This window comes from Pipistrellus kuhlii, unplaced genomic scaffold (genome assembly GCF_014108245.1).
Source record: "Pipistrellus kuhlii isolate mPipKuh1 unplaced genomic scaffold, mPipKuh1.p scaffold_m20_p_7, whole genome shotgun sequence".
Lineage (NCBI taxonomy): Eukaryota > Metazoa > Chordata > Mammalia > Chiroptera > Vespertilionidae > Pipistrellus > Pipistrellus kuhlii.
Genome location: NW_023425573.1, coordinates 46,721,132 through 46,847,175, shown reverse-complemented (window position 1 = coordinate 46,847,175; position 126,044 = coordinate 46,721,132). Strand labels below are relative to the sequence as shown.

At 36.5% G+C, this 126,044-nt stretch overlaps 3 protein-coding genes and 1 pseudogene across 4 annotated transcripts in view; 3 read left to right on the top strand and 1 right to left on the bottom strand.

Moving 5' to 3' along the window:
- Window positions 1-9,042: 9,042 nt before the first annotated feature.
- On the bottom strand, window positions 9,043-9,919 carry LOC118709182 (proteasome subunit alpha type-2-like). The gene has a single exon (XM_036421096.1). It carries the CDS (start codon window positions 9,901-9,903, stop codon window positions 9,298-9,300), a length of 606 nt encoding a protein of 201 aa, XP_036276989.1. The 5' UTR covers window positions 9,904-9,919; the 3' UTR covers window positions 9,043-9,297.
- A 30,227-nt stretch (window positions 9,920-40,146) lies between these two features.
- On the top strand, window positions 40,147-119,186 carry PSMD14 (proteasome 26S subunit, non-ATPase 14). Of its 2 annotated transcripts, XM_036420880.2 has the most exons (12): window positions 40,149-40,342; window positions 46,651-46,781; window positions 49,854-49,905; window positions 81,250-81,321; window positions 81,533-81,652; window positions 84,472-84,542; window positions 85,558-85,708; window positions 98,883-98,990; window positions 104,038-104,112; window positions 107,286-107,411; window positions 115,752-115,814; window positions 118,473-119,186. In XM_036420880.2, exons 3-12 carry the CDS (start codon window positions 49,858-49,860, stop codon window positions 118,569-118,571), a joined length of 933 nt encoding a protein of 310 aa, XP_036276773.1. In that variant the 5' UTR covers window positions 40,149-40,342; window positions 46,651-46,781; window positions 49,854-49,857; the 3' UTR covers window positions 118,572-119,186. The 2 variants fall into 2 exon arrangements, with proteins under 2 accessions (XP_036276774.1, XP_036276773.1); XM_036420881.2 differs by lacking the exon at window positions 46,651-46,781 and having other exon boundaries at window positions 40,147-40,342.
- Window positions 52,218-52,365, top strand: LOC118710043 (annotated as a pseudogene).
- A 4,322-nt stretch (window positions 119,187-123,508) lies between the features above and the next one.
- Window positions 123,509-126,044, top strand: part of TBR1 (T-box brain transcription factor 1) — a 9,685-nt gene continuing 7,149 nt past the window's right edge. Inside the window, exons 1-3 of the mRNA XM_036420879.2 lie at window positions 123,509-124,580; window positions 125,157-125,311; window positions 125,677-125,798. Coding sequence (XP_036276772.1) covers window positions 123,889-124,580; window positions 125,157-125,311; window positions 125,677-125,798 — 969 coding nt within the window. The 5' untranslated portion in view covers window positions 123,509-123,888. The remainder of the gene's footprint in view (window positions 124,581-125,156; window positions 125,312-125,676; window positions 125,799-126,044) is intronic.

The following is a 126,044-nucleotide window of genomic DNA, read 5'->3' as shown; positions in this document are numbered from 1 at the left end:
TAGAAAACTGGAGTGTGCCCGTGACTCCTTTGCTGTTTAGAGCTATATCACAAATAATTTTTAAAAATATCTTGCTGCCCTAGCTGGTTTGCCTCAGTGGATAGAGCGTCTACCTGTGGACTGAAAGGTCCCAGGTTTGATTTCAGCCAAGGGCACATGCCTTGGTTCAGGGCTTGATTCCTTGTAGGGGGCGTGCAGGAGGCAGCCAATTGATGATTCTCTCTCACCACTGATGTTTCTATCTCCCTCTCCCTTCCTCTCCTAAATAAATAGAAAAATAAATATTTTTAAAAATAAAAATATCTTGCTTATCTCCTTTGGAAGCAGTGTAGAGAATATGAGTTATTGCTTATTAATTAATTCAAGGAATAACTGCCTTAGAAATAACAAAATCTTAAAGACTGCATAATACAACATATTTTGTGTGTGTACAAAACAAGCAAACAAAAAAACCTGTTTAAAGGGAATGAGTCCTTCACATCCACTCAAATGGGTAGAACCTGCATCAAGCTCTTCAGCCTTTCAATCCACTATTTGTTCCACAATAATCCCTCACCTCAAAAAAGAATACACTTTTTTCTTTTTTAAAATATATTCTATTGATTTTTTTAGAGAAAGGAAGGGAGAGGGATTGAGAGCTAGAAACTTCCCTTCACTGGAATCAAACTTGGGACCCTTGAGTCAGTAGGCCAATGCTCTATCCACTGAGCCAAACCGGTTAGGGTAGGATACACTTTTTAAATTTAATTTAAGGACGCTTAAATCATTGTGTCAGAAGTCTTTTGTATACAAGGAGACTAACTATTATGCTAAACCAATGAGATAGCAAGTAGCCTGCCTCCACCTGACCAGTGGGTGGGGTGTCTTTTTAGGGATTATTCATTTATCACCAGAATACAGGGCCCAGAATATTTCTGCTGGGAGTAAGAAGGAAGCACTTTAGCATGCTGAGTGTGGAACACTTCTCATGCCTGTCCCAGTTAGGGAACAGCAAGTGTTGGAATATATTTTTGAAGTCTGAGATCCAAACTAAGGTAGGAAAGGAGGTAAAAAGCAAGCCAGTATGAACTGGGGGTGAGTCTACGTATTTTCCAAAATGTTTTAGTTCTAATAAACTAGAACTAAAACATTTTCTACACCAGATATTTTATTTGGGTTAAGAGTTGGCCTGCACTTGTCTAGAGATAACCTTGAGCCTCATGAGGAGGTCTCTATGCTATATTATCTTTTCAACTGTTGATAAATCCGCTCTGGAAACAGCTCTCATTAGATAAATAATTTCTCCTTTTTAAAGTTGTTAAATAGCACTAATCGCCAGTGAGAAAGGGGGCATTATGCAATGACAAGCAATTGGCTTAGAAGGAAGGCAAGCTCACTGGGAATCCAAAGGATCAGTAAGGGTGATAAAACTTCCCGATAAAGCTTCTCTAACCGAACTGAGGAAGAAAAGCAAGCAGCAGGCTTCCTCTATTAAGCAGCTTTCACTCACACACACACACTACGGCACTCCAATATGCAAAGGCCCACTGTTTTGTTTGTGATTTTTTTCTGAGCTTTTACCATTGGCTTTGTGAAAGTCTTTTCTTTCCGCAGTAACAAGGCCTGGTTAAGATCTACTTGTAGTTTAGGGCACTTGATGAATTTCAGAGCAGATTGTGCTCTTACCCTTCTGCCTTTAAAGTTTTCAAGGCCCAACTTTTTCTTGTTTTGTTTTCAGAATAAATGCCAATGAGCAAGGTGACCCACAGTAAGAGTTTAGAGACAATGTATACTCCTGACATGGGAGTACGACAGTAACTTCCACTCTACTTCCCGGCCTGCTATGGTACCTCCCTTGGCCAGAAAAGGAGCCAACCCAGGGAGGAATGCTGGCCCATTTTTCAGTCAAGGGTGGTACCATCTCCCCCCAAATATAAGGACATTTCCAAGCATTTTAGTCAATCCTTCTTCTCCTCCACCCTACAAGGTGCTTGGAGAAGTATGCTGTCGGGATGACTCATCTCCTTTCCAAGGCCAAGTCCCAGTAAAAATGCCTCATTGATATGTATCCTCATTGATATGCATCACAGCGTAAGCCTGTCTTCTTGCATAGTCTCTTCAATAAAATACTTTTTAAGTTATGCTACACAGATTGAGCAAATAAAAACACAGGGTGCCCAGATAAATTTGAATCAGAAACAAACAACAAATAACTTTTAGTATAAGTATGCCCTACGGGCGCAATACTTGGTGACCCTGTTTGTTAATACATCATTGACTGTAAAGATGTGAAGTCAAGTCTTAACAGCTTTTCCTTCTTTTTCTTTTTGTGGGTTTGGGGAGAGGTGGGGCGTGTGGTTAGGTGTAGAGCAAAACATCCTTTTTGTGTGCCTGGAATTTTCTTTCTTCCTTCCTCATTCCGCAGGCAGCCTCGGGGCCTCTTCAATACCTCCCTGCATTTGCTGTACCAACTAACCCCCTCTCTTTGGAAAATACACTGTGTAGTGTTGTGTTTAAATGTGTGTTTCTATAGCCTCTGAGACAAGGTGAGCCTTTCAAACTGAGTGTGCATGCGTATGGCATCTCTTCCTCCCTCCAAAGAGGGCCCTGCGTTCTGCCCCTTCGGACCCAGAGGCAAAGGGAGACTCGGGCGCTGGTCCGGGTGTATGGAGCGGGGAGGGAGAAACCAGGGGGCTTTCGGGAACCCTCCAGCCCGGCCCCGCGAGGAGTCAGCTCAGGCCTGGCTGGAAGCCTCGGGCCTGGCTGTCCCGCCCGGCGAGCGGCGCCCGGGCCGGCGAAGGCCCTTCCCGACCCGGCCGGCCCGGCCCGGCCGCGCTGCGCCTCGGCCCGCGGGCGATCCTTCCCCTCGTTTGTTGCATTGTTTGCATTAATAGGAATACCGTGTTCTGTTTGTTGTGTCTCCTGGGAGCCAATAAAGCTGTGATTTTTTTTTCTTCTTTCTTTACACCAAATGCAGCTCCACGGGCGATCCATCCATCAGTGGGGATGTCTCCGGGTGGATCGGCTGGGAGAGGGACACCCAATGCAGCCGGCGAGGAAGCGAGGGAAACAGAGTCTGTTCTTCTCTGAGGGTACCCGCGCCCCACTTCTGCTGCTGGAGGTGGGCTTAACTGATTGGTTGGTTGTGTGTTTACAAACTATTTATTATTTATGCATTTACAAATGCGTCTAAATGTCAAGATGGGAGGGAGGCCAGGGAAGAGGCAGGGGGCTGGTCAGGGGCCTCTTTGCATTGTCTGCCGGCAGGTGGGCTCCTGCAAGAGGAGGAAAGACGGTGTTTCCTGAGGTCCCAGAAAGTGAGCCGGGGGAGGGTTCCGCCAGGAAGCACTTTGGTGAAGAGGTGCCGAGCTTCCCAGGCAGGACGTGTGCATTCATCAGGAGGTCAATCCAGGAGTGATCACAAACCCAGTCATGATGAGGGTCCCCGCCCCATGCCTTGTTGCCTCCAGGGTGGTGCAGCTAAACTCCCAACATGCGTTCTTGGGAGGCCCCCCACTCGCCCAAGCGATGCCAGAGAGGTAGGGACTGCCGGGGCTGCTGGGTCTCAGCACTGTGCGACCCACGTCACTTGTCAACGCACCAACGTAACAACCCCATTACCTCACACTCACAGCTGAGCGAGAGCCCGAGATGATGGAGATGATGTGACGACGAATTGTTAAACCGCAGTTACAATACATTGTTTTGGATTGCTAATTAAAAAAAGGGAGGAAAAAAAAAAAGCAAACCCCATGACTCTAGATATGACAACTGAAAATACCCACAAATTATTTAATAAACGAAGCGTCTCACAACTTTAACACTTCCTGGCCGCCCTGTAAATAAATGTAATTTGAGGTAGATTTTTTTTAAAAATCTTCCACCTAAACAGTGAATTCATTACGCGCGCCATTCAGATCTCTGGGATGCCTATGGACTTCTTGGAATTAGGTGTTAAGTAGACAAAAGTGAACCAAACCGCCTTTAAAAGCACAGCATGACCATGTAATTCTTTTTCCAGTTTGTGGTGAAAAATGATGAAACTTCTTTCCAAGTAGCTATCACCCAGATTTAGTGTGAAAAGTAGTGTAATTGTAATTCACGCCATCAGGGTCTATCGCTGATAGACGATCAGCTGTTCTGTTGTGGGGAGAGGCTTTCTTTTCAAATAGGAAAGCTGCCAAGTGCTCTGCGATACCTCCAGCAAGCTTATCGGATGGAGTTCAGAGCCAAAACAGCAGCTGCACACATATGCAAATTGGCAATTAATAGTATAACATTCTGGGGGGAAAAACGTTAAAAAAAATTTTTTTTCTTAAGGAAATAGAAAGAAGCTACCTGAACGTTAACCTCAACCGTAACTGGGGCTTCCAGGATGAATGACTAAGGATTAATTGCCCTCTGGAGAGGACGTGCTCTTTATTGCTTTCCCTCCAGCAGAGCAAGTCTTTGTTGTCTCGCTGAGTTTTGTTTCCTGGAACACAACAATGGACTCTACAGGAAGAAGTTTCGAAATCACTAAAAAGCCCTTCTTGTATTTTTGAGTCCAGAAAAAGAGGGGAATGAAGTCCTTGCCACTGAGCATCCTTCCTGTGCACAGAGACCACGGAGGGAGAGCGTTAGCATCCCGGCCGAGGACATTTTGTTCTGGGCGCCAGCATCTCCTTCCCCTCCAGCCTGCAGTAGGAACAGCTTCAGGCCCTGCAGTGGCTGCCTGTCTCGGTCTGGATTTCTGTCTGTCTCTTCCTCCCCTCGACAGGAATGCTGCTCGCATGCTGCAACGCAGCAGTTTGCAGAAACCCAGCGCGATTTATGGTTTCTGTTGCCCAGCGTGTATAAACACAACACTCCCAAATGTTTAAAGGGGGAAAAAAAATATCATCTGACTTGGTTAAATTTCTTAGCATTCTGGTCCCCCACCTCACACACACGTGCACCATTCCTTGATACAGTCATACGATAGTTGTGGCTGGGATTAGGTTGACAACCTAAACCCCTAAAAGGGCCAGGCTGGCGTTTTCTCAGCAGGCTCTCTCCCTAATGCTTCGAGTCTTCCTCTCCCTCTAGCACGGGGGTGGGGTGATTAGCAAATGTTTCAGATAATCTGTGAATTCTTAATAGTCCTGTTTCCAAGGTTGAAGATCTGCCTATTTCTGGGATGTGTGTGGCAGGTTTCCGAGACATTGGTGATGGGGCTTTTACAGAGTTTGAAATTTGGGTCAGGATCCTGATTCTCTTCCATGTGGAAGGGTGAAGAAGGTTTATTTTGCTTCATTTTTCTGTTTGTTTGGGGATGCAGTTGTATTAATTGTGGCTGTAACATGGACAAGACATGCAGAGTTGCCACCATTTTTTTTCTCCTTTTATCACCTACACTCCTGGTGTTATTACTTTCAATTTTATTACATATCAAGTGTGACTTTAGATTAAAAACATTCTTTTTCTTCAACCCTAAGGACACTTAGAATCCAAGACAAGTTTTGGATTATGAACATTCTACTTGAAAGGATACCGTGCACTTTCATTGCCAATGTAAGTTTTGAAGCTTAGAATACCAAATTTTAATAGAAAATCCACCCATATTGAATTTAAATATATCATATTTATTTATATTTCTTGGGGGAAAATATTTTGGATAACTGTTAATTAAGCATCCATTTCATTAGAAATACAGAAAAATTTGAGTCCCTACTTAGGAGGACAAAAATTCCTTCCTCTAAATAACCAACTCTGTGTCCGAAGAATGTACTTTTCTGAATATTTATTATTAACAGAACTGTTTTTTATTCCAGTAGAAGTGTCCTATGTTCTGAAGATCATGAGGTATGGGAGAAAAACTGTCAAACCTAAATTTTACGCAAAACTAAGGTATCATTTTTCTTGACTTGTGATTGAATTTGAATACATTGTTAGGCTTCTTTTTTTCTTGTGACTAAATAAAAAGTGGTTTAAAATGATGCAGCTAGTCAGTTGAAAGTTGCTCTTGAATAAAACAGAACAATGGGAATGCCAACTTTCTTTCTGTCTCTATAGCTTCATTAACATGGTTGTATAGACATTTGCATGTAAAATGCAGTTAACAAAGATTATACAGAAGTAAATTTAGTTCTTTAGTGCCTACCTCTGTGGTAAAATCGGGCCATTTGGCAGAGTTTGAAGTCTTCCAAGAAGCCTGGTTTCCACCTGGAAAATAAATTACTAAATTTGAATGTGTTACTTATACTATGGTGAGTTGTCTATCTGTTACATTTTATTTTAGTGCATACACTAGAAGTTGTATTTAAAGTTTTCTAAAATTGTCACCTGTCAAGGTAGAAAATTATAATAATATAATTATATCCAGAAAAAAAAAGTGTTCTGACTTTAGATTATTTTGGTACTGGTACAAATATGATGCATTTTAAAAATTCAAAATGTCACAAATTCATTGAGTTAGAGTAGCTATAACTGTTACAACCAAAGTTTATTTTCTTTGCATTTTTTGGTGCATAGATAATGTTATGCACAAGCTTCAATGAAACCCACTGCAGTCTCTAGCTGGACTTAATATTGCTCCAACTTCAAGTGGAGCTTCATCTCAAAATATTCTAAGAGTTTGCTAAATATACCGTATTTGTCAAATCATTGTTGTAGTCTCAGTTCAATATATCCCACTGTTTTGAATTATAAACAGTTTGCTTTATAAGAACTATTTTGATTCATCAAAGATTCCAAGTTATATGTCTCAAAGTATCATGATGTGATGATCGGTGTGATGTCATAGATAGTGAAGACAACACTCAATTAGCCTATCCAGAGAGACATCACGTTCTAGAATGCTGCAGGTGCACACAGTGGGAGGAGATGAAGACGTGGGACTATGGCTCAGTAGAAATTTACAGCCACAGCTAGTGAAAAGGGGAAACTAGGTGTCTCCTTAAAAAGTATATGTAGCTTTCTCTTCATCTGGAAGGAGAGTGCATAATTTCCTAAAGGAAGTGGTATTTCTTTCTGACGTGTACATTTTCTAAAAACAGATGTGGTGGCGGAACTCAGTCCGCTCAAGCTCAGAAACTTTATAGCTCACTACATTATATGAAAATATATTGAATTCCTATACTATTTCCATAATAATTACGTTTTACAGTTGTCATTTTTATTCTAAAATGCTTTGTGAATCCAGATGAATATATAATAGATACCACCTTCTGTAGGACTGGAAAGAAAAAAATTGTTTTCTATTTAAAGGTGCTGCATTGGATCAATATGTTGTTAAAATATCATATCTTAGCATGGGGCATTTGTTTTGAAGAATTTATTTGGAGAGCCGAAACCTGTTTAGCTCAGTGGATAGAGCATCGGTCTGACGACTGGAAGATCCCAGGTTCGATTCCAGTCAAGGGCATGTACATTGGTTGCGGGCACATCCCTGGTGGGGCGCGTGCAGGAGGCAGCTGGTCGAGGATTCTCTCTCATCGATGTTTCTAGCTCTCTATCTCTGTGAAAAATCAATAATATATATATATATATAATCTATTTGGAGAACTCTGGACATTATCTATACAGTGAACTGAATGGGGAGCCTTTACTAAAGATGAGAAAGGGTAATATTTTTAGAAAATCATGCTTCTAGGACACCATTAGATTACTAGTCTAAGAAGTGTTGGTGATAGAATAATAATAATTTCTTAGTTAAGTTCTTTCTCTATGCTAGACACTTTCACGCATACTCCCCAATTCATTCATAATAACCACCTTATGAGGCCAGCATTATCATCTTTATTTTACTGAAAACGCCAGTGAGGCCAAGTTTAAGTCACATAGCTAGTAATGGATGAGGCTCTACGGCCATGGGAATCTAAAGTCCACGCTCTTACCACAAGAGGCACTTCCACTCTTGTGTCTGAGGGACAGCGGCATGGAGGAGGTTAGAAAACCATCCATCCCCTCTTAGAACTCCTTTCTTCCTTTACTAAATCAAAAAAGAGTCAATGAAGTCGTCCAGGCCTTTAGCAGTGTAGATGAGGTCCCTTTGATTAGGAAGTCTTCATATGACTGGAAACAGGGCTGCTTTGGCACATGCATCAAGACTCATGCAATCTCCACGTCCATTCTCAATTTTAGCAAATTCGAAGCAGTCAGCTCCCCGGACAGTTTTGTATGCTGCATTGCTAAATGCAGACACACAAAAACTGCATTTGCAAAAAGAGGAAACCCAGTTAAACTAGGTTGCAAATTTGGCCCTAATTTAGCGTAGCATTTGTGATACATATAGGTTAGAGTGACATTTATATAATGGTGTGAAATATGAGAAAGTTCCAATGCTAGACACAAAGACTTTTTAAAATTGCTTTTGCCTACTTTGGTTAGTTTAAGAAACAGGAGGAAGAATTTGGTTTTTCAAGTGATGGGAAGCCTGTAAGGATGTTGGAACACTGTTCGGTCCCCTGGGGTTCTGCCTGCTGTACAATTTTAAATGTCTTTTAGCTAAAAAATTGGCCAACAAGGGAAACAAAGATGAAATCTCTTCTCCCTTTCCGGGGAAGTGAGACGCGATAGGTGGCTGGCATAGTCCAATTACGATAGTCAAATGAAGGGGTCAGAAAGTCATGAGCATTCCTCTTAGCTAACAGTTGTATTTAGCCGAAGTAGCTACCTATGTGTTAACATTTACTTAGGAGGTTTTGTCCTTATGCTCGGTTGTAATCGGAGCTTTCAGCTTAAGAAATACAGCCAGAAATGAGACTAGAGACCTACACGATGTTTTGTATAAATGCTGCAGTCATGGTACCTAAAACTGTTTCCGTTTCTCCAATAATGACCACTGGAGGGCAGTGTTTTCTCCTTTGGGAACAGCACCTGGTTTTAGACTGAGAAGGCCTCATGTGTTAAAAAGGCATCTATCTGGGTTATGGAAAATCAGTTGCTCTTCTCATTCAGGCTGTGCTTGGAATTTACCCCCTCCTGTTTATATGTCATTCAGGTGTTGCTTATCAAATTGCCAGTCAAATTAGTTACACCTAAAAGAAGAGAATGTGCAGTATTTGTTACTTGGGAGTCTTTTAAAGTTTCATATTTTTTTTATTTAACAGTTTATTATGAGTTATAAGTATCATTTAAAAACCACTGATCCATTAAATCATGTAGAAATAAATATGCAAAAAGTTTGCAAAACAAAACATACTTTAAACATGTTTAAGTATAGAGATTATGTGCAATTCCAGATTTTCAGTCACTTCATTATGCTATGGCAGCCAAGTAATCCTTAACTTCAGTTGGAGTGAGCCTCCTAAATCCAGCTACATTGCAGATTTCAACTTCTATGTTATCTTCTGTTATCTACCCTTCAAAGCTTTCCTTTAGGATTAATATGACTGTATGAATGGCATCTTCAAGTTCTAGATCTTCATTATATCTTTTCTCAAGAAAAGTTTTTCCATTCATATAGTTCTTTCCCATCACTGTGGCTTTCCAGGCAAAGTAAGCTCCTGATGGATCTGACTGAAATAAATATGGTCGCCCCTCATTCCAACCACAAATTAGTAAAGAAACTCCAAATGGACGAACACCACCTGATTGGGTATATTCTTGCATCACAGAACCAACTCTCTGTACCAGCTGAGCTGTGGGAATAGATTCTTGGTAAACAAGATAATATTGCTGAGCTAGTTTTCGAGCTCTGTGCACAAGCACTCTGTAGTCTGGGCCCATGCCACTATATACCAAGCCTGTGTGTTTGGTAATTGGCTCCACTTTGTGTACACTTCGCTCATCATACAGAATGGATTTCTGTTTCTTCTCTGTTGCTAATACCACACCATTTGAAGCTTTAATTCCCACTGAAGGGGCTCCTCCAGCTACAGCAGCCAAAGCATGTTCAATCTGAACAAGTTTACCAGATGGGCTGAAAGTAGTCAATGAAAAGCTGTACCCGCGCTCTGCCATCTTTACCCGGAGAGGCCTAAAGTTTCATTTTAATTAACCATTTGAGCATTGTGCAAAGTTTGTTCTACATTTTAAAAGTAAATGCAAGAAGGGTAGTTTTAACTAGCTGGTTTGCACTTCAAAATTTCAATACTTCATTAAGTTTACATTAATTTTATTTTCAATATAATATGTGTACCTATGTTTGCCATCAAGTCAACAAGTCAGCTTTTTCTAGAATCAATCAAGACTTTTTCTAGAAGCAACTTGCTATATTTTATGGTATGACTTGTCCCCTATGACTAGTGTATGGAAAAAATATTTAGAAAATTTTTACTAAAAATGATCTATTACTGAGCATTAAATTATTTTTTGGTGTTTCCAGTAATTAAAAAGTGAAACTAAATTATATAATATATTTTTTCAGTAGGAGTAGGGGACATTTAATCTCTACTTAAATATACACTGAGTGGCCAGGTTATTATGATCTTTGAGTGCATAATAATCTAGCCACTCAGTGTATATCCTATATATAATAAAGGTTAATATGCAAATTGTCCCCTTGACCAGGAGTTTGAGCAGCAATCAGGCCGGTCAACCGCCCATGTCTCCTCCCCCTGGCCAGGCTGGCTGGACCCCACCAATGGACGAATTCATGCACTGGGATATATATTTACCTAATAAAAGAGAAACATGCAAATTAACCATCACTCCACTAGTCAACAGCCAATCAGAGTGAGTATGCAAATTAACCCAACAAAGATAGAGGTTAATTTGTATATGCAGGCACAGAGCAGTGTGAAGCCTGCTATGAGGGTAAGGAGGGGCGGCAGAGGGAGCTACTGAAGCCAGGACTTACTGGCTCTATTTGACCCGGGAGTGGGGACTTGCTGGCTCCCAGACAGCTGGGAGTGAAGCCAGGGCCTATTTTTGCATGAATATTGTGCAACGGGCCTCTAAAATATATATATTTTTTATATATATATGTATATATATACATACATATACATACACACATATATATGTATGTATATATATGTATATATACACACACACACACACACACACACACACACACACACACTGAGTGGCCAGATTATTATGTGTTCAGAGATCATAATAATCTGGCCACTCAGTGTATATAATTATACATTAATTATAATAGTCATTTGCTTCATTTACAAAAACAAAAATACTGTATATTTTAGCTCTGTGATTTGTCTAGCAAAAGATTTTTATTTTTAACAAAATCAACATATAATTTTATTCTAATGATTTTTAAAAAATGAAATGCCTAGAAGCTGACCTAGAATTATGTCTAAATAAAGTATCCCAAAGCAATCAGTCACTTGTAAAAAAAACTAAGTCTAATGTTGGTGTTATAAATATTTCTTTGAAGTATTTTATTGTTCTAAGATTATTTCTGATTATAAAACTAATGTGTTTCTTGTGGAAATTATGGAAATAATATCTATATATATAAAAGCCCAGCAACTAAATGGTGGAATGACCAGAACAGCCAGTTGACCATTCGCTATGCCTCACACTGACCACCAAGGGGCAGATGCTCAATGCAGGAGCTTCCCCCTGATGTTCAGTGTGCTCCCACAGTGGGAGCACCACTAGGCTGACTAGGATGAGTGGCTACTCCCGCAGCAGGAGCAGCCACTGGCAGGCCCTGGCTGAGGCCGAGTCTCTGCACCTATCAAATACCTAAGACAATCCAGACTCTGGGCTGACCCCACCAACTGATGCAGGCCCCCTAAGGTGTGCTCTAAAAAGAGCATGGGGAGCTGGCATAGGTGGATGGCAAAAGGGGACCCCCCAGAAAGGCTGTCCTGATGGCTGAGGATCCTGGAGCACGGCTATTCTGAACATCCCCTAATGTGTCACCGACCTGGCTTCACACATCAAGGACATTCACAGAGTGGCTTTGGGGTTCAAAGCTCTCCACCAGGTCCTTCCAGGACACAGAACACACCTTTACCCAAGACATTACCCCTAAATATCAGCTCAGACTAATTTCCTCATTCAGCAGCCATTCAAAGGGTGGGTCCACAGCCACTCAGCTGACCGGGATGGGCCGATTCCTGCAGGCCACACCCCCATCAGTGCACAAATCTGTGCATTGGGCCTCTAGTAATAAAATAAAAATCACCCACAATGCAGCCAGTTAGAGATAACAACTGTCAATATTTTAGAGTGTATCCTTAGAGCATATTTTACTATGCAACAAATACATATTAAAAATAATTAGAATGTATGACATCTCTCATTGTGAGCTATCCTATCCATTTGAAATATATAACAAATATATCCTATTTCATGTAATATTTGTCAACATAATTATTTAGAATGACTACATAGTGCACCATAGTTTATCTAACAAGTTCTCTAACACTGTATTTGGTGGCTTCTAATTTTCCTACATTATAAACAATGCTATGACAAACATCTCTATAGACAATATTTTAATACACTTATAATTATTTACTCCACATAAACTTCTAAAAGAGGAATTTCAGGGTCAAAATGTTTGGTGTGTTTTGTTTTATTTTTAAATATTGAACATAAACCCATAGTATCTTCCAAAATAGAAGTATATTTTGGAAGATACTAAAAAATGTCAAAGAATATGTCTAAGAATGTGCATTTTTCTATATCATCAGAAACACTAAATGTTTTGTTTGTTTTTAAATATATTTTTATTGATTTCAAAGAGGAAGAGAGAGAGAGAGAGAAATAGAAACATCAATGATGAGAGAGAACCACTGATCAGCTGCTTTCTGCATGTCCCCTACTGGGTTTGAGCCAGCAACCTGGACATGTGCCTGACTAGGAATTTAACTGTGACCTCCTGGTTCATGGTGGACACTCAACCATTGAGCCACACAGGTTGGGCAACACTAAATGTTTTTAATCTTTTCTAATTTAATGTTTGAAAAAACTTTGTTCTGGTTTTTGTTACTTTGGTTACTTAAAAAACTTAAAATATTTCATATGTCTGTTTGCTATTTATATTGTTTCATTATGGCTTGCTTTTTTCTATACATTAATAATTTTATTTCTCTTGAGATATTTGTGTGTGTTTTTTAAATGGATTTATGAGCATTCTTTTTTTAAAATATATTTTTATTGATTTTTTACAGAGAGGAAGAGAGAGGGACAGAGAGTTAGAAACATCGATGAGAGAGAATCATCGATGAGCTGCCTCTTGCACACCCCTTACTGGGGATGTGCCCGCAACCAAGGTACAAGCCCTTGACCAGAATCGAACCTGGGACCTTTCAGTCCGCAGGCAGACGCTCTATCCACTGAGCCAAACCGGTTTCGGCAAGTGTTCTTTATAGTAAAAATAGTAATGTTGTACCATACATTTTACAAGTACTTTTTCAAGCTAATATCATATTTTATTATTGATTTTTTTCTTTTAAATGATCAATTTCTGAAATGTTTTTATTAACATGTCTATTATTGCATGTACATTTAGAAAATATTTCTCCCAAAGATTACATATTCACTTACTAGTATATTTTCATGACATATTTGATGGCTTTGTTTTGTTTTTGTTTTCATTTCATCCATTTAATGCTTCATTAATCAGTAATATACTTATTATGTGAGGTGAGGATTTGATCATTTTTCCATTGTTAAGCAATTGTCCCTGATTATTTATTGAATAATATATATTTTTTTACTGATTTAAAAAGACTTTGAATCAAGCTGAAAGCATTTATATTCCAGGTTCCACTCCTGAGATTAATTTCTGCCCCATTGATTTCTCTATTCTTCCACCTTTATCACAATGTCTTAATTATACGTTCTTACACCTGGTATCTCAAGTCCCTCTTCAGTAGATTTTTTTCCCAAAGTTTTTTTTTTCTTTGTCACTTTTTTCTGTTTAATCTTTGTATACTTCAGAATTACTTTATGAAGTCAAAAAAATTTACTTGAGAACATATGTTTTGCTATGGAAAAATGCCAAAGATATATTAAGTGAAAAAAGCCAGTCTTAGAACATTATGTATATGATCTCTCCTATAATTATAAAAATTTGGAAAAAGCATACAAGTGTTGGCCCATGTGTATGTGAGTGGGTGCCTTAAAGAGACATAAAAATTGTTAACAGTGGTTACCTTTGGGGAGTAGGAATGGACATTGTAGGGAAGAGGAAATTTTGCTTTTTCTATAAGGTAGACTTTTCACTATATGGTAGACTTTTTACTATAAGGTAGTTTGGATTTTAAAATTAACCTGAACTCGCCGGGACCGGTTTGGCTCAGTGGATAGAGCGTCGGCCTGTGGACTGAAAGGTCCCGGGTTCGATTCCGGGCAAGGGCATGTATCTTGGTTGCGGGCACATCCCCAGTGGGGGATGTGCAAGAGGCAGCTGATCGATGATTCTCTCTCATCGATATTTCTAACTCTCTATCCCTCTCTCTTCCTCTCTGTGAAAAATCAATAAAATATATTTTTAAAAAATAAATAAATAAATAAAAATAAAATTAACCTGAACTCAAAACAGAATTGCATTAAATGTATAAGTAAATTGGGATATCCTTATACTATTCTCTTTTCCCCATAGAGGGACACTTTTCAAAAATTTTTATGCCTCTCAATAAAGTTTAGTAATTTTCTTCAGATGGGTCCTACACAAGCTCTGTAGTTTATTAGCTTATCCCAGGATTTACATACCTACAAATATATGTAAATTATGTATATATATCAATAGACTTATATCCTATTGAATAAAAGGGTAATATGCAAATTGACCCTAATGGTGGAACAACTAGAACCACCGCTCAACCAGTCACTGTGAAGTGCATAGACCACCTCTTGGTCCCTTTCCCCTGGCTGGCAGGCTCTGGTCGCCCGAAGGTGAACAGGAACCCGGGGTGGATGGCGGTAGGGGACGGGGCTGGCTGCGGGCAGCAGGGGAAGATGGCCCTGATCGAAGGCCAGGCCGAGGGGCTATATCCACACACGAATTTCATATGCCAGGCCTCTAGTACATAAATATAGATATATAATGTTATAAATAAAAAATTGCATAATTGCTATTATTTGTAAAGTTAATTTGTCTTATTGAAGAGTATTTTCTAGTTGTCTTTTTTCTTTAAGTAATTGAGGGAAACTTGATTTTTAAATAATCTTGACTTTAACTTTAAAAATAATCCTGAAGTAATATTTCAGTTCAAGTTTGTCAGTTCCAATTTAGGCTAAAATTATTGGTTTATGTAGAAATCCTCTAATTTTACTCAATGTAATTGTTTTTATTTCTTATTTTTTGAATCAAGTAAACATGGCTTAAGAAAATAACAATTAAGAGGAATATTGTAAAATATATATGACTGTCACTTTCTGAAAAGAAATGCAAAGTAACAATGAAAAAAATAATTATTAGTATAGATAGAATTTTCATGAATAATTTATGAGAACCTAGACAAGGAAGAAAAAAATAGATATGACCTATTTTTGAGTCCTGTAGACTTGTTTCCATATTTATAGTAAGAGATACAGCTATTTTTTCATATTTTTCTTTTCAAAAGGAAAGTATTTTATTGCTATTTTTCTGATTTAAAAAGACTTTAAATCAAGCTGAAAGAATTTATATTGACTATAAATATGTAATATTCTTATTGGGAAAACATTCAAATAATATTTTTTATTTTTTATTTTTATTTTTTTAATATATTTTATTGATTTTTTATAGAGAAGAAGAGAGAGGGATAGAGAGTTAGAAACATCGATGAGAGAGAAACATCAATCAGCTGTCTCCTGCATACCCCCTACTGGAGATGTGCCCACAACCAAGGTACATGCCCTTCACCGGAATCGAACCTGGGACCTTTCAGTCTGCAGGCCGACGCTCTATCTATTGAGCCAAACCGGTTTCGGCCAAATACTATTTTTAAAAATATTTTCTTATATGGTCAACCATATCTGTGTCATCTAGAAAAAAAAACAAAAAACTAGCTAATAATATTTTACGTATTCTCCACTAATTAATTTTATATATTTATAAAATGAGATGACACTATAATACTACTTTTTAGCCTGCTTTTTTTCTTCTAAAGTATAATCATTGCTATCTCTTAATGTCCATAAATGCAGGTCTTCACAATTCCTAATGGCTACCGTTAAAATTTATATTTTATTACATGATATTCCATAATTTGTAATTCTCCATAGATCAACACTTGGTTAGTTTCTAATATTTTATAATTAATATTCTAAGACATCTTTTTGCATCTGACATATTATTTCCTTAAGAAATAAGCCTGGACCGGTTTGGCTCAATGGAAAGAGCATCGGCTTGGGGACTGAAGGGTCCCGGGTTCGATTCCGGTCAAGGGCATGTACCTTGGTTGCGGGCATATCCCCAGTAGGGGGTGTGCAAGAAGAGGCAGCTGATTGATGACTCTCTCTCATCGATGTTTCTAACTCTCTATCTCTCTCCCTTCCTCTCTGTACAAAATCAATAAAATATATTTTTAAAAAAAGAAAAAAAAAGAAATAAAAAATGCTAGATCAAAGAGTCTGCATAATTTTCAGACTTTTATTAATAGTAATACGGCCAAACTGTCCTCAAAAGTCATAGTGATTTTGTTTTTAAGCCTATCCAATATTAAATGTTGATATTTAAAAAATATTTTATAATCTGATAAGTGAGAAATGATACTTTATTGTCCTACTAATTTTATAATTTTGATTACTTATGAATTTTATTGAGTTTTCATATGTTATGGTCTATATATTTCCACATTTGTGAATTAACTATTCTAGTCTAGTCCTACTTTTATTTTGGAGTATATGTATTATTGTTCTTGACTTTTATTTAATTTTTTAAAATAAATCTTTATTGTTCAGATTATTACAGGTGTTCTTTTTCCCCCCTATAATTCCCCTCCACCTGATTCTCCACCCCACCCCATGCCCTTACCCCCCACCACTTTCTTCATCCATAGGTGAAAGATTTTTATACATCTCTTCCCACACCCCTCAAACCCCCTTCTCCTGAGAATTGTCAGTCCACTCCCTAATTCTATTATATTCACTAGTCCATTCTGTTTTTCAGATTTTTTATTCACTCGATTTTTAGATTCACTTGTTGGTAGGTATATATTCGATGTCATTTTGTTGTTCATAATTTGTATCTTTATCTTTTTCTTCTTCCTCTTCTTAAAGAATACCCTTCAGCATTTCATTTAATCCTGGTTTGGTGGTGATGAACTCTTTTCGCTTTTTCTTGTCTGTGAAGCTCTTTATCTGACCTTCAATTCTGAATGATAGCTTTGCTGGGTAGGGTAATCTTGGATGTAGGTTCTTGCTGTTCATCACTTTGAATATTTCTTGCCACTCCCTTCTGGCCTGCATTGTTTCTGTTGAGAAATCAGCTGACAGTCGTATGGGTACTCCCTTGTAGGTAACTAACTGTTTTTCTCTTGCTGCTTTCAAGATTCTCTCTTTGTCTTTTGCCCTTGGCATTTTAATTATGATGTGTCTTGGTGTGGTCCTCTTTGAATTCCTCTTGTTTGGGATTCTATGTGCTTCCTGAACTTGTAAGTCTCTTTCTTTCACCAGGTAGGGAAAGTTTTCTGTCATTATTTCTTCTAATAGGTTTTCAATATTTTGCTCTCTCTCTTCTTCTGGCACCCCAATAATTTGGATGTTGGTACGCTTGAAGTTGTCCCAGAGGCTCCTTACACTATCTTCATATTTTTGGATTCTTTTTTCTTTTTGTTTTTCTGGTTGGGTGTTTTTGTTTCCTCATATTTCAGATCTTTGGTTTGATTCGTGGGGTGTGTTGATCTATAGTTGAGTTTCTGTATATTCTTTTTTTCTTTTAATATATTTTATTGATATTTTACAGAGAGGAAGGGAGAGAAATAGAGAGCTAGAAATGTTGATGAGAGAGAAACATCAACCAGCTGCCTCTTGCACACCCCCTACTGGGGATGTGCCCGCAACCAATGTACCTGCCCTTGACCGGAATCGAACCCAGGACCTTTCAGTCTGCAGACCGACGCTCTACTACTGAGCCAAACTGGTTTCGGTTGTATATTCTTTATTTCAGACAGTGTATGCTTAATTTCTGACTGCTCCTTTTTCATTTTTTTGGCATTCTTATTAAAATCCTTGAAGTTCTCACTAAGCTCCTCATATGTTTCATCAAGTTCCTCAGCAGTTTTTAGAAGATTCTTGAATAACCTTATATATGTAGTTTTTAACTCTGTGTCATCCAGTAGTTTGCTTTCCTCCATTTCTTTCATTTGTGGCATGTTTCTGTGTCCCCACATTTTGGCTGCTACCCTGTGTTGATGGAGTGGCTTTATGTGGTAGGTGACCTATATGGGCCAGTGGATCAGCCTCCCCAATCATCTGAGGTGGACACTTTTGGTACCCATTTGTGGGCTGAGTGCAAAGTCTTGGTGTAGTTAAGCCTTGATTGCTGTTGTTTCACTGGGAGTAATTGACCTCCAGGCCAATTGGCTGTGATACCTGCTGTGTTTATAATGGAAGAATTGCTGCGCTAGAGACACACTTATGGGGTAGGACTTGTTTCAGGGGGACTTTGGTGCTCACTAAGTCTGCCTCTTGAATGTGTCACTTATGGATATGAGGAGTTGAACTCTGGTTCGTCTCACACTTACCACTAGGTACACTGGCTTCTGGATCTCCAATGGGGTGCAGGTCAGCTACTCTCTGAGGCAACCCAGAAGGACCTACAGTGAGAACTACAGTTTTCTCCTCTTTGCTTGGGGTTTGGAGGTTTTGGAGCAGTCTGACAAGAACAGCAGTTTGTTAGGTTAAGCTGCGGTAGGGGAAAAGATGCTATGCAAAAGATCATATGGAAAAGATCATATGCAAAAGATGCTGCTCAGAGCTTGGGTGGGTTTGTAGATTATGCGAGGTTGGGTTCAGGGAGTCACTAGGCTTGGGCATGGCAAACTGCAATGGCTGCCAGTCAGCTGTCTCTGCATCTCCAAGTTTCCACATCCCCGTGTCTCGCACCCCAGGGAGTAAACAATGATTCCTGCGCGCAGCTCTGCAAGCAAGCTACCCTCACTTTCAGACCTGATGGAAGACAATCCAGCTTCTCCCCTTAGGACTTTGAGTCCCCAGCATCTCCCCAGAAACTGGATTTCAGAGTAATTAGGAACTTTCTCCCTTTGGGTTGAAAAAAACAAATGCCCGCCACCAGCCCAGTTCGCGTACCTTTGTACCTCAGCTTTTCAGCACTTGTGCACGTCTCAATGCTCTTTTCTCTTTCCTTCTAGTTGTAGAATTTCCACTCAGCCAGCTTTCCCGTGATTCTGGGTTGTAGTTTCATCTTTTAGTTGTAGTTTTGAAATTGTTGTGCGAGGCAGCAGTTTAGGTGTTTACCTATGCCGCCATCTTGGTTTCTCCTCCCAATGGACTTTTAACAGTAAAACTGGTCACCGAAAAAGTTTTCTTCTGAGGTTAGAGGTAGGGACATCAGGTTGTCTCACCCAGCCCTATTGCTATGATTAACACACTACATGGTTATAGCTGAACTATATTGTGACCGTGCCTCATGAGGTCTAATTTTATAGGATCTGAGGAATGCAGTTTCCACTACTTTGTCCAGAGGGCCATTCTCCAGTGTCAGATTACAAAAAATAAATAAATTATTGATTTCAGATAGGAAGGAAGAGGGACAGAGCGATAGAAACATCAATGATGAGAGAGAACCACTGACCATCTGCCTCCCACAAGTCCCCCCCGCACTGGGGATGGAAGTCCACAGCCCTGCCATGTGCCTTTGACCGGAATCAAACCTGGCACCTTTCAGTTTTCAGGCCAACTCTCTACCCACTGAGCCAAACCAGTCAGGGCCAGTGTCAGATTTTAAGGTAGGTCTTCCTTTAAACTAGCTGGGTTATTATTCACGTTTGAAAGGCAACTCCTGCAAAAGCAGCCTGACTTACACTGACAAAAGCAAGGCAATGCTGAATCCCTGATTCACCTTCCCGCCCTTGACCCCACAACCCGCCATATTAGCGTGATCGCACCCAAATACCAGCTTGTGTTTACAGTCTCGGGCCTCCCCACGGCGGACGGCGTGTACGCGGGCGCTGGCTCTGTGTGCACTGAGCAGGAGCACGACCCGCAGAGCTGGCGATGTAAACACAAGCTGGTATTCTGGTGTGAATGGCGCTTGGTGGCTCTGTGTTTGGATGCTTTAACAACGGGCACCCTCTCAAGAACGGGAGAGGCAGAAAGCAGAATGCTCTTATGTGACTTCTCCCATCTCTGTCCCTCCTCAGGTGGACCTCCCAATAACTTACCCGCTTGACCAGGTTTCTCACAACCATTTGTTTTTCCCCCCCGACTTGGCTACACTTCAAGGCAACAGTTTTGTTTTCAAATTGCAGGTCGTTCGTAGTTTGCCTTGGGTAATTTAAAATTGTTTTTCGAGTACTTGCAAGCACTGGACTTGTCTAGTTGATAAGTATCAAAATCTTCCACGTGGCAAATTCATTGCAATGTTTGGTGTGTTTAAGCAAGAACCGAAATGCCTTGTGGGGTCTCATTTTGCACACCAGCCATGGTTCTTCTATGTCAAAGGAGGATTGGCATCAACATAAGCATACTAGACAGCAGATCTACCTACTGTTCTTGCTTATGCTACTTTCATCGTTGATTTTGAAGTGCAGAAGTTGACCTGAAGAGAAATAGAAAGGGTAAAAAACCCTAAAATTACAAGCTTTATTTTACCATAACACCTATTGGCATATTCGCTCCTTTAGCTTTCTCTGTAGTCTTTGTCATTTCTCCATCTTACCCACAAATAAGTTCAATCATTGGTTCTCCACAGTCAACTTTAATTCTGAAATAGATTTGTTCGTAGGGTGAAGAGATGATCATATATTTCAGGGAGAAAAGTAAGACATACAAAAGAGAGAGAGGTTAAAAAAAAAACTTATTGCTTGAAAAAGTCAACATAGCTCATGATATGCTTGACTCTGTGATAAAGTACATCATCTTGCTTCTTAAAATTTTCGTTTCTTTTTTTAAGTATGTTTTTTATTGATTTTAGAAAGAGAGGGAGGGAGAGGGATAAAGAGATAGAAATACCAAGATGAGAGAGAAACATCAGTCAGCTGCCTCCTACTGGGAATTGAGCCTTAAACCCAGGCACGTGCCCTGCCCGGGAATTGAAGTGTGACCTCCTGGTTCATGGGCTGACATTCAACCACTGAACTACACCAGCTGGGCCAAAATCTTCTCTTTGGAATTAGGTATGCCATCCCTGCCAAAAATCAGTCACTAAAGGAACAGTAGGTAGTTTGGCATGTCCCTTTTTCTTAAATAAAAGTTACAAATTGATTTTACACCTACTGAGGCAGCCATTCGCCACTGTAAGCTTATTCCTGACAACTGTTTCTTTTAGAATCCAATAAGTAATTGAAAAACAAAAGTGATTTTCTCAATACAATAGAAAAGCAGATAATGTAAAGACAACTCCTGGTTTCAGACAGTTTTGATGTAGATTGCAGTACTTCCTAGAGAAATAACAGGCGTTTCAGCGTGGGGGTTTTTAATGACATGCCACTCAAATGGAAGCAAGTGAATTCAGGAGTGTTGTCAGTCACTTTTGACTGAGAAGAAATAACTTTTAAGATATCAAATAACTTGCTCCAAAATGCTGCAGGCCAACAATTTGCCTTGTTTATTTAAGCCTATTATACTTGATCACTTCACGAAACTGCACAACTTGACTGAACTTTGACATTGTGGATCTTGATTTTCTCTCTCCATGTGAGATGCCTCCCAAGACAGCTCGCAAGCATTTCACAAATTGTAATAAAGGATCCACCTATGAATACATCAATACTGACAGATCTGGACCATCTTATTTTCACCTGATATATGTTCAGGCTCAATTGAAAAACTAAATTATGGAATGAATTGATTTACTGGAAGAGTGAGTATGGCCTTATCTTAAACACACATTTAGAGAGCAACTGTAGGAAGCTTTTTTGGAGATTCAATATCCGTGGTAAAATGTTCAGATATATAAATAATTACTGTACAAAGAATTGATATTTTCACAAGTTTTATCCCTAATACCATGTAAATTCATATCTTGTGTGCTAGAGTTCATATTCTAAAGAAAAAATTCCATGCTACAGGATTTCATAGCTTTTAACTTTAGTTTTCAGTTGTTGAGATTTGTAAAAAATTATTTACGTTAGCCTGGCCAATGTGGCTCAATAGTTGAGTGTCAATCCATGCACCAAGAGATCTCTAGTTCATTTACCAGTTAGGGCCCAGATTGTGGGCTCAAATCCTAAGAGAAAGTATATAGGAGGCAGCCAAGCAATGTTCCTGCAGCATCGATGTTTCTATCTCTAACTCTCACTTCTCTCTCTCTAAAAACCAATAAAAACACAAATTATTTTCTTCAAATATATGATTACAACTTTACGGAAAATTTAAAATATCCTTGAGCCTACAGACCTCCTTATCACTTCACATAATTTGCTCTGGCTCATCCATTTTCTGCATCACTTTTCTTAGTTACCTTATGCTGTTAGCATTTGTAGTTAGCAAATACAGATAGATAAATAAATGTATTAGATTAGAAGGCCTTTGGCAAATTTATTTTATGGAACCCAACTAGAAATGTAAGTGTGGGGTCAGAAAAGCTGCAGCAATGGCCCAATTCTACATCTCTAGCAATAAGGCTTTTTAAAAAAGATGGATGGAGCTGAATGGTGGTGGTGATTGTAATGCAATGTGAATACAATTAATGATACTGAACTGTGCCCTTAAAAGTGACTAAAATGGTAAATTTTATATTATGTATATTTTAAACAATTTTTTAAAAAGCAAGGTTAACACTGACTTGAATGAAATTAGGGACAGACTTCAAGAACCTACAGGCCCCACACTCACAAAAAAACAATTGCACTGTTGGAGCAATTGCAGCAAGGATGCAAACATATCTGAGAAATTAAGTAAAAAAACAAAAACAAACTTTCTCCCCAGTTTATGGAAGAAAACATTTAAGAATTCTTTGTCAGTGGAGTTCATTCAAACACAAATACCATGTGAAGTAGACACAGATAATATTAGAGTAAGACAAAGTTTATTAAATATTCTTTAGTCTCTCTTTTATATTTTTTCTAACTGGTCATATCTTCTTTTTCCCCATTTGTTTGTTTTGTTTTTAAGCTAATACACAGAAGCATGCCACTTGTCTGTGTAATTATCTATGTACATGAAAAAGATTAAAGTAAAAAAAGTGAAAAATATCACTGCCTTAAATTCTGGTGAACTTAAGTAGTTGAATTTTTTGAAAGTAAACTCTGTCATACTGTACAGCCTACTTTCCCACTTTTTAATAGCTTTCTAAAAAAAAAAAACCTCAAACCTTGAGGTGCATGCAATTAGAAACATGTAACAGTGAGGCTAGGCTTAGTCACAGTACTATTTCAATGCAAGCTGCTTCTATTTTTGGTGTCCTACAGAAAAATAGAATTAGAATGTTCTAACCCCTGCTCATTTTGTAGGTGAGAGAATAAAGCTTACTGTTAAAAAAAAAAATGGGGCAGGGGCAATCCTTTTTAGCCAATCTTTCCCATGTATTATGTATTAGGTAATTATTTTACTATGATGTAGATAATTAAGAACAAACAATTAATTTTGTATACATAATCAGTTCCAAACTCTCCCGGACAGATTGCCATGAATGCACCCTATGAGCCTCAGAACATGGTTTGTGCCTCATAGTCATAGTATCCTAATGGTTTTGTGCCCTCGCTGTATGGTTTTTAAGACTTCTCCATGATCTAAAATAGAGCAGTGTCACATAAATGTATAGGATCTTAGGGTTGGATGAATCTCTTCAAGTACTTACATGGCTTTAGCATTAATATTCTTTGTGGCAAAGCAATGATAATGCTTACTTCTGCAGGAGCATGCATAATTGACAAGAAAATGAATAAGCCAGGAGAAAATTATTATTTGTTCATTGGCAAAATGAAGATTGAGATTACCCCTGTGTTTATAGAGTACATTCATTAGTGTAGGAAAACTGGAATAGAATTAATTGGTATTGGTCTACCCACTTCAAATTAGAAAATAGCAACATAAAAAAATAAACACTGAATGTAAAAGATTGAAAATTAAATAAAATAACCTATACCTAACACAGTGCTAGAAATATAATACATACTAAAAATAGTTACATTTAAATCCACTTTTATCACACCACTCCTTATGTTTCAAGTGTGTAATGCTAGTTCATGTCACATAAATTTGTCCGCGGTTATGCTAAAGTTAGGGTTACTGAAATGTCATTTTGTCTAATATTATGATATAGAATCAGTTCACAATTTTCCAACATGAAAATAAATAAAGATATTTGTACTATATATTTGATTCTTGTGATGTTAGGGTTATGACTGTACCAAGGTATATGTGCATAAATATTTACCTGTACATTAAATTCACCTTTCTGTTTATATTAATGCTAACATCTCAATTACAAACTATAAAAATTACTTCATATTTTGGAATTTTTATGATAGCCTCAATAAGTGCTTGTCTTTACAATGCAAAATTGCTCTTCTACTTCATTCATAATCTTTATTGACTAGTTATTGAGTAGAAAACCCTACTAACTTCTTCATCTAAAGTATTGCATGTCTATTTTAAAAAAAATCTACATATGTTCCCCTTTTCCCTCTTTAACCCCTTCTAGTCCACCCCAATACCATGCCCTCCAACTCCCGCCCCAGGCCTTATTGTCTGTGTCCATGGATTATGCATATGTGCATACAAGTTCTTTGGTTGATCACTTCCCACCCATCCACATACCCCTACCTTACCTCTAAGATTTGATAGCCTGCTTCATGCTTCTGTATCTCTGGATCTATTAATTTCATATTCAGGTATTAAGAACCCCACAAATTTCCCCTCTTGTAAAATCATACTGGACTAGGTGTTACAGCCTTTGAGCTATATTTTTGAATTTCTTAAAGATTTCTTGTTCTGAGGCTATGATTATTATTAAAGCCATCTGAATATAAGTAGTTTTGTTGAAGATAAACTAAGTTGAATTATGAGTGTGTGACCTAAGACTTTTTAAAGTAATTAGCAGCTCTGGTTTACCTGAAGGATGCAGTTATCAGGAGCATGTAGTTTAATATCAGCATATCTCTAATATCAATGTTATTTAAAGCCATACATTAAGAGTCAGAAGCATCTGTAGTGACAGGAGAAGCATGCAGCAAAGCACTGGAAAACTGGAATAGAATTAATTGGTGTTGGTCTACCCACTTCAAATTAGAAAATAGCAACAGGAAAAAAATTAAACACTGAATGTATTCGTTAGGCAGGTTCAGCAATCATGCTGCCCACACATGATGTGCAAGTAATTTGTAAATAGGAAGATCCATTACCTGGCAGGTAATAAACTCTAGTTTTATGATGCAAAAGACTAGACAAGTAAAAAAAACACTAATAATGTACTGTTTAAACACAAGCGTAAGCACGTGCATTGGCTGAGTAAGTGAGGATAACAAGGAGACTGTTTTGTTATTATAGCAAATCAAAAGATCCTTGACACATACCTGGAAATTTTCCCTCATGTTCATACTTCTCAAAACAGGGTCACTTAAAGGGCGCAGAAAAGTGTTACTACCAGGTAAGAAGGGCAAAACTTTATTTTTAGAAAGAGCATTTTTTAAAATTCATTCTTTGGCTTTTAAAAAATATAAATTCTTTATTGTTGAAAGTATTACATATGTCTCCTCTCCTCTTCCCCACGCCCCCCATTGACCTCTGCCTAACCGCTCCCACCCCCAGCACATGCCCTCATCCCCCTACTGTCTGTGCCCATTGGTTTATGCTTATATGCATGCATGTGTTGTTCTCTTTGGTTGATCTCTTAACCTCTTCCTCCACTCTCCCCTGCCTTCCCTCTGAGCTTTGATGGTCTATTCGGTCTGTTCCATGTTTCTATGTCTCTGAATCTAATAACAACAACAACAACAACAAAAGATCCAGATCTAGAAAGAGTATTTTAAAAATAAGCAAGGATCAATATTAAAAAAGCAAACCTGAGATAGTAATCTTAATTTTAATTAAATTTTCATAATTGCATATAAGAAAGTCCAACTAATAAATAGTAATCAGACGTGACTTTAGTTTGCCATCTTCAGGTATGACTTGTACTATGAAGAGATGTCCTCAAATAATATTTATGAGAAAATAAGTATTAAATTGAATTATCAGTATTGTCTTACTTTGGAAAAGGCTTTGACGTGAAAATTAATTTCCTTCCTGTAAGTTACAATTGTATAACACACCTTAATTTTGAATCCAAAATGAAACACCCAACTTTACATCTACTATTCAACTGAGAATTTCTTCTTTAGTTTCAGTTAATAATTCTGACAAACACAGAGAGGTAAAAGAATCAGTTAAGGTGTTTATCTCATAGGAGTTGAAATTCAATCTCTGGAAGTGGGGGCCTTGGCATCTGTAGACATGTGTAACAAAATCTCTAATGTTTAAGCATAATTTTTTGGTTAATATCCATGCTTTCATAAATTTCTACAAATATTTTATTTTTATAAACAAAGTTATTTTTCAATAGAAATGAAAATAAATTTGTAAAGGATAAAAAATAGATCTGAAATTACTTACATGAAATGAATTCTTACACCTAGAGTCACCTTAATGGGATGAATAATACTAATTTTGCAGAAATGAAAAGGAGGCAGACATCAAATATAAATCAATATATTAAATAGAATTCAAATTTTTTAACTCTCTGCACATAATATTTAATTATAAATATAATAATATATTTAAATGTCACTTATTAAACAACTTCATCTCTACTCAAACAGATCATAGAGTGCTCAAATCAGATGCCATAAAAATATGTGTAACACAAAAAATTAGATGTAGTGTATACTTATATTTAACCCAATTTTAATATGTAACTACATATTTGGGGTTTATTTTATAAAAATACATACATTGGAAGTAGCAATGATTCATAACAAAGTTTGGGCAAAGAATATATTTGTTTCTAAAAGTTACTTTTAAAAAGTAATATTGGATGTTTCTTTCACTGTGCAGAGGTTTTTATTTTGATGTAGTCCCATTTATTTTCTTGTTAGTTTCCTTTACCCTAGGAGATGTATTGGTAAACATATTGTTACTAGAGATCTCTGAGACTTCATTGCCTATGGTTTCTTAAAAAATATTTATGGTTTCATGACTTACATGTTTGTCTTTTATCCATTTTTAGTTTATTCTTGTGTCCAATTTTCCCAACACTATGCCTTAAAGACACTGTCTTTACTCCATTATATGCTCCCCCCCCCCCCACTCCATGGGCGAACATATTTGCCAATAATACATCTGATAAGGGGTTAATTTCCAAAATATACTATAAGGAACTCATAAAACTTAACTAAAGTAAAACAAAAAACCCAATTAAAAAATGGGCAAAGGACCTAAATAGACACTTCTCCTAACTGGGCATACAAAAGGCCAAGAGTCATATTAAAAAACGCTCAGTCACATATCCTCCAAGAGATGCAACAAAACAAAACAAACAAACAAACAAAAATCCCCGACAATGAAGGTATCACCTTACCCCTGTCAGAATGGCTGTCATCAACAAATCAATAAATGACAAGTGTTGGTGAGGATGCGGAGAAAAGGGAATCCTAGTGCACTGCTGGTGGGAATGCAGACTGGTGTAGCCACTGTGGAAAACTGTATGTAGTTTCCTCAAAAATTAAAAATGGAACTCCCATTTGACCCAGTGATTCCACTTCTGGGAATATATCCTAAGTAACCCAAAGTACCAATCAGACAGAATAATGTACACCTATGTTAATAGCAGCACAATTTACAATAGCTAAGATTTGGAAACAGCCCAAGTGCACATCAGCAGATGAGTGAGTAAAAAAGCTGTGACACATTTCACAATGGAATAGTGTATGGCAGTAAAAACCAAGGAACTCTTAGCATTTGCAACAGCATGGATGGACTTGGAGAATATCATGCTAAGAGAAATAAGCCAGTTGGAGAAAAATAAGTATCACATGATCTCACTCGTATGTGGAATCTAATGATCAAAATAAATTGATGAACAAAATAGATCCAGAGACATAGAACCATGGAACAGACTGATGAATTTCAGAAGGAAGGTAGGGGTGAGGGTGGGAGAAGAGATTAACAGGGGAATTTATATGCATATATGCATAGCACATGGACACAGACAATAGTGTGGTGAAGGTTTGGCAGGCACAGGTGGGGGTGGAGGTGATCAATGGGAAAAAAAAACAACAGAAAAAGGGGACAGCTTTAATACTTTAAACAATAAAGATAAATTTTTAAAAAAGTAATATTTGAAAAGAAAAAAAGAGGAAAATGCTTAATAAATATACAAGTCTCAAAATATTAGACTAAAATAATGTAAAAAAAATAAACTTCAAAAGCATACTGTTTAATGTAGGATCAAACACTAGAATAATGTTGTATACTATTATAAGCTGATGTTTATAATGATCACTGAAAATCATCAGGAACATTTTTATTATGCTCTAGTTTACGGGAGAGGGATATATAGCTAAATTTAGAAAGATTTTAATTCAAACTGTCTAAAATTAACAAATCTTTACATCTTAAAGAGATAAATGTTACCCATTATTAAAATTTGATAGATCCTCCCTTCCCCCAACTGATAGACGGAATATGACATAACTTGGGGGAAGGGAAGATCTATCAAAATTCACTAGCAGGATTTGCCTCCAGGGAAGAAAAGGTTATTTCCAAATAGTTTAACTTAAAGAGTAAAGATTGTGTCCTTTTGTTGCTGTTTTAATCCTTACTTGAGGGTATCTTTTTTCATTGATTTTTAGGGAGAGTGGAAGAGAGAGAAAAACAGAGAGAAACACATCTACTGGTTGCCTCCTTTACAAGCCCCAAGTAGGCCTGGGCCAGAGAGGAGCTTACAACCAAGGTACATGTCCTTGACCAGAATCGAACCCAGGACCCTTTGGTCCACAGGCGGGTGCTCTATCCACTGAACCAAACCGGCTAGGACAAGATTGTGTTATTTAGACATAGGTGCCATCTAGTGGTAAAATGTGACAGTTTCGGGGCAATTGTTTTGTCGTTGGATTAGGACAATATGGAACCGGCTACATCCAAAGGTTCTGTTTAAGGTTTAAAATAAAATTTTAAATTGCACAGATTAAACTAAAAATTATTTATTGAATTCCAAAATAATTGAGGCTAATGAATATTACAAAGTGAGGAGGAAGTTGAAGATGGTGAAGACAGTCGACATAAAAAAAAAATAGGAGGCCGAAACCGGTTTGGCTCAGTGGTGGAGCGTCGGTCTGGGGACTGAAAGGTCCTGGGTTCGATTCCGGTCAAGGGCATGTACATTGGTTGCGGGCACATCCCCGGTAGGGGGTGTGCAGGAGGCAACTGGTCGATGTTTCTCTCTCATTGACATTTCTAGCTCTCTATCTTTCTCCCTTCCTCTTTGTATCAAATCAATAAAAATATATATTTTTAAAAATAGGAGATATGAAATGAAAAATAAACACATAAATACAAATAAACACATAAAAATAAACACATGAAAGTTTAAGAAAAACTATATTGAATATTGATTATGGATACCATGTGGATAAGCCTAACATTGAATTGAAAAATAAGTATAATGATTATGAGAATATTGAATGCAAGATGGAACTGGACAATAATAATATGGGAGATGAAAGAAGAGTTTATTGGAGTCCAAGTGTCTTATGATCCTTGGTGTGGAAGAATGAGAGAAATACTGACTAAATTTATACATTGATAAGTTAAAAAGTCATGTTAAGATATAAGGGTAGTAGTGACTTTACAAAAGGTTAAATGTATAATGTACTAGTTAAATGAATTGATCTCTAGATTATATGCAATAATTATAATAATAACTGTTTAATAAATATTAAGACACTTAATCCTCACAACAGCTTCATTGGATAAGTAGCATAATTATCCCCATTCTGGCTTCAGAATTCATGCTCTTAACCACTACTCTAGTGATTTTTACATCTTATTTGGTTATCACTTCAATGCATGTCAATATTTTTTGCTCAGTTGACAATAAAGGATAGTAAGTGTGGCATGAAAAGATATACAAAATGCTAACAATCAGTATACAGAACTGAGAGTCTTTATAGCTTAAAAAAATAAGGACTAGAATATAATATTTGTTCTTGGCAATAGGTAAAGGATATGGAGAGATGGAAGCATCCCTAAAACTAAAGTACCAAAAACTATAAATTGATTTGATGAGATGTGAGAATTTATTATAGGAGAAAAATGACATTTCAAATCAATAGGATAAAAAATAATAATAAATGGAAGAACAATTAGGTAGTAACCTTTGAAAATGTGAATTTGGATATCTAAGTTACTCCTTACATGAAAGTAAAATCCAGATAGATCAAATTTTAAATGTAAAAGTCTTTGAAGAAAGAAGCTATGATTGTCTAAAATAAAATGTCTGCTCTAAAATCCTTTCTTGAGTATATACAACCCAGAAACAAAAGCCACGTCATCAGACTTAAACACACACACACACACACACACACACACACACACACACACTTTTATACAGTGAAAAACAGCAAACACAAATCTGCAGAGAGCTCCAAGTGTCCGGTCCACCATCTCCACAGAGTACCCGCTTTGTATATTGGTGCTTCATGTCAGACACCATTTGATGAAATGTTCTAACACTAGAACATAATACCTTAATAAAAATAAAAAAATTAAAAAAACTAGGAAAAAAAAGAGGAAGAAGTTTAGAACCACTCTCCAGTTGTGCACCAGAGCAGTTAAACAAATTAAAGTCACAAAGTTAGCCCCATAATGTGGTCCAGAGATGCTGATTGTTTTTCTTTTTACTACCCTTTGTTAACATTAAATGAAACACTACACTAGCCATTGAATTAAATCCTCTTTTGTAGTAATTAAATAAATAGCCTATTGACTTTTTCAATTTGTTTAGTTCTTAGTGGTTTTGATTAGTTTTAAATCTTTTGCATGCGTTCCATTACTGATTAATTACTTATGATAGCACTATAGACTCTAGAAGTGTGCAAGTCAGAAAAAATTGACTAAACTATGCAAAGAAACATACAGTGTATGTGTTGCTTTTAAAGTTGTTTTTAAATTTCTCTAAACAATTAAAAATTCATTAGAAACATTTTACAACCTAATGAAAATTGGCATAATGCCAAATTTCCAAAGAATTTTATTTTGAGATGTCATCTTTGAGGAAATTCTGTGCCATAGATACCATGGTTAGTATTACAACCCTAGAGAGCCTTTTTGTATACTAGTGACATAAAGTTACATATATGTTATCATCAATAAAAGATTTGATATGTTATATGTGAATATTATTTTTAATTTTTTTGGTCAAAACAATTAATAGTTCAATTGCTCTGTTAAGCATTATTGGCCCAATTTTGTTTTGAAACATAAAGTAAAAAATTATCTCTTAGTGAAGAAAAATAATCTGCCCTTCATTTAATTCTTAAGCTAGCTGTTGTTTCAAAATTACCATTTTTGAACCTTTTACTCAGTGGCTGAGATTTATTTAAAATGTCATTTTGTCAATGAATATTAAATCCTCTCCATGAATGAGCTCATTTTCACCCAAATCCTTAGGAAATTAATTTATTACACTAACATTTTAAAGCATTAAACTTATTGCTTAACTTATTAAACATACAACAATTATAGAAAAAAATCACACAATGCTAAGAAAACTAATATAAAGATGAAAAGAGTTTCTAGTGAACTAATCTACAAATCAAGTAAGTTCATTATAAAAGTAGTTATACTCTGATAATAATAGGGTTCTTTATAGACCCAATTAAAATCACCCAACAAAAATGATCTTGTTTAAGCTACCTCATTAGAGGCCAAGAAAGCTTTTGAAGTTTAGCTGGAGCGACATTTTTCTGATACTTAACACATTTTTATCTAATTTTCATATTTGTAAATGAATCAAGTTTTTTTATAAAAGGTTCAGAGCTTTATGTAAGTCCGAACCCATGAGTCACTAATATTTTTACACTCAAAGTATGAGCTAATTGTCAACTGGATTATATCTAAAGCTTTTTAACTATCTAGTTAACTGGTTTCTTGTTAACTCTTTGCTTGAGATAGTTGAATCTCAGTTACCTTCTAAGGGCCCAAGACATAGTGATAAAGCAAATACAGTCTGTGTCCTATGGAGCCTGAGGTTGAGTGGATCATAAAAGCTGACATTCTTTTTACAGGTCCAGTACTGTGCTAAACGCATTGTATACTATTTCATTTAGTCACCTAATCCTACAAGATGTTAACATTGTTATTTTACAGATAAAGAAAACTGAAGCTTATAGTCTTTTAATAACTTGTCCAAAATAAGTAAGAAATGGAAATGGGATTTCTTTCTGGAACCGTCAAATACCACAATCTGGATTATTACAGCTGTATAAGTCTTGAAGTCTGCTAGTGTAAGTCCTTCAATTTTGTTCTTCTTTTTCAGAGTTGTTTTGGTTATTTTTAAGTCCTTTGCATTTCCATTTGAATTTTAGAATCAGTTTGGGGAGAATCTTACTATTAAGTCTGGTTCAGTTACTTAGGAACACTTTGATCTTTTGGGGTCTTGCTTTAACTTTTAAAATCAGGACCAGGCCTGCATTTAATCTAGGGACAATTATTCCCCGCTGCTGAAGCATACCCAACTTGGTACTCTAATGATACTGAAAACAAGCATTATTTCTGGTCCCTTCCAGCCAGTCACCATTCCCTCTCCTTTCACATGGTTCTTTCTCCAGTCACACACATCGCACTGATCAGCACTGAACTCTAGAGGTCTCTCTGAAGATCTCTGGCATTCTCCCTCTGCATCTCCCTCCTCTCTAATTCTCTGCCCGGTGAATTCTAGCAGCACGGCTTCCCCAGACTCCCACCTCTGTCTCCTCAATTCAGATAGACCTCGGGTTCTCTTCCTGTGCTGAGGCTCGGAAACTTTCTCCAGGCATAAGCTAGGACTGTTGCAGAAGACCAAAGAAAACCAAGGATGCTTCAAAGAAGAGGAGGGACACTGTTTAATACACCAACGGACTCAGGGAACAGCCTTCCAAATCTGAGTGAAGGAACATGCATGGGGCTTTCCTTTATATCTCCCTGTGGTCTTTGTTCCCTCCCCCCCCCCCCCCCCCCCCCCCCCCCCCCGCCCCCCAAACACACACACAAAGGACTGGTCTTTGTTCCGGTCCTTTTCATGGGCCTTGCAAGAATGCCCCCAGGTGTTGGGGGTCTCCAGGCCTATCTGATGGTCTGGCCAGGCACCAGCATTAATAACTCTCCCTCTGAGGCAGTGCACTGTCCACAGCCCCATGGCCTCTGTAACCAGTTCTGCAAGACTAGTATCTGGGGAAGGAGGCAGTGACTTAATTATAGGTTATCAAGAATGCAAGCCTGGCATGTGCCATGACCTCCTGGTTCATAGGTTGACACTCAACCACTGAGCAACAAGGGCCAGACGCCATAAGGTTTTTAAAAGTTAGTCCATATTTGTAGTTGCATATATCTAACATTTTGTAATGTGCAAAATTATTTTGTGATGTAATCATTCACTTTTTAAACCTTAATAATAATATACTGGGTTTCTGAACTTAAGCCACATCAATTTGGAATCATTTGAGTTACTCTGTATATTGTATTTACTTTGCTAGAATACAGTAAATTACATTTTAGAGGCTCATGGAAAACAGAGGTCTTGCTTTTTACCTAGTAGCAAGTGGAATATAGACTCTAGGTTCTGATTTAGCCTTTTTATACTATTGCTTCTTTATAGATGCTAAGAAAAACTCTTCGTTAAATTAATTTCTCAAAAATCAAAGAGAAATAAGAAAATTATTTGAGAAGATTAAATTTTATTGACGTTAAGGATATTCAGGCCACATTATCAAAAATTTTATGGCAATATCAGTAGTGCCTTTTAAATTAAATGACAAATTGGAAGAATTTAACAACATATGGTCGCTTTTTCTTGACATATATCATTAAGAATATATCTTTTTATCAAAATGTAAAATACCATCTGGCAGAAGTAACAATTATCCTATTGGTCTTATACATTAAATTAATTCACTGTACTTTAAAAAGTAAATATTTTCTTATTTTTCCTTTTTCTTGTGTTAGATCTGTATTTATTTATAATACTCAGAAACTGCATAACTCAAAAACTATAATTAGGTATAACAATTAAAACTGATTTTGAATTTTGAACAGAAAACAATGTGTTTCTTAAATTCTTTCCAAGCATGTCTTAAAAATTCAAATGGCAACAGCCCTCTTCTGAGATTCATGATTGTAAAGTTGGGCTATCTGAAGCATTTACTGTTGCAATATTGTATTAGACACATAGTCAGACTTTATATATAGAAGAAATTATATGTATATGCATATAATGCCCTTCAAAAGGGGGAGGAAATTTTTATAAGGTTGATACAGTTGGAGTGGGTATGTTAGTAATGCTACTAGCTAGAGATAGTCGTTCATTGAATGATCCTGTCAGGTTCAGAAGATACCAAATGAATAGAAAAGTTTCTCTGACAACAATATATGTATTACATATTCAATAATGTGAACTTTTGGCAATTTATGATTCTAGGAAATATATCAAACATTTCATAATTGCATACAAAGCCACAATGGGTGTTACCCAATGAATGCTTTAAGCATTAGCATGTAATGTTCAAATCAGATATGTGGTCATTCAAATTCCATAAATTTGAATTTGCCTATTTGTGTGTTTTTTTATCTCAAAAGGGCTGTATGTGGATTTAAAATATTTCTGGCCCTGGCCAGTGTGGTTCAGCTGTGCACCAAAAGGTTGCCATTTCCATTCCTGGTCAGGACATAAGCCTGGCTGTAGGCTCAATCCCCTGTAGAGCATGCAGGAGGCAGCCAAATGGTGTACCACTCTCACATCAATGTTTCTCTCTCTCTCTCTCTCTCTCTCTCTCTCTCTCTCTCTCTCTCTCTCTCTCTCTCTCCCTCCCTCCCTCCCTCCCTCCCTCCCCCTCCCTCCCTGCCTCTCTCTCTCTCTCTCTCTCTCTCTCTCTCTCTCTCCCAAAATCACTTTTAAAAAATCTTTTAAAAAATTTCTTGATCCTGATGAAACCAGTTTGGCTCAATGGATAGAGCATCGGCTTGGGGACTGAAGGGACCCGGGTTCGATTCTGGTCAAGGGCATGTACCTTGGTTGCGGGCATATCCCCAGTAGGGGGTGTGCAAGAGGTAGCTGATCAATGACTCTCTCTCATCGATGTTTCTAGCTCTATATCTCTCTCCCTTCCTCTATGTACAAAATCAATAAAATATATATATTTTTAAAAAATTTCTTGATCCTTTTGAGTATTCTTAGTAAGCAAAAGTACTTGGATAACTATTATTTTAATTTTTAGTACATTCTGTGACCAGGCTATGTTCTTTGTTCTCAAGCTTAAAGTTTAGATGGGGCCCAACTGAGATACCTCATCTAAGAAGTCACCAGTTCAATTCCTGGTGAGGGCACATGTCCTGGTTGTAGGCTCAGGCATGCAGGAGGCAGCCAATTGATGTTTCTCTCTCATTGATGTTTCTATCTGTCTATCCCTCTCCTTTCCCTGGTGTTGCTCAGTGGGTAGAGCATCAGCCTGCTCATCAAAGGGTTGCAGGTTCGATTTCCAATCAAGGGAAAGTACCTTGGTTGCAGGTTCCATTCCTGCCTCAGTCGGGGCACATTCGTGAGACAATCAATCAATGAGTTTTTCTCACATCAGTGTTTCTCTCTATCTCTCTCTCTCCCCTCCTCTCCTGTCCTCTCTCTCCCCCTTCCTCTCTACTCCTCTCCTTTCTCTCTTTTTCTCCCCCTCCCTCCTTACTTTCCACTCTCTCTAAAAATCAATGAAAAAAAAATCATGCATGAGGATTAAAAAATAATAATAACATCAAAAATAAAATAACATTAACTTTAAAAAAAAAGTTTAGATGGGAAGGCAGATAAGTAAAACAGGGATGATAGAATTTGACTGTAGGATGATATTAAATGACCATGCTCCAAAAAGGTAGGTGAAATGTGGGCATAGGAGATGGGAGAGGGACAGTTATTTATTTTTTGTAGGTGAAATTTTGTAGTTGCTAGGTGAAATAATAATTGTGTTTTTAACTTTATAAAAAATGCCAGAACAATTTTCAAAGCTATTATACCATTATTGTTACTGTTTGTATAATATATATTCTTTTCATCCTCTTAAGTTTCAATATATTTGTATCATTGAATCTAAATTGTGTCTCATGTGGACCGCATGTAGTTCAATCTTTTTTTTCTTTTTAATTTACCTATTCTGTCATTGCTGCCTTTTAATTGGAATGTTTAATCTTTACACTTAATGTAATTAAAAATGATAAGGTAGTAGTATTTACATTTGCTATTTTGTAATTTATTTTTTGAACTTGTACATTTTTTCTATTCCTCCATTGTTGCTGCTGTTTGTGTTAAATACATACTTTGTAATGTACCACTTTAATTCCCTGTTATTTATTATACATTTAAAAATATTTTCTTAGTGGTTGCTCTGGGGATTAAAATTATCAAATTATAACAATAGTAGAGGCCTGGTGCACAAAATTTGTGCACTTGACTAGGGAGGGTTGTCCTCAGCCTGGCCTGCAGCCTCTTGCAGTCTGGGAGCCTCTGGGGATGTCTGACTGATGGCTTAAGCCCACTCCCTGGCAGTTGGACATCCTTAGGGCTGCTGCAGAGGTGAGAGAGGCTCCCTCCACCACTACTGCGCTTGCCAGCTATGAGCCTAGCTCAGGGCTTCTGTCTGGGCAGTGCTCCCCCTGTGGGAGTGCACTGATCACCAGGGGGCAGCTCCTGAGTCCAGCACCTGCCTCCTGGTGGTCAGTATGCATCATAGTGACCAGTTGTTCCATCATTCAGTAGATTTGCATATTAGCCTTTTATTATATAGGATAGTTCAGATTAATACTAATTTAACTTTAGTAGTTCAGGAAAACTTTGCTACTATATAGCTTCATTCTCTTTCCTCTCCTTTATGCTGTTATTGTAATACAAATTATATCTTTATACATTAAATGCCCATCAACATAGATTTATAAATATGTTTTATTCAGTTGTTTTCTGGTGTTTTGTTTGTTTGTTTGTTTTTGTGGGGGTTTTTTTGTAAGTAAGTATTATAGTTTTCCATATTTTTATTTTGAAAACTGGATATTTAAAATAATAAAATATGGCAACTCAGGAAATCATATAGGAGAAAAAATTAATTACAAACAAAAACATATTTGTACTGTCTTTTATATTTATTTATGTAGTTCCTTATACAAGTGTCCTTTATTCCTTTGTGTGGATTTGAGTTACTGCCTACTGTCTTTTCATTTTAGCCTGAAGGACACACTTTAGTATTTTTTGGAGGACAAATTTCTTGGTGACTAATTCTTTCTAATTTTGTTTATACATACATTTTGGTAATGTGTTAATTTCTTCTTTTTGAAGGATAGTGTTTGGATATAGAATTTTTCATTGGAAGTCTTTTTCTTCAGTATTTGAATGTCATCTCACTGCTTTCTGCTTCCATAGCTTTGGCTGTAAATCTTACTGACAAATATGTGATAAGTTTCTTCTCTCTTGACACTTTCAAGATTCTCTCCTTGTCTTTGGCTTTCAACAGGCTGATTATAATGGGTCTAAGTGTGGGTTTCTTTGAGTTTATCCCACTTGGAGTTATAAGCTTCTTGGATGTGTAGTTTTTCATTAAATATGGAAATTTTATGACTATACTTTTTCAAATAGTATTTCTGCTTTATTTCACCTCTCCTTCTGAGACTCCCATCGTACATATGTTGGTATGCTTGATTGTGTCTCAGGAGCTTCTGAGGCTCTGTTTATATTATTTCTTTTTTCTTTTCTTTTTTTTCCTACAGGCATACCTTTGGAGTTCTGTTGGTTTTGTTCCAGATCAGCATAATAAAATGAATATCATAATAACTGAGTCACATGAATTCTTTGGTTGGCACCAAACCAAAACTTATGTTTACATTGCTCTGTTGTTTATTAAAAATATGTGAACATAGTTGCAATATCTTATTTAAAGTCTTTATCTAATAAGTCCATTGTAGGAGCTTCCTCAAGGATAGTTCCTACTGATCCTTATTTCTCCTACATACGGACATTATATTCTTGTGTTTTTGTTTTCTGGTGTTGTTTTTGTTTTTGTTTTTGTGGGGTTTTTTTTGTAAGTATCATAGTTTTCCATATTTTTATTTTGAAAACTGGATATTTAAAAAAATGAAATATGGCAACTCAGAAAATCAAATTCTACTGTCTCCCCAGGATTTTTGTTGGTTCTGTTTTGTCTAATAGTTGTTGGTTTAGTGACTTTTCTGAATTCCTTCCTCCAAGTCTGTGTTCTTTGTTGTGAGCACAGAAGTCTTTGCTTAGTTAGCTTAGTGGTCATCTGATGACTGGCCAGAGATCTCCTTAAATATCTTCAACTAATAAGTCTCCCATCTCTGCCAGGGATCTTAGTATGTATGCTGGGGCATGGCTTCCACACTCAGCCAAGGACTTTACAACTTGACCATAGTCATTACTTCTTACTTATATGGAGTGTAAAGCGCAGGCAGAAGTGAAAGCTAATTCCTTCTTTGGTCTTTCCTGAGCAATCAAATGGCCCTAAACTGTATATTTCCTTCTAGATTCCCAGGAATATGCCAAAGTTTTAAAAAGTCCCTACGGACATGTCATTCCCAGCTAAATATCTTAGAATGGATGGAGCAATGGTGCTTCAAAAAAAGTTGGAAGACTTTTAATCTTTTATTGGATGTTATGGGTTAGGGTTAGGGTTAGGGTTTTAGCAAAGAAGGGGTATGACTATATTTGCAGAGAAAAAAATATTTGCCAACCAAGTGGAGAATGAATTGAAGGGGGACAGACTGGAGACAAGGAGATGAAGGAGATAATTTCAGCATTATGGGAAAAGAGTGATGAAGGCCTGAGTTAAGGATGAAGTAGAGAGAATGGAAAAAAAGGGGAGAGGCGGATTGGGAAAGCTATTTTACAGATTAAACTCTTCATGACTTTCAGGGTGATAAATTGGAAAGCCAGTGGGAACAGGTAAATAAGAGGGAAGTGTCTACCTACTCTCAGGTTAAATTAGGAAAACTGGTTAAGGATGGGTTCATTCACCAAAAATGTAAACAGAGCAGGAACAGGTTTGGCAGAAAACATAAAGATGAGGACCCAAATAGAATTAATACTACCTATGCTTAAATAATCTATGTATTTTTTAAGATAGAGACGGAGCATCTTTTGAGAGGGAAATTCTATGTAACTGTACCACTCAAACAGCTTTGAATTCAGATGCTATAATCTCTTCTTCCCTTGCACCCAGGAAATTCATCACCATTCTTGGTTTAGGAATGTTTTAAACATGCTTATTACTTGCAATATATTTGGCAAAGTGAGTGGGACTTGGTAAACAGAGCCTCTACCTACATGTGATATAAATTTTCAATAGTCATTTCTTGGGCGTTTTTGCTTTCTAAAACCTAGCACAGATCAGATAACAGATAAGACATTGTTGTTAATGCATATTACATGGAGACACACGAGTCAATGACTCCTTAAGCCCCCGCCAATTAAATTGAGCCTACAATAGGTGGTTTTAACACTTGGTAAACGTTGATTTTCCTTGAAATCCAATCCTTGCAAAGCGGTAAAGGCTGGGGGGGGTGGGGGGGGGGGGTAGATGGCTCTACACGGAATTAAGCCTCTGGCTGATCCCTCTTCTGTCCACACCCCTCCTTTCTCTCTTTTGCTTCTCAGATGACCAAGTCGTTTTGGAGTAGGACCGCGGTGAGCATAAAGCGAAAAGGGTTCTGATCTCTGTAACCTTGCGACTCCATTTCCCTGCCCGTCCCCTCCGGGACTGTAGCCCAGCATCCCAGACCAGGGGCGCTGCCAGCCCCGCAGGCCGGACCCCGCACTCCCCGCCCCGCCCTCGCAGCCCGGACCGGAGAAGCTCGGCCCCCTACGCGGTCCGCCCGGGGCGGACCTCCGGGGGCGCCACAGGCTCCCGGCTCGTCTCCCATTGGCCTTCGGGGGAGCGCGGAAGCCGAGGCAGAGCCGTGAACCCGGAAGTACTTCGCGGCGGAGGCCTGGGCGACTCTTTTGAATGGAATCGGGCTGATTCATCGCCGGTTCGCGAAGCCAGATCCGGGCCGAGTCTGACGCCCTGCCGCCGCCCCGCCGCCCCGCCGCCTCCGCGTCACCGCAGCGGGAAAACCAGGGTCCAGGCCGCGGACCCCCGCCCGCCCTCAGGTAGGACGGGGAAGGCCGGCCCCCCCTCCGGAGGTCGCGGAGACGGCGCGCTAGGCCGCGGCCGCCCCGCGCTTTCCTGAGTCACGTTGCCCAGCCGAGTCGCCCCTGGAGGCCGGGCCGTGGTGAAGGGCTGCCCGGGTGTGGGGCAGAGTGAGGGCTGGGTGTCTCCTCCTCCTGGTGCTTCTCCCGAATTCGCATCCTGGGAACCTCTCCTTTCTGGGCAGGGAGAACCCGGGTTTAGGGCCGGGAGTTGTCGGTAACATTGGTACTTACTCCTGTTTTGAAAAGCGGACAGAGGAGACAAAGGAGAGAGAAGAAAATTAATTTTCTTAATTGAAGGCATGTTGGCTTGATCACTTGTCCTTCCAGAGCTCTGTGTTAGGTTTTTAGCTCCCTTAAAACAAACAAACAAACAAACAAACAAACAACCCAGAGATTCCCTGGTTTTTCCGTCTTGAAAATCTGCAAAAACCTGTGTGTGGTTATTCCTGCTTTTTAAAATTACTTTTAACTTACTTTCAATGAGTACTTGTTGGGGCATTGATTACGTTTCTTGTTTCTCAGTGAAGTAGAAATCAGCTTCTGTGTGTTAGCTCTTAAGTTTGCTGGGGACGTTACTTCATTTCAGTCAAAAGAGGAAAAATGTAAGCTTTTTGTAAGAATCAGGTTATGAATCTGGCGACCGGATGTAAAAGTTTTGGAATTAAAATGGTACCAAAAGTAGATAAAGGTTTCTTGGAAGAGGCAGGAAAGAGGCTTTTTAAAAAAAAATTTTTTTTTTTTTTAGCATAGAAATATAATTCTAGGGTGAAAATAATATTTTCCCCCCACACTGCTCACAAAAGTGTATTTGTAGGGCTGTTGACTTAAAATGTTTATGGGGAAAGCAACACGACAATCATTGATAATGTTGAAATAACAAAAAGGAGCAGAATACAATTTTAGTGGAGATAATTAACATAATGATGACCTTCGTATAAGCCTACCAACCTTCAAAGTTTAAGTTATTTGGCTCAAACAAATTGTATGGAGGTCTGTGCATTTGAAGAGACTAAGACACAGTCGCTCAGAATTAACTAATTGCAATACGTTTAGTGAAGTGCTATTTAATGAAAAGCCTGAATATTGTCTTAAACTTGTCCCAGAACAAAATTACATCTGGCCAATGGAAGAAAGATTTCACGATCTTTCAATGAAGCCTCACCTGTTGAATTTAGGAGACTTTTTTGCTTTGGGTGTTTAGATAATACCATATTGCTGTTCTCAGGGAAAAGCTGGATTTTTAACTTCACTGACATGGGTTCATTCTCTTTTTTGTACTTGTCATGTAAACTGCGTTTAGTTTCCAAGTTCAGAACTCGTGTGTGCAAATCAGTACCAAGAAGCAATGGTGCTTTTTTTGTTTTTCAATTTCAGTAGAAAGCAATGTCCATTTCATAAATCAGTGTCCACCTGTGGAAGCCTCGCTTGTCAAATACCCTGTTTCTTGCACTTATTTGACATTCATATTCTGTTTTGTGACACTTTTCATGTTCCCACTTGTAAAATGAGAATTAGATTCAATAATATTTTCCAGCCCTAAAATGATAATATAGTAAAAACAACAAAAGTTATTAAATACCTATAATGTTCCAGGTACTCTATTAGATGCTTTGTATTTATTCTTGCAACAGATTTGCAAGGTAGTTGGTCCCATTTGGTTTATATTAAAGTTTAGAACAGGGGAGGGAACCTTTATTCTGTCAAGGCCATTTAGATATTTATAATATCATTCTCAGGCCGTACAAAATTATCAACTTAAAAATTAGCCTGCTCTATTTGGTCAAACATTTAATTAACTCAGCTCTAATGCCTTGGCAGGACCAGACCAAATTATTTCAAAGGCCTTATACTGTCCCTGGGCCCAAATGTTTCCCACCTCTGGTCTAGAAGAAGGCACTGTATCTTATTCCAGATCCTGTAAGGAGTAGGTATTGAAACCGGGATTCAAATCTAGGTTTGATTGGCTGCAGAGCCTTTCAAGCTCTCTCTACTATGCTGTCCTTTCACTTTATGTATTTTTTTATGGGTTTATATCATGCCTTCCCAGATAGTTTGTAAATTTTTTTCAGTACAAGTCACTAAGTTTGTTACTGGCTCTATTTTTGTATTACCTTATAAACATGGTAGTACTTAATAACTGTTTTACTTGAATGCCGTAATTAGGAGACACCACAAGAGATATTTATGGTAATTCTAGCCACACTGTTCTGAAGGGGGAGAATCTGCTTTCAAAATCCTGTTTATGTAATTAAGTTTAATGTTGACTCTTTGTAGTTCTTCCACTGAAGAAAGCCCTTAAGAATGTGAAAGAAGTTCCTAATTACTTTCCACAAATCAGAGTGGAGGAATTAGAAATACAGTGAGATCACAAATGTGGAGTGGTTTTAAAAGCATTTAGCATCAGTGTGCGAAATAATAGTATTTAACTTCATGGGTTGGTGAGTAAAAAAGGAAAATGAGAAACTTAATAGTAAAACCAAACAGCTAAGGGCTTCGTGATTTTGTTTGAATTTTATGAATTAACTAGAGGCCCAGTGCATGAAATCTGTGCACTCGGGGCGGTGGGGGGCCGGAATCCCTCAGCCTGGCCATTGCCCTCTCACAGTCTGGGAGCCATCAGTCAGACATCCTTAGCGCTGCCATGGAGGCAGGAGAGGCTCCAGTCACCACCTCTGCATTCTCCAGCCATGAGCCCGGCTTCTGGCTGAGCAGTGCTCCCCCTATGGGAGTGCACTGACCACAGGGGACAGCTCCTGCATTGAGTGTCTGTCTCTAGTGGTCTGCGCATGTCATAGTGACCAATCATTCTGCTGTTTGGTCAATTTGCATATTAGCCTTTTATTATGTAGGATTGGGATACTAGAGGCTCTTGTGAAAAGATTGAAAAGTAAACAAAAAGAAAAAAAAAATCACATTTTGCCCGACTGGCTTGGTTGAGCATCCATCTATGAACCAGGAGGTCACATTTTGATTCTGGTCAAGGCACATGCCTAGGTTGTGGGAATCGATCCGCAGTAGGGGGAATCATTGATGTTTTCTATCGCTCTTCCTCTCCTCTGAAATGAATCAAAATGTATTTTTAAAAAATGATCACATGCTTAATCAAGATTAAGATAGTTTTGGAACATCTGTTTTTTTAAGTCCATTCATGGTGCCATAAACTTCCTATAAATATTTGGGAATGATGTATTTTAATAACATCATGAACATTATCTAACTATATCAGGTTCTAATCAGATATTAACTCAGGAGATGAAAAATGGAAAATTAACCTTTTGAAAATAACGATGCTTTGTACTGTTTTTACTAATTAGAATACATTACTAAGTGTGTGGCATAATACATGTAGCTAAACACTTTATTAATATTATCTGACCATATTTTAAGTAAATTTAATCGTATTATGAATGAGCTCTTGAGTCCTCTATCTTTTAATAGGTGTAAAAACTTAGTTTAAAACCATAGACCTTTTATGTTGCTTTTATTTTTAAGAATTGGAAGAATTCTCTTTTATAGTGTAACACTTGAATTTTATGTTTTATGTAGCACTTCAATTTTATGAATCCCTTCGCTAAAGTCTTCAAAATGCAGATTCCCTTCTCTCCATTGTGATTCATTTAGTATTGTGAAATATCCAGTAATTTTGTTTGTTTTTAAGTATATTTTAAATTATTTCAGAGAGGAAAGGAGAGACAGAAATATCAATGATGAGAAAGGACCATTGATTGGCTGCTTCTTGCACACCCCCTACTGAGGATATAGCTTGCAATTCGGGCATGTGCCATTACCAGGAATCATAGGTTGATGCTCAACCACTGAGTCATGATGGCCAGGCTACCCAGTATTTTAAAGATCCCTATGTGGCACACTATGTGGGAAGTAGAATCTGTGTTGGATGAACTGTAGCTATGCTCATAGGATAATAGTGCTGATGACAGCAGTTAGCATTTAAGGTTTACTTACTATTGCCAAACATGTTAAATGTTATATCCATTGTCTTCTTTAATCTTCAAACAACTCTGTGAGATGGATGCTATCATTATCTCCATTTTGCAGATGAGGAAACTGAGACTGAGAGAGGTTACTGACCCAAGGACACAGAGCTAATAAGTGTTAGACCTGGTACTTGGACTACAGAGTTATAGCCTTTAACCCTCATACACCAATTTACCATCTGGGTCCAGTGTACCTTCTAACATTTTTTACACCTTTAAGTCATGAATAAGGTACATAAGTAAAAATAAAGAGACAGTAAAAACAAAAAAACACAACTATTTTATAAATGTTAAGTTTAAACATAGGAAATACAAATTTTTATTCCACATTTCTTGATTTTGAAGGCATATGTATCTAAAATGGACAACATCTTTTGAATGTAATTAACTGCTCTTCATCCACCTGGTCTATATCTTGTAACGATCAGCTCCACATTTTAAATACCTCTCTAAATGGGCTCTAGCTTATGATTTCTTCATTTCTTTTTGCAGTAGTTGGTATGTGTGTTAAATATACATAACCTGAAGTTTACCATTTTAACCGTGTTTAGGTGTATAGTTCCATGGCATTAAGTACATTCACTTTGTTGTGCAATCATCACTACCATCTATCTCCAAAAAATTTTATCTTCCCCATTGCAATACTTTTGAAAACAAACATTGAAAGTCTTAATTTGGTGGAAGAGAGAATGGTCATCATCTTTGCTTGCAAAACATTTTTATTTTCAGATATGTAAACACCAATTAGAGTTAGTCCAATCATTTATTTCCATTGGTACATTATCTATTTCCTTTCAATCACCTTTGTGTTACACATCAGCATTTGTTCACATATGAACTGTATCAACATCATAAAAGGTAAAAGAGCTCAGGAGGTCACAGTTTGGTTCCTGATCAGAGCACATGCCTGGATTGCAGGCTCAATCCCCAATACGGGTGATGTAGGAGGGCTGATCAGTGATCCCATCATTGATGTTTCTAACTTCTCTTTCTCTCTGAAATCAGTACAAAATATATTTTTAAAAAGTTAAAAGAATATATATTTTATTAGCTAAACAGGTTCTTATAAAATGGTATGTGATAAAGTTCTTTTAAAAAAATATATTGATTTTTTTTTTTTTTACAGAGAGGAAGGGAGAGGGATAGAGAGTTAGAAACATCAATGAGAGATAAATATTGATCAGCTGCCTCCTGCACACCCCCTACTGGGGATATTCCCGCAACCAAGGTACATGCCCTTGACTGGAATCAAACCTGGGACCCTTGAGTCTGCACTGGGACCCTCTGTCCACTGAGCCAAACCAGATTTGGCTGATAACTCACAAGCTTATACCATCAGTATTATTGTCTTACTAGAGGCCCAGTGCATAAAAATTCATGCACTGGAGGGGGAGGGGATCCCTCAGCCAGGCCTGCCCCCTCTCACAGTCCAGGAGTCCTCAGGGGTGGGAAGCGACCTGATGATCAGGTGAAGGCGACGCCCCCATCACACCTCTGCTGCTGCCACTGCCGGCAGCGCAAGCCTCGGCTGGCCCTGGTTACCTGAGCCTTAGGTGGCTCTGAGCAGCTGGGCAGCCACTATCTGAGGCTTGCCTGCACCTCCAGCCGCACTGTCAACAATTTTAAAATATAATAAAAATAAATTGGGGAAAAAAGTTGCAGTGGGCCTGAGGTAAGGCCCTGGAATATGCATTTTGAAAAAAAAGAAGGAACTCTTACCTTTTTCAACACTGTGGATGGACTTGGAGATTATAATGCTAAGTGAAATAAGCTAGTCAGAGAAAGACAATTACAATATAATCTCACTTATGTGTGGAATCTAATGAACAAAATAAAACCAGAGGCATGGATACATGAAATAGACCGACAGCTTTCAGAGGGGAGGGGAATTGGGGGACGGGGGGGAAAAAAGGTGAAGAGATTAGCCAAAGAGCATATATGTATAATCCATGGACACAGACAACTATGTGATGATGGCCAGAGGAAAGGGGGAAAGGGGAATAGGTGAAGGTGGGCAAGGGTTGGGGATGAATGGGGACATCTGTAATAATGTCAACAATAAAGTTATAAAAAAATATAATTAAAAAAAAACCTTAGAAATAAAATTTTGGTATAGAATTAATCATTATGCTCTCTAGCTGCCCAGAATGATATTACGTAATTAAAAATTTAATTTCTATTTCATTTTTGTAATTTTGCTTCTCATAAAGCGCTTATATTTTCCTTTTTAGTTCTCGAAATTATATAATTTTATTTACTTTTTTTTTTTAGGAGAGAGGGAAAAAAAAGACTTCAAAAAAAAGTCATAATTGCCAGTATTAGCAATAGCTTGACTTAAGAAGAAACTTGTCAAAGTCAACAAATTGAAGCTTAACACCACAGGAGTTGTAGTTACTGACCAGGTGAGAATTAAGGATGGATTTTACTTCTACATATTCTTTTAGGAAATGACATAAGAATGTTTTGAAAATATATCATTTTTAACACATATCAAACTATAAATCAGATAATCAGATTTAAGGGTTCATGAAAGCATTTTTGTTTTAGTTTGTTTTCTATAAACTTAAAAATAGTGGTGTGATTTAAACGTTTATCAATATTTTTCATTTCCAAATGTTGGTATATTTTTAGATCTGATTATCTTATCTTAAATGTTTTAGTTTGTTAACTATTATTTCCTGTTTGCTGAGACATCTAATTTTGCTCAAAACACAAATTTGACCTGCCAGATTTTCTTTCCCTCTGCTCCTCACATTGCTCATGTATATGCACAGCATCTGGAGTCTGTGTAAAGCCATCAGAAACAACATGGGGAATAGATAAACTGAACACAGCTGGGAATCAACTTTGGCCTGGAATATCTAGAGTATATTCTATGTTGTTAGTTGTTTTTTGTTTTTTGTTTTTTAAATCCTCACTCAAGGATATGTTTGAGAGAGGAAAAGGGGCGGTGGAGAGAAAGAGATAAATATCCACGTGACAGAAACATTGCCTCCTGGGGATCAAGCCCAAAACCTACATGTGACCTGACCGGGAATCAAACCCATAACCTCTGGGTCTATGGGATAGCACTCCAATCAACTGAGCCATCCAGCCCAGGCGTGTTGCTACTTTTTTCCCCCCATTTACATTTAAGTTTGTAAGCTTGAAATTGTCAAAAAAAAAAAAAAAGTCCTTTGATAATATATTTTAGAGAAATGTCTTTTATTTTTTATATTTGAGTGTCAGATTTGAGTTTAAAATTTTTAATGAGAATTTGATGGAGATTTTATTTGTAAATGTTGCCATTAGGAGTATGAGTTAAGGTTGTGAAACAGAAATTTGTCTGGGCTATTAAGTTTTCATACATACCTTTTCATTTCTTTAAAGGAGTTTTTTATTTGTTGTGAATCTCTCAAACTTGTGCAGTGAAAGCTGGATACTAAAATATATGATTTAATTTCTATAGAATTAAAAAATAGCAGAACTAGTTTATGCTTTTAGAAGTTGGAATTCTACTTTGTGGGGTGGTAGAGACTGGGAAGGGGGCAAGAGAAGTGTTCTTAGGTGCTGATAATGACCTATTCCTTCATCTAGGTCAGGAGTGGGGAACCTTTTTTCTGCCAACAGCCATTTGGAAATTTATAACATCATTCGAAGACCATACAAAATTTTCAACTTAAAAATTAGCCTGCTAAACATTTAATTAACTTATCCCTAATGCCTTGACAGGGCCAGACCAAATGATTTCTCAGACCTTATATGGCCAGATGTTCCCTATCCCTGATTATGGGAGTGTGGTTACTTTGTGAAAATTCCGATTTACTCATTTGTGTGTTCTTCTATATGTGGACTTGAGTAAGTTTGCATTGTTCTATATATGGACTTGAGTAAAGTTTGCCGTGCTTATATTATTAAATACTAGAGGCCCAGTGCACAAAATTGGTGCACAGGTAGGTCCTTAGGCCTGGTTAGTGATTAGGGCCAATTGGGGCCTTCTAGCTACGTCCTCCCTTCCCTGGCTGTGTGCTACTGGGGCCTTCCTTCTTTCCGCACCATCCCCCAGTGGTCAGCACACATCATGGCAAGTGATAGAACGCCTGGTCTCCCAGTAGAACTCCCATGGGGACACTTTGCATATTAGCCTTTTATATAGAGAAAGTCTTATGATTACATTATGATTCAACAAACTTGATTAAGCAACAAAGTAATGATAGTTAAGTACAATATTTTATTTTTAATATGTTTTTATTGATTTTAGAGAGAGAAGAAGGGAGAGGGAGAGAGAGAAACATGGATTGACTGCCTCCTGCAGGCCCTCTACTGGGGATCAAGCCCCAAACCTGGGCATTGCCCCGACCTGGAATCAACCAACAACCTCTCAGTTTATGGAACCAATTGAGCCACAGGGCCATAAGTATATTACTGCATTTCAACTTGTATAGCACTTTTAACTAGTAAAATTATAGGGACAAAGGACTAAATAAATCTTTTAGCATTTAACTTATATTTGTATTAATACCGTTTTCTAAAGCAAAGAAGAAGAGAAATTGTAAGGCATATTTGCAAGTAGAAAAAAATGGTTTATTCTCATCTTTAAATATTTAATGGTACTGGATAGGAATTTGTATAACTTGATTACTCCTTTTTGTGTATTTGAGGCCTTGCTTTTTTTTTCCTTTCAGTTTTTGTGTGTGAAATTTCTAGGCATATCAGAATGTCTTCTGTAGTTATTCCAGACATTAAAAAAAAATCAGATTGATATTTCAAAGTTAATCCTCTCTATATTGATTAACTCTAAGATTATAATTGAGAACAGCAGTTGAATATCCTTAGCAAAAAAGGACATATCTCCACAATATCTGAAATAACACAAAACATCTGTGTAGGCTGTAAAACACTATCTTACTGCATTTAATGTTTATTTTTAATATTCTTTTTAGTATAATGAGTTCATTTTTCAAAAGCTTTTGATGCTAATTCAGAGATCCATAATCTGCTCACAATGTCTTTCACATGTAGTTTTGATGATAACTGACAAGCTGTAAATTAATTAGCACAGAACTTACTAATGAGGATGTTAAAATTTAATTTTAAAAGTGGGGATTTTTATTTGTACACTCTGGACAAATGGGAGGACATTCAGTCATACATATAAGCATTTCAGGCACTTTTTCCTTATTCAGGTACTTTTATTAGATAATAAAAAATATAATTAACTTAATGATAGCAAAGTTTTGAAATTATTCTAGGATTGCTTGTCTTTAAAACTGGGGATAACCCAAAACCAAAGCAGTAAAATAAGGTCTGTTAATTAGCATGGAAGACAGCTTCTTGAATTAATATGTGGTGTTAATTAACAGGAAGTCTGATGTTGTGTTGTAATTACCACCAATATTTTTGACATACTGAGTGACTGAAGGTGAATTATATAGATAGCAATTGAGTAAACACTTTTGTGCTTAGAAACGTTTTCCTTTGTTTCTGTTTTCTAGAAATATGGACAGACTTCTTAGACTTGGAGGAGGTATGCCTGGACTGGGCCAGGTTAGTACACAGACTCTCAGTATTTCTTTGTGTGTAAACTGCAAGTTTTTTCTAGTTATCCAGAGAAAGAAATCACTCCCAAGAAAATCACCTCATAGGTAACATTATGGTAAGAAGCTTACCTTACCTGGTTGCTGTATTTCAACACTAAGTGACATGTGGAGTACATTTTCTATTATTTTAATTTATTTTTGCCTAGTAATAAGAATGTTCTCTGTTTGCTTTGATTTAATATTTGGGGATATGTAAGATTATCAAACTTGCCTTTTAGTAAAAAAGGGACTCAAAATACCTAGTTAGGGGGTTTACAATGTAACACGTGAAAAAGTAAACATGGCCTACTCTTGGTAAGATCCAGAAAACTGATCTCTAGAACATTGGTATTTATAATTTTAAGACTGATAAATTCTTGTTAGTAATTATGATATATGGATGAATTGGTAAGTAATACCTTACTTTACTTTAAATCTGGTACAGATTTTTTTTTTACATTCTTATTGAAATTAAGTGCATTTTTGGTTATTTTAATTATTATTTGTCTTGTTCCATGCTGATGGACAAATGACCTCTTCATAGATTTCTGTTTCAGGGTATTCTATCTACTTTCAGTTAAAGAAGAAATTTCTACCTCTTGAATTCTACACTAATTATCTTTTCAGTCCTCTGTTAGCAAGAGGGATGACTATGTGTTGTCCCTTCCTTTTAAGTAATGGATTGTTTTATTTTGGTGGAATATTTTTATAATCCACCGTTAGTATCTCTTTACCTCATTTCTATATCATTATTGATGACTGTCTTCCTTCATACAAAGTAATTATTTTGTGTAAGAAATACTTGTGCTTGAAATTTCATGAAATTTTCAGTGTTTTAGAGGCAATTTTTCAACAATGATTTGATTAGATCTATCATGGTTTATGACATTTTTAGACAGTTGAAATCATTTTGTGATTCTATATTGCATCCTTGCATAGCCTTTGGTTATTTTTTTATAGTTTTGTTAGTTTTAAACATTCTCATGTTTCTCTACTATCAGCCTGGTTCTCCAATTTTGTAAGACAAAATCCATTTTTTTAACAGGCCTAAGCATCTCTGAAGTTGACTCTCCAAAGCTGCTTCTGTACTTTTTTAAACATTCTAGATAGCTTCTAGAATTTCCCTAAATTTTTCTGCTATTAACAATAACAATGTTGAGACATACACAATTGTCAGAAATGAGCGAGGTGGTGTATAAGTACTACAAATTCACCTGCAAATTATAGGTAAGAATGTTGCCTTAGTAGAATTCTTAAGGGAAGTTGTATCAAATTTAAATATCAAAGTGACTTTCCTTGAACATTAAATGCAATAGATTATGTATCTTGTGCTGGGAAATTGTTGGATGTGAAATAATGGTTTTACTGACCACAAATTGAGCTACAATCATATGTCAGTGACCACCAAACTTTTGCATTAAGTGGAAAACTGTGTTGTTCAATAACCTCTCTTTGCTTTGTGATCATTTAATCAGTCCTTGGGTCCTCAATTTTTTCTTATTTGAACTTAAAAATACATTACTTAAGAATCTGTCATTTCATGTATGCTTTTCATCTGGCCAATTAGATGACAAACTATCAAGGAAATAATTTGGGGGGGTTCTTCTGTTAATTTCTTTTATCAAAAACTTTTCCTGAAAATTTCATTTTACTCTTATTCTAGATCAAGCATGTCAAACTTGTGACTTCTGAGCGCATGCCTCATTTATTTGGCCCATATTAGCCTTTGAGTTTGACATGCTTGTTCTAGACTAATTTGTCATATACTTACTATGTTACTTCTATAATGTGAAATGTTAAGTGCATTATCTTTTAATAAATAGGAATGAAACATTAAATGTATTGTGTGTTTTTTAATAAGAAGTCAAAGATCTTTAGATTGATAATAGCCACTCTTGCCATTTGCTAATGCATAGCAGCCAATAAAAACAGAAAAGGAGACATAAGTTGTTTTATCCTCCAAAAATCAGTAGAGAATGTTACTATCTTACCATTTAATTGAAAAGGTAGGATTTCCTCATAATAGTTTTCCACAAAACTTGCTGATAAGTTTGCAGATGGCCCCTTTAAAACATGGGAATGAGCAGATTAGGGTTCTTCATCTATTCTAGAATTCTTACCTATCTCTGAATAGAAGTATCCTTTCTCTTTTTCCGTGTGTGGTCCTTCAGCTTATTCTCTGATCCTATACTTTCTTGAAACCTTGCTCCATTGACCACCCCCCCTTCTCTGCCTACAAAGATATTTAACTCTCCTGTATTCTATAAACAAAACTTTCCAATCCCCTGGCAATGGGCAAGTGATTCCTGATTGGTGGTGTTGCTCTTATATTAATCAGGGGCAAAGCCAGATGTACAGTCAGTCCTTAGTTCATCCTAGCTGTTGCCTGTGTCGGTGGCCAGAGCTGTTTCATGCTTGAGGCACATTAAAAACAAAAACAAAATACAAAACTTCACTGCATCCTGCCATTAAACCTTTTCTTCCATTTATTTCTAGAATTTCTGAGATAATAGCTTATACGCACATATTTTACTTCCTTACCTCCATTGACTCTTCCTGAGATTATATTCTGACCTCCTCCAGTACTGTACTGTAATTGTTTAAATTGCCAAGTCTATTTGCCTACTTTTAGTTCTCTTTTAACTAGACTTCAATATTCCACACTGTTCAAAATATCTTTCTTTTTTGTTTTTGTTTTTATTGATTTTTAAAGAGCGAGGAAAGGAGAAGGATAGAGAGATAGAAACATCAATGATGAGAGAAAATCAATGACTGGCTGTGCCCTGACTGGGAATCAAACCGTGACCTCTTGGGTCCTAGGTCGACGCTCAACTGCTGAGCCAAACCAGCCAGTGTCTTTCTTAAAACTCTCTTTCTTAAAACTCTCTTCATTTGCTTTATTATGGTACTTTTTTACTAGTTCTTCATTATGATGCTTTCAGAGAAGGCTTTCTGAAAATGGTCAGGTATAAGCTACACTTGGAAGGATTTTTTCAGGTGACAATTAATTTAAAAAAGTAACTTCCTCAATTGGATATGATCTATTTTATTATAACTCACAAATCCATACAGTATTTGGGTTTGTGTATATAATAACCATATTTTTGATTTCCTATTATGGGTCTTGGATGAGACATAGTCTTTCAGTTATTTGTCTTTTAGGATTTGATCTAGTGTTTTATAAGGAAGGATTAATTTAGCATAGCAATGGGAAATGGCTGGAATAAATAAAGAAATAACATTTTTATGTATAAGGACTCTTAATATCACATTACAATTTCCTCTAATCATAAATTCAATGGAGTTCCAATAAAAATGCCAACTAGAATTTTCTTGGAATTATAAAACTAATTCTAAAATTCATATAGGATAAAACAATCCAAGAATAGTAAAGAAATTCTTAGAAATGAAAATGAAACTTGCTTTACCAAATATCAAAAGAGATGTTAATTCTTTATGACTCAAGGAGTGTTATATTGATATAGTGATAACTAAGTAGATCAGTATAATTAGATTGAAAGCCCAGAAATAGGTGTATGCATGTAGGGGAAATTAATTTGTGTTAGAAATGGTATTAAAAATTAGTGGGAAAGGAGAGGCCTGTTCATTAAATGATGCTGGAGCAAGGGGCTTTCTATATGGGGGGAAGGGGGAGTAAAGTAATAATTAGATTCTTACCTTATTCTGTATACAGGAATGTATACCAAATGAATATGTAACTGAAAATCAAACTTTATAATTTTGAAAGACATACCCATTAGGATAGTTATTATCAACAAATAATCCAAAAACAATGGTTGGTGAGGATAGAATCTGTGTGTATTTCCTGGTAGGAATGTAAACTTGTGTGACCTCTGTAGAAAATATAGAATTACCATATGATCCAGCAATTCCATTACTGAATCTATGCCCCAGGGAATTGAAAACAGGGACTCTATTAGATGTGTGTACATCAGTGTTCATAGTAGCATTATTCACAGTAGCCAAAAGGTGGAAACAGCTTGTATCTGTTGATAGATGAATGAATAAAAAAAATGTGCTATATACATACTATAAAATATTATTCATTCTTTAAAAGGAAGGAAATACTGACATATGGTACAACGTGGATGAACCTCGAAGACATACTAAGTGGAATAAGCTCATTACAAAAGTCCAAGATATTGTATGATTACACTTATATGAGTTACTAGAGTAGTCATATTTGTAGAGACAGAACGTAGAATGGTGGTTGCCAGGGGATGGAGCTCATAGTGTCGTAAGAGTCAGTGTTTAATAGGTACAGAGTTTAAATTTGAGAAATGAAAAGTTTCTAGAGCTGGATAGTGGTTCTGGTTGCATGACAATTGTGGATGTACTTAATGCCACTGAACTGTACATAAAAATGGTAACTCTTACGTATAGTCTACCACAATAAAATTAAATTACCATATCCTTAAAATGAGATTAATAATATAACCGTAGCTGTTTTTATGAGGACAACATAAACTCAGAGTGAGTGATTATGTCAAAGACACAGAATAGATAGACCACCCCCCCTAAAATTTTTGGAAGAAAATTTAATGTGATATTCAACCTCACATCAGGGAAATGAAAATTAAAACAATGATTTTTAAAACATAAAAGTCTGTTGTATTAAGTGTTAATGAAGACTTGGGGAAGCAAAAATTTTCATGTAAGCTTTTTACCTGAGACTGAGTTGGTGTGGGGCAGTGGTCGGCAAACTCATTAGTCAACAGAGCCAAATATCAACAGTACAATGATTGAAATTTCTTTTGAGAGCCGAAAACCGACTTCTGTGCATGGGCCAAGAAGATTCAATCTCACTTTACGGGTGCACCCGCAAGTGGTATTTTGTGGAAGAGCCACACTCAAGGGGCCAAACAGCCGCCTGTGGCTCTTGAGCTGCGGTTTGCCGACCACTGGTGTGGGGTGTGAGAGTTGGTTAAAAATTATATCTCACTGCCTAGAACGTTACCTGGCAAATAGAAGGTCATAAATATATGTTGTCCTAGCTGGTTTCTCAGTGGTTAAGAGTGTGGCCTGAGGACTATAGAGTCAGGTTCAATTCCAGTGAAGGGCACATACCTCCGTTGCAGGTTCTATCCCTGGCTCAGGTTCGGGCTCATGCAGGAGGCAACCAATCTATGTGTCTCTCTCACATCAATGTTTCTCTCTGTCTCTACTCCTCCCTTCCTCTCTTTCTCAAAAAAAAAGAAAGAAAGAAAGAAAAAAAAATGTTCTCAGGTGAGAATTTATGTGTGTGTGTGTGTGTGTGTGTGTGTGTGTGTGTGTGTTTGTGTGTATTTTAAATGAACATACTATACGTGGAGTATAAATGGTTCAAGTTACTTTGGAAAGCAATTTGTCAGTCTCTAGTAAACTTGAAAATGCCCTAATTTCTGTGGGTCAGCAATTCCATTTATTCACTTTAGAGAAACTTTGACACGTGTAGAGACATCTTTAAAGATATTCATTATGATATTGTTATTGCAAAAGTGTAAAATACTTAAATATCTGTCTGTGGCAAAATGTGTTATGATGAAATATGCAAGAGTTAAAATTAACTAGATTGCATATGTCAATAAGTATAATAGATGTTATAAACATACTAAAGGCCTGGTGCATGAAATTTGTGCACGGGTAGGGTCCCTAGGCCAGGCCTGCGATGCGGGCCGATCAGGGCCTTCTGACTAATGGCTGGGGCATTCCTTTTCCAGCTGCCAGCCAGGGCCTTCCTTCGTTCCAGGCCATCCCCTGGTGTGAGAGCATGTCATAGCAAGCGGTCGAACTCCTGGTCAAACTCTTAAGGGAACGATTTGCATGTTGGCCTTTTATTACATAGAATTAAGATAAAAATTGAGGTTTTGGAGCTATATAAACAATATGAAAGCAGTAACGACACGTTAAGCGCCAAGCCTGTTTTGTCTTCATTCCCATTTAGCCAACGATATCTGATTTCACCCATATGCTGGCAGCCAGAGACTGATGTGGTACGGACGGAAAGTTTAAATCAGATATAATAAAGGGCCTTAAAATACATAGTTGACATACTGAGGGTCCCCATTTTAGTGGGGACCCTCACCCAGGCTGGCCCATGGCCTCATGCCTCATCCCCAAAATCATGCAGGGCCTTGTAGAAGTTCTCTTCTGAGTGAGTTGAGTCATTAGAGATCTTTAAGCCAAGGAGTTATGCTTATCAGACTTACATTTTTAAAGAACCTGGATACTCTGGATACTATTATACCAGTGTTTTTCAACCTTTTTTGGGCAAAGGCACACTTGTTTCATGAAAAAAATCACGAGGCACACCACCATTAGAAAATGTTAAAAAATTTAACTCTGTGCCTATATTGACTATATATAAAGTAATTCTCTTGAATAGGAATCAAATAAACACAAAGAAAGTATTTTATAATTACTTTATTATGAAATATTAAGTAAACAAAATAGTGAAAAGTTATAAAATTCTTGTCTTGTCTGCACCTACGGCACACCAGGCAACATGTGCCGCGGAACAGCGGTTGAAAAACGCTGTATTATACATAGGAAGACAAGAATGGAAAAAGAGATAACACCTTTTGTAAATGTATATAACTCTTGAATGAAAAGATTATGACGTTTATAGCAGCACTGTGCAGTAAAAGTTTCTATAAGTATGGAAATGTTCTGTATCTGCACTAATATTGTAGGCCAAGCATGTCAAACTCATGGCCCACAGGCTGCATATCTCGTTTATTTGGCCCCTCTTAGCCTTTGAGCTTGACATGTTTGCTGTAGTCACTATCCACATGTGGCTATTAAGCCCTTGAAATGTGACTAGAGCCACCTGGCTGGTGTTGCTCAGTGGTTGAATATTGACTTATGAATCTGGAGTTCACAGTTTGTTTCCAAGTCAGGGCACATGCCCAGGTTGTGGGCTCAACCCCCAGTAGGGGACGTGTTCAAAAGGCAGCCAATCAGTGATTCTCATTGATGTTTCCATCTCTCCCTCTCCCTTCCTTTATGAAATCAATACAGTAAAATAAAAGAGAAACATGCAAATTGACCATCACTCCACTACACTCAGCAGCCAATCAGGAGTGAGTATGCAAATTAACCCAACAAAGATGGTGGTGGCCATGGAGCTGGAGTGAGCAGGAGGCTTGGGTTGCCCCTGGTGAAAGAGGAAGCCAAGCTTCCTGCCCACCTTGGCTGGCCCTGGCCTCCACTCAGGGGTACAAAGTTTCAATTATAGAAGATAAATAAATCCCAGATACCTGCTTCCAGTCGGCCCTGGCCTCTGCTCAAGGAGGGGCGGAAGAAAAAGAGAGGGGCTGGAAGCTTGGGTTGCTGGGGGATGTGGCCAGCCTGCAAACAGACATCAGCCCCTCAGCCAGACTGGCCAGGCACCCCAGTGGGGACCCTCACCCAAGCTGGTCCCCCCCGCCCCCCATGGCCCCATTCCTGTAAATGGGCAGTTGAATATCCCTTGAGGGGTCCCAGATTGGGAGAGGGTGAAGGCTGGGCTAAGGGACACTCACCCTCCCACCCCAGAGAAGAATTTCATGCACTAGGCCTCTAGTATTTTAAATGAAAGAAATGTGACTGGAGAAATTGAAGAACTAAGCTTTAAATTTTATTTCATTTTAATTAAGTTTAATAGTCACATGTAGTTATTGAGTCCATGTTATGTGCTCATTGTGACAAAACAACTGAATTTGTAGTTTTATGTAAATTTGTGTAGCTGTGCCTACCATATTGTACAGCACAGGCCTAGACAACCCACACCAAATTTGAGAAGGGAGGGCGGCTAAAGGAATTTCCACTTTATATGTAACATTCTCTATTTTTAGTAAACTAAAGCAAAAACATTACGAGTAACATTAAATGATCTCAAATAAAAATTTCCTTTAGTACTGTTTACAAAAGCCACCAAGTAAAACAAAACCAGAAATTCCTTTTATTGTTCATTACTTTTTCTCATACTTTACTTAATATCCCATATTCTCCTTTAGTCTTGGAGTTGAAGAGGATAATAATAAAGAGATCAGCAGAGACTAGATCATGCAGGGCCTTGTAGAGGTTCTCTTCTGAGTGAGTTGAGGAGTCATTAGAGATCTTTACGCCAAGGAGTTAGTATGCTTATCAGACTTATATTTTTAAAGAACCTGGATACTCGATACTACGTAGGAAGGCAAGATTGGAAGCATAGACAAGAAGCTACTACAATGCTATTTTAAAATTATTGATTGTGGTGTCTGCTTTTATTATATATATACTTGATAGAGAGATTCTGGTGGGACTTGATGTGTACAATTAGTCTTTACACCTGTCACATTTGAAATAAAATTATTTACTATTGGCACAGTAGCATGAAAATGAGCAGCCTTTTATAAAGGCTTTTTATGAGTTCTTTGAGCTCTAGCCAATCTGTATTGACAATATTATATGACTGCTTTGGTTACCATTTTTTCCTTTTAATTCTTTGAGTAGCTATCATGATGTGATCCTCTGAACATTTACAAACATTGATAGGTTAATTTGTTTTTTTGTTTTTTTTTAAGGAGTAGAGAAGGGTCAATAAATTTTAATTGTTTTGTTTCCTTGCTTAACTACAGATAGTGATTTTGCTTCAGAAACAAAGCAAAAATACAAGACACTTAAGTTTTTTTCATTTGTTGCTTTTGTAATGTGATAATTTTAAAAAGTATAGTTCTTATTTTTAAAAGTATAGTTCTTAATCATTCTATTAATATAATTAAATTATGTTTCTACTACAGAAAATTAAGAAAGAGGTCAGGTCAAAGTATGCTAATTAGAACATACTCTTTCTAGTCATTGCAACATTACTCTTTTCAATAAATATTAAACCCCATGAAATCAACTCTTAGTCTCAAATCAAACTCTTGAGAGTTCTCAAATAAGTAAAAGAACAAATTTATAGTGGGTGTATTCTAGTTAATCTGTGTCATTTTGTTTGAACATTCTAGTTGTGACTGGTCTTTCAAGGGGAAAGGTCTTTGACATTGTCAATGCTAAATTTCTATTTTGATATGAAATTATCCTATGTGATTTTAAGTTCTTTAGCACATAAAGGAGAGCAGTGATGTATTTTTCAATTATAGTGAAATTGACTATCAAAATCAAACTATTTGATGAAATAGAAAATCAAAATTATGAGGAAAAATGAAAATTTTGAAGAATGTAAACATTTTAAATTTGAAATCAAGGGTATGATGGAGCTGTGATAACCGATACTATTTTTGATAGAAAGGGTATATGTGATGAGAAATGAGAAGATACCTCTAATAGAAGATACAAAGATATTGCAATAGAATCTCCATATCCCAAATGTATGGAGATGTTATGATCATAAAAATTCAGTCTATATCTTTTCTTTCCCTGTCCTCAACATTGTTTTATACGTATGTTTGATTTACTGGTTACATTGCTCATTTTGTACATTGAACTTTGGTTTTCTATCTTAAACTTGTGTTTTTCAGTTCACAAGTTTTTCAGTTCAAATCGTCATTTGGACAGTTCTCTAGATATAATACTCATTTAAAATCTGGGCAGACATGGCCAGTGTTCTCTCCCACATTCAAAGTGGTCTTTTGTGGGATGGTATCTGGATTGGGTGCCCTGGAAGTACACCACCAGAGGGAGCAGTGGTCTCCACTGGACAGGCTCCTAGTACGGCTTTTCAAATGATCCCAGTGATTTCACAGGCTTTCCCCTCCAGGAGACTAAATGGCCACGTGTTGGACACAGAGGGAAGGCTTAGGGACAATAAAGAGTAAATTGTAATTATGATAGCTATACTCTATCCTTATTCATTTTGTATGCATGTCCCTCTTTTTATTCATTACATTCTTAACCTACCTATGGTAGCCTGTATTAATTAGTTCTTTATTTCTTAGTGTTGTAAACACCAGAGCCTGAGTAATTAAAAGCAAGATGCTTATCAAAAGTAGATAAACCTAGTTTTAGAAAAGCACCCCTTTCTTTCTGTTTAATAGAAAAGGTGCTTTTTTTGTGGTTATTAATCCTCATCTGAGGATATTTTTCCATTGATTTTTAGGGAGAATGGAGATAGGGAAAGAGAGAGAGAAACATCACACATTGATTGGTCACCTCCTGCACAAACCCTGACCTAGGGCCCCGGGTTTGGGAGGAGCCTGCAACCAATGTACATGCCCTTGACTGAAATCAAATCCAGGACCCTTTGGTCTGCAGGCCAGCACTCTATCCACTGATCCAAACTGGTTAGGGTGAAAAGGTGCTGGTTTGTTTGTTTGTTTGTTTGTTTGTTTGTTTTAATATCACAGGAAAATACTTATTTCATTATAATAGAATACATTTTTTGTTACCTTTATCTAGTTTTATAACTGTGAGGAAATAATTTTGATTTTAAGTTAGTTTGCACCTGGTTGCACAGTTTCTGCCTGTTACTTCCTTCCCATTTGTAGGTTCTGGCTCCTAATTTCTACTTTATAACTAAACTAGAGGCCCAGTGCATGAAATTCATGCACTGGGTGGGGGTGGGGGGAGGGAGGTCCCTCAGCCCAGCCTGCGCCCACTTGCTGTCTAGTCGGACATCCTTAGCATTCCCGCAACCACTGCTGTGCTCGCCAGCCATGAGCCTAGCTTAGGGCTTCTGGCTGAGTGGTGCTCCCCCTGTAGGGGCATACTGACCACCAGGGGGCAACGCCCGTGTTGTGTGTCTGCCCCTGGTGGTCAGTGCATGTCACAGCAACCAGCTGTTCCACTGTTCGATTTGCATGTTAACCTTTATTATATAGGATGAGTTCTTCAGATATTTTATAGCTCAGTCTTTCTACAAGGTTCTTCTTTGGTAGTTTCCTTGGGGGCTATGGTAATTGTAACAATATAGAGAGATAACCAGATAATCTGAATAGGGAGTGTAATTGGGATAGGGAGCAAATGTCTGGATCCATAAAGAGAACCCACATATTTTATATCAGGATTCCCTTCTAGAATTTATAGAAATGGGGTAGGGAAGGGGATGGACTAATGCTGAGTGCCTCCCATGTTTTGATGTGAGGTGCTCTCTGTATTTAATCTTCTCATTTGGTCCTCACAATCATCCTATATGTGTAGGGATAATTATTTTCATACTAGTGGCCTGGTGCACAGATTCATACATTGAAAGGAAAATAAATAGAAGAAATATTTTAATATTGCTATTTGCTCTTCCTCTGTAATGGAAGTGTCAGCGCTGTCCCCTCACCTCCATCATCCTGCTTATGGGGTGATCAATTGGAGCTGGGGCTCCCCGCCTGGCTCCCTCAGCACCTGGGACTTGGGCGGTAGCCCCACCTCCCGTCGCTGCTGTTGGTCAAAGTCTGAGGGGCGATCGGGCCCTTGTGTGCACCCACCTTGGCCTGGCGCTGCCTGCTCACCTGCTCCACCATCACGGGCTCGTCAGGGCCATTGGGGCCGGCAGCGCTTCCACTACTGTCTGCTGCCAGCGCTGCGTCACCAACGCTTGCCATGTTCTGTGCCACCCTCTGGTGGTCAGCGCACGTCATAGTGAGGAGTCAAACTCCTGGTTGAACTCCTGGTCAAAACAATTTGCATATTAGGCTTTTATTATATAGGATTATAGTAGGGGTGTCGAACTCAATCAGAGAAGGGGCCAAAATCTAAAATCCAGCCTAAATCCCGGGCTGAATGGTTTACTGAACAGTCATAAACTGTCATTGTGATGGAAACGCAGCGGAGTGCAGTGATGACAGCGTGGTGCGGGCCACATTGCAAGGCCTGGCGGGACGGATTTGGCCCGCGGGCCTTGTGTTTGACACATGTGGTCATTATAGGGTCGAGTCATAGAACTAACAAGAAGTGGAGCTCGAGTTGGAATACAGTAGGTCCTCAGGTTACATCGGAGATCCGTTCCTATGGTGCAATGTAACGCAAATTTCGCCATGAGTCGGAACCCACCTACATAAGCACCTACCTCACTCACATGGAGCACATACACAGCAGTAATGAAGTGAAACAGTAAAAAAAAAAAAAAAAAAATATTAAAAGAAATATAACAATTCCTGACTTTTACTTGTGGTAAAGAAATAATAAAAAACATAAAGCATATACTTTTTTTATTTTTAAATAAATACTGTAAATGGGAGATGGCAATGTAACCACAAAACAACGGACGTTGAGTCCAATGTAACCTGAGGACTGCCTGTACAAGTCTTTTGGATGCCAAAGCCTTTTCTACATCAGCAGTAATTCCTTAGTGGATAATCTGTGGTGTTGTCACTGGCTTCTTGCTTCATAAAGTAAAAAACTTTAAATAGTCCAGAAATTTTTATTGCATGTAGGTGAAGAGTTAAGATACTTGCTTTTTAAATTTTAGGAAACCTCTAATATTTGAGAGGGTTTTTCTTTATTCTGACATGTAATACTTGGTCATTTTAAAAATATTTAAGGAATGAGTGAATATTTCATTTTATTTCCTATGATAATGTATATCTTGACATACTGATAAAGGTAGAGGATACAAATAGTATAGCTTTTTAATGAAGGATTACGTTTCTTACTCTTTTTAATTTTTAAAACATTTTCCTTACTATTCAGAAGCTGATTAGTGCTCTAAACTAATTGTCAAATTATGGTGTGTGTGTGTGTGTTAGTTTTTTTGTTTTTTTTTTTCATTAAAATTATTTTGGGAAAGCAGCTTCTCATATTAAGCTAATTTGAATGACCAATCTTGTTGTACCTTGACTTGTTATAATGAAAGAAGAGGTACAGAGAGCTGTTTTATTTGAATAATAGACTTGCCAATTAGCCATCAAGTGCTTCCATCTGTGAAATTGTTGATCAGATGGGTTAGCTGGGATGTTTCCAGACTAGGGCATCATAAATGGCACTTGAAAACTGTCACTTTGATGATGAGGTTTCAAGTATTACACTGCTTGATACTGTGGAACCTTTATTTCCTTTTGCAGTACCATGTTTTTTTAGAACATACTGATCCCACTTACGGATTCTGTGGCATCAAGAGAACTTGGGAGACCTGCCACTGATGTAAAGTTCTGCTTAGTCTGCTGCTCTGGTCTGTGCCGAATCAAAGCAGAGTGTTAACAGCTTCTTTCTTGGCCTTTCTAATGCTGTTTGGTAATGACTGGCACAGGCAGGTGATGCTCATTGCTCATGGGTCATAGAGCTGGCACACATTGGCAAGTTTCTTTGCACTGTTCCATTAATATAAACTTACTTTCAAATGTCTCCTTTAAATAAATGTAGTCTAAGGCCACATAAGTGTTGAGATTTCTGCATTTAGCATTTGTGTGAAATGAATTTAACATCTGTCCTATAAATTTTTAAGGATTCAAGTTACTTATTGGTAAATGATTGTATTTTAAAATGTGTTAATAAATTGAAAATAAAAATTTCTGGAAATTGTCAAATCTTCTTACTCACTGTGCAACATCTTCCTTGTTTGGTTTTATATTTTGTAGGACATTTTCTTTAGTACCGTATTTTTCGGACCATAAGACGCTCCGGACCATAAGACGCACCAGTTTTTAGAGAAGGGAAATGAAGAAAAAAAGATTCTGAAACAAATAGTGTCCTAAAATATTTTATGTGCATTAAAACCCAACATCACAGTCATAAACACATGTAATCAACCCTGTAAAGTAAACAGCAGCATTTAGAACCATTTTAGAGCCGGGCAAGCACACAGAGACCACACAGAGCCGGGCAAGTAAAAAAACTTTTTTTTTAAAGTATATGTGTAGGCTATATTTGGACCATAAGACGCAGGGACTTTCCCCCCCCACTTCTGGGGGGAAAAAAGTGCGTCTTATGGTCCGAAAAATATGGTAAGTTGGCTTCTTTGAAAGATTGTGGATATGATTAGATTTTAGAGTCCCTGAATGACATTCCTATCTGAAAAGGACTCTATCATGCTCTTGTTTTGCCATAAACCCAGATTCCTGGAATTTGGGCAGGCTTCCTAGTCACTATTCTGTGTAGGACAAATTTGTGTCCTTATCACTTTGTGGACACCAGCTTGACCTTCTGGCTGCCCTGGCACAGATCTCTGACCTGCCCAAACTCTCTGTGAAAGGCAGTATGTATTGAGAAACAATGAAAGGCAAAATTCTGGAGCTAGACTAGATTCAAGCAATGGCTGAGATCCATAGTGCAAAAAGAGTGCATGAAAATGTGATGTTAATGTACAAGAAAGAGAATGGTTTAGGATCCTGCACCTATTCGTTCTTTTTCCAGAATAGATTTCCACATATTTGCCTCATCCCCAGGCTCTTTTACCTCCCTGGGCTGACCATCTGCTGATGATAGAACACTATCTATTTAAATATTTTGTTTGTTATTTGTACTATCTGTCCACTCTGCGTTTTTTTGTTCTCAAAGGTTTGGCTGTTCCCTCTCCTAAGGCAATAATGCCCAGTAGTTAGTAACTATTGCTAGTTAAGCAACAAGTTTCTATTTTACATGTGGGGAAATTGAAGCATATAGCAATTAAGTAACTTGTTCAGTGTATTATGACTTTAGAAGAAATACATTTGAAAAAAAAAGTGACTTCAGAGCAGAATTGAAAGATTTTTAAGTGTTCTTCTGTGGAACATTAAATGGAAGTAATAAGAGATAGTATGACTTGTGCTTTCCTTCCCTAAAGGACATAACTTTCCCTAGTGCCTTTTGACCATATTTATCCTTTCAGTGCTTTATAAGGGTTTTTCTTCTATAATTTTCTGTCCTTGTTCCCATAATTCCTCAGAAATAGCAATTCTGTAATATTTTGGGTGAGGTCCCGAATACTATTGTGTGTAGATGAATGCTTAATAAAGTTATGCCAGTGGTCAAGAGTATTTCTAGGAAGTCGTGAAGAGATGATTTCTATCCTTTATCCTCTGTTATGCCTCAGAACTTCTAAGCCTTTTTTTTTGCTTCTAATTAGCATAAATCAAGGAGTTTTTGGACACTAAACAAGGTATTTTTAAATAGGTAAATTATTAAAAATGAGTATATTCCAGGTTACACAGTTCAAAAATTATAACTGTGTGTGTTGAATAATTGTCCTGCCTGTCCCTTTCCTAGAAACACCATTATAAAATAAATACACTTGTGGAACATTCAGATGTGCTAGGCACTGTTCTAAGTATTTTAAATATATTAACTCATGATCTGCAACAGCTGTATGAATTTGGGTTGGTTTGTAATCCTCATTTTTCAGATGAACCTGAGGCATGGAGAAATGTAGACAAAAGTGAGCCACAGTTGGGGAAAAATATATTTAATATATAATAGACAAAGCATTAGTGTTTTACATATCTTACCTAATAATAGACAAACATGTGAATTGACCTGCTATGCCACCAGCCAATCAGGAGTGATATGCAAATTAACCCAACAAAGATGGCAGTTAATTTGCATACACAGTCACTGAGTGAGGAGGTAGGATGCTTTTGTCCTTGCCTTGGCAACTATGCATGCTTTTTGTCCCCCTCCCCCCAGGGCCTCTGGGCAGCATGGGAGGGTGGGGCAAGAGCAGAAAGAAGCTAGGCTGGAGTGGAAAGGTGGTGCCAACAGCCAGGGAAAGAAAAGCCCATTCTAGCATGAAGATTCGTGCATCAGGCTTCTAGTATATGCGTGCGTGTGTGTGTGTGTGTGTGTGTGTGTGTGTGTGTGTATTTGACTTCTATAAATCAGTAATAAAAAAAGTTTTTGAAAGGGCAACAGATATGAACATTGGAAGAAACACAAATGCTCTTTTGCATGTAAGCTAATGATAATATTACAACCATTTTCGAAAACATTTCAGTGAAATTTAGAAATGATATTTTCCTCTTCTATAACCTACTATTCCCCTCCCCCCCAATTATGTATCCCACATGGATACAAGGGCATTCATAATAGCATTGTTTACAACAATGGTTGGTATTCTCTTCTTAAAGGGCCAGATAGTAAATCTGTAGTGTTAAAGCAGCCATACGTAATACAAAAATGAATGGACCTGGCTGTGTTCCAATAAAACTTTATTTGTAAAAAAACAATAACTGGCTTGCCCACAGCTTATAGTTTGCTGATCTCTCTATATAATATCAAGAATTAAAAACTACCTAATTATCCATTAGTGGAAAATGTGTACATAATAGTTAACTCATGAGAAAATGTGTACATAATTACACTTAACAATGGACTTTTAGAAAGTAAGTGATTTTTACATATCAACTTGATTAATCCATACTAACATAATGAAGGGAAAAAGCAAGTGGAAAAATAATAGGTTCTATATGAAGTTTTTATATACAATTTAATAATATGCAGTTACTATATATTACCTATTTGTACTTATTTAGTGAAAGTATAAAGAAATGCATGATAATCTCCAAAATTAGACCAGTGGCTACAACTTGGGGGTAAGGAAAGATGCAGTCAATCAAAGAAGATGACAAATGAGCTTCAGCCCAACTGTTACTTTTATGGGTTGTATATTTATTATTTATTAGATCTTTCTGTATCTTAAATATTGTATTTTACAAGTTTTACAAAAAAAAAAACTAACAGTAGTTAGTTAGAAAAAGCTTTTTTCTAACTAACTTTGTGGATAATTGTCACTTGGCTCTCTCTTCCTCTCATCTACTCACATACCTGCCTAAATGGCCTCTCCTCCGAGGAAGGCAACTTTCTACTCTTAGGCCTAAGACAGATTAGCTCCATGTCTGGTGCCTAATTAATTTACTATCTCAGTTTCTTGTTCCTTTCTAAGTATACTTCTTGTTCCTTTCTAAATATACTTTCTAAGTATATTTATTTTTCTCTAACCTCTCATTTATTCTATCTTTTGAATATTCTTACCCTTCTGAGAGAAGGGATCTAAAGTTCTTAATGGAGACCACACAAGTAAAGGATTGCCTTTGGCATTTTCATGTATGCTTGGCTCACGGAGGCATCAGAATGCCGCTTGGCATGTTTTAGTGTGAGATAGTGATAAAAAATAAAAGCTAAAACTGCATTTATTTATAAAGAGATTGAAAAGCTATTTATTTATTGTAGCATCTTTCTTGCATGTGGAATCCTTTCTATAATATCAGGAGCTTTCTCTTAAACTTTTTGACTTTTCTATTAAGATAGTTTATCAGGGAGCGATAGTAGTATGCAGACCACTGACCCAGGTGCCATGTGAAGTTATAAACCAGTTAATGGAGACTTTAATGACATGGTGAGGAGAAAAGTGCATAGCAGAGAAAATCCAGTGCATTTGAAGAGCACTACTCAAGGAATGGCTGGTGAGTCCACTGTTAGTTATGCTAGGGACAGAGGTTGGAGAGACCAGCAGGTCTTATGCACAGTGTGTTCTGAACTGTGAATGGTGTCTTGTATAAAGTAAATGACATCTTTCATTAAGGAATGATTAGTTAAGCATTTGGAGAGAGAAACTATTTCAAAGAAGATTCTGATTTGCAACAAAAATGAAACTATCCTATCTAATAAAAGAGTAATGTGTAAATTGGCCGTCACTCCAAGACCCAAGATGCCCCCCCCCCCCCCAATGTGGACAAAGATGGCTGCCCCTATGTTACACAAGATGTCCTGCAGGGGAGGGCAGTTGGGCAGTTGGGGGGGTGTCCCAGGCCTGCATGGGAGGGCAGTTGGGGGTGGGGGGGAAGGCCTGCAGGGGAGGGCTGTTAGGGGCAAGCAGGCAGGCAAGGGAGGGTAGTTAGGGGTGACCAGACTGGCAGGGGAGGGCAGTTAGGGTTGACTAGGCTGGCATGGAGGGCAGTTAGGGGCAATCTGGCTGGTCGGGGAGCAATTAGGTGTTGATCAGGCTTTCAGGGGAGTGCTTAGGGGGTGATCAGGCTGGCAGGCAGAAGCATTTAGGGGCAATCAGGTAGGCAGGTGAGTGGTTGGGAGCCAGCAGTCCTGGATTATGAGAGGGGTCCCAGATTGGAGAGGGTGCAGGCTAGGCTGAGGGACACTGCACCCACCCCCCCTTCGTGCACAAATTTCTTGCACCGAGCCTCTAATGTCTATATATTATTAAGATGTAACTTTCACTTGTGCTCTTTTTATAAGAGGAAATTGAGTGATCATTTGGCAAGGGTGTTTTATTCTTTAACATAATAAAAGAATCGCTTATTACAAAGAATCATTTGGGGTACTAAAAAAATAAAAAAAGAGGTTTTTGGGCTTCACCCCAAAGCAGTTTAAAGTAGCATTTCTGAGGTGGGTCCAGAAATCAGAATTTTTTAGTTCTCCATTTGATACTGAGGGATTAACAGGGTTAATAACCACTGGCTTACATGTTCATTGTGTATTTGCTTTCTGGGGAGGCTTTTGGAAAGTAAAACTTTTTATCAATATTATGTCCCCAAGACTTATTCTTTATTTATTTTGGTTCCAAACCCAAGTTACAATTATGTATTCATTTTTCTATTTACTTATATTATCTGTCTCCTACATGCATTTTAAGGACTAGCACCACATCTAATTAATTCATTATATACCTGTTGCATGTCCTTGTGTGTGGCGCGCAGAACTTTCTTGAGTCTTTTTTTCTCCTAGCCATGCCCATACTCACCCACTTTTGGGGTTCCTTCTCCTCTGTGTGGTACTCTTTTTCTTATATATTGTTCCTTGGTCTTCTTTCATCAGGTTTCATAAATCACAAATTTGTAAAAGTGAAGCAAGATGTTATTTTTAAAAATATATATATTTTATTGATTTTTTACAGAGAGGAAGGGAGAGAGATAGAGAGCTAGAAACGTCAATGAGATAGAAACATCAGTCAGCTGCCTCTTGCACACCCCCTACCAGGGATGTGCCCGCAACCAATGTACATGCCCTTGACCAAAATCGAACCTGGGACCTTTCAGTCCACAGGCCGATGCTCTACCACTAAGCCAAACGAGTTTCGGCAAGATGTTATTATAAAGTATGTGAAAAAGTATAAAGTAAGGTACATCCAACAGACAAGGTTATTAGTACCTTTTAACACCTCTAGGGCCTGGCTTTATGGCTGTTTAGTGCTCTAACAGCCAATCATAGTAGCATCCACTTAATTAACCTTCAGTTCCTTTGGTCAGTGATGTATTATAGCTAATTCCGGCCTTGAATTGTCTTCTCTTCCAGTGGTACCCATTACTTGAATGTCAGAGAATCAGATTTTTATAATATTACTAGAGGCTCTGTGCATGAAATTCGTGCACTGGGTGGGGGTGGGGGGATCCTTCTGCCCGGCCTGCACCCTCTCACCGTCCAGGATCCCTTTCACAGAGCAGGGCTCTCGCAGTTCTTCCTGCCTGCAGTGGAGGTGGAAAAGGCTCCTGGCTGAGTGGCACTCCCCATGTGGGAGCGCACTGACCATCAGGGGGCAGCTCCTGCATTGAGTGTCTGCCCCCTGGTGGTTAGAGTGTGTCATAGTGACTAGTTGTTCAATTGGTCATTCCGCTGTTTGGTTATTTGCATATTGGGCCTTTATTATATATGATTTTTTTTTTTAAAGAATATTTTGTTCTGAGAACTATATGTTAAAGAGAAATAGCCCCTGGCCTCACGACTATGAGTCAGATATAATATTTGTACAAATTCTATAAAACAAAGAGCCACTACATATTACTGGAAGTAATATGGAACACTTGTGATACCTTAATGTTCTATTGTAGGGCATTCAAGGTTCTGCTTCATTTTGGGACCCTATTTCCAATTACAAAAGATAGTGTGTTTTAGCCACTCTAAAACATTTGTTGTTATCCTTTGGTTTCTGAAGTTTGATTGATTCTTGTGAATGATTGTGCTTTATATAGCAAAAGTAACCAAACATTGTGCTTGCTCTTTCCTGATTCCTGTGGGGCAAAATGAAAATCACCCAGTGTGGGAGATAGTCCCTCTTCTGGAGAGACAGATTTCAAAGATGTCTAAAGTGATTGGTGCTTAAGGCATATTTCACACACACGTTTTTAAGTAGGTGAAAGTAAGTATCAAGGGTGGTCTTAAAGAGAAAGAAATGTCACAGTTGGTCATTGTGCACTAGACCATCAGCCCCTATGTTACTTTGATCAGATGTCTTTATAACCAGATGATGGTGCCATATTCCTCTTTCCCCTGTTACTATTACATTGCCTCAACCTAGTGCCTGTTTCCCACTGAAATTTTTATATTCTTTTTATAAATGAGTTTTTGTTGTTTTTTAGAGAGGAATAGAGAGGGATAGAGAAATAGAAACATCAATGAGAGAAAACATTGATTGGCTGCCTCCTATACACCCTCTTCTGTGGATTGAGCCCATAACCCAGGCATGTGCCCTGACTGGGAATTAACCAATGACTTCTAATAAGTATATTATTAATTATATTTCCTCCAGAGCCCAGCTGTTTTATAACAGTGGGTGAAATTATGTCATGTTGGTAATTCCTATTTGATTTTATCACAAGCTACATAGTGTTAGGTATTAAAGGTTTTTAAATTTTTGGTTCTTAGTCTGATATTTTTATTAAGTTCTTCCAATATTACTCAGAGATGAAAGATGCATCATATATATGCTAATTTTTTATCATACTATTTAGAATGTTATTTATATAATTGAGTTTTATTTTAAATGCCTATAATGTTTAAAAATATATGGGAATATTAGCATTTATAAATATAGCATTTCAAAGCAATGTATCATTATTTTGACATTTCCCTTCTTATTTTTCTTTCCTTCTTTTTGTCTTTTTTTTTTTTTTTTTTTTTTTTTTTTTTTTTTTTTCTTTTTTTTTTTTTTTTTTTTTTTAAGAATTAATGTGCCATCTGGAAACCTCTAAGATCATGCCTTAAAAGGAATTTTGGCTTTTTTGGCTACCAGTGATCAGGATATGTTGTGACTATGCACCTTACCAGAATAAAGAAACATAATTAGGAAAGTGTTTAACATATATGTTTCAAAACATTTTTATATTGGGAATTCTTTTACGAAGATTATGGGAATAAAAAAAATAGTTCTGCTCTATCCCAAGGTTAATGTGATTAAGTTTTCAATGTGGGATAGTTGTTGGATCCTGAAAAAGAAATGTAAATCAAAACTCTATGTGACTAAATGGTTCCAGGCTACTTCTAAACACTATATCCTGTATCTTCTTTTCAGTGTTAAAATAAGCAAATACAATTAGTTTATATGTTTTTCAGAGGGGAGAGTTGCAATAATGCATTGCAATTACCTAACTTGTTCTATCCTTTTCTAAATAATATAGTCATTGGAACTGTCAGCCAAAGGACTTTTTTTAAAAACATTTTTTTTAACTCTAAAAAGTAACAAGTTTTAAAAATTAATTGAGAGGAAACAGCTGAAATCATGCATTGAAGGGGTTAAGTCGACATGAAAGAATTCATTTCCACTTTAATGACCTCGCCTTGCTGGGTTAGGACGATGGGGAACATGCTTCTGACTTGTACTCCTATTGCCAATTAACACCTCCTATAACAGGTTGCCTCAGCTAGTCATTGAAGCTCAGGCAGTAGAAATAGTTTACATGCAGCTTGTTTTTCACACTAGTTGTTTAATACTCACAAAATTAAAGTATTAAAAGGTTGCTTCTTACCTTTCTGGGTAAGAGATAAACAATACAGTGGTAGTTACTTGTATATGTTTGAATTTATTTATTTTGTGTGTGCTTTTCTTTTTTTTCTCTTTTTGAGTTTTTTCATTGAGGAAATTGAAGGTGCTGGTTTCATCAAAATTTAAATTTTTTTTTTTTTTTTTTTTTTTTAAATATATATATTTTATTGATTTTGTACAGAGAGGAAGGGAGAGAGATAGAAAGCTAGAAACATCGATGAGAGAGAGTCATCAATCAGCTGCCTCTTGCACACCCCCTACTGGGGATATGCCCGCAACCAAGGTACATGCCCTTGACCGGAATCGAACCCGGGTCCCTTCAGTCCCCAAGCCGACGCTCTGTCCATTGAGCCAAACCGGTCTCGGCAAAATTTAAATTTTTTGACAGAATCTGTTGAGGGTTATATTGGATACCATAGATTAAAATTATTTTCTGCACAGACCACAGTGGGAAGGGATGGGGATAGGCAAAGGGAGCGAAGGGGACATCTGTAACAGTGTCAACAATAAAAGTTAAAAAAAAGGAATTATTTTTGTTAACTATTCAATGTATTATTTTTAGGTTTCATTTTGTTTTAAAGTAGTCACTTTTATTTGTTGATATACAATAGTTTATTTTTCCTTTGTTGAAAATACATATTTTAATAGACCTTTAAACATAATTCTATAATGCAAGACCAAATATACCCCTTTAAATAGCCAGTATAAAAATAAGTCCTATGTAATATTTACTCCCACAGCAACATTTTTTATAAATCTTGAAATGTCATTTCCCAAGATAACTTTATAATTTCAGTTATATTTGAAGTGTTGAAGTTCAGTGATACTCTTTATTTTACATTTCTTTCAGCTGACACTTTGGTTCATGTTTAATCAGCAGGTATTTTAATAACATAATAAAATTGGCTAAGTAATTGATACCAGTTCACACTAAGAGAAAGGTGGAGTAATGTAACTAATAGTGTTAACAAATTTGTTAAAAGGCCTGAGTAGGTAACACTTTGAGTCGTTAGTTTTTATCCTGTTATAATGGCAAATACCTTTTTTTTTTTTTTTTTTTTTTTTTTTTTTTTTTTTTTTTAACACTTAGTCAACAAGGGCTACCCAAGTAAAAGTCACACCTTTTAATGCTGGATCAAATTTTAACCTTCTAAATAGAAAAAATAAAAGACAAAAAAAACTCAACTCATGTCTCATTTAATTTAACCACACTTAAAATTTGTGGACTTGAATAATAATTTCTGTTTTACTAAATGTTACCAATTAAAACTTATTGTACAGAGGTACGCTTGATGCCTCTGTGGAGTCCATCATAGGTATTACATGTCATTGGTTGGGTAGATTTTCACATTAATATAAAGGTCGATCTCACTCCTTGTGCCAATGGCTCACTTATTTACCCCACAGTTCCATTAGATGGCTGACTTATAATTTTAGTCAGTTTAAAGAAATACAGTTCCCCCCTTTTAAAACAAACTTATTTTAAATAGTCAAACCTAAGTCATTTCAAAGTTGCCTATAGGAATTAAGTACTAAGAATGAGAAATATATAACGAAAGTAATTATTTCAATTTCTTATTTATTTGAAGGGGTAAGTGCATTTAGTTTCATGTTTTTTTTTTTTTTACAGCAGTATAGAACTAAATCATATTCCAATTTTCAAATTGAAACATTCAAATGTTTATTTATCTCTTGTCAGTGATGTGTGTTTCTATTTTATAGTGGGATTGTGTGAAATACAGATAAATTCTCTTCGTTTTTTTGTTTGTTTGTTTGTTTTTTGCTTATTAATACTGCCTTAGTTATACCAGTGCCTTCAGTTATTCTAACATTTGTTATTAAAGGACCTTGAAGTTTGTTATATCATATTCAGTCTCCAAAAACGTGACTTTTTGTGCTTGTTTATTATGATGATAAAATAGTTGTTATAAGGTCAGCAGAGTTAACTTGAATAGTTCATGCACTGTATAAGCTGATAATTTTAGAGATATGCTATTGTTTAAGCACCAGAAAAAACCAAACACATTTTCTCTATTATTTAATTTTTTTTATAATAGTAATCATCTAAGCTAATTTTTAAAATTCAAAAATATTTGAGCCCAGGTTTTCATTTAATTTATTTCATATAATTTTCACCTTAGTTTACCCAACATTTAGCTTAGTTTCTTGAGCATAAATTCTTAATGAATGAAAGATGATTGAATGGTGGTAGGATAGGATATAGTGGGCATAAATGGTGATGGAAAAATAAGAAAATAAGGAGAAGTAAATAAAAGAAAAATGATTGCAATAATTAAAATTCTCTACATTTATTCAGATTAAAAGTTTTTTTTTTATTGATTTCAAAGAGGAAGGGGAGGGAGGGAGGAAGGGAGAGAGAGAGAGAGAGAGAGTGTGTGTGTGTGTGTGTGTGTGTGTGTGTGTGTGTGTGTGTGTGTGTGTGTCATTGTTCGGCTGCCTCCTGCCTCCTGCATGCCCACACTGGGGATTGAGCTTGCAGCCAGGCATGAGAGAGAGAGAGAGAGAGAGAGAGAGAGAGTCTTTGATGGGCTGCCTACTGCATGCCCACACTGGGGATTGAGTTTGCAATCCAGGCATGTGCCCTTGATCATAATTGAACCTGGGATCCTTCAGTCTGCATGTCAATGCTCTATCCATTGAGCCAAACCGACAAGGGCCATATTTCTTTTTAATCTTATGCACAGGATGTGTAGAATTTGTCATTACATGTGATTTTGTGTGACTTAAATTTCCTACAGTGTGTTTTAATAAAGAGGCTTTTTGTTTTTGTTTTTATAGTAGAGTATGAACTATTCTATAAGTAAATACAGTTCTGCTTCACTGCAAAGCCCAATGTGCCCATCCAGATTTTAGAAAATATATGGAGATGTCCTTTGTTCTCAGTGGGCATGCTAACTGCTTTTGGGGAGGAACAGCATCCTATATCTTTAATAGGAAATGGTTCCAGGTAGCAGAGGATTCTAAAATAAACAAAGGAAAGGAACTAAGCCTTCAGAATAAAAGTACTTTTGGGCATCTGAAAATAGGAAGGCATGCTATTGTGGGAAGAGCACACTACTGGACATCAGAAATTGCATTTTAATTCTGGTAACCTATGCCAATGTGTCTGCCTTTCTAACTACATCATAAGCTTCTTGAAGCTTTCATTTAACCATACAAGTGCTAGGCACAGTGGTAAAAGCCTTCACATTTGAAAAAAATGATAAATGTTTTCAGAGCCTTAGAAAGAAACTCTGGATTTGTTCTGAGAGGACAGTGTAGCCCATGGAATGATTCAGAAAACTTTAGATTAAATAAAGATAAACAGATTTTTTTCCACTCCAGAATTTTCCTTAGAGTCTTTAATATTCTAACATACAGCATAACTTTGGGGGGTAGGGTACATATGCAAAATATTCTAAACTTGATTAGGAATGAACTCTTTGGATAGTATTTTCTTAAAATTTTTTTAAATGAATATTTTTTTGAAATCTCTTGTCACTCCAGAATAACAAAAGAATTGATAAAACTTTGTGATATATTCCATATGAGGAATGAAGGATAGTCAACAAAATTTTGTACAAATTTCTAGTTTTAGACTACTCAATTAATTAAAATTATAAGTCGGGAAAGTTAGCTTGTAGAGAAACTTGGTAAGTTTGATTTTGAAGATGTTGAATCTGTTTGTCTCTTTGGGAAACAATGTAATGATTGTTGAGTTGGGAGAGAACCCAAAAATATCATCTGACTTAAACAGTTATCAAATGTTTGAGACCCTTGTATAACATGTTCATAAATTTGAACACTTATGTTTTAATAACTCCTATTACAAGGCTCTCATTAATTCAACTCTTTTTTATTATAGATAGCTTGGACAAATATAAGCTTTTTCCATTAGCCATAGTTCTATAAACTATGTAGTCTAAAATCAGAGGTCCTCATAATTTAGTGAGCATTAGAATCACCTAGAGGGCTTTTTCAAAATCCTATTTCTGGGCTTTGCCCCCAGAATTTCTGTTTTAGCAGGAAGGTGCATTTCTAACAAATTCCCAGATAATACCAATGCTGCGTCTGGTTCAAGCACTGCACCTTGAGAACTATTAGTCTGAACTTTGTCTGACAACTTTTCTTACATTTGAAGATCACTGTTCTGTACCGTGAATCTTTTCCAAGTTACATCAAGTTCTTTTGAACCTTTACTACATATCATGATTTTAAGCCATTTCCCCACACTGATAGCTCAGATTTTAAGACTGAAGAAATTTCTAAAGTGGAATCTTTTGCATACAGTCCAGAACTGGCCAAAAAAGGCCATATCCCTAAGAGCTATAATTTTTCCCCCCCTCTGGCGAACATTGAAGTCTGTGTCTTATAGGTTAATTGCTAATTTATCTTTTTTGCTATCATAGCCTCCAAGAAGGGAGAGAAATCTGCCTCCATGTAAATGTATTTAGCAGCCATGTTCCATTGTCTTAGTTTTCTTTTTAAATTAGGAGATAATTCCTTAAAGATTGTAAGTTCAAAATATTTAGTATAGCAGCAGTGGCATACCTTTAACTTAAGGTAATGTTGCTGATTAAGATGGCTACAGCAGAGATTTTAAATGAAGGAACTTTCAACAGTATTCTTCAGTTCTTGGTTGTTATCTTGTTCTTAGGTTTATTTGCAGTATTTTAAGAAGAACTATCATGAATGTTCTTGTTATGCACATATTTCTGCTTACCATATTTTTCGGACCATAAGACGCACTTTTTTCCCCCCAGAAGTGGGGGGGAAAAGTCCCTGCGTCTTATGGTCCAAATATAGCCTACACATATACTTTAAAAAAAAAGTTTTTTTACTTGCCCGGCTCTGTGTGGTCTCTGTGTGCTTGCCCGGCTCTAAAATGGTTCTAAATGCTGCTGTTTACTTTACAGGGTTGATTACATGTGTTTATGACTGTGATGTTGGGTTTTAATGCACATAAAATATTTTAGGACACTATTTGTTTCAGAATCTTTTTTTCTTCATTTCCCTTCTCTAAAAACTGGTGCGTCTTATGGTCCGGAGCGTCTTATGGTCCGAAAAATACAGTATTTACTTAAACTAGAGGCCTCGTGCACAAAATTCGTGCACGGGGGTGGGGGGGTGTCCTCTTCAATCTGGGACCCCTGGCTCCCAGCTGCATGCATGCCTGCCTGCCTGCCTGATCACCCCCTAACCACTCCCCTGCCGGCTCAATTGCCCCTAACTGCCCTCTCCTGCTAGCCTGGTAATTGCTTCAAGCACCTCTGAAAGCCACCTTCGTGTTCCAATCCAATGCCAGACAATCCAGTTTCTCCCCATATGAGTTTGGGTCTCCAGAGTCTTGCCCGGAACTGGAATTCACCCATCCATCCTTCCATCCCTCCCTTCCTTCCTTGATACAGTTCACTGCTACTTCTTGCCAAGCTCTTTGGAAAATTTAGTCTAACTAGATCAAGTAATAAAGTAGTCATGGAGTGAAAGGGGCAACAGAAAATATCACTGACTGCTGTCTCTAAAAACAGCACCCATATAGTAGGAACATTGCTGCATATTTTCTGGTAGTAGGTTTCTGAGTCAGAAGAAAATAGTGATCTGGCTGGTGTCATTCAGTGGTTAACCATTGAGCATGGACCAGGAGGTCACAGTTCGATTCCCAGTCAGGCACTGCTTGGGTTTCAGGCATGGTCCCTAGAAGGGGACATGCAGTAGGCAGCTGATCAGTTATTCTTTCTCATCGTTGATGTTTGTATCTCTCTCTTTTCCTCCCTTCCTCTAAAATCAATAAAAACATATAAAAATATTATTTTTTTTTTTAAAGAAGAAGAAAATAGTGAAAGAGTAGCTAAGGATCTTTAAATTTACTTATCGGGTCTAGTAATAATTAATGTCGTTTTTAAACATTCGTTTAAAATCTTGCTTGGCGTTGACTTGTATTGACATAACCTTCAAACACGTGGTATCTATAGAACATGTGAAGTGCAATTAACAAGTTTTGCTTGAAAAAGTTTGTGTTTGGTTTGTTTTTTGTTGCAAAACTAGGGCTAAGAAGATGGCGGATGAAGAGCCTATTCGGCACTGCATGCTTTACGAGTTCCAATTAGGAAGAAAAGCAAGTGAGGCTGCAAAAAACATCTGTAGTGCTCTTGGTCAAGATGCAGTTAGCGCCAGAAAATGCCAGCGTTGGTTTGAGAAATTTCGCGAGGGAAATTTTTCGTTAGATGACAAGAGTGGTCGAGGCCGTGTGTCCAATTTTGATCAAGAAGCTCTTCAAGCTCTTTTGGTGCAAAATCCTCAAATTACCCAACAAGAGCTTGCAACAACTTTAAATTGTTCACAAAAAACAATTTCCAATCAATTGCGTGCACTTGGCAAAGTCCAAAAGTTTGGAAAATGGGTTCCTCATGAGTTGACCCACAACAACCGTAATCAAAGAGTCACAATTTGCAGTTCGCTCCTCTCGTCAAAACCGTTTGCCGTTTTTAGAGCAAATTGTTACCGGAGATGAAAAATGGGTGCTTATGTTAATTTGAAAAGGCGGCCTCAATGGTTGGACAAAAATGAGGCTCCGCAGCCCATGCCAAAACCTGATTTGCATGCGAAAAAAGTGATGTTGTGTGTTTGGTGGAATTTTAAAGGAATTCTTCATTATGAACTTTTACCATCTAACCAAACCATTACAAGTGCAGTGTATAGTGCCCAATTGGAAAGGTTAGCCCAAGCTTTAAGAGAAAAAGAATCCGCGCTGATTAATCGGAAGGGCGTAATTCTTCACCACGATAACGCACGACCGCATACTGCAAGAATCACTGCTGAAAAACTGCGCCAGTTGGAATGGGAAGTTCTCCCTCAACCTGCATATTCTCCTGATATTGCCCCTTCTGATTACCATTTGTTTCGTTCTTTGCAAAACTTTCTTCTTGGAAAAAAATTTAATAATGAAGAATGCCTCAAACATGCATTGACCGAATTTTTTGCATCAAAATCACAAGAATTTTACAACAGAGGGATTAAAATGCTTCCTGAGCGTTGGGCACAAGTAGTAGAAAACAACGGCAACTATATTGTTGATTAAATTTTGTTGTATTGTTTAAATAAATTCGATTTAAAAAAGTATTAGAAAACGACATTAATTATTACTAGACCTAATACATACGACTTGTTCTCTCTCAAAGGGTAGATCTGGGTGGGTATTTTTTATTTCTGCCCCATTGGTTTGCAATACCTCAATTTTTTCAACCAATACTCGAGTTCTCTTATTATGTGCCAGGCACTTGCTAGGTACTGTTTACATATAATGTTGAACAGAACAGTGTTTGTTCTTTTATTGATGGCAGAAATAATTTCTGGATTTTGTCAATAATACGTTTCAGTGATGGTGTGTTGTTTTATTTCCCTGTTTGTTTATTTTTCTATTTATTGAAAGAGAAAGAGAGATTTGTTGTTCTGTTTATGCATTCACTGGTTGATTCTTGTATATGTCCCTACAAAGGTTTGCACCTACAACCTTGGTGTATCCGAATAATGTTTTAAGCAACTGAGCTGCCTAGCCAGGGCTATTCTTTGTTTTTCTTCTTAATATTTTCTGACAAGTTGATCACCTTGTATTAATAACTGTAGTTTAGATACCAGTTTAAAATTCTTTCTCCATATGTGTATTTTAAGTTGCTGTGAATCCTAGAAATACTTTTTATGAATATAGTGTTCACTGTCCTGACTTTAGAGTATTATTTCCCTGAAACCTCTCATCACAATTTACTACTGCCCTTATCTTCTTACATTTTCTTAACTTTCTTGGATGAATATATTTATTTTAACAAAATTATCATGTTTTATATGATGGTGATCTCAGCAAATACTTTGGCATGGTAGCACTTTAACTTACCTTAAATTTTCATTCTGAGATTCATATATATTTGAAATGCAAGTGATAAAGCTGTATTGGGTGAGAATAGATAAAGAATTAAGTCAGTTTTTAAGTTATGTGGCATTTATTATTTAAAATTTTAAGGGATTTGAATTTTTCTTCCACATTGTACATACAGAAACAGGTGATTTTTGTATGATTCTTGTATTTAGAGAAAACTTAATTTTAGGGCCTTTTATTCTTAACTACAGGCCCAGTGCATGAGATTCGTGCACTGGGGTGAGAGGGTGTCCCTCAGCCCGGCCTACACCCTCTCAGTCCCGGACCCCTCGCTCCTTACTTAGGTTCCCATGTCTGGCTGCCATTCTGTTGATTTGCATATTACACTTTCATTACCAGTAAATATTAATGAGCTTTTAAACAAAACAAATCACAGAATTTAGCATATAAATAGACAAGAAGAAGCACAAAGTATACATAGACCTATAAGTGTGAAATGTAATGAGTAAAGCAGTTGTTTAATTTTAGTGAGCAAACCTGTTAGAGCAAGATAGTGTTGACATAATTTTGAAAGCTAACATGTTTCTTATATAGTTTGTAGCAGTTATATGTCAAGGAAAGGGAACTTTAAGCAAAACTGCACCTAACAATTATAGTCACATTTCATTTTAATTTCCTAGACTGTCCAGTATTAAGGGAAAAAAGTTTTCTATTTTCGGAATTACATTTATAAGATTGTAGTCATCTTGTAGGTACAATTTACACAATGCAATACTATGCAGCTGTAAAAAAGGAGGATCTCTTACCCTTTGATATAGCATGGAAGAACCGGGAGAGAGTTTTATGCTAAGGGAAATAAGCCAGAGAATGACAAGAATCACATGATCTCATTCATATGTGGAATTTAATGAACAAAATAGATCCTGAGAAATAGAAGCAAGGAACAGACTGAGGAATTTCACAGGGAGGGGTGGGGGAGGGAAGAGATTAATTAAAGAATTTATATGCATATATGGACACAATAGTTCTCTGGCAGGGGGGGGGTTGGTGGTGGTAGAGAGGGTCAATGGGAGAAAAAGGGGAACTTCTATAATACTTTCAACAATAAGAAATTTTAAAAAATTTCTATGTGGAATTACATTTATAAGATTGTAGTCATCTTGAGCGTAAGTACTATATATAAAATATGGCACAGAATGTTACAATAAAAGAGGTTGTTGCTTTTGATGAAGATGGACTCCTTAAGGAGAAACATAGACCTTCCTTAGCCTGTAATAAGGTTAATACTTGTTTTAAAGATAGTGGTTAGGTTTTGGAAGTGTTTTCATGTTAGTTCACACTTGGGGTTTACTGTGTTAAATTGTTGTTGTTTAGGAGGAGGGGAACAACTTCATCAGGTGAAGTATAGAGTATGTTGTTCACAGCTCTTTCACCTAGAGATTAGAAGTCTTTTGTCCTCCTTCTCCCCCACCTCCCAACTGTATCTACTATTTTCAAAGAAATCTACATGCTGAAAATCAAGCTTACAGAATTTGCTGTTTACAGTTAATCATGCTAGTCTGATAGTATTTTGCCTTCACATTTTGGTGAGAAATATGACTAATTGGTATATTACAGTTATTTTGGAGTGGAGATAGATTAGCACTGCTGAAAGATTTAAGCTTTATGTCCATTGGACATTTGCCTTAGTTCTAAGTTTGATCTGTTTTCTACAGGTTTGATATCCCAAACTTGTTTTGATTATTTGTGTTGTACCTGAATAAAAGGATACAGCATATTTTCCCAAAACTCTTAAAACCAATCAAATTGTAACTTTACTTTTAAACTCATAAACTCTGTGTGTTTATAATTGATATGCTTGTTTCTAGGGGCCACCTACAGATGCTCCTGCAGTGGACACAGCAGAACAAGTCTATATCTCTTCCCTGGCACTGTTAAAAGTAAGTGTTGAATGGAATAATTTGTTTTAAGAGAGCTCTGTTTCTTTTACTTTGGAATATTTGTCACCTTAATCCTCTCAGACAAACTATTGTTTTAACTACATCAATAAAATAAGAGTATTTTATTTCCACTGAAACTAAAATAGGTTCTTTTTAAATTTAAAAGAATAAAGATCTCAAAGCTTTGTGTCCACATATCTTCCTCTTACAGATGTTAAAACATGGTCGTGCTGGAGTTCCAATGGAAGTTATGGGTCTGATGCTTGGAGAATTTGTTGACGATTACACCGTCAGAGTGATTGATGTGTTTGCTATGCCACAGTCAGGAACAGTGAGTACTTTTATGGTTGCCTGCTATAAGTAAATGTGTTTCTTTTCTCTTTACTTTTCCTATGCAAAATAATATTCATCATATTTTTTCTTCATCATAAGATTTTCCTATGCCAAATAACATTCATCATATTCTGTTTTCCTGATGGGAAAAATTCATAAGATTAAAATTCATCATGAATTAATAATTTATTGAATTAAATTATTGTATGAATTAAATGACTTATATTTTAAGTGCATCATTCCCTGTAGACCCATGAACTGAATAATGCTAACATTAAATTCCTTGGTTCATACCTTTAGCTTAAACTAGCATAGCGTACTGGGTTTATTATAAATTAGTCACCCTCAAATAGTAGAATATCAGTTTGAACTCTTGGTTCAAAAGATTTCAGACTCTTAATTAGATTTTCATTTACATACATTATCTAGTCCTCATGTTTTGGTCCTATTGTTTTTGAAATATGACCTTTTTTTAAATATTCCATATATGGTGATAAACGATTCTTGAACTTTTCCTATTAAAAATGTTAAGTTACAAAAAAGTTTATGGTAAGCTTTGGTCCTTTTGCCTAGGCATGGTAATTTGTTTAGAAGCAACAGAATTCATACAGATTTAAAAGTCATCTACTGTTTAGAATTTTTACTCTCTCTGGGTCAATTATTTTTTATTTTTTTATTTTGTTTAGTGCATTGGACTTGTGTAGATAGGTATGTATTTTGATATAAAGAAATTGGCCAAAAGACAATAACTATTCTACTTACCTTCCAAAAAAACAACACACATATCCTTCCCGTCTATTTGCCTAGAAAAATATAATGTGTATATTTTTTATGATGGATGTTTTTTCTTATTGAACTTTATAAAATATCTAGGTTAAAGAAATTGTTTTCATTAAACTGTTTGCTGTTTGAAGTTCTTTTCTGTAAGTATATTTTGATAAAATAGATGCTAGAGAAAAACATTTCATTTTTAAATATTGCAATGTATGTGTGTGTCTGTGTTTATAATAAGTATTTTAAATGGAGTAGTTGCTACAGAATGCAGTTTATTTGTAAACAGTGCAAAATATAGAAAAACATGAAATGAGGTAAACTATCTTGGACCTGCCGATTTTCCATTATATTTATTTTGTGCATTGGACATAGAGAAATACACTACATATTAACTAAAGATTTAGATTTGAATATTAGACTCTTATTTGTATCTCTATCTTTTCATGTCAGAATATATTAAACACAAAATTAACTGGTTTTAAAAAGAAGATATATTTACTATATGTAATACTTTAAACAATGAAAAAAGGAAAAGAATAAAATTAACTGGTTTTATCTGTTACATGTGATTCTTATATGCTTATTCATTATAATAAAGGGATCTTAAGCTTTAATACTCTGTGTAAGTGCTTGTTTGGCAATATAAAATAGACGATTTTGAGCCCCATGTTTACTCTGTGTAGAATTTAAAAGTTTTTTTTCTGGCACAAGAGATAGCTATCTTCTGTAAAGACATGTGTCTCTGCCTCATATCCGTGTGTGTGTGTGTGTGTGTGTGTGTGTGTGTGTGTGTGTTTCTTGTGTTTTGTTTTTTAACAATCCTTTAAAAATGTAAACAAACAAACAAACAAACAAAAAACCTTTCTTAGCCTGTAGGTAGGAGCAGATTGCATACCCCTGTTCTTGAGTATGCAAGATTCAAAATACTATTTGTTTTGGTTGGAAGGAAGTGTTTATATTAACTAGTTTGTTTAAGTAGATTAGATTTAAATTCCTGAAATTAGAAGAAAACCTTTTTCGAGCTATAATGGCAATGATCTATCACTGAAGAGATAGTATGAATGCCTGTGATAGATAGTTCAGGTTGTGAAATTTTCTTTTGGTTGAACTAGCAATATAATGCAGCTTTTAAAAGACTTGGTTATAGCCGAAACCGGTTGGCTCAGCAGTAGAGTGTCAGTCTGCGGACTGAAAGGTCCCAGGTTCGATTCCGGTCAAGGGCATGTACATTGGTTGCGGGCACATTTTCTCTCTCATCGATGTTTCTAGCTTTCTATCTCTCTCTCCTCCTCTCTGTAAAAAAATCAATAAAATATATTAAAAAAAAAAAAAGACTTGGTTATATTGTAGTACAATATGTATCTAGTGGGAAATTTTTGTGCGAATGCTCTTATACTTTAGGTAATATTCAAAAGTATATTAATTCCCTCCAACTACCTATTCTAACAAGTTGTCCTAATTGAAGCACTAAACTTCCTCTTTTTCCAATCTACCCACCTACCCTACAAACAACTCTGAGGTACTAATAAATTTCTTTCTTCAGAATGTTTACTTTACTGGGGAAATACTTGAAACTTTATTATTATAATAGTTGAATAATTGTAGAACTTTTATTGCTATGCTTAAAAGTTATCAAAGGATGGCAGCATTAGGAATTGTGCTTTCTAATAGTAATTAATTCAATTATTTGGTGTTTTACACACATATACATACACACACACACACACACACACTCACGGCCATAAATTCTTAAAGGAACCTGAAAAAGATGGTCTCTCCTATAATTTAAAATTGTCTTAACTAAGTCTTAACTAAGAAGTTTGGTAGTTGGTGATTTTAGGAGCTTTATTGATGTAAGGTTTATAATTGAATGACAAGAGCCGGTATCAAATATGGGTATAAAAACCTATAAAATTATTTTGATATCTCAAAATAATATACCTAATATTTCTTGGGTAGCTTTTTGTTAATTTACATTGTAATATGTGGGGTCCCCCCCCCATAATTATAAAAGCTATTTATTTTTCTTTCTTTTTAATCCAGGGTGTTAGTGTGGAGGCAGTTGATCCAGTATTCCAAGCCAAAATGCTGGATATGCTGAAGCAGACAGGAAGGTAAGTATTTTAAATTATCATATAAAGGAATAATGGCAAATATTTTCAGAAACGTAACTCAAAATTTTGGATGTTTATGAATATCATTCCTAGGGGGTGGGAAAAGCCATGTAGTTAATGTAAAAGTATCATTGTCAGTGCTAGACACCACCTATCTAGTCTCTCATTCATCTAGAATCAAAGAAATTTGCCAATCAGAAAACTGCTTCATGTTAAATTTCTCAATCATCACATAGTAAGCTTGTGCTGTAGCTTCCCTCTGGTTAGCATATGGAGTTACTCTCTAGTCATTGATAATTGAAAGAGAGTTTATGTTTCATGTATTTGAGAGTTGCAACCGAATAAGATTCTGAATATTTATATTTGTAGGCATATGAGTTTTAAAGACAGGGCAAATAAAATCCAAATATCCTTCAAGTTATTTCCATCGTCCGTCCCCCTGTGCCCCCCCAGATTAAATCTCTCAATAGTTGTCATTCTCTTGCTCAAATTCTTCTACTGTGTGGAAAAAACTTCAAAATTAATGTCAGCAAAAGGCTCAGCAGCTGAGCAGATCAGTGCAAATTGGTTTTTGACTGAGTTCCTAGTTCTACTGCTGGTTTAATTGATATTTAATCCTTTCACAACAGTGGATCCTGGTGTCCATTGTTAAAAATATACTCTGCCTGAAAAATCCAACTCCCAGAGCTAAGGAGTTAAAGAGTAGATATTTACTTGAATGCTGAAAGGGTAAAAACTGGCTCTGAGAAAGTGTGGTAACAAGGTGAAAAACTGAAAGCCTTATCTACCACTGCTAATGTGCATCTCTTAATGATAGCACTCCTTTATCACACTTACATTTCCATGTTTTCTGGATAATGTAGTGTATGCTATCAGTGTTTCTAATGGTGCTTTTTCACACCTGTGTGTTTATCATCTCTTCTTAATTTATACCCTGTTAGTGTGCTGTTTCTTTTCATATCATAAATGTATTCCTTGTTCTGTTCTGAACAGCTGAATGCCCTCTTTGTTTCAGACCGGAGATGGTTGTTGGTTGGTATCACAGTCACCCTGGCTTTGGTTGTTGGCTTTCTGGTGTGGATATCAACACGCAGCAGAGCTTTGAAGCCTTGTCGGAGAGAGCTGTGGCAGTGGTTGTGGATCCCATTCAGAGTGTAAAAGGAAAGGTAGAGTAGATTCTGTCTTTATTAGCATCTACTGCCACATTCTGTTTGCAGCCACATTAAATAAAAATCTGTATTTATAAAGCAGAATTCTTAATTACACAAAACCCCCTGACTGGTTACTTAAAAAAGAAAAAAAAGTACAAGTTTATATGTGTGTCTTGGTATTATTTAGAGATTGTTTTTACTTTAATCAGCTATTGCCTAATCATAAATGTTTATCTTTAAATTTTTTATTTCATAGGTTTAGGAATGCTAAACCATACTAAAAGCCTGCTATACACATTTCATAAATATTTTAATAAACATTACTCTTCCTTTCTTTATTTAAAAATAGGGAATTTGAGATTAGCACATTTAAAAAATCTAGTTAAAGAGCTCTGTTTTACAGATATTGTGCAGGAAATGCTCTGGAGTTGTATGTTCCAAATATTTTAGACAATGAAAACTTGCCCCAAAGACTTTGTAGCAATCATTCCCATTTTTGGATTGAGGACCCAGATGAATGATTCAATATGCTAAATGATTCTGAAAAGAGATTAACTTGCAAAGCATATTGGGTTATAGTTGTTCTTTGTCAATATCTTTTGTTCTTGTTTAGTTTTTTTTTTCTTTTCTTTTTTTGTTCGTTTGTTCTTTCTTTCGTTTTTTTCTTTCTTTCTTTCTAGCCCCATATGCCATTTTCCTATTTCCTGCCTCATGACAGCAGGGAGTAGCTCTATTATCACCTTCACAGAGCTGTCTGCAAATGTGAGAGGCAATTCGATTTTGCTCAACCACAGGGAGAGTGGATTAGAAAAACTACAGAACATACAGAAATTGGCTAGGTGGTTATTGCTTTAAAATACTGCTGAGGTGTCTTGTTTGAGCATGTACTTCCATTGTAGTGTAGAATAATTGTTAAAATAAAATCACAATACATTTATGGAATCCTTTTTATGCAGCTTTTAAGTTATTTTTAGAGCACTTAAAAGTAAATATTAGCTTGCTATCTATTAGACCTGGAGTATGATAGTACTGCAGATTACATTAACATCTGTTCACCAGCTCAAAAAACTAAATCTGGCTGTTAAAATGGAGTTTTTATCTGTCATGAATTTAAAGTTAAACACTTGCTGACATCATATTATTATGATGAATAAAATTGAGGTCTTTAAATCATGATCCTATTAGATGTGATTTAGCTTTTCAGAAGCAAAAACTAGCCATAAAACCAATAATAATAGCTGATATACATACTAGACAATTCAGAATAGATAACTATAGATGCTTGCTGTGTACCAGTATTTCATTTTATTTACTTGGTGGTTTTTTGTTTTGTTTTTTGTTTTTGTTTTTTTACTAAGCATATTGTTATTTAAATAATATATCTATATCTATATCTACTCAAGAATTGAAAATCCTTGAATTTTGTTTTTACTTTATTAAATTAAAGTACAGTATAATACTTAAGTTTAATTTTATGATAATTAACATATCTTTTTGGCAACTTATTTAAGTAATGATTCTTATTTTAGAAATGTAACAACAGAATTATCTGATTAAATTTTTCTACCAAAATATTTACAAATAATAATTGAAGCTTAATTTTAAGTATAATTAGAGTTTTATTTTGTATTATTGTGACAAATTTTTTTTATGATACTTGTTTTATGTGATGGTGGCTACTTCGAAAAGGAAAATATAAGCTTAAATGCAATAAAAGAAAGCATTCTCAAAATAGAATGTAAATAAATGAATATGTATTTTATTTTTGGTTATCTTGCTTATAGTTTTTTAAATGGCAGTTTTGGGTTCTAAACCAGTTTTAAGTATCATATAATGTTGGAATTTGTATTGCTTGTTTATAACTAATCATAATTCATATTAGAAGAATGTGTTGTATTTAAAAATACTTGTATCACATGACTGCTGTCATGTGGTAAGATATAGTAGTTAAAAATATCTAAAATTATGAAATAACAAGTATTACTGTCTAATTTTGTCATAAAATATTTTTGAAAATTTTTGTATTAGTATTGATGATTCACATCACTTGTTGTACCTAACATAGATTTTCACAATTTTATTACCTGAAATAAGAATTTAGTTCTTTGTTAATTAAGTAGCTTCATCTATAAGGTTCTGATTATGGTTATAATTTATGATTCTCAGTGTCAAGCCCTCTTAAAACTATGAACCAAATTAAATGCTAGTATATCCATGGCCAGTGTTCTTGGTTGAAGTATTAAGAATATAAATTTGTAAAAACTGAATAATATAAGACTCTGCCTTCCTCTTCCTTGCACTTTCTTAAAGCTGTCAAAATATTTAATAAGGCAATGAGTAGATCTAGAGTTAAAAATGGCAGTCTATATGAAAATGATTTAAATTAGGTTCACTAAATACCTCTTTCCTGTATATTTTTATATTTCAATTTTTATGAATCCCAAAATTATCTGTTTTTGAGTGATGAGCATGGATTCTTTCTTTGTAATCACAATTAATTCATAATTATTACTACTTTTGAGAACTCATTTTCTTATCAAAATTCCTGTCAGTGAAATGTTCCTATGTTACCTGCTAACTCCTGTCTGTGTCTGTTCTCTATTTTAAAAACATTAAGAAAGGACACAAAACACTAATAACTTTTTAGTCCAAATACATATCTGTTTCCTTGAAATTATTTTATTTAATATAATCAGAAATACTCAATGGACTTTAAAAACAAAATGTTTCTGTTGACTTTGAGAGAGAGAGAGAGAGAGAGAGAGAGAGAGAGAGAGAGAGAGATAGATAGATAGATAGATATTGGCTGCCTCCTGCATGCTCCCTGCCAGAGATAAAGCCCTCAAACTCAGGCATATGCCCTGATCAGGAACTGAACCAGCAACCTTTCGGTGCACAAGTTGATGCTCAACTGACTGAGCCACACCAGCCATGTCTCAATAGACTTTTAAAAATGTAATATTTATCTAGTTGCAGATCAGCTTAACTGTAGGTATTTCTTGAGTAAATCCAATATACCTGTATGCTAATGATTCTGGGATATCACATAAAGAAAAAATGGTCTTTGTCTCTTTGAGAAAATTAGTTATAGACATTTGGTATTATTTGTGAGCCAGATAATATGCCATTTATATGCTGATAATCCTACATTGCATACTGATAGAATACAAATTATACTGATACTGCTTTGTTTCTGTAAATTAAGTATTAAATTGGTTACTAGGGACAGATATAATCCAATAAATACTTATTTGGAACCTTGTATGTACCAATATATTTTTTTTTTAAAGTGTATTTGTATAGTAAGCATAGTAAATACAGATTAAATTAAAAGAAGGAAGAAATGAGTATAGGATGAACAAAATAGATGAAATTTGGACTGAGCTTTGAGGGTTGGACAGGGCAGTGCTCAGAAAAGAAGAGCTTGTACCTGTGGGGAAGCATATAGGAACTATACCATTCCAGGTGGTACTTTGTTAATTCTGCTTTCACAGATTCCTTAGAATATAAAATAGTTTTGTTGTACTTTTTAAAAATAACATTTTACAAAAAAAAAAAATGGGGCTCTGAAAAGTAAATACAAATATAGGAGAAAAGAATTAGGGGATGAATGTTATAAGACCTTACCTTTTATTTGCAGATAGTTAGAAGTTTATGCGTTTTTCAGGACAAGGGGGCATATATTAATCAAGACCTTTTGTATTGGAAAGTTTTAAGATAGTGGAGATTTTAAACTACTCAACTAATAGTTTTGTTTTAGCTTGTTATTTTTTTTAAATGTCGTAGAGGCAGGGAGGACATACAGAAATGAAGAGCACAGGCGCTGGGATCAGACCTACATTAGAATCCCATTTTTATATCTTCTTTACAGCATGACCTTGAGCAAGTTACCTATTTTCTTGAGCTTCAGATTTTTTCATAAATAGGGATTTTAGTAACTTATAATGTGAATATTATGAAATGATATATGTATGATTAGTGTACACATACCATACATAATAGGTGCAATAAATGGTACTTTATTTTCTGAAGGTTAAAGTAATTGTTACCTAAAAGAATTAACAACAAGCATATTTAAAAGTGTGAGTATCTCTGAAAGTTTCGTTAAGAACAAGTCTATAAATTAATTACCAACTTGCTCACTTTAGGAAGATGAAGGTAATGAAAACTTTCCATTCTATAAAAGAATTGCAAACTTTCCCTTGTATTTTATATATCCTGATGAATTTAGGAATGCTTTTCTAATTCAGCTACTTTTTATTAAGCAATTACTGTTTTCCAGCATATTTCTCTGGGGCATGCTAATGAAGAGGAAAATGAATACGTTACATTAAAATTCTGGCTTTTGAAGTAATTAAATGTATTATATGTAAAACCATTTTGTGTTTTGGAGCCTCTTTTGGGGTAAAAACGTTCATGTCTTGGAATTTATATATTGTCTGGCACAAGTAGTTTATTAAAGAAATTTTTATAAAATAAAATCAAGGAATGGATGTGTCAGTGGTCACTTATCACTTTGGCTTTCAGCATATAAAAAACTGCAGTTTTCTGAGTTTTAGTAAGTATTTTTTTATACATTAGAGGAGTTATAGAGTCATTTATTAAACATATGAATTGACAAGCTCAGTGAGGCTAACTTGTTCACAAACCTTAGCCTTAATGAATTTGTGTGTAATCAGAGCTAGAGTTCAAGTTTACCATGTCATTTGTCTTCTTTAGAATAGTTGTTATTCATAAGACTTTCTTTTACTCTCTTTTGATTATTATCACTAAGGGTCAGTGAGAGCTGGATAATCCTAATCTCAAATTGTACATATACACATTTTCTTAATCTCATTTTCCAGATTGAAAGAGAAAAATAGAAAATAGGATGCATAAAAATTCTATTTCCACTTTTAATATACCGTGTTTCTCCGAAAACAAGACATCCTCTGAAAATAAGAACTAGCGCATGGAAATATAAGACATCCCCTGAAAATAAGACTTTGGGAGAAAAAATGAATATAAGACACTGTCTTATTTTCGGGGAAACAGGGTAGCTCTGAGCATATCCACCTGACTCTTGGGATAAGCTTGTTTAGTACTATTATATCTTTTGTTTGCTTTCTGTTTTGTATACTTTTGTTATCAAATTGAAGTTTTTTAATAGTATTAAATTTAGTCTCTGACAATAGCTAAGAAGATACTATTGGTACTAATGTACCTATACTACACCTGACAAACAAACTTAATGGCTTATAACATTTAGCTAATATAATAAAAAATTGTCCATTGGAATGTTAAAGCAATTTTTTGTTTACAATTCTTTTTTTTAAATATATTTTATTGATTTTGTACAGAGAGGAAGGGAGAGAGATAGAGAGTTAGAAACATCAATGAGAGAGAGTCATCGATCAGCTGCCTCTTGCACACCCGTACTTGGGATATGCACGCAACCAAGGTACATGCCCTTGACCGGAATCGAACCCGGGACTTTTCAGTCCCCAAGCTGACACTCTTATCCATTGAGCCAAACCGGTTTCGGCTTTTTGTTTACAATTCTAAGAAGCATAAATCTTATATAAATCTAACAGTTCTTAGTGTCCCATTATCTATAAGCATATTATCTACTCACTCTTTTGCTTCTGTAATGCTTTTCATTCTCCAGTCTAATCCCTGGTCACTAATTCAACAGGACACTGTTGCCAGTTATACACTGGAGACAAGAGTAACATTTATTCCCTGTACCAGCCTGTATTGTACCAGCAAATGGGAACATGACTTTGTTTAAGAGGCCTTTTCATAATCTATATATATTATTTAAGATATTCAAACGACTTGACATTATCTTTTACTAAGTACAAGAGGTCCAGTGCATGAATTCGTGCACAGGTGGGGTCCAGTCAGCCCACCAGATTAGGTGGGGCCCGCTGGGGGGGGTGGGGCCGAGGGTCACAGGCTGTTGGCTATTGGCTGGTCAGCCCCCCCCCCTCTGGTTCAACTCCTGGTCCAGGGGACAATTTGCAAATTAACCTTTTATTGTATAAGATGAAGATATTTCTGGACCTAGGACTTAGTTTTGGCAGTTTTTATGTTATCATTGTAATTTCCTGAAGAGGGAAGAATTGATTGTAGTGGTAAATTTTCTTCTTAGACATAGTTGAATCTTCAGTGATTATTCTTAGCTGTTAGTAAGCTAATTAATAGATGCCTACTGCCACTTTTTTACATTTAAAATACCTTTATTCTCTGCAGTTTTTATTTCAAATTAAACACAGGTCAGTGCTTGAGTAATGTTTGTTTTTCAGTTCAGCATGCCATAAAACAGTTTTTATGATTCAAAAGTGGTATTTTTTTGAAGCTTGTGATTAGATTTTTTATAGTAATGAATGTTTCTTTTTTTGGAAGGGAAAATAAACCTGAAAAGTATAAAATAATATAAAATAATACCAAAAATGCTTTCTTGAAGTGTTTCACATTTCAATAGATATTTATTCTGTACCATATTATGTGTCAGAGAGTCGCTAGGAAATGGATATTCAATGGTGATTATGACTCAAACCTTACTGTCAAGTAACTGAATCTAATAGTAGTTTTTTTTGTTTTGTTTTGTTTTGTTTTTTGTTTTGTGTTAGGATAACTGTTACATCAAATAGCTTGGTGATGAAGAGTACTGGCTTTGGCATGCTGTGTCAGTAACAAATCATAGTGGTATCATCAAGTCCTCTGATATTTGTTTTCCTTATCCATAAATTGAGAATACTAATACCTGCCTCTTAGTTATTGAGAACATTAGACAAGATAATTTCTGTACAATCAATAAGCGCAATAAAAATATGAAAAGTGATACATAGAAAAGTAATTGACATTTATATATATTTTTTCTACGAAAATGACCTTGCCTTTTGAGAAATGGCAGTTTAAAGGCTATATTTGCATTTGTTTTTGAAGGTGATGTTAAAGCACAACGAATGCATGTAAGTCCTTTATTCCCCTCATTCACCCTCTATACCACCTTGCTAATGTAGTCAAGCCCAGCTTTTAGTCTCTAGAGCCTCTTATTCCTTTACTTTATGTACAACTGTCAATAAACATACCAGTTGTCTTGCTTTCGTTTGTCTACTAGAGAGAAATGTGGACTCCACTCATTTTATGTAGGCTGACAGAATAGCCACCAGGTAGAATTGGTGCGCTATTGGTATCAGACCAATGACCAGAGATGATCAGGTCTCTTATAGCTCATTAGTAGTCTCCTGCGGAATTCAGTTTTTAAGTTCATTGTGCATTTGTCATGTATAAGTCTAGAAATATCTACCTTGCAGGAACGTTGAGAATCTAGGCATAACTGTTATTTTTAAAAAGAGATAATTTCAGTATAACTATGCTATTTTTATTTTAAATAGGAATTTTCGTAAGGAAATATATGACCTTAAGTGTCTCTCCCTGATTTCCTTTTGATGTTTTCATATTCCAAGTGTTTGTGGATGCCAAATTCATAGTTCCGATTTGGTTTGGAGAATAGCTTTTTTTAAACACTGTCCTTTGCTTTGTTTACTGTGTCAGTTTGGGTGCTCCAAGAAGCAGATGCCAAAATGGGACTCGATGTGCAAGAGATCACTAGGGGAAACACCTTCAGGCAGCAGTACAGGTTTAATCCTGATAAGACAAAGGGAAAGTTGGACTGGGTAGGAAGAGCATCATATTGCAGCTTATTTTTGAGAAAGTTTCAGCCAGACTACAGGGAGTCCTTGAGGCAAAGTTTACCTTTAGAGGAATCCCTTATTTGGCAGGAATGGCTAGTGCCTGGTACCCCTGTTGCTCAGTCATTGGCTGGGAGCAGCCCAAGGGAAGCATGACCCTGGGTGAACCCCCAGAGGACCTAAAGGTACAGCACCTGGAGGCTCTGCGTCAGTTATGTTCTCCACAGCAGGTTCTCTTGAAAGGAAATGTGAGGTGGGCAACTCTATGACTGCCACAGTTAGTAACACTAGTAACTATGGGACAGGTACATAGCTATTACTTTATTTAATCTTATCACCAACTCTGTGAGGTGTCATTCATGCACAAATGGAGACATTGAGAGCTTAAATAACTTACCTAGTAAGTGATAGAGCCAGAATTCTAACTTGGTCAGGATTCTGATACCAAAGTATCTCAAGCATTTAAACACCTATACCAGACTGACTACATGTGTACACTAAAAAGTCATGCCAAACTTTTAAGACTTAATTATATGTTTTTTAACAAAGTTTCGTGACTCTAAAAATGGCTAATTACCTTTTGCCATGCTAGTTTCTAAAGATCAGTTTTGTTTTGTTTTTTTCATTAAGGCATATATGTTCAAAACTTGTCTTTTTTCTGCTTAAATTTTGATGCAAGTTTTCACTTGTCAGAAAAAGTACATTACTATGCTCGTTACACCCCATCCCGCTTTCCTCCAAATATATTGAAGTTGTACTACAGATCTATAGCTACAGTAAGCAATTCTCCAAGGATGAAGAAAGAAAATGTACATACACATAGGAATTTCTTTTCCAAAGTTAAAATTGACATTTTATAAATAATTTTCATGTTGCAAACTTGAGACTAAGAAATCATAGTAATTCAGTGATATGCATTTGGCATGCGTCAGTTTTAGTTCTTAGTGCTTTTCATTGGAAATGACATAAAAAGTAAGGTTTCTTTGAATTTTTTATGCTGTGGGCTTACAAGAGACATAAATGTTTTTCTCTTATACATGCCTGGCAGTGCATGGCAGCAGAAGTAACGAAATGGTCACAAACCCCAGCAGTACTTCCCAGGTCAGATGCACCCTTAATTTTTAAAGAATCTGGAAACAGCCTAAGCAGTTGATAACAGGTCATTTCTAGGTGGTAAAGGATATTTCATATGGGTTGTTGCTTTTCTTTCCACACCTGGGTTTTTATAGTCATTTAGAGACATACTTTATATGGTGGTAGGCTTATGTAAATATAAATATGTAACTTAGCTATAACTGAATTGTAATTCTTTTTCCTTTTTCTGATGTTTGACATTGATTTTGAAGTTTAAAACTTTTTTTCAAGCTTTAAAAAAATTATTCTAGTTCATTTTCTATTTAAACATTTCCATAGTCATTGACTTCAATGTAAGTACAATTGTAAATGCTAAAGGCAGCAGCTACTGTTAAAAAAGAGAAGGGGTATTATGAATTATATCCAATATAACTACTGACAGAAATGCTATACATTTTTCTTTCAAACACCTTTTCCTTTGTATTAACTAATTTGTTAGTTATTTAAAAATATAAATTCCTTTGAATGTAAAAATTTGAAATTATAGATTGGTGTTTTAGAAATGTAATTTAGTCTTTCAGTAACCTAGCAGTTGATATGAAAACACAAATTTAAAAATAATAGCATATGGGATAAACTGTACTATACTCATGAAAAAAGCCAAAAATATGAATTAAGGAGAATTAAAAAATAATTAGTTTTGAGTCCTAAACTATATTCATTATTAAATTGAAATGATAGTTTCTTGACCCTTGAGTGTACTTGGAATAAATATGGAACACAGTATTGTTTTTAAAACTATTTTGCTTTTATAAGCTAAGACAGATGTACAAAAAAGATGTAGTTTTTATTTTCTATTGGCAGCTTCCAAATATTTAGTGTCTATTTCCAAGAGTTGCAATTAGTAAAGCAACCATGATACCGAAATCTGCACATCCCACAAGCTAATTATATTTGCAAGGTCAGAATGAATACATATTTTCAGAAAAATAAAGGGTTATATAAATATGTGTCTTCTACTTGGCTGTTATATCACAGTTTGTTGATCTGGAATATAATGTGTACAATTCACAAATTTGTCTGATAACAGAAAGTGGTGTGTGATTGTGTTTATTTTACTAACCAGTATATTCACAGCAATCACTTCCAAATATCTCTCCAGTAAAGATGTGTTAATTACAAAACAGACAAGGTCTTCTATTATATTAAAGCTACTAACAAGAAGACAGCAGGAATCACACATGTAAATAGCATCATCAACCCCTATTTTAGTCCTCTGTTTTGATCTGTGAGTTGCGCATAGACCAAAGGTGCTATTAAAGACTGAGTGTATGAAATAGGCAGCATTATATGAACAAAATTTATTCAACAAGAAAACAGACCTTTAACATGAATTTAACAAGCCTGAGAAATTATAAACTATCATATGCTGCAGATTCATGCAGTGATAATAAACAAAAAAGGAAAGTAAGAGGTTTCCCTAAGCTAGCCAGACTGCTAATGGTTTTGTTATAAGCTGTCTGCTGCTGCAGTGACCTCTGGAAAGTCTCAAGGCACTTGTACCAGAAAAATTAAACGGTCAGGCTGGTGAGTAGAGATTCAGCATGGTGTGTAGGACAACAGCATGGAAGGGAATTATAAAAGTGTAGCATCGTATTCCTGAAAATATTCTTCATACTTTAGCTTACAAGGTTTTATTATTAAATAGGTAGTTTTCATGTTAAGTTTTTTTGTTTGTTTGGCTAAATTCCTATTTGGATTTGTAAGACATAAACTAAACTGGTTTAATGTATATGTATACTTTAAATCAAACTCTTTAGAAAATTCATATCCCTCCAAAAAATGGATTATTTGCCCTGTTCCTCCCTCTTATGCTTTAATCAATCATTGGGGGTTCTTTGTTCAGTATGTTGTATCCAAGCTTTTCCTTCTTACCCATGGAGTGACCACTTTGCTGTCATTCTGTTGCATCATGCTGAAATACATAAACATGGAGAGACGCCTTCAGCTTGTACACACCTCCAAGTGCTCACTGGGGCTTTTTCTTGAATCTTGCAGTGGCATAATTAACACCTTCTTTACCCTTTGCTCATTAGTGTACTGGACATTAATGAGTCTATTTTGATAGGTTGCTCTAAAGAAGAAACCCACATATTCTCACAGTGCATAAAGCAATTATAAAATTGTACAGAAATTAAAAGGTAGACTTTATTGTCATATTTATGTTTTTATTGCATACTAAGTCTAATTTTGGTCTGTAGGTTGTTGAACATGTTAGTTTCCTTAGGCAGTTGCTATAGTGATGGCAGCAGATTCCTTTAATCTTAGTGTAAAGTATTTATTTTCTGTTGGCTATCATATTGCTATTCAGGAATTGTCCACCTAAGCATGGTGTTTCACATAGGCCATCATTTATTAGCTGAACAGTATATTAAATTGTTGAATTTTTCTCTTAATTTATAACAGAATTTTAAAATTTTATTCCCATTTGTTTTTAATTGATCATGATATATATTTAACTGGTATTTTAATTTCCTTCTTTTATGAAATTTCACACCTGTTTATAATATCCCAGAGAAATATTACAGATATTTTTGCATGTCAAGTAACTGTATTCTGTTTTCGTTTGAAAGAGTTCAATATAAAAAAAAATTAGGCATTTTATAAATATGAAATTTTCATGTTTTCGTAGAGTGTTTTTTCCTACAAATCATTTTACTGAAATTTTAAAATGGAAACCAAATATTCTAAAAACAATTGGATCAAAATGATGCTTTGCTCTTATGTATTTACCACTAGTAGTAAGAGTGGCAGTTCTTAATTCTGTATTTTAGTTGCACAGCTGTCAAAATGGTCACTTTTCTTTTGACAACATTTTAATTTCATCTCATTTTATGTGCTTTTTAGTAGAAAATGTTAGACAACTCTTTTAAAGTATTATAATGTCCAATATTAATATTGATACCTATTTTTATAATTGCTGTATGGATAAATATAATTAGAAATTTTTTTTAAGTATATAGATGAGGGACATATTTATATATATGTAAATATGAAAGTTAAGTCTAGATTGTAATTTCTGTATTAAAAAAATAGTTTTACAAACTATTAAATCATACGTTTTAGGGATACTTGGTTTTATTTTGAGGCAAAAGGAAAACCTTTGGGGAATTTCAAACTGTTAGAAATAAAAGCAAACTTCAAAGTTGATTTTGTGGGTTTGTTTTTTTGTTTTGCCTTAGAGTGGATAGAGGTCTTAGATTGACTCACTTTTCCTAATGCTTGGTTTAAGTTTGTACTCTGATACTGTTGACTTTTTGTGGCAGCCTTTAGGAAGGGAGATTTTTGTTTTTTCTCTTTCCTTAAATCTTGTTCTTTAGCAGACAACATGTACAAATGAGAACCCACTAAATAGCAATAGCTTTTAAAATGTTAATAAATCCCAGTTGTTTGACACTATGTAAAACAAGTTTAGAAATACTATATTATCCTGCTTTAAGATTGTTTTTATGTGCTAAATAAATGTATTGAGTTTATTCTCTTGGTAATTGATTTCAATTCCCTGAAAGAGGCAAAGTCCCTGTGCTTTACCTAAAACTTTACAAATTTAAAAGCTTTAATGAATTCTTTCAAATCCATGGTAATGAACAGAGAAAAGCTATAAGACAGTATGTGATTCTTGTTAAGTCTCTTAATATATGAGCTAACAGATGACATTGTATCATGTAAGAATTTAAAGTCTTTTTTATACAGAAATATTGATTACTCTTAGCACAAAGAGGATTCCTAATGTTATTTCTTTACTGTGAACTGTATGCCGTGCCATTACCATATTTCTGGCTTACAGCACAGATTGACCTTGATTTTCTTGGTTTGGACACTTAAGGCCATCACACAAGATACAGTCTCTTATAGTCACAAGAAGTAAAAGGTATCTGACTAGAAGAGAATACATGGAGCAAGTGCCTTGCTGGTTGTAATTTTGTTGTCATTTCAAGTACTGTGGTGGGATAATTGATGTGACAGGACTGGGCTTTAGATGTGGTCCCTTAGCTTGTGCTCACTTTCAGTTTTAGTTTCTCTTTGTCATTCATTTTGATTAGGTAAACATTAGGTGACAAACATATGCACACCAGTGAAGGCTGTTTAGTGTAAGTTTAGTAATGAAGCACTTCAATAATAAAGATGCAAAGTTAATATTTTTCTTTACTGCCGTATGAAAATTGCAATAATTGGTGTCACCTTACATTACAAGATTGAGGGTGGTGTGCTGATGGCACAGTCAGCAGGAGGCTCTTTTTTATTAATATTATAATTAAATGATTTCCTGGAAATAGGCCAGAAACAGATGCAAGTTGATCATGCCTTGTCCACTGTTACTTGGCATCATCACTTGCTTTTTAAAAGAGAATTGACCTGACACCTTGTTTTTACAGGTTGTTATTGATGCCTTCAGATTGATCAATGCTAATATGATGGTCCTAGGACATGAACCAAGACAAACAACCTCAAATCTGGGTCATTTAAACAAGCCATCTATCCAGGTAATTCCCCTACTTGATAATGTGTTAAAAACTATGCTTTACATTTTAAAAGCTGTTAAAAATGGCCATTCTGAGATCTAGCACTTAGCATTTTAACTTGTATATGATTGCTTTTTTTGTGTTTTAAAAGATTATGGAAATATTGTTGAAAAGTTAGATTTGCTTATATGGGAGTCAGTTTTTAGGATAGTCTTTTAACTTTCCTAATAGTTTGAGGACACCCTTTTGGGGAGCACATATAACCTTTATCTTGAAATAACCTTATGGCTTTGCTGGTTAACAGTGGTAGGAAAGGATCAGTCGAGTTCCAGGTGAGTGCATTAGGTGTCATTCATAATTGATGTAAATTTTAAGAGGTGTCCAGAAAAACAATTCCCAAATAGTACTTAATTTTTTCCTGCTTTTTCTGTTTAATCCTCACCTTTATAACAAGTCCTACAAAACATATTTATATATTACCTTTGATTAGCATTTATATCTTGTTTGAAATGATGTCAGCCGTTACAGTTTTGAACACTTAATATCCTCCTGAGTGATTAATGTTTTCTTTGTATCATTCACATGCCTCATTGTTTTTACACAAATCTTTATAATCTGCAAAAATTATTTTAAATGTGTTTTTAAATGCACCACAACCTGTGTCTATGTAGTTAATTGCTTCTCTGAAGATTAATTAAAAGGACAGAAATACCATGTTTGGTTAAATAGAACACGTAGGACAGAGTCTTTATAGTAGCTATTGCTGTTCCACCTCTGAAACCTTACACTGTGATACCATTGTCTTTGGGGAGTTGTGGCTTTAGTAATCCATGGTTAAACCTTCGTTATACTTTGATAACTGTACTTTTAGTAGTTATTCATGATTAAGTCTTTGCTATAGTTTGATACTTGATAATTGTACTTTTAAAAGTTTACTTCTGCAAGCAGTCAAAAATAATCTGAAAGCTTCGTCAGAGTGAAATGTTTTGTTTCAAAGGATTTGAGGTGTGTCACTTTGGGGGGGGGGGCGGATTTTTTTATAAGACAGGGAAAACTGCGAAGTATAATGAGTATGAAATAAGCCACCAGTGTTTTTGATTGGGTACTGACAAGCCCAAGCTTGCATGTTCCAAGAGAGTATATTATTGGACCTGGTTAGCCTGTGATAATGGCCTTCCTTATAAACCCCCATAGCATCATACTACTTCATTATTTTTTTTGCAAAAGGTTAAGTAGCATCTCACAATCCAAGATCATTGTGATTACTTCATGGTATGTTTCTGCCAGAAGTTTTCACTAATTGCAAGTCAACAGCCACCTGTTGCAGATTTCATCTTTTAAATTTAAACCGCTTTTTAACCTGAAAAAATGAGTATAATCAATATAAAAAAATCTGCTTCTTTCTATTCTACCCTGTCCACTTTGTATTTTTTTGGTCCTAATTTATAGTCTGTAACTTGAGAAGGACTTTATAAAGCATCATTAGTTTTTCTTATTTTAGTTTGTTTTGCCTTCCAATTAAAATCTGTAAGTATATTTATTTCACAGTTTATATAGCGCCCATCAGAATGACATATATCTGGGTGTTTTACAGTATTAAGACAGTTTGAGTATTAAAACACTCAAATGGAATCAAGCTAAAAAGTAGCAGAACAAAGCTACACGTGTATTTAAAACAATTAGTTTTCTAAGACAAGCTACAAAGAAAGCAACCCAGAAGAATGTGGTGACATATTAACAGAAGTTTTAACTCAGGCATCAGAAACTCTTCATAAAGGACATGCTTTTTATTATGAAGGAAAACTAGTTCGTGTTGAGATGGATCTTGCTTCTAAACCAACTGTCAAGTAGTGGGAAAGGAAACCTGACAGCAACCATCACTCATGCTGGTGGTCACTATGCTTTTCTAATGCTGATTTTTTTATTTTTACTATTATTTTTATAGTACTGCTGAAGTTGCAAAAATATATTATAAACTGTACTTATATATTTATACCAAAATATTAGTATTACTTACCTTTGGATGGAAGAATTTTTTTTTCTTTTTATTTTTTCCTTCTCCAAATATTTCTTTAACTTTCTACAGTGAAACAAACTGCTTTTAGAAAATGTTATTTTTAAAGCACTAACAATGTTGAAGTATCTACCACGAGACAAAGTAATAGACAAAGTTTATATGAACTTTAGTGTTTTAAATAAGGGAAGCCATTAGTAATCCTGGTAGAGAAGGGAAAATATAATGACTTCACTATAGACTTTTTTGTTAATATATGAGACTGCATTATTTTGTGAATATGGAAATGTAAATAATTTAGATATTGATTTTGAAGTTTATTTCACTGTGATGATTATTTGTGTACTATTTTAAATTTGTCATACTAACAAAATTATAAGCTCTACTCTAAAGATTAACTAGAAAAGCATTGAAACAACCTTAAAGCTAATCAGCAGGAAGGGTCTCCAAACTCCCCTTTGTCCAGTTCCTCCTCTAAACCATTCTTCCTCTAGAATAGATAGCATCTTAGATTGGCACTGAGTTTCAACCTAGGCAGAACTTTCTTCTTGAAAGGGTAGCAGGCTTTGAGCAAAGAAAAAAAAGGATCAGGATATCCAAGAGCCAAGTAAGCTAAGCTTTGTAAATAAATCAAAGTATATTGTCCTACAAGTGGTGCAGTAAAAATTGGTCAGACACCAGACGCTTATTTAGCCACAGTATATGTTATAGGAAGAACTGTGCTTTAGAGCGCTCTTCTGTGAGATACTGTTGGAGATTTCACATAGCCAAGTAATGAATAAGCTGAACATAATTCTGTTTTAATGAAGAACTGCCTAAATTTTCCTAACTCTGCTATATCTTTGTTAATTGTAACTTAAGTGTTGATGTTTTAAGAAACTTTCTGGCTACATAACTTTCTCCTTTCTCTACCTAACATACATTTGCAAATATATTGTCTTTAATTCATAATTTGACCCTTTCAAAAGGTTAGTCTCTTTCTTGATAAAACTAATCATATATGTGGCATATGCAACCACAACTTATAATTTAATTCAACTAGATTGGTTAATTTGAGAGAACTTATTTTACTGAGCTGAACAATAAGCTGTGCTTTTTGGGCTTGTGTGGAAGCGGACTGCACATGGCTAATTCATTTCTAATTTGTGCTAAATTCACTGGGGGTACACAGCAGATGAGAAAAAATTAGAAGACTGCTTGAAGATATCATTTGATTTAAACTTATGTTTGCTTTGTCGTTATACCTGCAAATCTTTCACACTGCCTCTGTTAGTTTTAATACTTTTATCTAAATAATGTAATTGAAAATCAAGTAGGTAGTCCCTTCAAATACCAAACTATATATTTCAGCAGTACAGTTAATCTCCAGAATATGGACCTGTCTATGGGCATATTGGCTGACTTCTAGAACTATTGATCATGGCTGTTACTAACTGCATGGCCAATATGTAGAATTGTGTAGTTAAGATATTGCATAAAGGAACTTGGATGAGGGGGCAGTTGGCATCAGAAATCTAGTCTAAGCTCCACTCTCCAGCCAGACTATGTCTGCTTGGAGGACTAGGCACCTTTTTCTAATTCTTCCACCCAGCAGATATTTTTCCTAATTTGCATAAAGATGAGTACTTAAGAAAGGCCCTCATTAGTTCTACTTTTTTATCTCTACAGTGCAGCATTTCTATACCCTGAAATTTAAATGATGATTATTAAAATGGTAATGATTTAATAGGTGCTCTTAGTACTTTAATTTTGTATATCAACCATTTTATTATAGCAAATGTTAAGTATATAAGAGGCTTACTACAATATATATTAAAATATTTTAGTATTTATGGAGTGGTTTTTGCTAGCAAACTAAGCTATGCTTTGTTTTTATCCTGATAACTTAAAATTCAAAGACTTAATCCAAGAATTTCCTAAGACACATTATAGCATTGTATGGCAGGAAAAAATCCATTATATGGATTTTAGAATCAGAAAGACTTGGATTCAAATCCGAGCTTTACCTTTTATTAGCTATAAACCAGGACAATTTAAGATTATTGTCTTATTTTCCTATCTGATAAAATACAAATGGAACCATCCTACTTATTAGATTGTTGTGACGATCTGAAGACCTAGATGCTTATTAAATAATTCCTTTCCACCCCTTTTACCTCAATACTGTAACACCTACTCTCTAAAAATGTAATAATTAGAGAGTGTGACAATTGTTTTGGTTTGCTTTATCTTTTGTTTCCTGAGAGATAACCCTAAAACTCTCTTTATTTTTATACTTGTTGAAAATATGTCCGAGGTATGTAGTAGGCTGATAATGGTCCCTCAGAATGCAATTCTGATCCTCCTTTGAACTTTTTTGGCTGGATTTAGATATTTGAGCAGTTGTGAATGGATTCTAGCACAAGCAGGGTTATTGTTTCTTAATAAAGTTATGACATTAATTTAATTTTTATTATGATTTGCCTGTTTATCTTGGAGATCAAGTGCAGTTAGGGGGTGGAAGGGATATCTGGTTAGTGAGATTGAGCATGAGCTAAATAGACCCAGTAAGACAAACTACTTTGTTCATTGGGAGACATGTGGGGACACAATTATTTGAATCTGTTAGAGCTGAATTAAGAAGAAGGGAGATCCCATTTTAATATTGTGTGTGAAGAAATAAGTATCTTATTACTTTTTAGGCTTTAATTTTGAAATAACAAAGGTCCTCAAAACTATCAGAAAATTAGGCTTAATAAATTATGAATAATTAATATCTAATTTAGATTATGATGAGGTCAAATCCTGTCTCGGATTGAACAAAGCTACTGAAACTGTTGAGTTTGTGCTGCTCTAGATCATGCTTTGAAGAATGTGTGACCCATACCTATAAACCTTATTCTGAACTTGTAGCTCAGAGAAAAAATAATTTACTCTTCACTAGGATAAAATGCCTTTTTTAGAAGATAATGAAGATATTGTCTATAGGATATGTTAACAGTTTCAGACAGTTGTATTTATTTTAATAAGTGAAAAATATTAATTTGTCCTTTTTCAAATCATTTGTCTATATAGGCATTAATTCATGGACTAAACAGACATTATTACTCTATTACTATTAACTATCGGAAAAATGAACTAGAACAGAAGGTAAGTTTAAGTTTTTATGTTATAGAGGAGAATAAAATGTCTTTTTCATACCATTTAAATTACAACCTGGTACATTTGACTTTGAATTCTTGACCTATTTCATGGAAGTGTTCCAAATTTTTTTTTTTTTATTCCTGATGAATTTTAACATACTAGTAAAAGAAAGGAATGTTTTATTGGATTATATTGGAAGATATTTTACCTTATTGTTGGGTGCCAAGGTGGGAGAGAAAGTGGGAAATAAATGTTTCAGTTTGGTTTTATGATAAATTATAAAAACCCCTAGTTCTCTGATTTTTTTCTGGTTAATTTTTCTTCTCCAACAAAATAATTTGTCTTCTCCAATAAATACTGAAAATTTTTCCACATTGGAAAGGATTAAGTTAGATTGTAATTGTGTACTACTTTTTAAAAAGTATCATGTATACTTAGGGTAAATTAAAGGTGAGTTAAAATGGAAATGCAGTTTGAGGTTTTCAGATACTTAGAGCTAGATTTTAATTTAATTTTATATAATTTTTAATTTAGAGAGAAGGAAGGAAGGAGGGACGGGGGGACATTGATGTATGAGAGAAACATCACTGAACTGCCTGACAGGGGATCAAACACACAGCCTAGGTTTGTGCCCTGATGGAGTGGTACTGGCAACCTTAAGATGTACAGCACGACTCTAGACAACCGAGCCACACCAGCCAAGGCTGCTATGGTAGATTTAGTTGAATAGTTTGAAGTACATTTTCATCACTTTTTTTTTTTTAATTTTTACATTTAAAAAGTTTATCATTCCTTAGAAAATAGAGAAATACAAAACATTTGCAATTTTAAAAGTTAAATCGTTCAAAGATTGGTTACATTTAACATTTTCCTTCATATATATTTCTCTCAGATTCAACAGACCAAATCAGAGCTTATATTAAACTTTCTAAATATTGTACACACAAAGGATTAATTCCTGAGAAAACAGTTGAACAGATCACATATTCACTGCTCCAAACATACATCTCAGTATGACAAGCCTTGGAGTCAGGCTGTACCAGAGGTTCATCAGTTATTTTTACTTTTGCATAGAATAGCAACCTGCTGTGAAAGGGGGCACTCCTTAAACACAAACTGGAAAATACATTCAGATATATAAGTAGTTTATCAATCTTGATATCTTATATCTAACTTTTAGAAATAATTCAACTAATTACATTTAAATTTTTTAATTATTTATTTTTCCTACCACATACACTTAACCACCATCCTTGGCTTAAAAATCATGCATAAAAATATATAAATTAATTAATGTTACAGTTATACTTCTAGTAGCTCAGATCAGGTGCTTTCTCATTACCAAAAGCTTTACCTTTATTCTTATCCTACCAACCTGTATACTTAATTTCAAACCTTACCTGAGGGCCACAATGGAATCCCCGTGGCAGGGATATCCTGCTCCTTTGCTTTTGAAGTGGTAGGAAAATCTAGTTCTCAACACTTAGATACAGGTAGTTTTATGGCACATGTAGTGGCAGCTGTATTGAAATTTCCCAAGGATAGATTTTCTAGAAAATTATCAGTGCCAAAGATAGGAAGAAATCAAAGAAGTTGGAGCTCCTTGTGCAGGAATTTTCCAGAAATCCCTCCTCCCCCCCAAACTATTCTTCTTTGCTCCCTTAGACCCTAGGAGGTATATGCAGGAATTTGGAGATTTTATTTCTTTCAAAGTGTCAAATGATTTTGACATGTGGTTTCTTCTCCAGCATAAAAAGAACTTTGTGCCACGGGTGATTGCAAACCTCTAAATGGGTAGAGTAGTTTTTCTAACTGTGTCTTTAAATGTTATAGCTCAGGGATCTCACTTAAATATACTGGCTCAACAATAATCATTCTGTAGTCACCATTTTTGTTTTCACATTGGATAATGATATCATTTAAGAAAAACTATCTTAAGACTGAAAACTTGAGAACTTAAGAACTTCCAAGAATATGTACTCAGAAGTAGGAGTCCAGTTAGGAAAACAATGAACTAGGGTGTTTAATTTCATGATCACTCATAGGGTCTGATCCCAATTTGCTAATGTGATTGCAAAGTGGATGAATTTCTCATTTCCTTCCCAATGTCATGACTTTCCATTCTGACAATTAAGAACTTTTAATTGTCAGAATTAAAAGTTTAATTTATTTATTTTTAAAATTATAAATAGAATGTTAGAATTTGAAAGAAATTTAGAGATTATCTAATTCAAGCCCTCAATTAATAAATTATATAAACTGAAACTCAGAAAGTTTGACACAAAGTCATTCGGTAAATGGGACCTTTCACCTTCCTGCCAGCCTGGTCGCCCTATTCAGCTGGCTGTTGGGTCGCCCCTCACTGCTCCTCCTGCAGCCCGCTGTTCAGTTGTTTGGTCGTCTCTCACTAACCCTCTCTGCTTGCCTTGTTGCCTCATGCAGCCTGTTGTTCGCTCATTACTATGAGGGCCTCCTGACCGATTTGCATATTACCCTTTTATTAGTATAGATTAAAGGCTAAATTGACTTGCTCATGCATGATACATATAAAGCTCTCACTGGTGCCAATCACACGTGTGTGTTTTGATCTGTCATTGTCAATCATGAATTTGGTTGATTCTTCTATTTATAGAGAAAGGGTGAATAGCAATAGTACAGTATTCTAATTAATTTCCTTTCAATGTGCATGAATTTGTGCACTGGGCCACCAGTGTATTATAAAATTGTTCTTAGAATCTATATAATTGACAAATGTAACTCCCATAAATTCAACTAAAATAAATATAGAAAAAAAAACAGAAAAGAAAAAAATTTCAGATGTTGATGGTGTTATAAAAGCAATAAAGCAGGTTAAGGCAAGAAAGATATTTAAGATAGTGTGGGTGGGCTTTTTTTATTGCATGGTTAGTGAAGGCACCTATCACTAAGAAAGTGAGGCAGGTAAGCCTTGCAAAGATAAGGAAAATAGTCTTTGAGGCAGAAAAAGAGCAAATATAAAGTCAATGGGGCTAGAGTACTCCTTGAGTTATATAAATTTAGGAGAATTCTTATTAGAGTTTATTTAAGTTAATAAAATTAAATTCATTAATTCCAAACATTTTTGTGAAGTTGTTCTCAAGATGAATGAAGGACATATTCTCCTATAAGAAAATTATGATTTTTTTCTTTATATTTTTTAGATGTTGCTAAATTTGCATAAGAAGAGTTGGATGGAAGGTTTGACACTTCAGGACTACAGTGAACACTGTAAACACAATGAATCAGTGGTAAAAGAGATGTTGGAATTAGCCAAGAATTACAATAAGGTAAAAGTTACTGCCAACATTTATTTCTTATAGTCTTTGGAATAGGTATGATTACATGTCAAGCATTGTATAAATGTAATTAGTTAAAATAGAGTGGCCTCATTTGTAGATCAGATAGTAAATACTTTAAGCTTTGCAGCCATCGGATTTGTCACAACTACTCTACTCTGCTCTTCCAGCGTAGGAGCTCATAGAGGAAGGAGTGAGGCTGTGCTCTAGTAAAACTTTACAAACCAACCAGGCAGCCGGCTAGGTTTGGCCCCCGGGCTATATATAGTGTGCCATTGCTTCTGTAGACTTGTTAAAATAATTTTTCATTTGAAGTCTCTTCATTTTCATATGACTTTTTGCTAGAAGGAAAGGGGAACAATAAGATATTACATCTTAATACTTGCCAAATAAAATTTATTTTATGAACGTCTCTGTTTTTAGATTGTGGGCTAAGTATATGTGGCCATGATGTTTTTGTTCATTGTTTTATTTTCTGTTATAATTTCGAAATTAAGAAAATACTTGAGCTATGACAAAAATGTATCTTCTGCATTGTATTAGTTTCCTAGTGTTGTCCTAAGAAACTACCATCTACTGGTGTCTTAAAACAACAGATTTATTCCCTCACAGTCTGGAGGCTAGAAGTCCCAAATCAAAGTCTTGGCTGGGCCATCCTCCCTCTGAAGTCTCTAGGGAAGGATCCTACTTTCTTTCAGCTTCTGTTAGTCCCAGTCTTTGACTTGGGGCAGCATAACTTTAATCTCTAGGGTTAGGATTTCCTCATATCTTTTGGGGGGTGTGATTCAATCTATAACATGTATTTTCAGGTTTTTAATCAAAGCCACATACAGAACAGGTTTTATGTTTTGATTTAGTATAATGCAAATGTGTGTGTGTGTAAATTGCATTTATATAATTGCAAAAAAAAGTTATGAAACAGTATTTACCCTTATTATGTGATACATTCTATTTTCTTTTTCATTTGACTAAATTTTATTCTGTTTCAATTATACACAGAAGCATTACACACAAATACATATAGCTTATATCCCACTAATGTGTTGAAAATCTAGAATTTGAAAATATACAGTATATACATACACACATTATACAAGGATGTGTTTATAAATATTTATTGAATAACTCCTATATAAGTTGAAATGGAAAACACCTTCCTTCACTAATAGGAAAGTAGGGGCAGCAAGAAAAGCTGATAACCAGAATACCAGGTCAAAATTAGTGTATTCTGTAACACCTTAATATTCAAATTGTCCACAGACTAACTGCATCAGTATCACCTGGGCTCTTAGAAATGCAGACTCTCAGAGCTACTGAATCACAGTCCACATTTCACCAAGATTTCTAGGAGATTGTAGACTCTCAAGCTGGGAGTTAGAGAGCACTGCCGTTCCATGTAAAGCACTGCAGAAGTTCAGAGGCTCTTGCTCTTAGCTATGGGTGACCCAGGAGGCTGTCTTAGGTGGTAACCACATTCGAACTAGATGTTAAAGAATAAGTAAGATTAGACACACAGAGAAATGTGACCCTAGGCAAAAGGAACAAACATCACAGGCAAAGGCTAGGAGAGACAGAAAAGGCAAGGATATGTTTAGAACCTGTTTGGCTCGAGTATGGAATACATGAAGGTGATAATGTGTATTAAAGTGTTTTTAAAGTTATTGAAGTCAAGTAGCAGGGTATCAGGGTGCAGTTTTTTTTTTATATACTAGTATATATTGATTTCAGAGAGGAAGGGTGAGGGACACAAAGATAGAAACATCAATGATTAGAGAAAATCACTGATTGCTGCCTTCTGCATACACACCCCCCCCCCCCCCCCCACTGGGGATTCAGCCCGCAGACCTGGGCATATGCCCAGGCCACGAATAAAACCAAGACCACCTGGTTCATAGGTCAATGCCCAACCAATGAGCCACTCCAACTGGGCAAAATAAAGTTACTTTTTATCATGGGCATGATATATCCAGAACCTGACTTTAGAAACCAGGTTGAGAAGCACAATTTGAAAATGGGATAGGAAAAGGGGTGCTGTAAATGGTGATTCTACTTAGGAGGAGCTTGCTGTTACCCAGACAAAAGGGACTACCTATCTAATTATCGTAGTGGCAGCGGGAATGAAGGCATCAGTTGACAAATAAAACATGGCACCCATTTGGTAGATGAAATGAAAGGAGGAGGAGGAATCAAAGTTGAATTCAAGGTTTCCTGCCTAGATGGCTAGAAGTATGATGGTACTATTAACAGTCCCATTTTGGGTAGAAGTGGAAGGATTGCGAAAGGAGATAAGAGTTGCATTTTAAATATACAGAAATGTAGGACTACAAATTAATTGTAAGGGCTAGATTGATATTGGTTATCACATCAAAAAGTAGTATTTCTGCCAAAACCGGTTTGGCTCAGCGGTAGAGCATCTGTCTGCGGACTGAAAGGTCCCGGGTTCGATTCCGCTCACGGGCATGTATGTTGGTTGCAGGCACATCCCCGGTAGGGGGTGTGCAAGAGGCAGCTGGTCGATGTTTCTCTCTCATCGATGTTTCTAGCTCTCTATCTCTCCCTTCCTCTCTGTGAAAAATCAATAAAATATATTTTAAAAAAGAAAAAAAACTAGCAACAATAAATAAATCCTTAAAAAAAAAAAAAGTAGTATTTCTCTTTTTTAAATTAAACACATCTTCTCAAAATAAATATTAACCAGGAGACAGTATATAAAATTTGCCAAGTGTAGCAGTGTCTTTTGAGAGATTTGATTTTTGAAAAAAAGTTGCTGTGCCCATACAAATTAAATTTCAGCAGACATAAGTTTGGCTTTGAAGAGCATGTCCTGATTTATATATAGTGTTCAAGCTGGAAATCCCCTATGGTTCTAGATTACAAGGAAAATACGCTTATCTTTCTAATATATATTTTTATGCTGTGAAGAATAAAGAGAAAGAATCATTTATCATATTTGAAACAGTTAACCTGTTATAAATGAAAAAGTTATTGAAAGTCATTATTCAGCAGTCTGTAGGAATGATTTTCATTTCTCTGTAACGCTACAAGTTTAAGTAAATTCATATTGGTACCACTGCCAGGAAATAACCTATTTATGGTTACTGCTGCCCATCCACAGAAGTTTTTTGCTATTTTACAGTTTTTAAAAATCTCTGTAGTACTCAAAAACTTGTAAGGTTTTAGTTTTAAAATGAAAACAATGTGTAAGCTGTGATATGAAGGAGTCCAAATTTGGAAATGTAATTCCCTCTGTGATTGAAAGAGAATGTAGTGGAGTTTTTAGTAACACTTAAAATATAAAAAGAAAGGCCCGTGCTACCATTTTTTTTAGTATTCTTTTTAATTGCTTGGTGTTTTAAATTAAGGTAATTATTGTTAGGTTCCAGTGAGCTCCTGAAGTAAAAGGAGGTTAGAAAATAATTAAATTCCTTTGTTCCAACTTTTCAGTTTTAAGTCTGAATTCCATACTCAGATTCTGCTTGTTTATTATATTAGTCATTGATTTCTCTAATTATTGAACTTCATCACCCATCACTCAGTCCAAATTTCCTAATTCATGCCAGGTGCATACATTTTTAAGATATTGCTATTTTATTGGATATTTATAAATGAATGATAAAAGCATTTTAAGAATAGCATGGGCACATAAAAATTTACCATGTTTTCATACATGTAGTCCTGTAAATTCTGAGTTCTGACAGTTTGCTTTTCAGGCAGAAATATTGCCTACTTAGAACCTTAAATAAATTTTGGATATATCTTTTATGTATTTGCATATAAAATATGTAATTATATAATTATATTTGATTTACTACATTCACTATATTAAAAATGAAAATGTGCTACTGCAATAAGATTAGAAAAACAAAGTAAGATATAAGTATTGGAAAAATCAGGTCAGATTATCATTATTTAAGTATGCTAGGGTATGTTTGCAAACAAACATAGAAATCTAACAGACTAAATTAGAGTTCTGTTAGAATTCACTGGCTGAGTAGCTCAGTTGCTTAGAGCATCGTCCCAAGGTGGTGATTCGATCTCCAGTCAGGGAACATACAAGAATCAACCAATGAATGCATAAATAAGTGAAGCAACAAATTGATTTTTTTTTTCTGTCTCTCTCTTCCTTCCTCTCTTAAATCAATCAATAAATTTTTTTAAAATATGTAATTATAATCTAGATTTGTGTAGCTACTAACCATGCAAATGCTGGTATCCAAAAATTGCATATTATTTAAAGAATTCTTGTAAAATAGTTATTAAAAACAATAATAAATTGGACAAAAGAGCTAGGAAACTCTGAAGACAATGGCATATAAACATGAAAAAAAAAAAAAAGGTTCAACCTTATTAAGTAATCAAAAAAAATTAAAATTGGCCTTGACCGGTTTGGTCCAGTGGATAGAACATCAGCCTGTGGACTGAAGGGTTCCAGGTTTGATTCTAGTCAAGGGCATGTACCTTGGTTGCAGGCACATCCCCAGTAGGGAGTGTGCAGGAGGCTGCTGATTGATATTTGTAACTCTCTATTCCTCTCCCTTCCTCTCTGTAAAAATAAAAATTAAAAAAAAAATTTTTTAAAGAAAATTAAAATTGTATATAGAACATTTCCTTTCAAATGAAAAGAAAAAAAATGGCAAAGAGGGATACCTCCCAGCTAAATCAGTTCCCTCTCAGAATCCCTTCCGTAAGTCTCATCCAGCACTTCTGATTATATCTCAGTGGTAGAAAATTTGAACAACCCTTGTTTTGAGGAAGGCTTTATAATTCAGTCTTCTCCTGGGAGCATTTCTGCCTTTATAAAATCAGGGTTCCATTACAAAAGAAGAAAGGGAAGATTTATATTGAATACATAACTAGTAAGCTCTGCCATAGAATTTTTTTTTCAAAAAGCTGGACTATAACGTCTCTCTCTCTCTCTCTCTCTCTCTCTCTCTCTCTCTCTCTCTCTCTCTCTCTCTCTCTCACTCACACACACACACCCCTTCATTTCATATCCCTTTTTTATGTGATTACATTTTAAAATTGGGTTGTCTATAGGATTTTTAGAAAGACTTTTTTTTTTTTAAGACTTTTTTATGCTGGTAATGGCCACTTGATAAATTATGGATTTGGCTTTGTTACTATTCAGGATGTGTCATTAAAAAGTACTAATTTTCTTAATCACTATGAATGTTGTTTTGGTCTTTGGAAACTGATAAGACTGTGTTTAAGTCACAATTTCATTGCTTATTGGCTGTATGGTTATATGTATCCCCATATTTCTTTGTGCACATTCCTTTTTTATATATTTCATATTGCTTTCAAAATTTGAGACTCACCAGGCAAGTAAAGCCCAAATGTGAGCTCCTTAAAGAGGAAGAATTGCCTTACTCAGAATACTTAAGTGATTATTAAATGTATAAGATGGTAAAAATTCTGTTGAAGACATGCATAGAATGTACTCAAATGGTATAAGCTATTCCAAAACGGAAATTGGAAAAATATTTTATAGTATAAGTATTACTGGAATTGACATATGATTCTCCCAATAATTAGTGCATAATATCTTCATATATAAAATGTGGACTAACTACTTCACTGGGATATTTTAAGAATTTAGTAAATTAATATTTGTGAAGCATATGAATGTTAATATTTAATTCCTTATAGTTATAGCAAACCAGTTTTATTGTTCTCTATACTCATACCTCTTATACTTTCTTGGATTTTTTTTAATATAATTGATACTTTTATTTTCCCACGTATGTTTTATAAAAACCACTTTTGAATCTTATTTTCTACCCCCAAACCCATAATGTGACTTTCAGTTAACAGCCAATATCTTGACTTGATATAAAAATCAAGGAAGAAGTAAAATCCACTAGCAGAGATTATTTAATATTGAAAAATACTAAGCAGGTGATTTTAGAAAGCATGTACTTTAAATGGGATTATGACATGTTAGAGAGTAAACAAACTTAACATATCAAAGGGGAAAAAAAGAAGCCCAGGGAATAGTTACAGAAATATGAATTGGAATAACAGTCATGGTGTCATAAAAGCAGAGGTTAAAAGAGTAGAAGAGAAAATGTGTTGGAATAGCTCTAAGGTGTTCAGAAAATTCAAGAAAACTGAGTCCATGGAGCTCACTCGGTGGAGAGTCTTAAAAGACTGTTAATGAGGTACCAGAGATACAATCCATATTTGTTAAAGGATAAATAAATGGTAGAATTTGAGGTACAGGTTTTCCACTTGAAAAATGTGACCATTATCAAAAAGAAAAAAAGAGGACAAGGTTAATGAGTTTTGTAAAAGCCTCTTTGAGATCAGGGGTACGTCTGAGGGGATTGTGATAACATAACAGTCCAAATTCCAGGAATTTCTTAGAACTGTGCAGACCGTGCATGATGGGATAGCCATCTGGGGGTCTTTGTTGATAAACTGTTAAAAACGTTTCTAGTGTGAATAGCCACAAACATTTTCAGTGCTTTTTTGTTGGTTGAGTAAACCGAAGAGCACAAATGCAAAAGCAAAATTTGATGCCAAATCACAGAAGTTGCCATAAACACAGAAGTTCCCCTAGTGAGGACACTGCCTGTGCCTGAATTTCATTTGTTTCTGCTGCTACCATTTCTTAATTTTTCCTGGTGACTTGCCAGATTAGAATTATGAATGAAGATGAACTGGCCTTACCCAAATGGTAGATGAAATGTAGGTAACTTAGGTAGATGGAGAAAATATTTTAGGGGGTTGATGTGGTAATCTGGTCTATCTTAGAATATAAGAGATGTGCTTATTACTCTTTTGTCATGGAAGTTTGCAACCTTAGTATATGCCTAAATCTACAGCTGCTCCTCATTCTCCAGATGGCATCTATGGCTGGGAGTACTTTTTACCATCTGCACTTCTCAAAGAGTTTGTGAACTCTCTATTTTAATTATTGGAAATGGAAAAAACTAATTGGTAAAGTGTTACATGAGGTAGAAGATTTTTAAAATTGAGTTTTCGCATCCTACTTAAGTTTTCATATAGGGTCAATTCTTTAAATGACGTTTGACTTTCATCTTTACATATCTGCCATGTTCAATATTTGCAATACCCCAAAATACTCCATAAATAATTATTTTGTACAGGGATTGGTATTTTGAGCCAAGTTCCAAAACTCTTGCCTCCTTTCAATACTGTAAAGTACTGTTCTTGGCAGAGCATAGAGCAGCTAACACTGAATGGATAGAGTACAAACTTATGTGAATTGTTCCATTCATCTAATATGTTTTCAAGTCAGTCGGTAAGGTATAATGTCATAATTGTAAAAGTAATTGAGTAACACAAATTTTATGTGTTGCAGTGTATTCATGTATGGAAAACATTAAGGTAGAAGCAATTTACCAGTTAGGAAATAGTTTTTTAACTAGCTGAGAATAATATGAGTGGCATCTGACTCTGAAAATGAACATATTCTCTATTTAGGGAATTCTAGATTTGGAGTGTTATCTTTATTTCTCCTTTTTTGCCGTTTTATCAGTCATAAGTGTATTTTCTAATGATGCATTGTAAATAAGTATACTGTAATAATCAGTGAGTACAATACTTATTTGCCATCTTTTCTTTTAGGCAGGTTCTACCAGGGAAATTCTCTAGATAGTTTGTCCATTTATAAAATTAGACACTTGCCATCTTTGCTCATTTTCAAGTTCTCTGTTTACAAAACTATTAAGAAGGTGTGAAATGCAGCCAAACTTCCCAGTTTATGGGAAATGTCTGATGATTGCATTTCCTACATGTTCATTGTTCACACATGAAGAAATTTGGCAGCTGCAAGATTATTAAGTTAGAGTATCCAAATCTAAACCTCGCTGGGATTTTTTGGTTTCCTGCTTTCTGCCACCACCATCTCATTTTCTTTTGTAACCATATTTGTAGTACGTGCTATGGTGTTCTTTCTAAAGGTGGGTGATCCTTAAATTTTCTTTGTTTTCCATTTATCAAATACTATGAATAAATCATAGACCAGGAGTTTATCTGATGTATTTCTTATCCTCCATTTTAGCCATCCCTCAAAGAATTCCAGAATAGTTTACAAATAGTTAACTGGTGGTCCAGTTTGGTATTTTCAGTGCCTTTTACATATTTCCTAAAATTTGTTGTCAAAATGATGGTGATAATTAAAATAGTTTTCATTACCCTGAAGCATATTCTTAAGATTAATAAAATTGCATTTTTGTTCAGTAAATTCTTTAATAAAAGGTCCTATGAATGAAAATTATGATAGCCATTATCTTTGGTGATGATTCTGCAATGGGAAAACTAAACTTAGGATTTGAAACTCTGTTCTTTGTGTTTCATTCACAGGCTGTAGAGGAAGAAGATAAGATGACACCTGAACAGCTGGCAATAAAGAATGTTGGCAAGCAGGTGAGGTGTACTGTAATAAGTTATACAGTAGCATAATAACACGCTCTTGTAGAGTTAAAACTATTTTAGGGCCTATTCCCCACCCCAGTCTGTTCATTCTACATTTCTCTTCTGTCATGTAAATGTGACACTAATTTTAAAACCATTGAATTATTCAATGTCATATTCTCTGTGCCACCTTAAGAATGGTAAATCACAAATATACCTGTGAGATCTTTAGTGAAAATATCTTACTAGAAATAAATTAGGAAACTTGTGTCCTGAGTTAATTTTTAAGTATTATTTTTACTTGAAATAATAATAACATTGAAGATAATAGAATGGTAAATTAATTTCATATGTAATCGTTTTTTTTAATGATATAGTTTAGCAATATGTAGGTACTATTCCTGAGAAAGCTTAGAGCTCTATTGGATTATACTGAGTGACGAGAAAGGGTTTTAAGTATTTGCTCTTTCACTTTTCTAATATGAAATATATATTTTAAATTCCTTTTTCCTAAGGATTGGGGAGAGCACACCAACCAATTAAAAGAATCTACAGATTAATTAGACTGTTTTTTAAAGAATGTTGATTACATTTTTTTCATTTCATGGAACATGGTTATCATATTGCTGATGTTGGCAGAATCTTGATATTTCAGATGCAAGACACTAAGCTGTCTTTGCTTGCAGCCATCCTACCATATGCTCTGATCCCATCACATCTCACAAGCTATGTAGGTTTGGGCCAGGACCATTCTTGGATGGGAAATCTCTAAGAATCACCCAGCTGCCACAAGAAGTAATGTAGATAACTGCGGGAAGTGTGTTACCAATTCACTACAAAACCAGTTACTCCAATAGAGCAGTAGGGGTAAAGGTCTGACTTTAAAAATCTCACAGTGATGAAATTAAATCCCACTACATTCTGAATATTAAAATTTAAAAACAATAAGAACCTTCCAAAACAAAAATGAAAAATGGTTAATCTTATTCTTTCATCTTAGGGATATGGTCATCCCTGTTGTCTTTTCCCACTACTAATTTTCATCTAATACATATTAAATCACAAACTTGGAGACTGCACACTATAAAATTTAGTAACTGGGTTTTTTTTTGTTTGTTTGTTTTTAATAACTCTGAAGCTGTAGTTTCTTGATGTGCAGGTTTTATATAATAATTAGCAGTAAATAAAAGGACTAAATTAAATATATAATTGGCAAAGTGTAATAATCATCAGAATCATTTTTAAAACAGAGTACTTCGCTGGTTTGGCCTATTGCACAGCAAAAGCAAAACTGTCTGTATTGGAATTAGACCAATAATCGGCTTCTCCTCCCGGTCTTTTTTAGTCTCTTTCACCTAAAACACTCTAGGTCTTATTTCTGAAGTACAGAAATTTAATATTGTAGTCTAGTTACTTGAAATTACTTTAGCATGTTGTATCTCTGGGTTGTTTAAAGAAGTCAGGTACTTTGAAATTGTAGTTTAGAAGAGAACAGTCAAGAAATAATTCTAGTGATGAACATTTGTTTAAAGTTAGGAGTCGGGTATTTTAGCAATACTCATAAGAAAATAATGCTTTAATTAGAATATTTTTATTGTGTACAATAAGTAGCCTTTATTTCAAAGCTTTCTGTTTTAGCTGAAATACTTCATTCAGCTCAGCATTAAACAAACATAAATATAAATTAAAATTTTATCTTCCTTTACTAAAATGCAATTTTTAGGCTGTTTTGAAAAAATATATTTTTATTGATTTTTAGAGAGAGAGGAAAGAGAGAGGGGAACATCAATATTAGAGTGAAACATCAATCAGCTGCTTCCTGGATGGCCCCCATCAGGGATCGATCCCACAACCCGGGCATGTGCCCTGATAGGGAATTGATCTGGCAATCCTTTGGTGCCTGGGACAATGGAGCCATACTGGCCAGGACTAACTACAATGCAATTTTAACCTTTTTTTAACTCAGACATTTCAAATGTAGATTAGATCAAGGTTAAGTTAAAGGATTGTACCTATATACTTTCCTGACACTTTTTTTTTTTTTTTCAAAACAGGTGCATGAAAGATTTATTCTTGACATTTTATAATTGATCCAAATTGTATTTAAAATTTTAAATTACTAACAGTGACTTTTGACTCAAGAATATTTCCTGAATCACTTAAAGCACTGTTTCCTGAATATTAAATCATACAAGAATTAAATTTAAATTTTAGAGGACATGATGAGAATTCACTTTGAACCCTTAACTTTGATATGTCTGCTTTGAGTAAGTACCACTCAGGCATTCAGTATATGTGCATGGCAGAAAATATAAACACATACTCAGGTTTGATACACACATATAAATGCTTGTACTTTTTAATTAAATATTGCAGGCTGTATAGAATTTTGTTTCTCCTTTTAAGCTTTTGGAACAGAGTTAAAGTATTCAGTGTGTAAGTCAGTCTTTCATTGTGTAATCTATTATTTTTTATCAGTTAAATTTTTAACAGATGTAGAAATCCTAAAAAGGTAACAGTATATTAGGAAGATTAAATTGTAAAATATATATCAATTTAGGTTTGGCTTTTTTGACTGAATTTTATTAGCTACTGAAAAAAATTTAAGTAATTTGTCTACCAGTAATATGGTTCTTTTTTCTTTCTCTCATTTTTTCTTTTTTCTTTCAGGACCCCAAACGTCATTTGGAGGAACATGTGGATGTACTTATGACTTCAAATATTGTCCAGTGTTTAGCAGCTATGTTGGATACTGTCGTATTTAAATAAAGCAGTGCAGAAAACTTTTAGTGATACTTTCAGTGTACATTACCCTATTGTTCCTACCGCTCCAAATCAAGGGACCTCTGAAGGTGTATTTGGTTAAATGTAAGACATCTGGCATCATTTGCAGCACTGTAACACCTTCAGTCTCAGTTGTGCAATTACTTCTGTTTCTTTAGTCAGGGTCTTTGCAGATTCCAAAGTTATATAATACATCAAAGTGGACAAATTTTGTTAAGATCCCATTTAATATTTGAAGAAATCAGTAACACAAATATATTTTGATTGTTGCTTACAAAATAAAGTACATTTACAATCTATGTCTCCTGAGGTCTTTTTGGCACTGGGTGGGATTGACAGAGTAACATTTGACAGTGCTTTAGAAATGACATAGTAAGATATGCTTCTCTGAGCATTTTAAGATTTTTATAACACATAAAACATCATTGTGATAACAAAACTGAGTGGCTACCTCATTAGTGGGTAATGCAGAAAAATTCTGACATCTTTCATTTAAATGTTGTCACAAGTTAATATTGTATAAACAATATATCTTGTTAACAGTCAGGATTTCAGAAGAGTGCATTGAAGAATGGGCAATTTTGATGTAAACTATCATTTTTTAAAAAGAGTACAATCCACCAATCATGTTGAAATTTTGTGGGAATTGCCTGCTGCAAATTCCACTAGACATAGAAGGTATACTGCGTAATGTCTTAAGAAATGAGAAAAATAGCCCGGCCTCTGTGGTGCAGTGGCTAAGCATCAACCTATGAATCAGTAGGTCACATTTCGATTCCCCATCAGAGCACATGCATGGGTTGCAGGTTCGATCCCCAGTGTAGGGCATGCAGGAGGCAGCTGGTCAGTGATTTCTTTTTCATCATTGATGTTTCTATCTCTCCCTTTCCCTTCCTCTCTGAAATCATTAAACATATTTAAAAACATAGAAGAGTAGCCATAATGTGAATTTAATATAATGAGCACATAAGCAATAATTTTGTTACTATTTTCTCTCCTCTCTTTCTAACAGAAATACTCTGTTACAGACAAAAATTTGACTAATGGCAGTTTTTGTAGATGACCCTATCCCACAACTTGCTTCTAAGTTCAGCCTCAAATACTCATGGTCCAGCACTATACTGAGTAACCCAAAGGGTGTTGGAAAACATATGGAGACAAAGGCTTAATTCTTATCTGTACCTTTTATGAAATACAGCAAAAATGTCGGAGGTTTTACTGGGGCACTTAGAATTTAGACTTAGTCTCTACTTAGGGGTGGCATGAACGAAGGGGTAGATAGAATTCTTGTCCTATTTGAACAATTCTAGGCTCTTACGGCTTGCCTAATGAGAAGTTAGCAGAAACTAAAAGTGGAATATTTTTCAGTCTCTTTTTTGTGTGGAATAAGAGATATTCTGAACATTTCTTGCTTTTCATGTAGTTTCTTTTAAATGCAATGGTAGTATATTTTATGTAGGACATGTAATATGTATTAATTGTTGGCATACAACTAATCATTTGTAATTAAAGTATAAATGGAAGTTCTTTTGCTTTATGTAAATGTGTGTGGGCTATTTTTTTGGGTACGTGATTTTCCCCTTTACATAAATAAGGTGCTATGATTTATTTCACAGATACTGTTCATTAGAACCAATCAGATTATCTATCTATCTATCTATCTATCTATTGTACAGTATGTCCTCAGAAGAAGGCCACAGTGATGCAATGACTGTTCTCAACATTCTGTTTGGAAATGCTTTTTTTTTTTTGCTCCACTTAAGCCCCCTGTAAATACCTCCTGAGTGAGTGTGGTGGCTGAGAAAACTTACAGGAGTCTTGTCTTTTTTCCTTTTATCTGATCACCTCATCTTCCTGGGCTCTCCACAGCCACATACCACTTTCTCTCACTTGGTTCATGTTGGAGACATTCCCAATTTCAAAACAACATCAGAATCCCTTCCCTATCCCAAACCTACATTTTCTTTGTAGATTAGGATGCCCAAAAAAGATACTCATTGAATACATCTTCGTCTCCTAATGTATCGCTATTTTAGCAGCAGCCTAATGGCACAGACCCTTAGGCATGGAAATGACTTATTGAATCACAAGTTCAATGAGCCACTTTTCAGGTGTGCATGTGTTTGTGTGACCATCTTTACCTGTGTACTAAACATTAAAGTAGCACTAGAACAAACAGTATTGCTTTTCTCTTAGACTAGTATGGGCATTGAAAGTTCCAGCCTCACTCTTCAGTGTGATCTGCCTGGAACAGGAACACCTGGGCCCCCTGGGAGCTTATTATATATACAGAATTCAGGCCCCTCTCCAGACCTGAATCTTGGCATGGTTCCTATGCAATTTAAAGTTTCCTGCTCTGCATAAGTATGGCTCAAAAGCTGGCCCTGGGGCAAGCCTTAGTTTTCCTTGAATGTACACTGAGTGGCCAGATTATTATGATCTCTGAACACATATCCTATACAATAAAAGGCTAATATGCAAAGTGTCCCCTCCCCCTGGCCAAGTTGGCCGGACTCCACCTATGCACGAATTCATGCACTGGGCCTCAAATAAATATATACACACACCAAGTGGCCAGATTATTATGACCTTTGAAGGCATAATAATCTGGCCACTCAGTGTATGTAAATTCAAGGCATAGCCTGTATGTGAGGAATCACTGAATTTAGTACTGATAAAGTGAGTGTACATTATCTAATTCTGAGGGACATGAACTTTAACCTTTACAATACTTTAGCATTTCATTTTAGCATTCTTCATTTTCAAAATCAAAAAATGTAGGGTGCTAGGAATAACAGCCTCAAAAAAGAGCCCAGGTGGAATCTCACCTTTTTGCTACACATTGAAGGCTCTGTGGCCTGCTGAGGAAGGAGGGGGTAAATCAGGAAGCAATGCAGAGGGGAGACACTCAGGGACAGAGTTTCATGATCAAAGAAAAGGGAATATGCAAGAGTACCTAAAATAGAGCCAAAGCCTAGAAATGATGGTGGGAGGTAATGAGCAGAAAAAAAAACAAGTTTCAAATAATCTCATAGCCACTGACTCCAATCCCGCATCCCAACGCCTCAATAGCCAAAGGCCCTGCTTGTTTATTAAGCTTCCAGGCAAGGAGCTGAGAGATGCTTCTGAATGGGAAATTGGGTCTGGCTGTATTTTCTCCCAGAAAACTGTCTCGGCTTGAGTCTAGGACATCTGGTCCATCAACTTGTCCTGCCCAGGGCCTTGCTCGCGGCGCCCTGCTGGAGCCGCAGCTGGTGCCCTCTGCAGCGAAGGCGGCCAGCCTGGGCGCAGGCCTGAGGTCATTCAGCACAGCCCATCTAGAAAGGCGCCCCCATAGGTCACCCCTCTCCCCCTGCCCAGGACCCATCCCATGGCCCCAGCACCGCTGTCCCTCCGGGGCTGCTGGGGAAGAGAGGGGCGCCCTTTCAAAGGCACAGGAGGTGCCCAGCTGTTCTTTGGGTGCGGCAAGAGTGTGGTGTGCTCCCCGGGGGTCTGTGCCTTATGCCACCTGCTCGCGCTCCCTCAGTTTCCCCGGCAGCTCCCTCTTAGGGACGCCAGGCCACTGGGGACCCTACACTGAGCCCCAGCACCAGCAGCGCCCCGCGAGGAGCCGAGGAGCCGCCCCCTGTCAGCCAGGGCGGAGTGAGCTCGGTTTGGCCCTTCACACCCGCGCGGCTCCGCGTCCAGGAAAGGGCGGGGGGGAAGCGCAGGAGGCAGGTCCTCCGGGGCCGGCCAGGGGGAGCCGATTTGGGCGCAAAAAGCGTCTGCTGCCCTTGGCCCTCCGGTCCGGTCCGGTCCAGGCAGGGGCTGGCTCCTCTGCAGAGCCACTACTAGATTTCTTACACACCTGGGGTTGCTTGGGCCTCCTGCTAGATATGTATGCCAACATCCTTTAAATTGCTGCTTTTCTCAATCTCTCCTCAGAGTCTTCGCATTTTAAAATTATTGGCACGGGTCCTTTTTCTCTCCCCCAGATTATATAAACACTGCGCGCACGCGCGCGTGCACATATACAGCACACACACACACACACACACACACACACACGCACACTCACGCACAGTCTTCAGTAGTGATCACTGTGTTGACACCACTTCCACTCTGTCTCCCCAGATCAGTGCTCCCAAAGAACCCATTTGCGCGAGGACTCGGCCCTTTTCCTTGTCTCCTTAGGCTTCTGAACCCGTCGCGGAGGCGGCACCTGGGAGAGAATGTGGAGCAGAGAGATGCGGGGCGCCTGCCCCCAGTTAGATGCTCTGCAGATAACGTGCAACCGAGCTCGCTGATAAAATATTTAGTGCAGACCTCTTAAGCATCAGTGCAAGTACAGGAAGGCACTTCAGCCCGACAGCTTATGATTATTTCAAAACTTAAGATGATCCTAGATGCTCACTGTTCTGTGCTCACCCAAGAAACCGAACCTCCCGGAGGAGGTCGGTGGATGGGTGAGTGCGTGGCTGCTTTCCACCCCCACTCGTCCCTCTTCCCGCCCCCTTTCATCGCTGTGATTCTCAGCAGCAGTGATTTATTTGTTTGTGTATTAAAAAGGTGTGTGTTGGGGTGGGGGTGGCCAAGGACCTGCTCACAAAAGGACCGGCTCAGGTGTGGGGTGCGTCTGTATTAACTGGAAAAGACAGACTCTGGAACTTGTGCAGGGCGAGAAGAGGCCACCAGCTCGCGCTTTGTATACTTTGCACTTGCAATCGTTACATTCAACTGAATATTTGGCTCATTCAGATCCGAAGTCTCCTAGCATCGCCCGAATTCCCTCCTCCGCCCCCCTCAGCTCAAAAGGAGGGAAGGGGAGGGTGGGGGGAGGTAGGAAAATGTTTAGTAAATCGCACATCTTTGAATCTTCCTAAAGCAGTGGTCACAAAGCTTAAAGGTGACACAACAGTGCTCACGTAAAACCAACACACATTCCCCACCCCCCACCCCAAGTCAACAATAAAACCATCCCCTTCCATGTGCCATGATCAACGGCGACCAGGAGCCAGGTGATTATCCTAATTAATGTCTATCTAATTAAATTACTGTCAGCAGCGAACCAATGGCAGGAGCCGTTTCATCGGCTGCACAAGCAGCGAGATCAAAAGTGAGCGAGCCTTTTCTGATTGCTGCATAGTGTCAATTGGCCAATCTCTTCTCCCAGGAGGAAAAAAAAAAGTAAATCAAACCTTTGGGAAGCATTCGCCGGATGAAGTGCTTTCTGTCTAGTGAGGGGGTCTGTGGATTTCTAGTTTATGATAAATAGGACTTTAAAAATCAGGGACGGGAGGGCGCGTGCTCAGGGTCTAGAGCTATGCAGCTGGAGCACTGCCTCTCTCCTTCTATCATGCTCTCCAAGAAATTTCTCAATGTGAGCAGCAGCTACCCACATTCAGGCGGATCCGAGCTTGTCTTGCACGACCATCCCATTATCTCGGCGACTGACAACCTGGAGAGAAGTTCACCTTTGAAAAAAATCACCAGGGGGATGACGAATCAGTCAGATACAGACAATTTTCCTGACTCCAAGGACTCACCAGGGGACGTCCAGAGAAGTAAACTCTCTCCTGTCTTGGAGGGGGTCTCTGAGCTTCGTCACAGTTTCGATGGCTCTGCTGCCGATCGCTACCTCCTCTCTCAGTCCAGCCAGCCACAGTCTGCGGCCACTGCTCCCAGTGCCATGTTCCCGTACCCAGGCCAGCACGGACCCGCGCACCCCGCCTTCTCCATCGGCAGCCCCAGCCGCTACATGGCCCACCACCCGGTCATCACCAACGGAGCCTACAACAGCCTCCTGTCCAACTCCTCGCCGCAGGGCTACCCCGCGGCCGGCTACCCCTACCCGCAGCAGTACGGCCACTCCTACCAGGGAGCTCCGTTCTACCAGTTCTCCTCCACGCAGCCCGGGCTGGTGCCCGGCAAAGCGCAGGTGTACCTGTGCAACAGGCCCCTGTGGCTGAAATTCCACCGGCACCAAACGGAGATGATCATCACCAAGCAGGGGAGGTAAGGCTGCGTCCTCCGCCGGAGCTCCTCCTGGGGCGGCCCGGGGGGCAAGTGGTGACCGCGGCGGCGGCTGCGAGGAGGATTTGGGCTCGGGAGCGGAGGGGAAGGCGCTCGGGTGCTCCCCAGAGTTGGCTGGTTTGGGAGAAGGGGGAAGTGGAAGGTAGAACCACTGCGGTGATGTTGGGGGTGGGTGGGTGGGGGGATACCTTTCCAGAAAGGTGGTCGGAAAGGCAGGCAGCGGCCAGGGAAAGGCGACAGCGAGGGGGGAGACGGGGCCAGCGGCCGCCGGGAGTGGGGAGGGAGCCCGGAGGCGCGGCAGGTGGAAGTGCGGGTCGTCAACCTGGCTCTGCACCCGGGCAGCCGTACCTGCCGACCTCCCAGCCCACCCCGAGCCCCCACCCCCGACTCCACGCTTCTTCCCCTTCCCCATCACCCCTTTTCCAGCCCCAAAACATTGCTGCCGGCGCCGAGGGGACAAGTTTTGCTTTGCTATCTGGCGCCGCGCTTCTTGCTTTTAATCTTTAACATTTATGTTTTCCTCCTTGTTTTTCTCCCCCCCCCCTTTAATTTAAACAGGCGCATGTTTCCTTTTTTAAGTTTTAACATTTCTGGTCTCGATCCCACGGCTCATTACAATATTTTTGTGGATGTGATTCTGGCGGATCCCAATCACTGGAGGTTTCAAGGAGGCAAATGGGTTCCTTGCGGCAAAGCGGACACCAATGTGCAAGGCAAGTCCTTCCAATTAACACGTTTCCCTGACACTTCCGTAGGTGAGAATGATTAATTAAAGCCTTTGTGGACAGGCTGGGGCGACTTTTAAAACGGTCGGCCAATGACTTCTAAAAGGGAACGAGGGGAAAAAAGGGGGACAGACAGGCTGAGCGGAGAGAAGGGGAGGATTATCCCAAAGCGATTTTAATAGGGCGCCCAGTTCATCGGGAGAAAGCGCGGCCTGAAAAGCCCGGCTAATGGACCTCTGCGTGGAGGGGATAAGGTGTGTGTGTGTGTGTGTGTGTGTGTGTGTGTGTGTGTGTGGAGTGGGGACTGGGCAGTGCCCGGGGCATATGTAAACAACGTGTTTTTCTCTCTCTAGGAAACCGGGTCTATATGCATCCGGATTCCCCCAACACGGGGGCTCACTGGATGCGCCAAGAAATCTCTTTTGGAAAATTAAAACTTACGAACAACAAAGGAGCTTCAAACAACAATGGGCAGGTCAGTGGCTCAAGTGCTATTTTCTCTCTCTCTCTCTCTCTCTCTCTCTCTCTCTCTCTCTCACACACACACACACACACACACACACACACACTCGCCCCCTCAACATTCAGTTCTTTAGTTAAATCAGCATGAAAAACTGGATACATGTTTCTTTGCTTCATTAAAAAGACGTTTAAAAATTCTCTTTCACCCCCCAAACATTACATTAAATGATCTGTAAAGTTGTCCTTCTTCCCTCCCCCA

Bases quoted from the DNA above. Each gene is read 5' to 3' on its own strand.
- PSMD14 (XM_036420881.2), top strand. From the start codon at position 49,858: ATGGACAGACTTCTTAGACTTGGAGGAGGTATGCCTGGACTGGGCCAG. The intron at 84,543-85,557 runs GTAAGTATTTTA...TCTTTGTTTCAG, and splicing joins ATGCTGAAGCAGACAGGAAG to ACCGGAGATGGTTGTTGGTT. The intron at 98,991-104,037 runs GTAATTCCCCTA...TTGTCTATATAG, and splicing joins TAAACAAGCCATCTATCCAG to GCATTAATTCATGGACTAAA.
- LOC118709182 (XM_036421096.1), bottom strand. From the start codon at position 9,903: ATGGCAGAGCGCGGGTACAGCTTTTCATTGACTACTTTCAGCCCATCT.